Source organism: Ambystoma mexicanum, chromosome 7p, assembly GCF_040938575.1.
Source record: "Ambystoma mexicanum isolate Mex_15411 chromosome 7p, UKY_AmexF1_1, whole genome shotgun sequence".
NCBI classification, from domain to species: domain Eukaryota; kingdom Metazoa; phylum Chordata; class Amphibia; order Caudata; family Ambystomatidae; genus Ambystoma; species Ambystoma mexicanum.
The window spans coordinates 86919236-87063414 of NC_090939.1; the positions used below are offsets into that span (position 1 = coordinate 86919236).

General features: G+C 47.8%; 1 long non-coding RNA gene across 1 annotated transcript; it reads left to right on the top strand.

The window, feature by feature from the left end:
- Positions 1–19077: 19077 nt before the first annotated feature.
- On the top strand, positions 19078–69215 carry LOC138526508 (uncharacterized). Its single transcript, XR_011283595.1, has 2 exons — positions 19078–19235; positions 68708–69215. It is a non-coding gene; the product is annotated as an uncharacterized lncRNA (long non-coding RNA).
- Positions 69216–144179: the final 74964 nt, after the last annotated feature.

A 144179-nucleotide genomic window follows, 5' to 3' on the forward strand; every position in this document is an offset into this window, starting at 1 on the left:
GCCCTCATATTATTTTTCTCTTTTCACAGTTGGCGCCCGAATAGGGACCCTCAAGATTGATGCCGGAATATTGAAGGTTGACGCACACTATCGGACCGGGATCAGATGGTGTGATACTACGGGCCAGACTGAACGAGACTCGACACCTCTACAGCACTGCACGATCCGATCCCGGGACGATAGCCGTGCGGTCTGAGACGGCATCTTGACGAGGGTCCACTTTTGAGGCGGGCAGATTTGCTGAAATCACCAAACACAAGGTAAAATTCGTTAGGTAAGTTCTTTGATAAACCGTACGGTCCTCCTTAGGTTTGGTCAGGTGAGTCGTGACCCCACTCTTAATTTAACCCTGACAATTTGAATTTGGCGCATTGTAACAATTATTGACCAGGTAACACCAAGTTTTTGAGAAATGCCTGGGAAATTGTCTATCTGCTTTAGGGCATTTTTCCGCAGCGATCGACAGTCTTTGGAATTTAGCCGCCTGGCACCACAGGAGGGGTCGCCGGCGTTTACTATGTATTGTAAACATGGCATTGGAAGTGTAGTATTTAATGATATTTGGCACAGACAAACCAGACATGCCTCCGAACTTCAGTGGCCAATCAATGATAGTTTTGAGATCCCTCGTATTAAATACTTAGAGTCGGTCTTGTTAAAGACCGACAGACCTGCGGCATTTGATGTTCTACAGAATTGGAAAAAAGAAGCGTTGCAGCAGCTTAAGACTAGGGAAAAATATGCGCGTTGTCATAAAACGAACGCTGAAAAGGCGTTGTTGTATGATCAGGACAAACAGTCTGAGTCAGTTAAGAATATGGATAGGGCTTTCTCACTCAGTATTCAGAAAATCTATCCTTCTAAAGACCTTCATGTTTCTGACGAGTTTCTCGACAAATTGTTAAATGAGCGAAGGCCTGGTGCCTCTGCACCACCTCCGTATGAACTTCTTCCTGTTGCTTTGCCTCTTCCTGCTGTTATTCCTGCTCTCCCTGCTCAACCTTTTGTTCCTATTATTACGGCTGTTGTTCCTCCGCCTGCTCTACTACCTCTTCCCATTGCACCAGTAATAACACCTCCATTGAATCTGCCTGCACCTCCACTCCCGAGTGGTTCTGTACTGACTATAGTTGATCGGGGTGCGGGGTCGAAGGTTGTTACTCGTAATATTGTCCCTTCAGATAAAAAGCGGGATTTACTTGCATGGGCTAAGCATTGTATGGAAAGAGATGACCGAGCTAATGTTTTTGCCACACTGTCTAATATGGATAATTTTCCTGAGAAAAATGTTTTTATTGAAGGTTTAGGGATTCATTTGTGTGTAATGTGGGGTAAATTAAATAATGTGGATCTCCCACAAGGGCTGAGGGATCTGAATACTTTAGCACTATCCAGAGATACTGTGGAGAAAGTACATAAGCATGTCGAGAGGTTGTTTGAGTATAGGAGAGATTTGGAGAAGTTACGGAACGAGGATGATGAAGAAGAGAGTATGTATGTACAGAAACGATTTCTTCCGTGTCGTAAATGGGCATCTGAGGAAGCACAAATTTGTACAAGAGATGCGATTAGATGGATTTCGGATTTATCGATAACTCCGGTTGAGGTATATGACACATATAGTCAATATACGATAGGAATGCAGAGGAAGGTGATTCAGGTAATGGTAGAGTACCTGCAGGATGAATGTGTGAGGAAGAAGGTTAGTTGTCCCACAGAGTTACTAGGTATTTATAAGAGAGCTTTTTCACTTGACACTTCTTCGACTGCCTTAGCGCTCGACTTAGCTCTGTTGCTTATTAAGCCTTCGGAGTTGCCTATATCTCAGTTGCCTATGAGAGAGGTACCTCCGACATTTGTCCCAAAAGTTGAGATTGCCGCTAATGTTGCAGCAGGTATAGCTGCTGTGGACATTCCTGCACATTATGTATCACAGTTTGTTCATGTCCCATTTTCCCGACAAGAAGTGAACACTGTTAGGCAATCTATTCCTGACATTAGGAAAAATCCGACAGGATTCTATAAAGAGATAGAGTCCGTCTTGCAGTCCTCAGTGTTCACCCTGGGCGATATTGACTTGTTATTCCCTGTACTCCTGCCTGTAGATTTGTGGAAGCAGGTTATAACAATAGATGATGCACCTAGGTTGGGAGATACGTGGGCTAATATAACTAGGCTTGACGGGGAAATGCCAGCTGGTGAGAGACCACCTCAGGTGATACTCACTTTGCCTGACAGAATCATTGCGAAATTAAAAACTATAATTCCCGAAAAAAGAATTATTTGGGACAAGCTTATGGCTTGTGTCCAAGGAAAATCTGAGGGTGCTACCGAGTTCTTTAATCGGTTTGAACAAGTATTCTCGTACTTCAGTGGACAGGATTTAGGCACAGAATCTGGGAAAAGGTTATTTGTGGACAAATTTGTGCGTGGATTGCTGCCTGACATCCAGTCACAGATTATGTCTTCCGGGAGCGCTTGGCAGGCGAAATCCCAATCAGAAGTACTGCACATGGCTCAGTACTACGAGAACCGTGTCAATAATGAAAAAGATAGAGTAGAAAAGAGAAAAGGAGACTTAAAGACTAAAGTATTGTTACAACAAATTGTTAGAGGCCCCAGAGGGGGTAGTTCGCAGATTAGAGGTCAGTATGTTCCACAAGGGAATGTGCCCTTGGGTCCTGTGAACATTAACCAGTGTGCCTATTGTCGCCAGGAGGGTCATTGGCGTGCACAATGCCCCGTCCTTTCGACAGAGGTCGAATAACACATTTGGGAGTATGGGTAGACTACCCAGAGGTCGCCCCGGGGTGGGGGGCCCTGGTAGAGGTCAGTTTTCACAGGATCCTCAGCAACCTTTTTCACAGGACAATCAGACTTCGAGTGTGGATAATAGAAACATACTCGATCACCCTTCTGCTGCTTACCTCCCTGAGGAGCTTCCTTCTGATGATATTTTGTTTCGTTAGGATTGCCCGAAGCAGGGTTTGGAACCTACACCTATTCCCATTAGTCAGAAAGGTCCCTACGTTGAAATGGTAGTGGGAAATAGGAAACATCAGTTCTTGATAGACACTGGAGCACAAAAGTGCTCCATTGATCATTCTCGGGTTCCAAACATTTCACTGTCAGGGCAAACCAATGTCTCCGTAGGCTTTTCTGGCACACCAGTCATTTGTCCAGTTTCTTCGCCGGTACCTATTTCTTTGGGTCCCTTTACGGACCATTGTCCCTTTCATTTGACTTCGAATTGTGGAGAGAATTTGTTGGGGTTGAATCTGTTGAAGGAATTAAATGCGGTAATTTATTGTTCACCTGATGGAGTGCGTTTGATGATTTCACCACAGCAGTTTTCTGTTTCACAATTCTTGACTAGACCTTTGCCACCAGAATTCAGTAATGTCCCGGAGTGTTTGTGGGCGGCTGACGACAATGATGTCGGTGTTCTACAGATTGAGCCTGTTAGAATAGTCTTGAAACATGGTATTAAGCTGCCACGTATTCGGCAGTATAAGATCTCGGTTGAAGGTGAGCGAGCTTTGAAGAGCATTGTTTCCGATTTTGTGCATCGTGGGGTGATTGAGGAGATTACGGGAAGTTTGTGCAATAGTCCGATCCTACCCGTGTACAAAAAAGGCGATAATGCTATTCTGTTTCATTTTATAATTGATTTGCGTGCCATCAATAGAGTTGTCGCTCCACAATTTCCAATTGTGCCTGATATGACAACGATATTAACTATGATTCCAGCTACGGCTACTTACTTCAGTGTTGTGGACCTGAAGAATGCTTTCTTCAGTATTCCTATACACAAGTCAGTAGATATTTGTTCGCGTTCACCTTAGGGGGACGCTCGTTCACATTTACTCGTGCACCTCAATGTTACACCGAGAGTCCTAGCATTTACAGCAGGGCCTTGAAAGAACAGCTTGATACTCTTGAATTACCCCCTACTTGTATGCTGCTTCAGTACGTTGACGACTTGCTTTTAGCAGCAGATTCTGAGAGGTCTTGTAAAGAGGGCACGGTATTGTTGCTCATCCATCTAGCTAAGCATGGTCACAAAGCTTTGATTAAAAAAAAGTTTCAATATTGTTGCCAGGAGGTCGCCTATTTAGGCTACCTCCTGTCAAAGGAGGGAAGAAGATTGACACCTGAAAGAATAAAACACATTTCTGGCATGTCTGTCCCAAGTACACAGAAGGAAGTCAGAGCCTTAATAGGTATGGCTTCTTACTGTAGGTTATGGATCTCAAACTTTTCACGAGTGATAAAACCGATGTTGGCTTTGACAAAGAAGGGCATTTCTTCGCCATTGCCACGGAAATCGGAACATCAACAATCATGTGAGCGTCTCAAGACTGCATTATGCTCTGCACCGGTTTTGGGTACACCAAATTATAGCAAGGCCTTTGTGTTGTTTGTGCATGAATGTGATGGATGTGCTTTGGCTGTATTAACGCAGGAACATGGAGGGAAGAATAGGCAGTGCGGCTACTACTCTTCCGCCCTTGATCCTGTCGCATGCGCTTTGCCAAGATGTTTGCTAGCTGTCGCTGCTGCTGCCGCGTCTGTAACACACAGTGAGGGAATGGTCCTAGGCCATGATCTAACCCTGATGGTACCTCACTCTGTAGATGTTCTATTGAACAAAACCCAAACGCAACACCTCACTTCTGCACGATTGACGAGATATGAGTTAATTTTATTTGCTCCCCACACACAAATTAGGAGGTGTTGTGTTCTTAATCCGGCTGAACTCCTACCTTTCCCGCAAAATACTGTTTGTGGTGATGATGAGTCACATGACTGCCTGTATACTACTGAACAAGAAACGAAGGGCAGAATTGATCTTAAGGACACTCCTTGGGATAATGCGCAAGGGGAGCTATTTTGTGATGGCTCCTGTTTCAAACTTCCGGATGGTACATCCACAGCTGCTTATGCAGTCACTACATTGAGCACGGTTGTAGAGACCAAGCGAATTACACATAACTCTGCTCAGGCCGCAGAGATTATAGCATTAACCCGAGCTTGTGAGCTTTCCGAAGGGCTAACAGTGAATATATATACTGACAGTCAGTATGCCTTTGGGGTGGCTCACAACTTTGGGAGACTTTGATCAGAAAGAGGGTTTCTAACTTCACATGGGACCAAGATTCAACATGGCCCCCTCATAGTACAATTGCTCTCGGCGCTCGCGCTCCCTAGTCAGTTAGCGATCATGAAATGTGCAGCGCATCGCAAGATCACAGACGATGTAGGAAAAGGGAATGCTTTCGCTGATCACATAGCCAGACAAACTGCCACAGATTTTCGCACAGAAATGTATGCTCTAAGAGAAACTAGGGATGTCTATGTAATGGACGAGGATATTGGGTCTGTACGGGATATGCAAGCTGATGCCACAATGGAAGAATCTAAGAAATGTGTTGAAGGCTTGGGGAAATTAGATGATGACGGGTGTTGGGTGGACACAGTTGAAGGGAAATGGTTACTTCCTAATGCCTACATAGTCATGATGGTTACTATGGCACACGGTCCCACACATGTGTGTGCCCAACAGATTATGAAAATGTTAGAGAAACTCTGGGTAAATGATAAGATTTCAGCATTATGTCCAAAATTGCATGATTTGCCTACAGCACAGGGGACGGTAACTCCAAGGGGTAGTTTTGGGCCTCCTTCTGTCCCTTTTGAGGTGATACATTTTGATTTTGAGATGGAGCGGTGCTATAGTTTAAAATATGTCCTTGTGGTCGTTTGTGCCTTCAGTAAATGGGTTGAGGCTTTCCCTGTCAAAGACGCCACAGCCATGACCACTGCAAAAAATATGGTAAAAGAATATTTCCCGTGGTTTGGGTTGCCAAGAGTCATCTGGTCGGACAATGGTCCACATTTTGTTGCTGCTGTAATTTTACAGATATGTACGGCACTACATATTGATAAGCGATTTCATTCGGCTAGACATCCTCAAAGTGCCGGGTTGGTGGAGAGACATAACGGTACCCTAAAGAACAAACTCGCTAAGACGTGTGCCGGTACCAAACTAAAATGGCCGGACGCCTTACCGATCGTGTTATTAGCCATGCGCACTACCCCTCAAACTAAGATTGGGCTCTCTCCATTTGAGGTGGTGATGGGGAGACCTGCCAATATTTGGGGTCTTCTGAAACCTAAAGCACTGAGAAATGTTGAGAATGTATTGCTTTCAGACTACTGTAACCAGTTGACTAAAAATCTGTATTTCATTTATCATCAGGTACGATCAGCTTTACCTGTATGTTTTGAAGGCCCAGGACACAACATTCGGCCTGGAAGCTGGGTCCTGGTGAGAGCATACGAACGGTCCTCTTGCCTCGCGCCTCGCTGGCGGGGACCATTTCAGGTCTTGTTGGTCACCCAAACGGCAGTGCGGGTGGCTGGAAAGAAGAACGGGATACACGCGACGCATGTCAAGAAACTTCCTCACCCGACGCCGCACGCCGCACGTTACAGAAGAAACAGAACCCCTTGCTAACGCTGCAATTGATGATCCTGAAGCAGCAAATAGCACTGTGAGTGAATCGGAGAATCTCTCTGAGCCCGTGAGGCTTGGGGAACCGTCCATTTTGTCTCCACACTCCTTGGAAAAGTCATTTCCGGAAAACATTGCTTCGAATTCTGCAACTTCCGTTGCCTCTGATACGTTGCTTCCCTCAGGGAGTGACGTTACCTTATTTCCGGATCAAACAGTATCGGGAACCACCAGATATAATCTTCGACGTAGAAAATAGACCTACAGCGCGGTTCAACTGTGCATTCAAAAGAAGGAAAGAATCGTCAAGGGCTTGCCTTTTTGCCCAAATTTGAGAAAGGGGGTTCTGACGGCTAGGGTTGGGGAAGGACTAAGAAGCCGCGCGACCGGGGGGTCACCAGCAACGAACATTGGGTTTTCCATCCGAAGACTGCAATGCCTGCCACCGCTACGGCCCGTATTGGACTTGTAAACAAGGGGGTGACCAACTTGGACAATGAACAATGTGCCTGGGCCCTGAAAACGTATTGCTGTGTTTTGATGTTAATAATTGGGATTTTTATAGTAACTGCTTTAGGATTCTGGTACGTCGAGGAGATTTATCCTCTAGAGCCTCTTTTGCCAACTAAAATGCACCTACTGTTTTTACTCCTTTTGTACACCTGCATACTCTGTCACCTAGGGACTCTCAGCATAGACAGAAGTATCACAATAATATTATAATGTTAATCATGAATTCAACACATGCCATTTTTAACAAAACCAATTGTTGGGTCTGTTCACATTTACCGCAACATGGGGATAAGGGGCTAGGTTGGTATATTTATCCCTTACCTTTGACGACTGCTTGTTATGCCTCTCTCAGAGCACTGTTCTTTGGCCGATGGAATGATAGCATCTCAGGGAACTTCGATGGAACTAATTTGAATGATTTTGAGAAACGTGTTCTGACTCCGCTGGGATGCTCGCTTTTCGCAAATAGGAGCAAACTCAACATTGCTTCTATTAGGCCTTCTGATAGACTATCTCATCCTTTCCAATCTTTAGTTTCCTTTAAAATGGCTCTGATAGGCAATAAGGATGCCGTGCCTCCTTCTTGCTCTGTTAACCATAGCCCCGATTCAGTTTCTTTCTGCATACAGAGGAATGGTACCCGGTCAATGGGAGATTTTAAAGGCTGTGCCAACGTTGCAAATTTGACTGGGGAAGACCGACCTTTGTATGTGGGCGAACCTGTCTATTTCGTTTGAGGTAATGTAGCATTTCCATGGTTACCCAGGGATTGGCAGGGAACCTGTTATTTAGGGATCCTGTTACCTGGGGTATTCATAGCAAGTACTTTGGAAGTTTCAAAGGCGCGTCCACGACGGGACGAGAATGGTGATACCCCCGCACAAGTGATGGGAGATATAGCGAAATCAGTTGTGCCATTTTGGGGGCAGATAGCAAGACATCAGGAGACTAGCGAGAGTAATGGAGAGAACCATCAACTGGACCACAGATATACTCTATAATATGACATTAGAGCAGAAAGCGATAAGGTTAGTAGCACTCCAGAACCGGATGGCATTAGATGTCATTCTGGCTGAACATGGTGGAGTATGTAAATTAGTGGGGTCCGCTTGTTGTGTTTTTGTACCAGACTCCTCCCCAACCATTTTCAAAGCAATTCAGAATCTGCACGTCCTTAGCTCAGAAGTGCATGTTCCCGAGGGGAACTGGAATCTTAGTGCTTGGTTTTGGGATTTCTTGCGATCTTGGGGTTGGAAGGTACTTTCAGTCTTGTTGATCATTTTGGGAGCTCTGCTATTCCTTTGTTGTTGTATCCAATGTCTGCCTAGTATATGTTCGATGCTAGGGGAATGTTGTGCTCAGGCGATAGGTACGATGGGACACAAAGTATATGCTCCGGATAAAACTTCCAAGGAGTATGTGTTAAAAGAGATTTTAGTGAACGACCTGGTGGCCATAGATATCACTGACAGCGATTCAGGGTGTATGGACGATGACGTATGGAGTTACTTGCAAGGGGATCCGAAGTAGTCTTAGCACTTGGCATAGGCCAAAAGGAGGGTTTGTCAAACTGGATATTAAATTATGCCTCCTAGTGTAAACGATTGTATGTATATTGGCCTACGCCAAGTCGCATAAAACTGTACGCGAATAACTCTCTACGGCAAGGTCTTGACCTTAGAAATTGATGTAAGTCACCATCTTGAATCAAACGGCCATTTTAGGTTCTCTTGCTGTTTAAAAGTCACCCTGAACATCAAAATGGTGGACGATGCCATTCCGAACAGAATCTGATCGGCATGACCTCCGTACAGCTAATGTATAACTTGCCTGCAGGCCACTTGTTAGGGTCGTGAACTGAGACCTTGTCCTTCTGTTAACCTGCATGTAAATGGATTACCTGTATCAACGGAACTGATCTATGCACATACTAATGAATAAATTAGAGTTGACCTGGCAGAGACCCTAGACCTGTTACACATTCATGGAATGATTAACCCGCGAAGGGGTTGGACAACAGGCTGGAGAAATGTATAAAAGCCTGAATGTCCAAATGTACAGTCTCTCACTGAATACATCGAACCCCGTTGAAGTTCGTTGTGTTGCACTGAGGGCCGATAGCTATCTGACCTGTCATTTGACTTTGTTATTGCTTGACCTTAAAATAAAGTACTTTGTATGTTCCTTTGTAACCGGTGTTTGGTGTGTTTCCTTTGGGTTCCCCGGCCTCATAATTTTTTTCTCTTTTCACAAGGGAAGGGTAGAAGAAAGGCACCCTGCTATTGTCTAACAATGGGCCATCAATACCCTGGGAGAGTTCATGAGCGAGGAAACTGAGTCTTCGGACTATCCTGAGATGACCTGGACCTGGAAGGGACTCTAGTAACTGGACCTCCCGCCAACTGACTCCCGCAAGTAGGAAGGGAATGAGAGGGGCCATCCTCAACACATTTCCGTTTTAGCCCTACTCTCTAGGGGAGAGTTCCTGAACAGGAGAACTAGGGCCTGGACTTTCTTGCCACTCTAAATGCTTGGACTTTGCTGTGCACTTTCTAGGGACATCCTCTGGGACCACCCCCAATGTTGCACTTTTTTAAGAAGGCATAACCTGGGAGCTAGCATCGGCTGAAGAAGGGCCATCACACCTACCTTATTAGCCACCATCTTCCCTGAAGCACAGGATGAAAAACATCTATGGGAATAAACAGGACCTATTCTGATAAAGGAACCCACGCTGTAGCACAGGGCAAAGTTTCTTTACTTGTGTACATGAAATGAGGAAAAACACAGTGAGATAACCGCTTTTACACAGCGTCACAGCTGTGGAACAATAGGCACTGCATAAAGATGATAATAACACGCCGAGCAGGCGCTGGGCCAAAAACCCCTTGCGGCTGCTTCACCCCATTGACAGGAGTTTCTGTTGCAGGCTAAACGTCTGATAGTACAGCAGGCGTAACACGGGCAGGACTTACCCGACTCGGGAAAGCTTCCCAAATGGAGAGGGATAGAAATGCAGAACAAACGTGTAGGCCTGTGAGGGCCGCGCACACTGGAAAATAAACTCAGCTCGTCGCCCACGGTGCAGGCGTGCAGCAGTGATCAGAAGCAAGGACGAGGGAGTACTTCCGGGCCTACCGGCTCACACGTGGCCACAACAACCCGAGGACCGCGTGTGAATGAATTTTGAGCGCCCGAGTGACACGGAGCAAACACCCCCCGCCCCCCAACCCTCCCTGGGCCTGGCGAATGGACTCGCCTGCTGTGCCCTGACAGGGTGTGAGGCTTGTCACTGTGGTAAGGCGGCGCTGCTATCAAAGGAAAGGTGGCGTTACTAACAAAGAAAAGAAAAAAATATATACATAATACACATTAAAGGCAGTGGTCGAAGTGAGTGGGAGCGGTCGGGAGCGGTGCTCCTCTACTTTTTTTAATTACCTTTTACAGCTCCTGTTATGGGTGACCCTCCCGTGTGTATTGCCCCTTTAAGGGGATGTGTCCCTCCCACGTGTATTGCCCCTTTAAGGTGGGCCATGACTTTGTCATGGCCCAAGCTAATAAAAGGAGCTCCTGCAGGCACGTGAGACAGAACGGCTGCAGACTCCCAAAGATGAACGACTGAGTCCGTGTCTCCTTTATGATGTAGGATGCAGGCCTACACGTGGAGGCACAGGCCTGCACGCCCCAATGCTGTGGGACCCCCCACTGCCAGGACGGTGGCAGAGGTCCGCATGGTCAGGGGCCTGGCAGGCTGTGACCCCACCTCATGGTGCTGATGTCCCATAGCACCCTGGGTCCTGCCGGATGTCCATGGCAGGCCCCAACCCCCACAGGCACCGGGCCTGTTGTGTGCTGAATACCACAACACCCAGGGGCGCCTGGCGGATGTCCATGGCAGGCGACCCCCAACAATGGCGAGGAAGACAAGTCCACGCGCCCCCCCCCATGCTGCCAGTGAGTGGTGGGGGGAGAGAAACGTTCGACCCCACCGCGGTCCAGCGTGGCCTGCGCCTCACCGCCCTGGTGTAGGCCCGGGCTGCCCCGCGGTGAGGCATACACCCTGCGGCGTTCCACCTCAAAGAGGATGAAGGAGGGGGAGCGGCGATTCATTGCCGTGGCGGAAAGTGCAGGGGAGCCATGGCGTGCGTAGCCGCGGCCCTCAGTAATGGGGGTGCTCGTGCGGCTGGGATCGGAGCATGGTGGCACCCCTGCGATGTTTGCTGCTCCTGCGACGTTCGTTGCTGCAGGAAGGAGAGGATGAACACCACCCGCTGGGGGTGGGTCATGCTGCGGTGTATCCCCGCCACCCCTGCCGTGGGGAGGGTGATTGTGTGTGTGCCCCCCGGAAAACCAATGAGCGGTGTCCGTCGCGAAAGGAGATGGCGAACCCCTGTGGCACCCGCTGTGCGGGGCCGCCATGTCGCTCCTGTGGCCTCGGCACGCCTGCCGTTGCAGAGGGGAACATGCCGGGGCCCCGTGGTTACCCCGCCCCAGCGACTGCAGATGCTGCTCCAGTTGGGAGCAAGCAAGAAGAGGTGCGGCCAAGACGCCAGTGTTGTGCCCCCCCCCGTGAGTCAAACTGTCATCCCGTCGGCATCTGCCGTGAGAAGGAGGGGGGCTGTGCTGGATCCACCACGTGAAGAAGACAACAAGCGGCATCTGCCGTGAAAGGGGAGGCCGTGCTGGCCCCGCCCACATGAAGAGGATAAGAAGCGGCATCTGCCACAAAAGGGGAGGCTGTGCTGGCCCCGCCCCCATGAAGAGGATAAGCGGCATCTGCCGCGAAAGGGGAGGCCGTGCTGGCCCCGCCCCCATGAAGAGGATAAGAAGCAGCATCTGCCGCGAAAGGGGAGGCTCTGCTGGCCCCACCCCCATACAAAAAAAAACAAAAAAAGTGACCGCGGAAGTCCCGAGCAGACGGGCAGCAAAGTGAGGGCCCTCCGGCGATCGTGGGCCCAGCTGGCAATGACTGTGGGCATGTGATCTGCTCCAAACACTCAGCGCATGCAGCCCCAGCAGTGATCCTGGCCCCCAGCGATGGTGAGGCGTTCCAGGCAGATGGCAAAAGATTCAATGGATTCAGGGGAACACAAGTAACGATGGGAAGCGCTGCCCACTGCACCTGTGATCACCTCCCTGCACAGTGCCACCAGCAAAACGAAAGGGGATACAATGCTGTGGACGTGTGGTAGGGCATGTGTGCACCAACTGCATCAAAAGTGTATATGCCTGTCCGGGGAACTACGTAATAAGGTGTGGCAGCGGCTTACACCACTCACAGAGCCCCACCATTGGCGTCACACTGTCATGGATGTCCTACTACCATGGGTACGCGCTCCTCCCTGTAGAAGAGATGGCCTTAGCGCACAAAAAAAAAAGGTAGCAGATTTGTTGACCGGGTGTGGCATTTCCACCCTCATGAGCATCAGCACCCCGAGCAAGGATATTTCGGCATCCTACACCCTGTGCAGTGTACACCTGAATAACAGTGCCATTGAGAAACCAGACACCCATGACAAGGAAGACTGCGTGCCGACCCTGCAGGTGGCCTAGACCATCTGAGGACCAAGGAGTTGGTGGTTTTGCCTGCCTGCCGACATCACCCGGCGTGCCATCAGGTCAAAGGTCCAGGCCAGCGTGGGCTTGTGGAGATACATGCCGCCCCCCCTGAGTACAAACACCATGGGGTCTGACCAACGAACACGGGTGACACTGACACTCCCATGAAGAAGCGGTGCACTGGGCGGGTTGGGGTGAGTTCACCCAATCCAGAGGAAAATCAGTGATCACATACGCCATGTCGACACTGGCCGCAGGGCAGAATCAATCCACCAGCACCACAGCACTGCTCCACGCACAGTGAACCTGAGCATGCTGCACTCTACGCATCAGGTACCCCACCACAGGTGCAGTGCCCAGAGTGCTGCACGGGATCGATGAATGACTCTGTGCACCAATGACCGACCCGTACAATTGAATGATGGAATCGACCCAGCACCAACCATGGCCAATGTGGGACTCTCACCCTCACGCCCCTCACGGTTCACAGTTATGAGTGTCGGGACATCCGGAGTTCCGGGTACCGTAGGGCTGAACAAAGTCTGGGGCCCCAACTCTGAGGAGGGAGCGCTGGTGGCTGTCAGGTGATCTGAGAGGGTGGCTCCCATCACGCACCGGTGGCGCCAATCCAGCCTAGCGTCGCCAGCTGGACACGGACAGGTGCACTGTAACAGTAAGCAATTAAGAAGGCCAATCAGCGGAGAGGTAGTCGTCACCCGGCCTAGTGCCAGCAGAGCACGAGCCACTCTGTGCCAGCAGAACACGAGCCATCCTGCCTGCTAAACTGGTGGCCCCAAATGCGGGTCATCAAGGACACCCTGCATGCCACGCCATCGAAGGACCAGATTAAGCAGGGTTTGGGGGAAAGGAAATACCTGCAGGACCCCGGTGGTCAGACATCGTGTGTCTGGCCAGTGAACCAGGCAGCCCTGGACCCCGCCCCACGAAGCAGTGCATCAGGCTAGAGATGGGTTGCAGCTCGGCATGAGTGCTTGTGCGCCCTCAGGCGCTCCTGATGGAAGGAGACACTCCGGACTGGGGAACATCACCGGAGAAGGGGCAAGTGAAGTCCTGCCACCCCGTGCCCGATGAACAGCACCATGCCCCACCAACAGCACAGGGAGAGGCGTGGACGCCCGGTGACCGGTGTCACCCTGCTCAGCTAGGCATGAGTGCTTGTGCGCCCTCGGGCGCTCCTGATGGAAGGAGACACTCCGGACTGGGGAACATCACCAGAGAAGGGACAGGTGATGTCCTGCCACCCCATGCCCGATGAACAGCACCGTGCCCCACCAACAGCACAGGGAGAGGCGTGGACGCCCGGTGACCGGTGTCACCCTGCTCTGCTCTAAATATCAGGGAACTATGCCGATGTGGCCCCTGGCGCCCGCCAGGTGCGGCTTTGCCGGCCGTGAATTGTACCATCACTGGACCTAGGTGGTGACTCCTGAGTAGACGCTGATGGAAGACGAAACGGTATCCTGCGGTCCTGCAACTGCTTAAAGAGGACTCTGTAATCCTGTGTGTTTGCTGCTATGAACCTTCATAGTAGTCCCATGCTTAGAGTGGTCTCAGTAAAGAACAATAAGGCGAAGCGGTAGCCCTGCAGTTGTGCGGTGCGTAGAGCCGGCCGCCGACCTTGGCGTGTTGTCAGCAGTTGCGGTTCTGAGCCCCAGGTTTATAAAAGGTTTTGTGATTTGTGGATGAACCGCCTGCATTCCATCGGCAGCTCACCCACCACGACTGTCACCCACGGAGTGGGTTTAGAATTAGTTAGCATGTGGATATTTTCAGCTAGCTAGGCATGTGTCTGTGTTATGTTTTAGGATTTGGTTATCCCTCAAGGTCTGAAGTGAGAAGTAGCTGGTTGTTTTGTAATAGGTGGGACGCATGTATGTTTAGCCACATTTGTTTGTTTGTTATGGAAAAGGAGGAGTGTTATGGGTGACCCTCCCGTGCGCATTGCCCCTTTAAGGGGCTGTGTCCCTCCCACGTGTATTGCCCCTTTAAGGTGGGCCATGACTGTGTCATGGCCCAAGCTAATAAAAGGAGCTCCTGCAGGCACGTGAGACAGAACGGCTGCAGACTCCCAAAGAGGAATGACTGAGTCTGTGTCTCCTTTATGATGTAGGCTGCAGGCCTACACGTGGAGGCACAGGCCTGCACGCCCGATGCCGTGGGACCCCCCACCGCCAGGACGGGGGCAGAGGTCCGCATGGTCAGGGGCCTGGCAGGCTGTGACCCCACCTCATGGTGCTGATGTCCCATAGCACCCGGGGTCCTGCCGGATGTCCATGGCAGGCCCCAACCCCCACAGGCACCAGGCCTGTTGTGTGCAGAATACCACAGCACCCAGGGGCGCCTGCCGGATGTCCATGGCAGGCGACCCCCAACAGCTCCTATACTTTTATTTTAAAAAGAAACCGTTCCGGAATGGTTTCGTTTTAAAATAAAAGTGTAGGAAGAAGTTGAAACTTGCACTTTCAGTGCACTGCACTGAACGTTCTCTTAAACAGCAGGTGCAAGTGTTTGGGTGGGTGTATTTTGTGTGGGAGGGGGCGTGGTGATGGGACTTTGGGGTGTTGATGCAGGCCAGCAGGGAACATAGTTCCACTACTTCTTTTTGTACACTTCGACCACTGATTAAAGGCAACATAAGGCTACATAAACTAAAGGAAACAAAATAAATGTGCAGCAGTGACAATGAATAACAACAAAGTGCAGCAAAGAAAGAGGATGTTGTCATGGAGGAAAGGTCTTATATGGTGGAGGGTCCCTGTCCATTGGTTGTTGACAGAGCATGGCCTGCCCTCCATCTTGGTTTGGGGTTATCCCCTTTAAGTTTTGTTAAAGCACAAACTTTTTCTTTAAAAACGAAACTTGTGTTATGTTGAAGTTTTGTTTTTCTCTTTGCTGCTGTGATGTCAAGTAGTAAAGATTGGTTTGCATAATATGAAGCCTTCTGTCTGGAAATAGAATTGAAAGCAGAGCATGCGGGGAAGTAGCGGTGCCTTGCCTGAGTGAGCAGCAGTGAATGTGGGCCGACTGCTGGGAGCCCCAGGAGGGCACGGAGGCTTGTGTCGCAGATGACGAATGAGAGGAGACCGCTCTTGATGAAAGTCGAGCAGTTGGACCTCAACACTCTGGTGCCCATGAGTGAGTTGTCTCCCAGTCTTAGAGGGAATTTGGTGTGACCTGACATCTGGGTTAGGACTAAGCAAGAGAGACGGCTGCACAGCCACTGGTCTGAAGAGGCACGCAACCCCCTACAGTGTCATTTCTTTACGTGTTCCCGACTTGGAGAAAGGGACGATTTTACTTCTTATGTTGAAAGGGCACCTTCTCTGTGGAAGAATTTGGGTAAGATGGCTGAGAGGCTGTATCCTGCCACTCACTTGGTTAATGACGCATTAGGGAATGGGGCACAGGCTTGTTTTAGAAATCAGGGCATGGGAGGACCAGATCCCCAGACCTCTTATTTTCAGTCGCTTACCGGTTTTTGCACATTTTGGCCAGCCCCTGGTCTAATTTACAGGAGGAGGCATGCAGAAGTTGGCCCTTCCCCGCTCAGGTTTATCAAGGAATGGGACAATTCTTGCATAACACTGTCACCAACATGATTTTTTTAAAATAACTTGTAAATATTCATTTACCTTAACAAGAAATTATTTTCTTTCTTGCTTAAAAAAACGGGTGTTTGTGAACTTTGGCGTGAAGCATTTGAGCGGTGGTGTCAGTGTGCCCTATCCCGTGCTTTGGTTGCGGTACTTGAGGTGATTGTAGAGTTGCTGCATAAATAGAGGGCATTACTTAGGATCTCACTGTGTTGACCACCGTCCCTGCCCGCTTCTGCGCACTCTCGCAGCGTACCTAATATACTGATTAATTCAACTTAAAAACAAAGCAGCCCAGGAGACTATACAAGAATTACACTTTCAGCGTGTTGATGTTCACCCCAGGCCGACAGCAAAACATCAGGAACTGAAGAAATTTAATTACGCTTCCAATTTCCATTCGTGCTTCTCCAGGGTTATCCGGGAAAAGAAGGTGCTTGGCCGCTTCCCCAGTCGCTGCCCTTGGTTGCGCTTCAACTCGGGCATGTTTTAAACGAAAACCATTTGTTGTGATACATTGGATCATTTTAAAGCTGTATTAACTAATGTTTTGTCACAGAATTTCAAGGGTTTTGTTATGCTATAGCTTCTCCAGGCCCCACTGGTCTTGGCCTTTGGCAATGGCCACTGTCTTTTTAGCACCAGTTATTATAAAAGACAGAGGCCGACTGCCCCTACCCCACATCCCCTGCCTAGTAAGTAACCAGATCCCACCAACCATGGCCTTTGCTCATGTCTAGTAGCCATGTCCTGCGGCCATGTCCACTGTTCGCGTGACAACAATGAGGAAAAAAGACTGTGGCCCGCAGCTTATGGCCACAGCCCATCTCCGCCTCCCTGTGAGCCGGTATTCCTGTTGAGGCCCATATCCCCCTCACTCAGCCGTGGTAATATCCAACGGCCTTGTGTCACAGTTGATAACACGGCACACTCCATCCAGGGACTCCTTCCCTGACAATGAATGTGGCCTACAATAATACACTTTTTATTTAAATATACTACAGATTCTTTTTGAGTTGGCCTCCAACCCGTCTCGCACCCAGCCTCCACAAACACCCCGTGTCACAATGGACCAGGAAGCAGGCCGGTGTGGATCAATAAGATATTTATTATTTAATGAAAAAGGAAAATCAAACAATTTCACAGCCACCAATGTGATGGCTATACTAATGCAATGATTTGTACAGAAGAATTAGGTTAAGATATCCTATTACAATTCACACAGTTCCTTAATGGCAAAACAGACAAAAAGAAAATGTTTTACCAATTGATAGCACCAACGGTTTAGCACTCCCCCTGCAACACTCCTCCCACCCCCCAAACATCAGCTAAACTTGATTCCTTTGAATGGAAGGCAGTGGAAAGGAGTAGGAATAGAGAGAGAAGTCGGATTTGGGATAAAGCCCAACACCACAAGAGGGGAAGCTAGCAAAGAAAGTGAAAACCCGTTTTTTGGAGAAAAATGGCAGAATGGGATTTTAATTATTACTCACAACTGCTAGGGTACAGAATGAAAGGAAATTCGTATTACTTACACTTTAGGAGATTTGAGAAAGTTTATAGAATACTAATCTGCACCTCAGGGCAACAATAGACATGAAGTGGGAAAATAAGTTTTGGGAGAAAGCAAATGCAAAAGAGAAAAATACAGTGGCAAATGAACATTTGTTTACACTGGGTTTCCTATGACAGGCAGCTCAGTGAAGGGGTTTAACTTACAATAGGGAAATCGTTTTTCAATGACACAAACAAAGGCACATAACAGGTAGACTTCTCGGCAAAGGGATTGCTCTCAATGGAACCATGATTTTGGGATGTAATATTACAGATGCAAGTGGGACTTCATTTAGTAATGCACACAATACATGGACAAATTCGGTTTTCAGTTACAAGGAGACTAATTCTTTTGAGGCAATACTTTAATGACTAAAATAATTGATTTCGAATTTCAACAATCTTGATCCGTGAATTTCAAATAGGGGAATTAATTGATTTACTTAAGAGGAAATAATACTACGGATTTATACAGACAACTGAGAGGTTTACCAAAGGGAGATATGCTAACATGCACAGGCTAATAACAGATTCTTCTATGGGAAGGTGACTGAATTACACTGGCAATGTGGGGTTTTCAATTGGGGGGGTTCAATGGAGTTTTCAACTGGGTTTTTCAATGGGGGGGGTTCAGTGGGGGTTCCAATGGGGAAATATTGTATGCAATGCCACAAAAATGAAGGGCTTATGCAATTTAGGGCTGGGGTATATGCTACTTACAAAGCAAGCCTTGGTTTAGGATTCAGGAAAGCCAGCTGGATATCAGGACACTCTGGACAGCTAGGGAAGGGGTCTGGTCACTGCACTCTCAGAGGTGGTAAGGTTCAGAAGCCTTCTCTGCGTCCTCCTTCTCCTGTCTCCCTGGAATTTGGTGTGTCTCTATCCTAGTACAGTCCCCCTTATATAGCATGAATGACATCACTAACTTTACAATCTAGGCGGAGTACCCTGTAATTATCCCTGCCGCTCGTATAGGACAGTTTATCATTCTTCTCTCTGCCCCCTGGCATGATTGGTTCAAGGGGAGAGAGCACCATCTGTCTGTTTGCATTTATTACACTGCTTTGTTCTCAGCTCACTTTTTGGCAAAAACTAGTTATGTCTCATAACGTCATAATTATACTAGCCCCCGGCCATATGAAATAGATATGCGGTTTCAGTTGCTCATAGGGAATTAGGTAAACTGATCACCAATTCCGTACAAGGTAGCATGGCCCTTTGGCACATTTTTGTCATTTTCATAAAATGTATAACAGTTATGACTTTGCAAATGATCCAGCATGTTCCTAATTTCATCTTCCATCTTTTCATCAGTAGGATAATAAGACGCGCTGCAGCATGGGGGACTGCTTTTAGGGGAGCCAAGCGAGCAGCCCTGTCAGAAGAGCATTTGCCACATCGATGTTCGAAACCCCAAAGGGCCTGCACTCTGGTCCGGAAGTCCTACGGCGGGATGAAGGGTTTGATTTTTACAAAAGGTAGAGATTCTGATTCAGGCTATTTGGACCTTCTTGGCTATGTGTTTCTGGAGGGACCGGCTGCTGTCAAGGTGGAAGCCTAAGGATTTTGCTGAGTCTGAGAGTTGTGGAACATACATTTTGGAGCATAAATTTGTTATGTTATGTTGATTTACACCGCGCACCGCTACCACTCAAGGGCAGTCTCTAGCCACTCATGTGGCTCATCAAGAGAAGAGAGCTGGGTGTGTTAGTGGGGATAGGATAAGTTCAGAACCAGGAGTTATTGGCGTCTGTGACCGCTGTCTTGCATGTGGGAACTGGTTCGGGAGGCCCTGTTTGCTGTAACTGTATGAGTAGGACTCAGTGCCTCGGATGTGTGCTAGTGTTTGTGTTGGGTGTGTGTGTCGTGTGATGTTAGGGTGAGGTTTGTGGTCGTGTGCACTGGTTAGTTGTATCCATAGGGGTCAAGAGTTATGGATGGCTGTTAGGTTTTGAATATATTGTGTTAGTGTGCATTTGTGTAGTGTTGATGGATTTATGGACTATGTGCATGGGTGCCCCCTCTAGTGTTGTTTCCAGAGTCTTTTAGAGTTGTTAGGGTGTTGTTAGGAGCAGTAGATGAATTCTCTGTGTAGTGTGGCTAGCCCCTAGTCATGTGTAGTGGTGTTGGTTATGTTGGAGGAGCAAGAAGGAGGAGATCTTTTGAACCCTCCCCTTGTTCCTGCGTAAATTTATTGGGACATTACTGCAAAATGACTGTGATTTTACTGCGAAAACAGCTCACATTGATGGAACAAAAAGATAGTGGGTTACTGAAGGAATGGTCACGCGCACTACAATTAATGCCCCCCTCCTTCTTTCCAGGACCCACATGTGTAAATCCTCCCTGTTCCTCTCCTGTCACCCCCTTTCTCTCGCTGGTCTGTGTGGCATTGTATTTTTTTCGAGCACGACCTTGTGACATTTCTGTGAAAATCTCACAGGATTACCCTGGCAAGAGGAAAACGTTCTGGCACAAATGGCCACCCTAGCCCACTGCTATCTCTTCCACTACACATGTGACCCTTCCCCCCTCCCCTGTCCCCTACCTTCTTAGAAAACCACCTGTTCCGTCCTCCATATATAATTTTGAGCACCATTTCTTTTTGACATCCCTCAGGATTACCACGGGACTCGCTCGTATCGAGGAAAACAAGTGGTGACTTTTCATTTCTGAAAAGCCTCACTTTTGCAATGCACCATGGGAAATATATGAAGAAGTATTTTGGGTCCGCGGGGCAATATTTTAAAACTATGACATTGGGCATCATTACAAGTTTGCCGGTCCGGGAACTACGATACTGGTAAGCCTGCCGGTACCATAGTTACCGGACTGGCAAACTATGAGTTCTGCTCGCGGATACATTTTCACCTGCCAATTCGGACCTGGCGGGCAGAACTGCACCCGCTAGCAGAACATGTCTGAATGGTGCCGGTGCATTCGACCTCCCCATTCCCATTGAGCCCTATGGGCCTCAAGTGAGAATGGGGAGTAAAAGTTTCCGGACCCAGGCAATGGTGAAATACAGAGTCTGCCAGGGTTGTAATGGCCCTGTATTTCCCCATTGCCAGGGGCCGGAGAAATTTGCAGGTTTGGCGGCAACCTGCCGGTTTTACTGGCAAGGCTACCGCCAAACTTGTAATGAGGCCCATTGTTTTACCGCAGACCAACAAAAGGCACATGACAGCGTTTTGTGCCCAAGTTGTATCAGATTAAATGCAAATCTGTCAATCGATTTTCTCGCTATGGGGAAGCACCTTTTGTCTATGGAAATATTGATGGGAGTTGTCCAAAAACAGATTTTATTGTTTTCTTAATAACATTTGAACCATCTATTGGGTATTCCCCAAATTTACCAGTTCAAATGGGCCTGCGGTGGATATTTTATGTGGACAATTTCATCCAAATCGGTTTAATGTTAAAAGTTATTAGCAATAGAATTTGGGAAAAGTCAATGCAAATTGGTTTTTATCTTTGCTGTCCTATATTTACTTATTTATTTATTTCATTTACAAGCGCACAACGGGAATCAAGGCGCTGTTACACAGACCAGTTACTTGCAATGGACATACAAGTTGGCAGATCAGTCATAAAGTACATACGTGTGGATCCCTGCGTAGGCACACAACCATGTTTTGAAGGATCTCCAGAATACCCAATGTGAAGGCTCAGCTCTCAGGGAGAGAGGAAGAGAGTTGCACTGCTTAGCTGCGATATAGGGGAAGCTCAAACCTCCCGTTTTGGTACATCTGACTTTAGGCTGGTGGAGGCGGTGAGCATATGGGGTCCTGGTTGGCCTTGACAAGAGGGCTTTGGAGATTTTTTGGGAGAGGTGGGGGATCAGGGTTGGAGAGGCACTTGTGATTAATGAACACAGTATTAAAGATAATCAGTTCCTGAATCGGTAGCCAGTGTGCCGCTCTCCTGGCAGAATAGATGTGGTCCCGTTTGAAAATGTTAATTGCTGCTCAGAGAGCATTATTCTGTATGACTTGCATATGACTAAAACATACATATATGTAATGTAATGTAATATGGCATTTATATAGCACCTATTCCAATTGATATGGCCTCAAAGCGCTGTAGGTGAACACCCTGGGGGGACCAAAGTCCATGGTATGGAAGATTCGTCAGAGAAGTTTAGAATGCGTGTGTGCATTTTAGCCAATATGAAGGTTGTTAGGGGTGGCCAAGTCCCTGCTAGCGAGCCAGGCCGAGCTGGCTTGTGGATGGGTGATGTGAGGTTGTCAGGAGAGTATGCAAGTCCAGGAGACTGATTATGTGTCTAGGTAGACCGAATTTTTGTCATGAGACTTGGCTGCAATCGAATGGCAGAGGTGATAGGTACACGTGAGTCCTGGCTGGTTTCTTGTGTTTCGTTGACATGGCAGAGATCTTGCCCTGTGGTCTGCTGGAGTCCTTTCTCTGCGTTGCTCAGTACATTCTTTGAGGGACTCATTGATGCCCCAGCCTATACGACAGGGGGTCAAATTAACCTGACAAGTGGAATGTGTTTGTCAGGATGCAGGGGGGAAAAGCCAGGTCTTGAGGACATTCCGGAAGGCAAGGTGATCTGCTAAGCGGCGGATGCTAAGGTTAATCCCGTTCCATATTGTGGGTGCTTGGATGAAAAAGGGGGATCTCCTATTATGGTCGATTTAATGGAAGGGGTGACAAGGAGTATTTATGTGATTTGTTAGAAAATATTTCACCTAATGTAGATTTCACCGAATCCATTTCTCCGAAAAACGAAATGAACTCTTGACTTTTTCTACTTTTCTTTTATAATGCAGGGGAGACCCCCCGCTGCTCCCCTCGCCCCTCCCTAGCCTAACTTGTACCCTTACCCCACACCCCACCTATTATGCATTACGCATATACAATTTCACCTACCTTGTTCAGTGAAATAAATTCAGTGAAATGTCATTAGGTGAAATGGTATTCGAAGAAATCTACAGTAATGTAACTAGGAGGAGTGCAATGCCTGATCTCACGTTTCTGTTGGGTTTGTAAGGGGCGAGCTTGTGTTGTAGGTATTCTGGGCCTGTCTTGTGCAGTGCACGATGGGTGATGCACATAGCTTTGAAGGTAGCCTGTCGCCTGACAAGGAGCCAGTGGAGGACACAGAGGGTGTGTGTGATGTGCTCTATGGGGCCAATGGGAATGGTGTCCCACCAGGTAGGAGGGACGCGCCTTCCGCAGTGTCTGTGTGGGAATTGTGTTCCACCAGGTAGGAGGGTCATGCATTCCGCAGTGTGTGTGTGTGTGTGTGGGAATGGTGTCCTACCAGGTAGGAGGGTTGCACCTTCCGAAGTGTGTGCATGGGAATGATGTCCCACCAGGGAGAAGGGTCATGCCTTCTGCAGTGTGTGTGTGTGGGAATGTTGTCCCGTGTCCCACCAGGTAGGAGAGTCATGCCTTCTGCAGTGTGTGTGTGGGAATAGTGTCCCATCAGGTAGGAGGATTGCGCCTTCCGGAGTGTGTGTGTAGGAATGGTGTCTCACCAGGGAGGGGTGCCATGCCTTCCATATAATATGTGGGAGTGAGTGGAGTGAATCTGTACAAAGTTAGGGTTTGTGCATGTTTTCAGAAACCTTAGTTGATGGGGATGTGAACACATTTCTACATGCTAGAAGTGTAGAAAGGGGGGCTGCCTTCCGTGTACAGAAACAGAGTATGTTGGGGAGGATGCTCCCCGCCTTTTCTGAGTTGCATCCCTCTTATAAAAAGATGCTGTGTTAGTGTGTCCTTTGTGTGTTTCCTTTCGTGGATTTGTGTGTGAGTGTAAAGGAGGGAGATGTGTTGTATAGTGCTTGGAGTGAATGCGGGTGCATGATGATGCTGAGAGAATGTTTGGGTGTGAATGCTGTTGTGAAGGTTCCAGGAGTTAGCAGTTGGAGCAGCCTGGCCTGGATGATGGGACCCAGTGGTTTGCTGTATCAACTTAACATGTAACTAGAATAAAGATCACCTGAGGAACCTTACATATGTGTCCTAACAATCTGCTTTTCTACAGTAATACCATCTGACTATTTTGATATATCTTTGATATATCTCGGCCACCACCACCCACTTGACAAATGGAACATATGGGTGAAATTCATCCAACTGTTCAAAAGTTATTACACATTGAAAGAAATGTGTTTGTTGACAGATCCCATTAATTTTTCCATAGGTGTTAAAAGAATAGTGCGCTCAAAAATATTATTGTACCAAGGGTTTGGGCATGTGTTTTTAAGTATACGTTGATTGATCGCACAAACATTTCCAATGCACCTTACCGTAGTTTTCCTCTTTTGTACACATGCAAAATCAGGCAGCAGGGTGTGGCCATCTTGTGATAATCTGATCAGTTGCCGCATCGCCCAAGGTGGACTGCCCTGGCGGCACTAAATCATATCCCCCGCCCCTGAGGCTGACATCACCAAACCTAGTGCTATTCTCTGCCTATCTCCATGCTGTTACTGGGCAGCGTAGCCAAACGCGCCCAGTCATCACCTGCGTGACGTGAAGCAGAACCCGGAAATCAACACACATCAACCCACAACACAGCGCGTCACAATTTGGAATACAAAACTATAATTTAAAAGGAAATAGCAAAACAGTACAATATTTAAAGTACTTGTATTTAACAATCAACGCTCCGACAACATCTGGCGATTGCCATATTCAATGAAATGGGTAATTTATTTATTTTTTCTTGTTTTTTTCTTGGTTCACAAATGTTTGTCGTGAGTGACGCGGTGTTCCTTTTGGGTAGGTATAAGAAGTGCATCAGACGCACTATAAATCGCAAGGCTTGGACATCAGCTTGGCGCTAGTCCACCGTAAACGATGTCAGGTTGCTCCTTATCACTGGTACCGCGTAAGGGCATATAGGCCTGTGACGATAATCCCAAAAAAGGGTCACTGTGACCCAGCCATTCAAAAGTATCTGCAGCTGGCGGTTGAAAAACTTGTCTGTTAGGATCTGGAATCGATGACAATCGCAGAAAGGCACAATGTAGCTGTTTGGAAAACATAACAGAAATGTGTCTCAATAGCCGATCTTTATTAAAATTGATCATTTTACCGATTAATTCTGCCCCGCGTTAAAACTAATCATGAACACAGATGTGAAACAATGGCAACACAGAGAAAACCACATGAAAACTAGCCACAATTATATTCAGAGGTTAGTGCTATGGAGTATGTTCAGCTCGAAATGGGATGCGGAAGCTGACGCTACAATTCATATAACACATAGACAGCATTTTAATTAAATATTAGTGTTGAACCTGGGGTTACCGAGTGGTGGTCTACATGCATCTCGTTGTACTTGCGTGTAACGGGGTCGGAGGAGGGCATGTGAACATAACCCCTGCGCTTAAGATACATTTGAAGTGTACATGGTGTTTGGCACCTTGGCCGTTCCCACCCCTGCCAGCACCCTTTGGCAGCGCACATCCACTGGTGCGAACTGCCTTTGATAATGGAGGGGGGATGGATGGGCCTGAGTCGTGCAGACAAGGGCCGGAACATTGCTGAAGGGAGACACACTTATGTGGATTGCAGGGGCGCTGCCTCCTTCAGGGGATCCTGCCTGGAGACACAGGGTCTGAGGAGGGCATGTAAACAATGACCCCTGCGCAAAAGATAAGATACCTTTGAAGTGTACATGGTGTTTGGCACCTTGGCCGTTCCCACCCTTGCCAGCCCCCTTTGGCAGCGCACATCCACTGGTGCATACGTAAGTCCTGAAGTGCTCAACAGCCCATGTGCAGGCTAACCTCTCTTTCTCCACTGCAGAGTAATTCTTTTCTGCCGCAGACAGGGCTTTAGAAGTGAATGCCACTACGTGTTCGGGATCTCCTTTCTTCTGGGTGACTACGGCACCTAAACCACATGCACTGGAGTCTGTGGTTATGACTGTGTTCCACGCTGGATTGAACGGCTGTAGGCACGGTGCTTCCACTATCCATCTCTTTATGTTCCCTCCAGCCTCCTTCTGGGTCTCCAACCAAGTGAACTCTGCGCCTTTTTTTAGTACACTTCTCAGTGGCGTCATGATTTCCAAAACATTGGGGATGAACTTGGCGTAATATTCTGCAAGTCCTAAAAATGACTTAACTTCCGCCTTGTTGGTTGGCTCCGGAGCCTTGACAATGGCTTACACCAGGTTTTGTTTGGTGTTTATACCCCGGGAGGAAATCTTGTACCCCAGATATTCGACCTCCTTTGCCCTCAGGACGCACTTTTCGTATCTCAACTTGACTCCGGCATCATGTAGTTTGGTAAGGACCTTTTTGAGAGTGACATCATGGGTGTGTTCATCTGCGGCATAGACCAGTATGTCATCCTGGAAGTAGAACACGTTTCCTATGTCGCGCAGTACTATGTCCATCATGCGCTGAAATGCTGCGGACAACAAACCGAAAGGCATCTTTGTGAACTGGTATGTGCCAAACGGGCTAATGAACTCTGTGAGTGGTTTTGATTATTTGTGGAGATGAATCTCATCATATCCAGCTTGGAAAACAGGTTTCCTTCATCATTAGGCTGAGTTCATTTATGCAGGGGAGTGGGTAGCTGTGTGAGATTACTTCCAAGTTGAGGCTGCGCAGGTCTATGCAGACCCTCATATCTTGTGAATTTTGCTTCTTGATATGGACGATGGGGCTCAGCCACTCTGAGGCTTCCACCTCTTCAATGGTGCCCTCGTTCACCATTTTCTTCAGCTTGGTTCTAAGTATTCCCCGGCAGTCGCTGGCACCGGCCGTACTTTATGCTTAATGGGGACTGCATTTGTTTTGAGCATTATCTGGTGTACAAAGTTTTTGGTTTTCCCTGGCCCTTCTGAAAACAGTTTAGGAACGTCTTCTTTCACTACCGGCACTCCTCCTGTGTTGACTGTTAAAACGTGATCTTCCGTGCTGGGATTTAATTTGATCTTGAGCTTGGCTTGGTCGTCCCATCCGAGGACTGCGGGGCCTTCATGTGTGAAGTATACTCTTGTGGTGGTCTCTGGTCCCTTGAACTCCACTGTTCCATTAATATACCTTACTAGGTCTAGTGATGCACGTCCGAATACAGTTGATTTGTGGCTTGTGCTGAGGACTTCAACTCTTTCAGTGCCCATCATTTCATTGTAAGTACGTAGAGGCAGTATGGTCAGATCGAATCCCGAATCAGCCATGACTCTTGTCTCCATGCTTTTCACCCTGACTGCGCAGTGGCGCTTTTCCCTCCTGGCTCGTGAGCTGTTAACCATTAAAACTGTGGGTCTCCCTTCTTCTTCAGAAGAGTATTCCCCTTCAATGTTATGTTCAGCATTAATGTTGGTAAATTTCTTATTTTGCCACCTGCATAAAAGTGAAAAGTGTCTGATTCTCTTGCACACAGAGCAGTCCTTGTCTCTCGCTGGACATTCCCTGTCATTGGCTAAGTGTTTGGTGCTGGTGCATCTGTGATCCTTTAGTGGTTCCTTCTGTTCCCATTTCCCTTATTTTTCGCTGGTCGCTTGTTTCTCCCTCTTGTTCCTAAAGGCGATCGCCTCGACCTCTGCTGGACCAGAGCTTCATGCATACTCTTTGCATCGCCCTGCGGTTTCTTGCTCAGCCCTCGCAATCTCAATGACCTTTTCCAGATGGAGGTGCTTTTCCAAAATAAATTTGTCTTGCACTTTTCTGCTGTTGGTGTGGACTGTTAAGATGTCGCAGATCACTCCCTCTGCATTATTGCCAAAGTTGCACAGTGCAGCTAGTTCACACAGCTTGGTAATGTAGTCATCTATGGGTTCTGACGCTTCTTGCTTGCGACTATAGAAACATATCCTGTGCAGCACAATATTTTCTATGCTGGCAAAGCGCTTAATAATTCTTCTGATGGCCTCTTTGTAAATGTCATCATTCTCATCCACCCCTGCTTCGGGTGTAAGGCCTGCAAACACTCTTTGACTTGTGACACCCACCGTGTTTAGTAACATAGCTCTGCGCCTTGCTTCTGTGTACCCCGCACCTCCTAGTGCTTCCACATAAGTCGTGAACAGGGGATGCCATTGTGGCCATGGCATTGCAGGCCTACCTGGTGTTTGAAGAAACAGCAGTGTAGAGGAGGAGCCAAGTGCCTCTACCGGAAGTCCCACCCCCATTTTGCCTGTATGTGGGAAACCGGATATTGTGACATGCGCAACACCAGTAATGGTACCTATAGCGCGAAGAGTCCTTGAAACATGGTATCCTTCGAGAAAACCCTATAGGATGTACCTGCGGAGAAATTACAGTCTTCTGAAGGAAGTTCCGAAAGAAGTGTGAAGATGAATTAAAGAGAAGACTGGTGACGTCATATGAAGCAGAAATGACACACCCAGAAGAGATGCTTTTGCCATGTAGCATGACGTCACATATGACTCGTTTTTGCTATAAAAGAACTGTTTGGAGACTAATGCTGTGGGTTGTCCATTGACACACGTTCTACTCCCTGTTTTAGACAGTTGCAATTAAAAACAGTTGTGTTTTGCCAACTTCCTGAGTAGGTCTGATTATTGGTGTCAGAGTAAGATCTGCATCCCCATCCATCCCAGATAGCGCGACTTCGCTTAAAAAGGGCCGACGGGTTCAGCGGGGCAGAGTTGCTCTTTGCATGCGCAGGTTCTAATCTTGAGCCTCGTCGCCAAATATGTGGTATAATAAATGAGGAATCAGCCAGCCGTGGTTGACAACTTTATTTGTCAAAGTAATAACTTGCAATTAACAGAGAACAAGATTCCCTGAATGTCCATAAGCAAGGAAGTACATATGGTGCTGTACAACAGTGTCCTGGGCTGCCATTATGCACAGGGGCAATCTTAGGTCTCTGATCAGGAGGAGCGCCAGGAGATGACCCTGCTCCGTTGCTCTGGCGCGTTCAGAAAAGCTTCCTTCACGCCTTTCGCGACTCTGGCTCAGTCCCACTCAAAATCTCACAAGATTACACAACCTCGTAATCTAGTGATGTCCCTACAGTCTTTTTTTTTAACATTATCAGCGCTACAGGTCAGTTCGCCAGCACTGGCCGCTAGCCTTTCTATAAAAAAAAGAAAACACCCTGTGAGTGACATGCCGACGAGTGCAGCGCGCGCCACTCACATGATTGCTGTGGCACCCACGCTGGCATTGCTAAATGTGGCGCTGGCATGCCCAGGAACGCCTGGACGTGCCGGCGCTGCGCACTGGAATTCATCACGTATGCTGCCTGCCCGTATGCGGTGCCCATGTTTTGAAGAAAAGGTAAGTGTTGTTTTTCTATGTATGCATTGTATCTATGTATTTATTATGTATGTATGTATATGTTTATGTATGTGTATATATAAATGCATTTGAATGTAATGCACTGTCTGTGTGTCTGCATGCCATGAATGACTGAGTGAGTCTAGTGGTGCATATATGTATGATACCATGCATGTGTGTGTTGGATCAGTGTGCATGTGTCTGAATTATCTCTGCAAGGGATTTACTGTGACAAACCATACCATATGTATGGTTGGTGTGAGGAATTGCCACCTGGCAAGGGTGCAAAGCCTTGGCTTTTTTGATTTTTAGTACCTAAAATGATGCAAGTGATTCCTTCCCCAAAAGGGTAATCTACTAATCAGATCCCCCTTTGTCGTAACCTGCTACATCAGTAGCCTGATCCGCAGCACCCGCTCTGCTCGGTATCCAGTCTTTCCATCGAAAATGTTTCGATTTAAACTTATCCATCAAAAAAATATGCATCGAATGCATATATGCGTGGGGTAAAGGGTTAATTTTCGTTGGGGTGGGTTTTTAATGGAACAAAACAGGGGGGTTGGGGGGGAACCCCCCCAAAAAAGAAGTACAAAAAAATGCATTTGATGCAAACATTTGCGATGGATAATTTTCGATGCAAAAACATCCGTTGGAAAGTTTTAGATGGAAAGACCATAAACCGCTCTGCTCGTGGCGCAGAGCAGGTTCAAAGGTCACAGGATGCCCACTCGACCGCCTCAGTGACAGCAAAATCACTGCAGCACAGGGGCAACATTTAAGATATCCCCTTGTGCCCAAACTACGACGATCATGAGCACCCCATGATGGCGGGAGGGTAATCTCTGAGAATAAGATCTGCTTGAGTTTAGACATAGTGCATGGCGATAGTCATGATAACACTTGTGCATGAGCGTGATGCAAATAAAATATATCATATCATGTCATGATTGTGGTCGCCATAAACCAATTGTTATTGTATATGTGTCAGCTCTTGTGAGTCAGCTCTGCTGTGGAAGGGAATGTGTATTAGGGTCAGACGAGCCGATACTGCCTCCTGCCAGGACAGAGACGCAGAGGACCCAGCCTCTCTTTGATTCTCTTTATGAGGGCCAGAAATGCCCTCCCCCAGAGACCCCTGCACAGCAGGCAGTGTCCCTGAGCCCAGTTATCAAAGGAGCACATTGTGATGAATCCCGTGGAGTCATCACTGATTCCCTGCCAAAGATTTCCTCCCATGTGGCCAAGGGACGGCAGCCGCTACCTGATCCTGATGCTGGGGGTGTTACAATGGGGAAGGATCACATGGGAGGAGATTATCGGGGGAAGGCGGTGACCACATCAGGAGATACACAGTATTCTTCTCTTTCTAGACAAAAAGACCTTATAATTCCTAAGTTCTTGATGGCTTGTTGTCGCCATCCAAAATCCTCCAAATGTAAAATACAACAACCCCTTCCTGCAGATCGTTCTAGACAAAAATCCATTCATACCTCTCACACACACACATAAGACACGCTTAACAACTCCTGATCCTCACGTTTTCTTAAGTAAAATAACATTCTTTTGGAAATCATCGAAATTCAATGGACTTCAACTCCCATAAAGCCTCAAGCACTGAGCCGAGGAAGAGGAAGCAGGGGTTAGTACAGATTGAAAGAGATACTAAATTCAATATGCCTTGTGCATCTCGAGTGTGCGTGACATTTAAAAATGGTATCTGCACTCGATACTCAGAGCCGAGCCAGAGAGAAGGGCAGAGTTGGAGAGACAGCAGTACGGAGCAGGACTTTGCTGGCGTAGGTCACAGGAATCGCCAGACAGCAGCTTGCTACTGTGGGAGCAGCTTATTGGCGTGGTGCCAGAAGAAATATTGCCGGCTCTGTGGAAAGACCGTTGGAGCTTTGGGAGCAACGGCAGAGCTATCAGAAACAAAGTCATGCTGAGAAGCTGCAGCCTTTGGTCTAGTTCGTGGAAGAAGACGGCAGGGAAGCGCGGAGAGACCTAGAACAGTGAAGGAAGATCTGCACTGCAACAGAGGCCATCCCAGAGAGGAGGTTCCATTGCAGCTACGTGCCACAAGTCGGGAATCCTGCAAGACACCAGTGGGTCTGCCCATTGGCGACCCGGGGCATACCGGCAGGCATGTAACCAGACAAAGGCAATCGAAATATTTGAATACCGACCAAATAAAGCTCAAAGGCAAAACTTGAACAAGTCCCTATATATATGGGATGTCAATGTGGGGAACGTTGAGACAAGTATAACCCTGAGCAAATGAACATTAAAGAAATCAGTACAAAGGCAAAACGTGGACAAGTCCACATATATGGGATGTCAATGTGGGGAAAGTTGGGGCAAGTAATATCTTAAGCAAAGAAAGGAGAAGCATAGTGAACTATTGCAACTGTGCTATACTAAAGGACAGTGAAACAGAAAAGAAATCTTGGTGGAAGGAGCACCATGGGCAGAGAACATGTTTAGGGGATTTACAAGACCCCAGGGAAGGAATACCTGGCAGGGGAGTATACCGGGCGCTCCACCTCAAGTACATGAAATTTGTAACACAAATATGGGAAAAGATACCTAGCAGGGGAGTACCAGTGGCGGAGACAGGGTTTGGGCGGGCGGGCCAGCTACCCTCAACACCCCTCCACCCAAAGTCCCCCCTAGTGCCCACTGCATGTCCAGAGCACTCCCCAACCTCCCACTGGTGCACTATTATTCACCCCCGGCACCAAAAGCTGCCTACACTACTGGTGAGTACACCAGGGATTTGAATAGCCCATAAGGGGATTTGTGGCAGGAAAGTATACCAGGAGATCTATGAAAGCTGTAACAAATAAATCTAATGTGAAGTTTTAGTTTGAATAAGACCTTTTATTTTATTAACTATGTCAAAAGCTAGAAGAACTTTTGTGAACTGAGAATGAAAGAACCAAAGGAACTGTAGTTTGGAAACAACACTTTTCCCATTCTTAAGGAACTGCTGTATGGAAAAGACACTTGTGCCACTCTTAAGGAACCTGTTATTTAGAAGAGCCACTTATGCAATCCTCAAGAAGTTGTTGTTTGAAGGAAACCCTTTTCAAAAAGATACTTTGGCCATTTTACCTAAATGTCCAGGGGAAGGGAACCACCCTATGTATCCAAGGTTCTTCCTTGGGGAAAGATTGTTTTTGTTGAATTCATTCAATAACTTTAGTTGTGAACACTTTTTGCCAAATATAATTTAGAAACATTTGCCTTACATCCTAGTTGTTTGTTTTTAGTGTGAGGGTCAGATTAGTATGTTTTTGGACACAAGAACAGTTTATAAGTTTGGCAACCTCGCTAGTTGTTGGTTTCTTAGGTAGGGAAACTCTCCTTAGGATAGGGACAGTGAGGCCTTTATCCAACCCTTTTTTCTTAAAGAAGGTCTCACAGCAAGGGAAAGCACTGGCGCTGTTATCTGAATTCTTCCAACCAGCTGAATGATTGCACTGCATCTTCATCAGTCCGACACAGAATTGTGCCCTAGCAGAGCCGGTCAATTTCCAGGTTCAAAGTGTCTGCTCAACTCTGGAACCCGATAACTGGGGGGTCACTTGCCAATCCTACCCGGAGGTTACCACATGGCTCAGCCCAGCTAGTCCAAGAGCTGCCACCTCATTGCTTGCACCTCAACACCCCTTTGATCACCACTCTATGACTGCCGCCCGCCGACTCGACCCACTGGAGCATCACTCACCAATCTCTGCCATCGACTAAAGCCTGACGCAGCAGGGCCAATGTTGAAGCATTCTTGGGACCGCCTGACATCCAGCACTTGAACCTCTGCAGTTCGACGACACAGAGCACCCGCATTCGACCCTGCTCAGCACCCTCTTACTGCCAGGGCCTCCGCAATCCTGCCCGACTGAAACGGATTAGCCTGCATCAACGTTCAACTCAGTTCTGATGTGTCAGCCCTCCAAGAACCGAATTCAGGTACTGTGACACTGAAGTGCCCCATCACCTCCGGTCCGCTTGGGCACTTGAGACCGGTTAGGTCACAATTGTCACTGTTTCACCAACATATCCTTTTTGGTAGTTCGTTACCTACAATCCCATGAACGAAGCTCAAAGTGCTATTTTATCCAGTCTGTTGTATCTTCCCTGTCTTTCCTCTAGGATGAGTTTTTGTACAGTAATCTCTTTTCATTCTAATTGCAGATGGTGTGCTTTATTAAGTGTTTATATGTGTGTAGAACCTTGATTGAACATTCCCTTTATTTTGGACTGGGATACTGTGGTGTTTGCGTCACTACTAGTTCACCTTCACACCCCTCTTAGGTTTATAGCCCGCCCTTGACCCGTGTTACCACAAAAGGTGACTGAAGTATATCTCTTAAATGTCCATATTTTACCTTCATGATTGCATTGTGTTTTGGTTTGTGGCTGTGTAAGGGCTGAGCAAGACATTTTGTCCCTGCTCACCTGTGTACTCTTACAAGGCAGAATCCAATTCATCACACGTTGGTCACTGTAAATGCCTTGCAGAGACTACTGGCATAGTGATTTACTGTGACCATTACTGACATAGATAGGTTGTGTCCAGACTTGTAAATGTTACCGGCGCCTGGCTTGCCGGTAACACCGGGGGATTGCAACCCTGCCAGTCCGAGAAAATAGGTGCCGGTCAAATGTTGTGCCCCATTCCCATAGAGTCGCATAGGACTCTATGGGTGTGGGAACCACGGAAGCACCAGCACCGTTAATAACGGTGCTGGTGCTTCCGTGACGGTCTGCCTACCATGGCCGCTGTGCCCAGCAGGGTCAGACCTGTCGGGCACAGCGGCTCCGGCAGGCAGACTTGTACTCTGCCAGTCCAGAAACAAGGTGCTGGTAAGCTTACCGGCACCGTTGTTTCCGGACCGGCACAGTTATAATGAGGCCCAATATCACCACGACTGATCTGGTTTTGCTACCAAAACTATTGGCGAGCACCAGGGACTTTGCGATGGTTCTATAATATCGGAAGCCAGCATTTTCTCCACTTCCCATCAGACTATTTATCTTCAAGCCTCCGGGATTTGATAACGTATTAGATAGACAACTTTATCAGGAAGAGTTCAGACGTAATAAAAAACCCTTTTTCTCTTCCTGGTTCGCTGTTAAAAACATTGGGAATTGATTTAAAAGAGTTTGTATATCCCGTTTCCTACTAGGTGGTATATCAGTAGGGACTAAACTATCTACTTCATCGGCCAGGAGACTGGCCATCACTACAGAAGTTGATTCAACTGGGTCTTCCCTCCATTCCTTTAACAGATTGATGTGATACATATTTGTTTTGGACCGTCTATCTGGTTGTGATACTCTAGAATTTCAGGGTCCTGTTTGTTCCAGAACTTCATAAGAATGAATGTCAACGTGAGAGCATCTTATGTTCTAAGGTCGGAAGGAGTACTAGTACCTTTTGACTAATAGAAAAGGAACAGGCAATGATGTTCCTATCATAGTGGGTCTTTTTTTGTCTATTTAGATGGGAATGAACTATAGATCTAACTACAGACATATGTTCTTTTAGACATTGGGCAGTCTGGTATAAGAGTAACATTGCCTCTTCCCATTCTTCCCATGCCTCTCTAAGCATACCAAGAACGTCCCTGGAGTCTCGCCCATATAGAAGCTCGAGTGAGGAAAAGCCTAAATAGGACCCGGGGTACCATAGTGTCCCAATTTCTCCAAACTGCTTCAATCAACTTTTTAAGGCTGTTTTTAAGATTGTATTGTTTAATTCCACCAGTCTATCAGTTTGCGGCTCTCAGACCGAGGTTCTAAGGGTCTTAATCTATAGAACTTCTTTTACCTCAGCCACAATCCGGCTCATGAAAGTGGTTCCCTGGTCAGTCAGGATTTATTTCGGAGAACCTACTCGGGACAAGAATGGAAGGAGGTGTTTAAGGATTTACTATGTAGTGTTGGATCTCATAGGGAAAGGCTCTGGATATCTGGTAGCATAATCTACTATCACTAAGATATATTGGTTCCCTAGTTTTGGAAGTTTCCAAAGGGCCAACAATGTCCATTCCTATTCTTGAGAAAGGGACATCAATAATCAGGAGTGGTTGCAAAGGAATTGGTGGGGGAGTATGAGTGCTGGTTTTCTGACATAACGGACAGGTGAGAGTAAGGTTTTTAACCTCTGCATACATCCCTGGATAATAGAAACAATTCAATATTTGGGCCTGTGTCTTAGCGACCCCCAAATGTCCAGTTGTAAAGTGGCCATGGGCAATTTCTAGAACCATTCTCCCATGACTGCGTGGTACTACAATCTGGGAGCAAGGGGCCCCATCTGGTCCGACATCACCCCCGTACAGTAGTCCATGCTGAAGGAAAAAAAATGACTTCTCTCTGGTTCTTTCCTCCTCCTTAGGAATACCCTTAAGGAAGGCCTCCGCTAGTGATGGATCATTACACTGGGTGAAGGCTACATCAGGCTACATAAGGAATGATTTTGGTGTCCTCCTCACAGGGGGAAATCTTTTTCAGCTCAGGGTCAGTTACTGGTTCTATGTCTGCCTCCCCGAAACCTTTGGTTCCTCTCTCAGCTTCTCTTAGTTCAATTTTCTCTACTATTCTGGGGAACAGAGCCTTTTCTAAGATGCCTTGAGCTACCATGTCCCCGGGTTTAACATGATATGTTTGTTTGCCATTGTTTTGTAAGAGTATTTCAACATCACCTCTAAAATCTGGGTTAATTACACCCACCATTACATCTAGGCCAAATTTCCATGCCATACCCGACTTTGAGGTCTACATGATGTAAGTCCCAAGAGGGGAGTTAGTACAAAATCTGTTGGTATTAATTGTCTTTCACCAGATTCCAGGACTGCTAACTGTAACGCTCACCTGACTCCCACGGAGGCGCTGGTCTAGTCTGGGTTGCTGTGGCCTCTTCGAGCGTGATGCGCAGAACTCGGAACACCGACTGAACAGGACCCTCAAATCTTGCTTGTCTGGCCCGTAGGAATATCCTTCTGCAGATGAGAAAGGGGATTAACAGTCTGCAGAATAGTGTGCTTGCTCCCCCCCTTCCCCCCTTCGGTCTTCTCTAACTTCCTCCGAAATCCCCGGTTGAAGCTCACCTTATGGTTTGAAAGGATGAACTCTCCATCCTGCTTCTGGTGCAGGGCCGCGTGTTTGTCCAGTTACTTCACTGGTTTTCAGAATGGCGCTGGCAAAATCCACTTGACTTTTCCGAGCGGAACGCCCTAAGTATGAAGATTACAAAAGTTCAAGTGTAGAGCCTCCTTTTCTGTTGCCTTCCTAACCTGTGATCTGTCCTTTATTTCAGGTGCAGAATGAAGGCGATGCGTTGAGGGATTGAATTGCCTCAGGTGAGTTAGCGATGGGGGCGATCCCTCTTAATGTCTTTATATTCCTCCAGCAATGTCTTTTGTCCTTTCCCCATAGGGGCCGGGGTGCGGTACCTGCCAACGAAAGGACGCCGACCCGAAATGAGGAATGGTCCACCAACAGAAGACCGGTAAGTGTTATGGCGGAAAATTAGGCTTTCCTCATATGTTCCTTCTGCTCACCTTTTGTCTCTTCTTCTCTCCCCTAGGCGCAGAGATGTGGCGACCGGTGCAGACAGTCGCGGTGGAGCCAGAAGATCTCCCGAGGACAGGTGAGTGAAGCGCGGCGCTGCAGCGAGCAACGCAGTGCTTTTAAATGAAAGTCTTTTCTCAGGAACGCTGGCGTAAAGGTTCCGGATGCAGGTAAGAAGTTTGATAAAATTCTTGGTTTTCACCTTTCTCTTCTCTTCTTTCCTTACAGGTGTTCCAGGATCGAGGTGGGCGTGGCTGGAGACCAGATGCAGGAGCAGACACGGTGAGCGTTCAACTGCTTGGATGCAGAACAACGCGAAGCGTGAGCTACTGTCTGGGCGTGGCTTAAATAGTCCCCAAAGTAGTTCCAGGTAAGTATCCTTCCCTGGCCACGCCCGAGTGGCAAAATAGTCCCAATGAAAAAATAGTCCCTTTCAGGTCTCAGGGAGGCCTGAATCTTGCCACATGGTCTGCATCAGGTAAGTGCACAAAACACCTTCCTTTATGAGCCTGGCGCATATGGCGCCAGGACTGATGTCCAACATGAGCCTGACTCCAACGGCGCCAGGACAGAGTCCAAAGAGCCCCTATAAGGGGCCGCTGGGCTTTTACCCGGGGGCATGATGCCTGCTCCCAGGGGTGCTGGGCCTGGCCTGGTGCTCCGGGGGTAGGCATCATGACAGCACTCCCCCCCCAAGGCCCCTCCCAAGGTCGTTCCCTCTGGAGGTTTCGGTTTGTTTGCGAAATTCCAATGGAACCTTTTTACCAGCCGAGGTGCATGTACGTGGTCGCTGGGTTCCCAAGACCTTTCCTGAGGCCCGTACCCTTTCCAATCAATTAGATAGAAAAGTTTTGATTTTGAGATCTTAGAATCCAAAATGTTCTTCACCTCGAATTCAGGCTCCCCATCTATCTGGATTGGTTCTGGTGGCTTTATTAATCTGGTTCCTGGTTGCACTGGTTTCAAAAGTGACACATGAAAAACGGGGTGAATCCGCATGTTAGCTGGTAGATCGAGCTTGACTGCCACTGGGTTAATTATAGCTTTGATCGAGTAAGGGCCCAAATACCTTGGATTAAAAGTTCGAGGTCCCTTGAGCAATAAGTGTTTGGTAGCCAACCATACTTGATCCCCTATTTGGTATGGAGGCGCCTCACTCCGATGCAGATCCGCATTCTTTTTGTATTTCCCTTTCGCTTGTTGCAAATGTGCAGTTGCATCCTTGAAGGCTTGAGTTATCGTGGAATGCAAATGGTCCACTGCGGGCATTTCAAGGCTCAGAGGTGAGTCCAGGTCTGAAGTACGAGGGTGATGTCCAAATAGGGTATAAAAGGGGCTTTGTCCAGTTCCAGAGTGTACCGAGTTATTGTATGCATATTCGGCCACCCATGAAATATCCTTCCAATTACCCTCTGATTGGTGCAACATACATCGTAGGTATTGTTCAAGAGTCTGGTTCGTTCTCTCCGTCTGACCATCGGTCTGTGGGTGGTGGCTGGTTGAGAGTCTTACGTCGATTTGTGCCAGTTGACAACACTTTCTCCAAAAATGAGAAATAAACTGGCTTCCCCGGTCGGAGACTAGTATGGACGGGAATCCATGCAAACGGATGATATTTTCGAGGAATTCCTTGGCTAGGACAGAAGCTGAAGGTAATCCTTTCAACGGAATAAAATGGGCCATCTTGGAAAATAAATCCACCACAACCAGAATAGTATTGTATCCATTACAAGGGGCAGGTCCGTGATAAAATCTAGTGACAAGGTGTGCCAAGGTGCTGGTGGAATGTCTAAAGGCTGAAGAAGACCGGCGGGTTTTGTCTTTTGGCCTTTGTTTTGGGCGCAAACGCCACAGGACATCACGAAAGATTTAATATCCTTTCGCCAGGAAGGCCACCAGAATTGTCGTTTAATTTTTTACTCAGTTTTGGCAATGCCAGGATGTCCTTCCATCAGGGTATCATGATGACGGGAAATAACCAGTTCTTGCAATTCCTTTTCTGGCAGAAATAAGCGTCCTTGGAAGTAAGGTAGGCCATCGTTGACCGAAAAGTAAGACCCCCTTTGGATCCAATCCTGCAAGGCTGTAGAGTCCAGGAGTTGTTTTACCCAGCTTGAATGTCTTCAAGGGTTTGTAAAGAGGTTATCCCCAAAATTCTTTGTTCGGGAATTATCGGCACAGGTTCTGAGTTTGTGTCTATTTCTCCCATTCCTATTCGAGATAGCGCGTCCGCTTTGCCATTCTTACAGCCGGGGCGGTAAGTGATTACAAAATCGAACTCAGCAAAGAACAAAGCCCATCGGAGCTGACGTGACGATTGAGCCTTGGCAGTTTTTAAATATTGTAAGTTTCGTGATCAGTGATCACGGTGATGGTATGCCTGGCGCCAAGAAGATAATGCCGCCAAGCCTTAAAGGCGGACTTAATGGCTAATAATTCCTTGTCGGTGATTGCATAATTTACCTCAGGCGGCGAGAACTTTCTGGACCAAAATGCTACGGGGTGCAGTTGTTTGGTTTCAGGGTCTCTCTGAGACAGGACAGCTCCCATGGCTAAGCTGGATGCGTCAGTTTCGACTATATATGGGAGATCGTGACGCGGGTGCTTCAAAATAGGTGCGGACGTGAATTTAGCTTTCAATTCCTGAAAGGCCTGTTCGGCTTCCTCGGTCCATTCGAAGCGTTTATTTTTTCGCAAGAGTGCAGTGATGGGTTGTACCACACGTGAAAATTCCGGGATAAATCTGCGATAAAAATTAGCAGAACCAAGCATGCTTAGGACACCTTTCACCGAACTAGGTGATGGCCATTTGAGGATGGCATCCACTTTTCGTGAGTCCATTCGGACCCCTTTAGGTGTCAGGATGAATCCAAGAAACTCAACCTCAGTGGTATGGAAAACGCACTTTTCCAGCTTTGCAAACAGTTTGTGCTGGCGCAATTTCTCAAGGACGGCCCTGACATGCTTTCTGTGATCAGATTCCGAAGAGGAGTACGTAAGAATGTCATCGATATATATGAAAACACAAACATCGATGAGTTCCCGAAGGACATCGTTCATGAAGAATTGGAAGGCAGCAGGCGCGTTGCACAACCCGAAAGGCATCACCTGGTATTCGAATAATCCATATTTTGTACGGAAGGCCGTTTTCCATTCGTTGCCTTCTTTTACTTGCACCAGATGATAAGCCCCCCGGAGATCTAACTTGGTGTATACGCAAGCGTCCTTCACCTGGTCAAGGAGTTCATGGATCAGAGGCAGAGGGTAACGGTTTTTAACAGTTATCTGGTTCAATGCGCGGTAGTCGATACAAGTTCTAAGGTCGCCTTCTTTTTTGGGCACGAAGAACAAAGCCGAGGATGCCGGAGACTTTCACGGGCGAATGAAACCATTGGCTAGGTATTGATCTAAATATTGTCTCAAATGCAGATTCTCAGGTTCAGTAAGGGCATAAATCCTGCTACAAGGGGGTTGTGCACCGGGCATCAGATCGATTTGGCAATCGTACCATCTGTGGGGAGGTAACGTGTTGGCCTGTTCCTTTTGGAAGACGTCCTGAAAGTCTTGGTATTCGGAGGTAGTTGCATGGAGACAGAGGTTACAGATGCTAGACTAATCTTCAGATTTTCTGGGTAGCAGGTTTGTGCACAATCCGGGAAGGTTATTCTCTTCGCTCGCCAATCAATTCGAGGATTATGTGTCTTTAACCAAGGGATTCCGAGAATAACCTGAAACTGTGGAGCCTTGATTACATCAAACACAACTGCCTCCCGATGGCCGTCCGGACCTATAAGTGTCACCTCAGCAGTGGAATGTGTTACCGGTCCAGAGGCAATTTCGGTTCCATCGACTGTGGTGATGACATCTTTGCTGGTTTTAGGACGCAGAGGGAGGTTAATCCTAGACACCAATTCACGATCCACATAATTTCCTATAGCCCCACTATCGATGTATGCCTTTATTGCATGCAACCGCTTAGGCTGTTCCGGATCTACGAGGACCATTGGCACAATGAAATGCGAGGTCTGAGAGTTAGTTTTCAAGCTCGGCAAGCGGACCGCTACGCTTGTCGGGTGTGGTCGTTTCCCGAAACAGAGTCTTCATGGTTTTTATCAGCGGCTCCTACCACCTTCTTGGGCGGTTTTGCCAGGCAATCTCGTAGAAAGTGTCCAGAGGACCCACAATAAAGTCATAATTGCATCTGCCGTCTTCTTTCACGTTCTTTTTGAGTTAAAGGTCCTTTAACCCCTCAGATTTGCATATGCTCAGAGACATCAGCACCCTTGGGGTTAGCGTGTGTCTTGACCAACACCCGGGTCTCAAACTTGGACCGATCTGCTTTTCCGTTTTGAAGTCTGTGATCCAATTGGACCACTAAGTCTATATAATCTGTGCATTCTTGCGGCGGATTTACAACTTGGGCCAAGACATCTTTAAGTTCTCCGCGTAGACCTCGATAAAATAACGTGATTCTTTTATCCTCTGGCCACCCAGTTTCCACAATTAGTCTATTGCCCTGTCGCAGGGATAGGAGTTCGTCATCCAGAGCCTGCCCCTGAGAGTGTCGAGCAAATAACCTTTCCATGCTTGCTTGAAATCCTTGAAAATCACGGAGAATCGGGTCATCTTGAGTAACCAGTGGAACTGACCAATCGGCAGCACAGCCGCTGAGATATGACAATACAAAGGCTACCTTGGTCTGGTCATTAGGGAAGGCCCCAGGTCTGCATAGGAAGTGCAAACGACACTGATTCATGAATACGGCGAATCGTTTGGGGTCCCCCGTAAAGCGTTCGGGTGGGGCCAGCGGCATGTTTCCAGGTAGATTAATCTGCACAGGGTTACTGGGAACCACAGGAGCGGGGTTCCCCCCGGAACCGGGTAGAGGAGTGTGTCCAGCTTGACCTTGCAAAAACTGTCTAGCCAGGTCATCAGTTCTTTCCTTTGATACAATCACTTCCCTCCTGAGAGCATTAGTCTCTTGACGAGCGGCGTGTACTTCGGCCCGTAATTCCCCCAGTAGTTGGGCCAACTGATCAGTCTCACAAGTTTCCATAGCACCTGGGTGGGAATTTGTAGGAAGGCTTCGCGTTCTGTAACGCTCACCTGACTCCCACGGAGGCGCTGGTCTAGTCTGGGTTGCTGTGGCCTCTTCGAGCGTGATGCGCAGAGCTCAGAACACCGACTGAACAGGTCCCTCAAATCTTGCTTGTCTGGCCCGTAGGAATATCCTTCTGCAGATGAGAAAGGGGATTAACAGTCTGCAGAATAGTGTGCTTGCTCCCCCCTTTCCCCCTTCGTTCTTCTCTAACTTCCTCCGAAATCCCTGGTTGAAGCTCACCTTATGGTTTGAAAGGATGAACTCTCCATCCTGCTTCTGGTGCAGGGGCGCATGTTTGTCCAGTTACTTCACTGGTTTTCAGAATGGCGCTGGCAAAATCCACTTGACTTTTCCGAGCGGAACGCCGTAAGTATGAAGATTACAAAAGTTCAAGTGTAGAGCCTCCTTTTCTGTTGCCTTCCTAATCTGTGATCTGTCCTTTATTTCAGGTGCAGAATGAAGGCGATGCGTTGAGGGATTGAATTGCCGATGGTAAACTCAGGTGAGTTAGCGATGGGGGCGATCCCTCTTAATGTCTTTATATTCCTCCAGTAATGTCTTTTGTCCTTTCGCCATAGGGGCCGGAGTGCGGTACCTGCCAACGAAGCGGCGCCGACCCGAAATGAGGAATGGTCCACCAACAGAAGACCGGTAAGTGTTATGGCGGAAAATTAGGCTTTCCTCATATGTTCCTTCTTCTCACCTTTTGTCTCTTCTTCTCTCCCCTAGGCGCAGAGATGTGGCGACCGGTGCAGACAGTCGCGGTGGAGCCAGAAGAACTCCCGAGGACAGGTGAGTGAAGCGCGGCGCTGCAGCGAGCAACGCGGTGCTTTTAAATGAAAGTCTTTTCTCAGGAACGCTGGCGTGAAGGTTCCGGATGCAGGTAAGAAGTTTGATAAAATTCTTGGTTTTCACCTTTCTCTTCTCTTCTTTCCTTACAGGTGTTCCAGGATCGAGACGGGCGTGGCTGGAGATCAGATGCAGGAGCAGACACGGTGAGCGTTCAGCTGCTTGGATGCAGAACAACGCGAAGCTTGAGCTACTGTCTGGGCGTGGCTTAAATAGTCCCCAAAGTAGTTCCAGGTAAGTATCCTTCCCTGGCCACGCCCGAGTGGCAAAATAGTCCCAATGAAAAAATAGTCCCTTTCAGGTCTCAGGGAGGCCTGAATCTTGCAGCATGGTCTGCATCAAGTAAGTGCACAAAACACCTTCCTTTATGAGCCTGGCGCCTATGGCGCCAGGACTGATATCCAACATGAGCCTGGCACCAACGGCCCCAGGACAGAGTCCAAAGAGCCCCTATAAGGGGCCGCTGGGTTTTTACCCGGGGGCATGATGCCTGCTCCCGGGGGTGCTGGGCCTGGCCTGGTGCTCCGGGGGTAGGCATCATGACACTAACCTACTGCTAAAGAGATCAAATCATATGGATTCCTTCGTAGCTACCGTGGGGATACTCGCCCGCTCACTAAGTTGCATAATAGGAAGGGTCACCCAATGTGTGTCAACCAGGTTAGATCCCACTCCTGACTTCCATTCTTATCTGCACACTGTTTTGTAGACCATATTCTTAGGACTTTGTTTGCATTCTATCAGTCAGTTTTGTCACTTTAGATCTCATTTGTAGTGACATCTGATTTTAAGTGCTTTAGGTGCTCAATCCCTTTTTATTAGCTTATTTTTTTAGTAACTATTGTGCCCATTGATTTTATTTAAGAATCACTTTTAAATCATCTAATTTTACTGTTATACTGGTGCTTTATTGACCCTTACCCGTTTCCTGGGATCTTCTGCTGTGGCTCACTTTCCTTCATCCACCTAGATTCGTCTTTTTCCGTCCTGCCTGAAACGCGTGGTAACTACATTTCCCAGCATCTCCTGTAGTCCTGATGCCTATTTCCCATCGGTCAGGCGCATCAGTGCTGGCGCATCTGGGGCTAGCTGGTCTGTACCTGTCCGTGACTCCCGTACGCTAGGCACTGCTCTCCTGTACGAGTGAGTAAGTTTGTATATTCATCCCTTTTTATAAACCTTTCATGCATCCGTTGGATGCTATTTGTATAGCTAAAGTGAAATTAGGCACGCAACCTTTTCCTGTTAATATGTCTTTGCCTCCTTTTGTTAGCCGCACTGTGGCACTACTAGATCATATCAGGGTGGAAGCTAACATAAACATGCTGCCAATTATTACAGGATCCCTAGTCCCACTCGCAATTAATACAAATAGTACTGTGGCTCGCTCGAGATCGAGAGCGAGATAATATAAACTCCATAGGAAGTCTGTTATCAGAATCTAAGGGATTACAGGATCCGTTATCCGCATATGAGATTACTATAGGAGGGGAAAAATGCATTGGTCGCCCCACAAAGACTATAGGTGACACTCCCACCAATTTTCATGTGAAACAATTGAGGAAGAGGGAAGAGGTGCATGGAATGTGTCTTAGGTCTACAGCCCCGAACATAGGGAAGTACCCTTGAGAAGGGATCAGAAATATGGGCTAATGGTAATTCTGTTGAATACTGAGCACCTTAAGTTCCGGAAATTCTTCAAGACCTTCTTCTTCTCTTCCTCCTTCACTCTTCCTCTCCCCTGCTAACCTCTGTTCTTTTTCTGCACCCTCCTTCCTCCTTCTCCTCCCTAACTCCGCTCAGTACTGCTGACTGGTTGCCTGATTCACCTCCAGAGCCTTACAGGTCCCAGGCCCCCCCGCCAGTCTTTGCACTTGCCTCCGGGCCACTGCACTATGTTCAGCATTACTGCACTTTCTGATCATGCTATATGAGCGAGGCAACCTCTCTGCACTTAACCCAGGGCCCTGTTGGACTGGACGCATTTGTTCACCCCCACTACCTCTTCCTCGCACCTCCATCTGTACGCATGCATCACCTAAATGTACTAGGATTATTAGGTTTGTCTGTCCTGTCCCCCCAACTCCACCTTTTTCTGTCCCCCCTCCCCAGCTGGGTCGAAACTGTAACACTTCATGTACTTGCTCTAGGAGAAATGCCATCAGGTCTAGTATGCTTGTTATTTCTGTTTTGATCATTCAGAAACTTCAAGGCCTAAGAACGATTACTGTATTCCCTTGTTCCCTTTCCGCCTTGAAGCGCTTTGAAGCGCTCCACCTGTATATAAGCGCTTTATAAATAAACAATGACATTACATTGCATTACAAGATCATTAGTGAAACATGCCACTGATGTAGCATCGTTTATAGAAGATCAAGATCTTGATTTATAAGGATTGACTGAAAACTGGCTTTATAAAGCTGCAGGTCCAACGTTAGCCTTGGCAGTGCCGTCAGGGTACAGTCTATTACACAGGGACCCACAAGAGGGGAGAGGTGGTGGAGTCGCCATTATATACAAAGATCATTTAGAAGTTTGGGAGACAGACCTGTTGGGTCCAGATGGTTGTGAAACACTATTGGTTAAAATTTGGACAGATAGAGACTACAGTTAACCTGGTGTGGTCTATAGACCTACTTCAGCTATGCCGGATTTTATCTCACAGGTTTGTAATATGTTATTACCTCTGCTTAAACCCACTACCAAGTTGATGTTACTGGGTGATTTTAATTTGTGGTTGGGAAGTCAAAGAGATGGCACGGCCAAGGGCTTAGAAGTTGCACTTAGTAATCTAGGTTTTATGCACAGGATTAGTGTTGCCACCCCTATAGGATGGAATACTCTGGACTGGCCTCTCACAATATTACGATTAATGGTTTGTCTATTTATCCTTGCCCATGGTCTGATCATTTTTTGTTTCCAGTTTACTATGGTACCGCGGGAAAGGATGAGGAACAAAACGATTACAAAAACCCTAATAACTTCTAGAAACACTAGAAGGTTCTCCCCAGCAGCCCTACAAGTCTGGATTACTCCTCTAGCAGACGAAGTAGGCAGTATGGAATCAGTGGACAATATGGCCCTGGCCTATCACAAAACTCTGGTGAAAGCAACAAATGCTGTAGCCTTGAAAACCAGGCTAGTATCAGACAAAAAAGTAAATACATGGTTCTCATCAGATCTTCAAAAGCTTAAAGCCCAAAAAAATAAATGTTTTTATGTTTGTAAACTTTCAAAAGATATTTTAGAGAAGGACGCATAAAATATTTCCTCCAAAGACTAAAAGTTGGCAGTAATCTCTGCCAAAATAACAATGTTTGATATCAGGATTTCTAATGAGCAGTATGAAGCCAAAGAGCTATTTAAGGTGCTAAAGCGGTAGAAAATCCATGTCAGACAAAAAAGTATTGATGGTCGCATTGGTGTACATCGATACAAGAGGCCATGCTGAAGAAACTTGAGCTAATTAAACCGAATATTGAGGCCAGTAGGAAGTTGGTGGAACAAAAAGGTAGCACTCCCCCCAACCCAGAAAGCTGCAGAATGCCCATTTCATTTTAGACCAGTGTCGGAAGTTGAGTTGCTGGCTATCATTGATAAACTCAAGCCTAGCTATTACCATTAAAGCTTGTACTCCGGTGCTGATAGGGATCCTGTCCAGATTTGTAAATGCGTCTTTCAGGGATAGCCACGTACCAGATGAGCTCAAGAATGCCTGTATCACTCCTTTGCTAAAACAAACAGGCCTTAACCCTCTGGTTCCAGCAAACTAGAAGGCCTATCACTAACATGCCGTTTTTATTGAAAGTTTTAGATTGTGTTGCGTATATCCAGATTTTAGAGTATCTGAATGCACACACTACTTAAAATAAATGGCAGTCTGGCTTCAGGCAAGGGCACGGCACAGAAACAACCTTGTTGGACCTAGAATCGAGGGGCTGTGGCAGGTATTGGATAATGGGCAAGCTGCATTATTAATGCTGCTTGACTTATCCACCGCGTTCGACCTGGTTGACCACTCTCTATTGGTCACCAGGTTGATAGAAGCGGCTACTTTCTCGGGTAAGGCTGCATCATGGATTCAGTCCTTTGAGTAATAGACAGATCAGGATATGTAGTGAGGCCACACCAGCACTGTTGTTTGGGGTGCCACAGGGGGCATGTCTCTCCACCTCGCTGTATAATATTTTTGCAGTACCCCTTTTTGACCTGTTGTAAGAGAAGGGTGTGTGGTTTACAAACTATGCAGACGACACACAATGTGTTGTTCCTCTATCTGGCCTGCACGAGCAGGACACTAAGAAGATGAATGAAATATATCAATTAATACAAGCTTGGATGGTGGAAAGTGGTTTAACCCTGAACAATGAAAAAACCGAGCTGATAGTTGTAAGAACATAAAATAAAATCCCAAAGATCGGAGCAGAATATCTGCAGTTTCAGGTTGCATAATGCATGATTTCCACACAAAAGAAAGTTAAAACACTTGGAATATATTTAGATCAAAAGCTCAATATGCGAGCCCGAGATAATAATTTGGTCTCCACTTCTGCCTTCTGTATCAAGTTGCTGGCCCAGCTACGACCCTACATCACGACAACGAATTGCGAGACAGTTGTGAGGACCATTATTGGTGCTAAAATAGATTACTGCAGCAGTCTGTTGGTGGGGATCTGTAAGAGCATTTGTGCTAGGCTACAATTGATACAAAATAGTGCTGTTAGGATCACTGCAGGCCTAAAACAGAGAGACCATGTATCTGATGCCAGGAAAGGCCTACATTGGCTCTCTATTGAGGCCTGTATCCGGTCATTGCATCGACAACCAAAGAATCGGCAGCCAAAGCATCGACAGCCATACCAGCTAAAAAAAGCATCTAAAAAAAAGCATCTAATGCATTTTTTTAGATGGTAAAGGGTTTAGTTTAATAAAAAATGGGTTTTAAAGATTAAAAAGGGAGGTTGGGGGGGACCCCTCCATTAAAAAAATGTTTTTAAAAAATGCATTAGATGCTTTTTTTAGATGCTTTTTTTAGATGGTATGGCATTAGATGCTTTGGCTGTCCATGGAATGACTAAACCATTGAGGCCAGGATTGCATACCGGCTTTTTAATATTACTCACAAATGTGTGACACTGGCAAGTCCGGTTTACCCGGCTGAAATGTTATGGATTGAATCATTTACTCGAAATCTTAGATCTAACAACCTGAACTTATTGTAGGTGCCCAGATGCAAATTTACACAGGTAGAGAAAGGGGCCTTCTGGGTAGCAGCACCGAAAGCCTCGAACATGATACCCCTGGATCTCAGGGCAATGAAATGCACCGAAATGATCAAACAGAAGCTTAAAACTTTGCCTTTAAGATAGTTGTCCATTTTTAAGTGAATGAGGCATGCCAGATATTTCCACTTGTGACAATCTTGGAGTACTTCTTTATTGTCTGTTTCTGTTTGCTTGTTCTGTGCTCGGATGCCTCATAAATACTTTTATTAAATAAGAAAAGGTTGGAAAAAGGTCTCTCTATCCCTAAAGCTAAGAGGGGGATCCCTGCCTCAAAGGAAAACTAGTGAAATTGTCAGGAAGTCAGAAGCTAAGAAAAAGCCTTCCACCATAGTGTCCCCAAAACCTACTTCTGTCCCTAACACTAATGATCTGAGATAACTGTGCAAGGGTGATCTTTTCTCAAAATAAACAGCATCCTTGGTGTTTTGAATCAACAGATTATTATTAACGTGATGCAAAAATAATGTTCCAAAATACAAGGTTTCAAAGTTAGGCTTGTGCTCTTTTCCCCTAGACGACTTCTTATCCCAAGGTCTTACTCACAAGGAACTGTTTCTCAACTTTACAGTTCTTATGTCCTCTCAGCTTGGCATTTTTCACTGGCCTTTATCTTAGATGCCCAGTAGAAAGTCATCATCCTTTCTTTTGTCAACCGGCGGTTGATAAAAGAAAGGATGTTGTGTTATTACTTGGCTAGACTGGCATTTTGTGGGCAGCCAGTCTAGCCATTTCTCACTGTGGCATGACATTGTTTTAACTGGCTATCTATGATAATGCCAGCATGTTAAGTGGCATTACTTCACTAGACTGGCATTTTGAGGCAGCCAGTCTAGCCCTTTCTGACCGTGGCATTATTTTTTTACTGGGCATCTATGATGAACCAAGCATGGTATGTGCAATATCTTGGCTATACTGGCATTTCAGGGCAGCCAGTCTAGCCCTTTCTGACTGTGGCATGATATTTTTACTGTGCATCAGGAATAAAGCAAACATGATAAGTGTTATTTTGTGTGTAGACTGGAATACATTTGTTGCGATGCATGCCCAGCTCCTCTGTCCCCCGAACTGTTTCCACTGAGAATGATACCCTAAGAGCATTTGTAAATTATGACGTGAGACTGCAGGGGGAACGGGGGAGGTGTACACAAGGGACGATAGAACGCAGAAGCATAGTATACTTACTATGTAGTAAGTATAGAGTTTGTACAAGCCAGTTATCCCATGCGGCGAAATATACCGAACTGCCGCCATCTTGCAAGGTAGGCCTGGAATGGCCAGGACCCAGAGCTGATAATAATAGATGTAGGTCCCAGCAGTGATACACTTCCCCATCTCCGTTCCCATTTCAAGCGGTAGATTAGAAGGTCATTTCAGCGATTCAGACAAACCCCTCCATTGTTCCACACTGCAGGCCCATGTAACCTGAAAGGAATGTCAAGGACGGGTAGGGCTGCGCCTGTCCCTCAAGGATGATGTCATGGGAGGCAGGGCAGAGGTTTGGGACTGCCAAAACACCCATTGCAGATTTAGAGCACCCGTGGCCCCAACCCCACGACCATTCTATTTGCCTACCAGATGCCCACTATTAAAACCTCTAAATCCCTCAGCATTCAGTTGATTAGAGTGACCATAGGGGAAAAGCCTGGGGAGGGGGCAGATGCCAAGGTGGGAGCACAAGCAAGATTTTCTGTGATTTGTACTGTGAGGTGCGTGGGGTGAGAGTAAGACATTTAGGCCAGTGATGGGGAGGCATGCTGGGGGCGCAAGTGTATCTGGGATCGGACAAAGCTCCTTGCATTTCAGAGGACTATCTTGACCTTGAGAGTATCCACTGAGCTCATGTCTAACTACCAGGTGCACATCACAGGGGTGATATGTGGGTAGAGAAGCCTTTTCAATTAATGAACCAATCGTGTTGCCGGTGCCCAAAAGCTGGCAAGGCTGCAGATCATGTGGAAGAAGATCGACACAATGAACTGTAACCAATCACCTGGCATCCGCCAAGGAGCAGGTGATATGTCTATAGGGGATGGCCAATCACCTAAGAGGAATTACACTGTATATTGCTTGAATATTCTGTGACAACATCTTTCCTTAAAAACAAGTGTTTTGCTTTCATATCAGTAGTGCACTCTCTGGTACTGGGGTTTGAATGCCCCTGCTGGCAAATATTTTCTTTTATGAGAATTAAAACCTTGTTATCCTTGCAAAAGGTGTCCCAAGCTTTTTTCTCTTTAAGGTTGCATTTCTTCTTATCTGGTTGTATGGAGGTCTGCCTTACATATTTGGTGACCCCGACACGATCCCAGATTTCCAGCAGAGACAGAGTCTTCTAGGTTGCACATCTGGAGGGGCTTCGTCCACTTGCAGCGACTAGCCCTTTGTGCACAACCTGGAGTGGTTTACAGGAGCCGTGTTGTCAGAATTCCTGTCTGTTCTTTGGAGTGGGGCGCTGCTCCTGGATTGCGCAGGTCGTTGATGGGGCCCCATGATGGAGGAACTCGGGAGAATGAACAGGCGTAAGTGAACCTTTTGCAGGAAAAAACAATGTGGGGAGGGAAAAAAGGTGGATGAGTGTGGCTATTGAGGAGTGTGTAAGGGTGAGGGGATTGGTGCATGCGGGTGTGTGGAAACACCAAGTGGTGCTTTGTTTTAATTTTTTATTATTATTATTATGGAGTAAGAGGATGAAGGAATTATGGGATCCTTCCCGATTGGTGGAGCAGTGCTGTATCTTAAGCAGAAAGAAGGAAAACAAATAGACACTATGTATATTTAGAGAGCTTGGGATCTCCTCACCCGGTATAAGGTGGGTGTTGGAATGAAGCATAGTAGTTTTTTTGGGGTGTTTTTATTTATTTTGTGGTTGCATTGGTTGGGACTGATGGAGATGTGAGTGACGAGTGTGGTGGATGGCGAGGAAGGTGTTGATCTAAGGAGTGAGTGAGGAGAGTAAGAGAGGTGGGGTGGGGCATTGGGGGGTGGATATTTGCATTCAGGGTAACTGAAGGGGAGGGGGAGATGTTACGCTCACCTGGTATCCACAGGGTCGCCACCCAGCCGGGTTACTCGCTGGTATGCTTCTCAGCTTTGCCCTGATGTGGTCTGCGGGGAAGATTCTGCCTGAAAATACAGGAGGACTCTGTTGAAGACTGAACGACTGGGGTAAGTATCCTCCCTCCACCCCCGTATGATTTCAGTCCCTCTGGCGCCCTCTCCTCACCTTGTGGTAGAATTAGGCGTGCTCTCCGTCCTGCCTTCTTTGCAGGGGCGCGTTGTCTTTCATGGGCGAGTGCGGTCCAGTTACTTCACTGACGCCGGTCCGTTTGATATTGCTCAGGGAGGTCTTCTTGCTGTTCTTTAGTTTTGTTGCTATCCTGCATGCCTTTCTTTCTTTAAAATGTCTCTTTTTTCTCCCTTAGGTATGCAGAGCTTCAGCGCGGCGAACTGGCTTGGTTGAGCCCCGCTGGTAAATGATGGCACATTAAGAGCACTATGATGCGGTAAATAAGCGCTATGTGCAGTGCTGCAAAGTCTTGCCTTTGCTAACTTGTGTTTTCCTTCCTTGTAGGTCGTGGTGTTCTTCAGCGCAAGTGGAATGTCCAGAGTGGTGCCAGCCGAGAGGCGACCAGCCAGGTAAGCCTTTTGACCAGTTCGTAATTTGTAAATGTCTCTACTGCTTTCTTTAATGTTGCCTCTATCTTCCTCTTTCAGTTCGTTCTGTCCGAGAGGCATGCATATTCGAGGAAGCTGTTTTCAGTAGCTGTGAGTGTTTAAAGATGAAGACTGCAGGTAAGATGCTGCTGCTAATGATGATCCTTTTGTCTCCTTGCAGGTTCTGCTTTTCCGAGGTTCGAGGGAATAGCTGGACACGGTGAGCGTCATGTTGCAAGCTGCAAAGTAACGCAAAGCGTGTTGTCTTGCTCGGGTGTGGTTTAAATAGCCCCAACAAAATAGTCCAGGTAAAGTATTCCCTAGTCTACCACACCCAAAACACTAGACTGCATAGCTTGGTTCTCAGGAACCAAGCTATGTGGATGCCTCCATGTTGGCTGACAATAGGCGCCAGGACCGGCCCCATGGGGGCTTTTGAAGAGGATGCCAGGCTCGAGTCCTGACTTCACCTGGCCAATGGGTTTGCCAGAGGGGGTTTTGGGCGAGGGTCGTGACAGGTGACAAGATGGTAAGAGAGCCATTGGGTCGGCCCTCTGACAGGCAGACAGACTCTTGTGTGTTAAAATCAACTGAGAGGACAAAACCAAAAATGGCAACGACGACTCCATTAGAATATATGTGTGTACTTTACCGCTATATAAAGATAAAATCTTGAAATATCACATGGAGTTGGTGGCTGAGACATAGGCAGTGCTGTTTCAATCATGGCCAGAGCAGGGAACAAATAAAGAAATATTAGGGCATATGTATATGTTTTTAGTGTCCAAATATAAGAGTAAAAAGCTTCAAAGGAGGAAGGAAGTGTTACATTTGTGAAAGATGGTAGATGATTTAGAAGATGTGTAGGGTAAACCTCCAACAACTAGACAGATAAATAACAACCCTCTAGGGAAGGCCCCCACCATGCCTCCCAGTCACAATCTTGTGTGAGTTCAGCATCACCCTTTGCTCTTTTTGGTACAAATCATGGTCCCAGTTGTTCTCTGCTTGTCCTTATCAGTTTCCCCTCCCTGGGGGCAGGCCTGGTTCTCCTGCAGGTCCCGCTAATTAATCTAATTCATGAAGGATTTAGGTGGTTTACTCTCAGACATCTGGTAGTTCAAATGGGATGGCCATTATCCTGGGGTGGTGGTGTCCTAAATCTTGATTTGTGTTTTGGCAGCTAAAGACCTCTACCCTGTCTCCCATGGGTTTGTCCTTCACGACTAGCCATAGCCCTCCGCATATTAGGCGTTCACATTGCTTTCTAATTGCACAAAACTCTAACAGGACACATTTGTGTGCATGTATGTGTGTGCGTGCGTGTATGTGTGTGCGTGTATGTGTGTGCGTGTATGTGAGTGTGTTCCCTAACTTGCGTTGGGTGGGGGTAGAACATTCAAGCACAAGGCTTCATTGGTCTGTGTTCTCAACACAGCCTGCAAGGACCCAGACCTAACTTCATGTATGACTACACTTCTATATTTCTCGTCATTCGGCGGGAACTTATACCAGGTGCGATGTGTGCACCCGGTATATCTAGCTAGCACTCTATAGGGCTGTTTTTAGTCTACCCCAAACATATCCAATTTTCTTACAATCGATACACCCTGCACTATTTGCCTATGCCCACAAGACTCACTCAGCCCTCTGTGCTCGCCCATGTTTGTTTCCTGTGCATTTGTATATTTTCTGCAGTCTAAATTGTTCAGGCTGAAATCTGGACGTGCATCCCAACAGATGCCACTCCAAGCCAAGCGAAGTTATCTGTGGGGAAAGCCAACCTCAGAAAGTCAGGCTCTCCCTACTGCCCCGCTAGGGGTCAATTGTCTGGCTCTGGGATACAGAGGCCTACAAAAACACCACAGTCCCCATCAGAGTGCAACCCGCCCGTGCTGCCTTAGGAAACCCCAACCCAGTGTATGTTCCCCCCCACCTACCACAGCCCCGCCCCCACCATCGTCACAGGCCCAGTATCAAAATATTCCCAACCCCATGGCTTTGGCCGAAGTGAAAGAAAATGAAAGGGGTGTGGGGTATGGATAAGGAACCCCAGAAAGAACTGGAAGAGGCTTTAAAGGTGGCACAGGATGAGGTGGGGGGAGAAGAGGCCCTGCCCATGATATCGCCACACATGGAAAGTTTATGGGGGCCCGATTAAAGAACAGGTACAGGCGTATAGCGAAGGCCAAAGGTAAGGTTATGGAAAAGGAGAAGTTGAGGAAGGTCACAGTGACACAGTTTCCCTTATTGCATAAAGGCCCAGGAAAGGCTCAGTATGTTCTGTTGCCACACATGGATAAGAATAATTTAATTAAGGCATTGCCGCCCCTCACTGCAGGGGTGGGGAAATGGATTTATGCATTTGAGAAACAGAATGCTGGTATCACATTTCCTCTCTGGGATTTGAAAAGTGTAATTGTTGCTATCTTGGGAGATCAGGCTGATGATATAAGGACTAAGCCAGGGTACCCTGGAGTACAGCTGGGAGACGATATACATGATGGGGCACATTTTAATGACTTTAGGGCACAGGTGATGGCAGTCTTACACTGTGCCTTCCCTGATATGCCAGACTTTCAGTCTATCATAGAGTGTGCAATGAAGGATGATGAGGACCTCGCCCAGTATATTTTGCAGACTCAGGAGATGTGGAGGGCGGAAACAGGAGCGTCATGGGACATGTCGATCCCCTTTTTTTATTTTGTGGTCAAAAAGGGACTTCCCAGGGACGTGCAAAAGGCACTAGACAAGATAGTGGGAATAGAAGCCAAGAAGTGGGCAGGGATACAGTCCATAATTACACACCATTGTAAAAGGTTAAAAGAAAAGGAGAATGAAACAGCCCAGCGGGTGCAAACAGAGGAAGCGAAACTGGTACAAAAGAAGCTAGCAATGAATTCAGCAGAAGGGCTGGTAGTAGCAACATTGCAAGACACGCAGATGGAGCTCAGGGCTGTGCAGGCAGATATGCAAGCAGCACCCGCATGAACGGGAGGGTACAAGTTGAATGGTGGGTTTAAATCGCAGTATCAGGGGTGGCCTTCTGGAGGGTACCAATGTGGAAGGGGGGGCTTTGCCAGAGTGCGAGGGTGACAGGAGGATTTGGAGGGATGGGGCCCCAGGGAGGTTGGGCAGGCAAATGTTGGACATGCAGGAAGATGGGACATTTTGTGCAAGAATGTAGAAGTGGGATGTGAGCTGCCTACAACCAAATACCTCCTCATGCCACCAGAATGTCAGCACCATACCCTCAGCTACCCTCAGCAGTATGCCCCCACACGTACTGCACTACCGTATTCTGTACCGCCTGCTCAGGCTTTACCCCTTCCACACTTCCCACAGTTGCAGGCCCAGGTTGGAAACAGTCCAGTTCAATACCCAGTACCTTCTGCCCCACCCAAGCACCTCAGGTACAGAATACTAATGCTGTTCCTAATAGAACACTCACTTGGTATCAAGGGGCCAGAGTACTAGGCAGAAACCCTTTTGTGTTCCCCAGCACCAACAAATATCCAGATTAGGACAGCCCATAGAGAGCCTTAGCATGCCCAGTCCTGTCAGTCACCGCCAATCCAGAAGAGGAACCCTTGGCGGGCATAGAGATAGTCGACAAACCATTTTTTTCATGGTACATAGGGGTGCCACCAAATCATGCATCATCGAATAACATTTTCCGTTATATCAGGTGAGGTTATGGACATTCAGGTCTTCTCTGGGGCATTGAAATCAGTTCCATTTACAGAAGAATTGACCATCAAAGTGGGGGGGGGAAGTGGTGCGAGCACCACTGTTGAACTCTACAACCTCCCCTGTCAATTCTCTTGTTTACCAAAAAGCAGGTGTGTGTGTTTAACTCGAGGGATGTGTCGTAGAAGAGCTAAGATAGTATTACATGTTTTAGGGAGTGAGATGGCCATCCGTGGGATTCCAATTAATCCTGACTTGTTTCTTTATGGAATAACAGTACTGCTAAATGCAATTCCTCAGGTAGGTGAAAGGTGTTGGCATATACCATGTGATTTCGTATTCAGGCCTGCATTGTCCCAGGAGCATGTGGCAGGAACAATCTTTACACTGGACATAGATGGTGTGGTAGTGTTGTAGAAAAGAATAGTGTTGATTGGAACAGATACAGATGGGGGAGAATGGGTCACAGTGTTATGCATAGAACCAACACAACTCTTGAAAGAAGTGACTGGTGCTGATCTGTTTGAGGATAAGGAGAATTAGGGAGAGGCTAGCTCAGGGGCAACGTGCTCGCCTTGGAAGCAAGACGACACGGAGCAACACAGATTCGATCGCCGGGTGCACGCTTAAAAATCTCTGGGTATTAAGCACGTTCTAAATAACCTATCATATCATATCAAATAGTAGTAGCAGTGTGTGTGCCCTGTGAGGTAATGATGCAGTATCACCAAGTGCTGTGCCCCATGTTAATGGCAAAGAGCACAGGCTCGTGACATCTTATGGACGACCAATCCTCATGATGTAGGCCTTTTGCAGAGTGTTGCTCCAATACAAATAACAGTTAAACCAAGAGCGTTTACCCATGGCGGGAGGAGATTCCAGCATACAAGATTGCCCCCGGGGATACTCAAGAGTCCCCCAGTATTTATAGCAGGGTGCTACATGCCAATTTGGGGAACATTCAAATACCAAGCACCATCATTCAATATCTTGCTGACTTCTTAGTATGCCGCACCAGTGAACAGCAATGCAGGGCCAATTCTGTTGCCCTGCTGCAGCTACTAGCACACAAGGGTTGCCAGGTAGATAGAGCAAAACTACAATACTGCCAGCCAGAAGTGGTATATCTTGGTAAGATGATTTCAGCCCATGGGAAGAAGATCACTGCAGAGCGTGCTTACACAGTACGCAGCACCCCCCAACCTGTGACAGTTAAGGACATGCAAAAATTCCTGGGACTGTGTAATTATTGTAGGACATGGATTTTAGACTGCACCTCCTACACTCACCCACTGTTGCAAGGTCTTAAGGATGCTCAGAAAGCAAAAAGTACCATTACATGGGCAAAAGAGATGCTTGCTAGTTTCCAAGAATTAGAAGAAATTATTTCGACAGCACCCGTCCTAGGCACACCTGATTACACACAAGCCTTTTACCTTTTTTCTCATTCAGATGGACAAATGAGGACTCCTGTTTTGACACAGAAAAGCATAATGGGCCACAAGCCCTTGGCTTATTACAGTGGGATGCTACATTCAGTAATGCAGGGACAGTTCCCATGTGAGCATGCTCTTGCTACTGCAACATTTGCTATTGAGAAATCTGCCATGATTCTGATGGGGTGTTCTGAGACACTGGGCCTCATCATGAGTTGGGGGGGTATCCCGACTGGGATACCGCCCAACTTTATTTGCATTAGCACCCGCGGATCACGGGTTGGGCACTAAGCCTTACTCCCCATAACCCACTGGGGATTTTTTGGTGCAATTACCATGTGGTAATACCGCTGGTGGTAATTGCGCTGAAAACTGGCATTTTCCTAGCCTCGAGATTGGGCAGTGCAGTAAATGTGGCGGTAACACCATTACTGCTGCATTAAAGGACTACCGCCCAACTCATGATGAGGCCCACTGTATGTAGAGCACGCAGTATTTGCAATATTGGAAAGGTCTAAATCCACCCTGACCACCTAGTGAGCATCCACCTATGAGGTCATTTTGTCCAGTCCTAACAGATCTATCTCCTAGGCTGGGGCCTCCCTCTAGAACAACCTCCCTGCCTCTCTCAAACTTGAGCAGAACCACCCCTGATTCCGGAAGCAACTCAAGGCCTTCCTTTTCGCTTCCGCTTTCTCTCTTCCTCTTCCCTGCTAATGCACCTGACTGCTCCGTGCACTGGTCACCTGGTCACCATCTGAACTCGGGCCCAGGCCCCTGCATGTCCAGTTGCCCTTGCACTGCCTCCGGCTCCCCAGCACTTAAGGGTCTGTATCTGCAACCCTACAGTCCCTTATCTTTGCACCTATGAGCCACCTGCTGGCTGTGTCAGTAGCGCTCTTGCCCTCGTAGTATAGCCGCGGAATTCTTCGCGCCAATCTACCGAACTAGTTGATACAATGAACAACCAGAACAATTGATTGGCGGAAAGATGGAATGCCAACGGTGAACCCAGAACCACAATGGACAGGATACTGGGACGAGACGTCTTCTCAAGGTGTACAGGCAAGACCCCCAGACAACTGCAAGAAGAGCAACAATCACAATGGTGCAATTCGATGCAGTAATTCAAACATCAAGAGAGAAACCAAACACTAACCTGTGCAGTTCTTCGGAGTTTCCAAAAATCCCCACAAAGGAGAAGAAGTAATGTGGATGAGCTCGTGGCAAACCAAAATTCGAAATGTCATGGAGTCAACCAGATAGTGAAAGCAAACAGGAAACAGGAGGTGAAATCTGAGCAGAGGTCCAAAGTGCAACACCTAACCCTACGGCACGAGGACGCCTAAAGGTACATTAAGGCAGTCTCTAGTCCGTGTACCAGTGGTGCAAAGTTCCAATGCAGGAGTAGGAACCGCAAGCGGGAAACAGTACAAAAACTGGCTGGCAAAGCAAGGCAGGTCCGGTGGCGGTCCGAGGTCGAAGAACAAGGCTGGCAGCAAAAGTACAAAGGAGCAAGCAAGGCAGGTCCGGTGGCGGTCCGAGGTCGAAGAGCAAGGCTGGCAGCAAAAGTACAAAGGAGCAAGCAAGGCAGGTCCGGTGGCGGTCCGAGGTCGAATAGCAAGGCTGGCAGCAAAAGTACACAGGGGCAAAGCAAGGCAAGTCCGGTGGCGGTCCAAGGTCGAAGAACACGGGGAAAACAAGGCAGAGAAAACAAGGACAGAACCTGGATACGAGGATAGCAAGCCGCTAGAATACAGGATTCAGAAGCGCCGGCATAATGTACAGGCGTGGCTTAAATAGGGAATCACATGAGCACAATGCCGTGAGAGGACGCCATTGTCTCCATGCCAACCTCCAAGCTCCCGGCAGACGAGGTCTTAAAGGAGCAGTAGCCACCGTTCTTTGGCAAGTACAAGACCCATATGTCTCACGTCTCGTGGAAGCCGTGGAAGCCGGATAATTACGGCGTCCTAACACAGATGAGTTCTGCCAATACTTGACAGATTCCTTCCCCAAAGAGGCCCCTACCTTCCGAGATTTCCAAAAACGGGACAACAAAACCGGGGCATGTAGGTTCTCAGACGGTTCCCAGGTGCGATCCTCCGGACCATACCCCTTCCAGTCAACATAGTAGTGTCTTCTACCGTTCCGAACCTTGGTGTCCAAGATCGCTGAAATCTCGTACTCCACAGCACCCCGAACTCTGACAGGCGGAGGATGAGAGGGGAGTCGAGTATCGTGACGGCACGGTTTAATCAAAGACACGTGAAATACAGGGTGAAGTTTCCATGAACGCGGGAGAACCAAACGCACCACTGCCGGGTTAATGACATGCGATATAGCATATGGACCGACGAAACGTGGGAGCAACTTCCTCCGACCAGGCAAGCATAAATTGCGAGTTGATAACCACACATCCATGTCCGGGTGATATACAGGAGCGGGGGTATGATGCCGGTCTGCATAAACCTTGGTCGTGTTCTGAGCATCCACCAACTGTCGTTTGACCTGGGCATGGGTGCTGGAGATGTCCCTAACACAGGCAAGAGCAGCAGGGTTATGAGTCGGCAATTCAGGGGCAAGAGGCAAGGAACGCGGATGTTGTCCATAAAAGGCAAAGAAAGGAGAATCCTGCGTTGCAGTGTGAAGCGAATTGTTATAAGCAAATTCGGCCAATGACAGTACAGAAAGCCAATCGTCCTGGCGCTGAAAAGTAAGACATCTTATATACTGTTCCATGGTGGCATTCAGGCGTTCGGTCTGCCCATCCGTCTGAGGATGGTAGGCACTCGAAAACCGAGCTTCAATACCTAATGCAGCTGCCAAGGCTCTCCAAAAGCGTGAGGTAAACTGAGGACCACGGTCGGAGATGATCAGAGAAGGAAGACCAAACAACCTAAAAACGTTCCGCAGAAAGAGATCCGCCGGTTTAGGAGCAGTAGGGATCCCCTGACAAGGTACAAACAGTGCCATTTTAGTAAAATAGTCGATGACCACCCAAATAGTGTCAAAACCTTCCACCACAGGTAGTTCCACAACGAAATCCATGGAAATGGATGACCAAGGGCGATCTGGAAGAGGCATAGGCTGTAGCAAACCCACCGGTTTGCACTGTGATGTTTTGCACTGAGCACAAACAGAACATGTATTTATGTAATCAGTGACGTCCTGCAATAAAGACGGCCACCAACACCATCTTTTCAGTAGATCAACAGTCTTCCTAATACCTGGATGAGCAGCCAAAGATGAATCGTGACACCATTGTATAGCGGTACGTCGCGTCCCTGGAGTAGGCAGGAATATTTTACCCTGGTTATAGGGTAATGAATTTACGATCTCCAGTCTGTATTTGGCCACTTCCGGTGGATCGTTTCGAAGCCATTCCTGTATAATGGACTTAAGTGACGGACGTAAGGAGCAACCACACACCACCTGATTGGGTAACAAGGGTGCACCAGTGGCGTGAGAGGATTTGGCGGGTCCATGTAGACGAGAGAGAGCATCCGCTTTAGAATTCTGAGAACCAGGACGATAGGAAATAGTGAAATCAAACATCGAAAAGAACTCATGCCAACGAGCATGCCGTGCAGTGGTGCATTTCACTGATTGAAGAGCCAAGAGATTCCTATGATCAGTGAACACCTGGACAGGCACTCGAGAACCCAACAAATGATGTCTCCAAACCAAGAAGGCGTCCCGGATAGCCAACAATTTGCGCTCCGTGATTGTATAATTCCTTTCATAAGGGGTTAACTTCCTCGAATGAAAGGCTACTGGATGTAAACCTGCATCATCTGGGCAATGCTGAGACAGGATAGCACCCAAAGTGACATCCGAAGCATCAGCCTCGACTATGAACGGTTGGGTTGGATCCGGATGCTGGAGCACTGGTGCTGAGGTGAAGGCAGACTTCAGGCAATCAAAAGCCTGTTGTGCTTCCCCATTCCAATGAAAGGATTTCTTTGAACTTGTCAGGGCCGTAAGGGGACAAACAATGGCTGAGAAGTTTTGAACAAAAATTTCTGTAAAAGTTCGCAAATCCTAAAAAGGATTGTAACGCCTTCAGATTGTTGGGAACCGGCCAATCCAGAATGGCAGAGACCTTAGATCTGCTCATCTGAACCCCTTTGTTGGTGATGTTATAGCCAAGGAATTCAACCTCTTGTACGTGGAAGGTGCACTTTTCCAGTTTAGCATAAAGATGATTGTCCCGCAGACGTTGTAAGACTCTACTGACATGAACAACATGGGTTTCATAGGTGGGGGAGTAGATCAGGATGTCATCCAGATAAACAATCAAATATTGATCCAACATGTCATGAAAGACTTCATTGATGAAGAATTGGAAGGTGGCCGGGGCATTACTTAGACCAAAGGGCATTACAGTGTATTCGTATAGACCGTATGTGGTTTTAAAGGCGGTCTTCCATTCATCCCCATCACGTATGCGTACTAGGTTGTACGCCCCAAGTAAGTCTAGCTTCGAAAAAACATTTTGGCCGAGCCGAGCTGATCGAGCAAGACCGATATCAGGGGAATCGGGTATTGGTTCCTGACCGTAACCGCATTCAAGGCCCGATAATCAATGCAAGGGCGAAGGTCTCCCTCCTTCTTCGGAACAAAAAACAGAGGGGAGGCTGCCGGAGAACGTGAAGGCCAAATGAAGCCTGATTTTAAGGATTTGTCAATATATTCTTTAAGGATGACATCCTCTTTGGGTGTTAACGAATAAATCCGACCAGATGGTATCTTGGCCCCTGGAACCAATTCTATAGGACAATCAAAAGGTCTGTGAGGAGGAAGGATTTCTGCCCCACCTGCGTCAAAGACATCCAGATACTCTGGATACTCTGGGGGTAATTGAGTGTTAATCACAGCCCCTATAGCGGAGGCAGAATCCATGAGTGCATGGCTTGGGCTAGAGGTTTTCTGAACTGATGTCAAACAGAACTGGTCACAATGTTCTGAAAGGAAACTCACTTCCCCCGAATGCCAGTCCACCACTGGGTTGTGTAGTTTCAACCAAGGAAGCCCCAGGATAACCTTAAGCTGTGGGGCAGCAATCAGATCAAAAGCGATTTCTTCAGTGTGCCCGCATCCCGTCCTCATGACCAAAGTAGTAGTACGTTCAGTCACAGGACCAGAAACCAGGGATGAGCCATCGACCGCATTCACGACCTCGGGGCAGTCTTTGGAAACGATCCGTATACCCAGCTCTCGAGCGTAAGCACCGTCAATATAGTTACCCGCGGCACCTGAATCCAAAACAACTGGAACCACCCGCTTACCGAGGGAGGTGGAAGCAAGAGTAACGGATAGACAGTAGGGTGTAGACATGAGGGGGTCACTGCAAGAACCACCCGGCAACTGAACCCCCTCTATTGCCGGGCTTTCGCGTTTCCCTGTTTCTTAACAGGTTTCTTAGTGCATGATCGTAGTAAATGATCCGATGATCCACAATAGAAACATAGACCATTCTTTTTTCTGTGTTCCCTTGTTTCTGCTGACAAAGGCCCCCGCAATGCTCCGATTTGCATTGGTTCTGATGATCCGGTGACAGGCGTGGAAGTGGTGGTCGTAAGAGGAGGAAGCGGTCTCCGTTCCCCCCTTCTCTCTGCTTATCTAGAATCAATCTGTAATACTAGATCAAGCAACTCAGGGAAAGCGGTAGGGATTACAGGTACTGTGGATAGTGTGTCTTTAAGGGAATCAGACAACCCTTTATAAAATAGGGATGCCTTCTTTTCCTCTGGCCAATTAGTTTCGGCAACCAATTGATTAAACTTGGCCAAGTATGCCAAAAGGGTTGAAGTCCCCTGCTGTAAACCCAATAATTGTAAGTCGGTGGCTTGCGTGGCATACCGCGTATCAAAAACCCGGCTCATAGCATCAATCAAAGCGTCACAATTGTACAAGAGGTGACTACCCTCTTCCAGTAGTGGATTGGCCCATGCCGCCGCCGTACCACCCAAGTGTGACAACAAGAAGGCCACTTTTGTGGTTGAATCCGGAAACGAGGCTGGCCTACATAGAAAGTGTAACCTGCACTGGTAAAGGAAGGTTCGGTAAGCCTTAGGGTCACCTGAAAACCGCTCTGGCGGAGCCAGGGGAAACTGAGCAGTCATGTACACTGGCCCAGTGTCAGAACGGACAGGAGGTAGCCCAGAACCCGATGCCACAGCGGGAGAGGGCGCCCCCGCACCGGTGGACTGGAACCCAGCCTGCAGCTCATCAATGCGTCTTTCGGTGGCAGCATGAGCATTAGCCATTTCATTGCGTAAATCAGCCACCAGTTGCATGATGGCTGTCAAAGACTCATTGGCATCCATGTATATAAAAGGCTTCTGAATATGTCAGTAGCGCTCTTGCCCTCGTAGTGTAGCCGAGGAATTCTTCTCGCCAATCTACCGAACTAGTTGATACAATGAACAACCAGAACAATTGATTGGCGGAAAGATGGAATGCCAACGGTGAACCCAGAACCACAATGGACAGGATACTGGGACGAGACGTCTTCTCAAGGTGTACAGGCAAGACCCCCAGACAACTGCAAGAAGAGCAACAATCACAATGGTGCAATTTGATGCAGTAATTCAAACATCAAGAGAGAAACCAAACACTAACCTGTGCAGTTCTTCAGAGTTTCCGAAAATCCCCAGAAAGGAGAAGAAGTAATGTGGATGAGCTCGTGGCAAACCAAAATTCGAAATGTCATGGAGTTAACCAGATAGTGAAAGCAAACAGGAAACGGGAGGTGAAATCCGAGCAGAGGTCCAAAGTGCAACACCTAACCCGACGGCACGAGGACGCCTAAAGGTACATTAAGGCAGTCTCTAGTCCGTGTACCAGTGGTGCAAAGTTCCAATGCAGGAGTAGGAACCGCAAGCGGGAAACAGTACAAAAACTGGCTGGCAAAGCAAGGCAGGTCCGGTGGCGGTCCGAGGTCGAAGAACAAGGCTGGCAGCAAAAGTACAAAGGAGCAAGCAAGGCAGGTCCGGTGGCGGTCCGAGGTCGAAGAGCAAGGCTGGCAGCAAAGGTACAAAGGAGCAAGCAAGGCAGATCCGGTGGCGGTCCGAGGTCGAAGAGCAAGGCTGGCAGCAAAAGTACACAGGGGCAAAGCAAGGCAGGTCCGGTGGCGGTCCGAGGTCGAAGAACATGAGGAAAACAAGGCAGAGAAAACAAGGACAGAACCTGGAAACGAGGATAGCAAGCCGCTAGAATACAGGATTCAGAAGCGCCGGCATAACGTACAGGCATGGCTTAAATAGGGAATCACATGAGCACAATAAGTCCTTCAGCGTGCACAGTGAAACCTGAATGCCGTGAGAGGACGCCATTGTCTCCATGCCAACCTCCAAGCTCCCGGCAGACGAGGTCTTAAAGGAGCAGTAGCCACCGTTCTTTGGCAAGTACGAGACCCATAAGTCTCACGTCTCGTGGAAGCCGTGGAAGCCGGATAATTACGGCGTCCTAACACAGATGAGTTCTGCCAATACTTGACAGGCTGCACTTGTGAGGTAACTGCACTTCCCCCTTCCCCTCCCCCCGGCACTTCTCCCCTTCCCTCTTCTCAGCACTTGAGCGATCTGATTGACACAAGGCCTAGTAAGATCGTTATTTTGTCCTCCCTTGTTTCCCCCTCCTTGTCTGGTCATACCTAGAAACACTTGTGTACATGTGCGTAATAAATGCCACACCATATCATATCATATCATACATATAGTATTTTGCAAAACAGTGAACCCAGTTACATTTCTGACAGAAGTGGTTACTGATGGCCATGAGGTACATGACTGTGCAATTTATGAAGGGCCAGAATATGACAAACCCAATGACATACGGAATTATGCCTTTGATGACTAGGAGTTTTTTTGTTGTTGATGGGTCAGCAACTCTTGACCCGATAATGGGGAGGATGCATACAGGGGCCACAGTGGTCAGCCTAGTGGATGGGGAGTATGAGACACTAGTGCAAAAAAGATTAGCGACACATTACTCAGCCCAAGCAGCTGAACTCATTGGGCCTCATTACGACCCAGGCGGTAAGGGGTTAACGGCAGCGTTAACAGCGCCGACCCTTACCGCCTGAGTACGAGGTCCCTTAGCGCCATGGCGCTTTTAACACCTGCTTTTAGCAGGTGTTAAAATCCATGGCGCTAAGGGACCATGGAGTTAATTACGCCACCGTAATTTACGGTGGCGTAATTAACGCCTTCCCCACTCCCATTATACCCTATGGGGCAAAAATGGGAATGGGGAAGGGTAAATGGGGATTGGGGACTTACCGCCCCACCAAGGTCGGAATGGGGCGGTAAGTCCGCCAACCACCATGGCGTAAACGTAGTTTACGCCATGGTGGTAAAGTCACGGCCCAGGCGGTAACTTACCGCCTGGGTCGTAATGAGGCCCATTGCCTTAATTGAAGAATTAGAAGCATTGCAGGGATGCAGAGTGACCATTACTCAGACTCAGCATATGTGCCTACAACAGTACATTCTGGATTGTCCTTATGGTAAAGAAGGGGATTTAGAAGAGCACATGGGTCCCCTGTTGAACATGCAGCCTTATTAAACAGATTGATAGATGCTCTGTCGCCGTCCACTTTAGAAGCAGTGCTGAAATGCTCCACGTACACCAATTACACAGACAAAATATCTCTTGGGAATGCTGCAGCAGGCGCAATGGCCAAATATGCAGCTTATCTTCCAGTTACTGAGATGTCTGAATACCCACACATTGCGTATGCAATTACTGTTGCCAGCTCCATATACATCCTTGCAAACTAGTAAAATAATCGAGTTACAAGGATGAGCCCCACAAGATCAGAAACTATTGCGTCAAAAGAGGGTGTGTACAGTCCTCCACAGATCTAATTCGGAGGCAGGGCACAACAGGTAGGGTAGTGATGCCCTGTGAGTTGATGGTCATTGCATTTTAACAACTTCACTATCCTTTTCATGGGTCTAAATAGCATATAACTGCAGGTATACAGGAGTACTGGTTTGTGCCCAATATGCAGGAATTACTGAATGTTTTAATTTCCATCTGCAGAGTGTGTCAAAGCTATAGTACTGGGAAAACACTACAGACAATAAGGGGCACCTTGCACCACTCTACTGGGCTGTTCCGACTACACTGACTTGGGAGAACAGTGCAACATGTACTGATATTTGATAGAGGTGGTGTGCCACTACTGCCATTGCATTGAGGCTGGTCCTTAGACACATCCAAATGCCAATTTGGGTGCAAAGTGCTTGGTGAGAGAGGTATTGTCACACTGGGGTGTGCATAACAGCACACACTTCTTTATTGAGTTGTTATTATATGATATGATACGTCATTTATTACGTGCCCGTACACAAGTACTAAGTGCCATCACAATGGTATTGCTCTGAGTACGGGCAGCGCGGCTCTGGGTAAGTGCAAGGAGGCTTGGGACAGTAGTGTTACAGTTACATCCCCTAAGTGCATGGTAGGCCTGGAGGCAGTGCTGTGACGACAGGTCATGGAGGAGCCTGGTAACCAGTGAGACTCTGAGGGTAGTAGGACAGCCAGTCAGCGCAGCAGATAGGTAGGTTTGTTTGTTTGTTTGTTTGTTTGTTTTTTTATTTGTAACACGCACCAGACCCGAGGGTATCAGGGGCGCAAGAACAAGGACATTTTCAGCTTACAAGGTTACAGATGAGATACAAAATATGCATAGTTACAGGTGAAGTAGAGCATGTACATAGTTACAAATAGGTTACTAGATGAGGCTGAGAGAGTTAAAGATAAAGTGCACAGTATGCATGGATGTAGGTGAGGTACAAAGATGAACGTATATTACATGAGTCACAAACATACAGTACAAAGGTACAGTGTAGGTTACAATGTTGGTCATAGAGGTGATACAGAGCGAGAGATACCAAGTGCAAGAGTCGGGTGAGATGCGGAAGGTAGTATACAGGTTGTTTCAGTAGGAAGTGAGACTGTACATTAGAATTAGTTTGTTTCTGTCAAGAGAGAGGTGTAGAGGAGGTACCAAGTCTAAGGGCCTCATTACACGTTGTGCGTTAAGGGATTAACGTTACCGGTAATGGAATACCGGTATCGTTAAATCCCAACCCCAATTACGACCCGGCTTACCGCTATTAGCGGCACCGCTAAGTATGGTGCCACGGGGCGCGATCCTACATCCCGTAAATAGCGGCATGTCGCTAATAGCACACCATCACAAGCCATGTGGGCATGCAAATAGCGGCACGGTAAAGCCCCAAAAACCCCTTACCGGCATCGCGCTAATACCGGCATCGCGAACCACCTGTTAAGAGAACTGAGCAGTGTTCCCACCTGCCACAGGTGGACACAATCAGCACAGGTGGAGGCAATGGAGACTGTGGCAGCACAAAAGGAGCACACAACACCCCTTCACACACCCCTTCCCACACCAAGATGGTTCCAATACTAGCAGCATTACATGGGCTGGAGGATATGATTGCAGTGCAGCAGCAAAAACAACAGGCAGCACAGAGGAGACGCAGGAGGAGGAGCAGGAGGAGGGCAAGACAGGTGCAGCAAGCCCCACCAGGGCACCTAGTAATACCACAGAGGCAGCCACCAATCCCCAGGATCCGAGCCAGTCCATTTAACCTAACCCCTGAGCAAATACACACCCTGTACCGTCTGGACCGGGATACCATCACCAGCATCATGGACATGATACATGACGACATTGTGAGCCTCAGACATCAGAACTGCCATCCCCCCTCTACTGAAGGTGGTGACCGTGCTCCACTTCCTGGCCACAGGCACCTACCAGCATACAGTGGGGCAGATGCATGGCATCTCACAACCAGTATTCTCACGCACGCTGAACCAGTTCCTCGATGCCCTCCTGAAGCATGCACGTGAACACATATTCCTGCCACAGACTGCCCAGGAGATCGCAAACACCAAAGTTTACTTCTATTCACTGGCAGGCATCCCAAGTTTCATCGGGGCCATCGACTGTACACATGTGGAATTGGTGGTCCCACATCACAATGAAGTAGTCTACCGAAACAGAAAGCAATTCCACTCTATCAATGTCCAAATGGTATGTGACGCAAACAAGATAATCACACATTGTTGTGCCCGGTTTCCCGGATCAACCCATGATTCAATGGTCCTGCGGAACTCAACCATACCACGCTACATGAAGCGACAAGCCGGACAACTTTTGTGGCTACTTGGTGATTAGCAGGGCAAGCACATGGCAGTGTGATTTGGGGGGGAGAGATACATACTCCAACTGGGTGTGATTGGGGGGGAGAGATGCCTACTCCAACTGGGTGTGATTGGGGAGATACATACTCAAACTGGGTGTGATTGGGGGGGGAGATATACATACTCCAATTGGGTGTGATTGGGGGGGGGATACATACTCCAACTGGGTGTGATTGGGGGGGAGAGATACATACTCCAACTGGGTGTGATTGGGGGGGAGATACATACTCCAACTGGGTGTAGACAGCCATCCGTAGGACACATGGACATACAGATGTACGCCAATGTCCATCAGGGAAGGCCACAATGTACTTGAGAAGAACCCACATGCAATTTGAAGATGCACAACAGTGAGAACAATCCAGGTTTCCAAATATCACACATCCATCCACATCCACATTGCACATCATGCCACACCACATAATACACAAATCTGCAACATGGCGTCAAGACAGTTATACAGAATTAGCGCAGCACAACATCAATAAAGCAATGTGCCCTTGAATGCATGCAAAGGGATCACCCCTAGCCATAGCATTGAACGACACACCTATAGCACCACTGAAGTGATGCTTCACAGCATGGCAACATCGATGTCGGAATGGCAGTACACTAGCAGTGTGGTACCAATTGTGCCTGGGCCCAGGGACACCTAAGACCTGGCCTCACCCAGGACATGTCAGTTACTGTCGGAGGCATGAATGGGGCATGTCCACTTGCAGGGTCGAGCTCACCTTTGCACATTGCAGTCACACAGATCGTCTGCATGCATGCTGGTAATCGTGGATTTCAATCACAATGCAAAGTCGATTTGTGTGATAAGTATAGGCCGCTCAGTAACAGGTCCCCATTCTTCCCCCGATACAGGTGATGCCGGCTGTCCCCTGAAGAGGTGGCTCCTTACCCCTGTACGGAACCCACAGAACAAGCACGAAGAGGACTACAATCGTGCACATACCCGTACCCGCGTCGTGATTGAGCAGACTTTTGGCCTTTTGAAGACACGGTTTAGGTGCATTAGCAGGTCTGGTGGCGCTCTCCTGTATGGCCATGAGAAGGTGGCCAAGATCACCATGGCATGTGTCATGCTGCACAATATGCGTATCAGACGGAATGTGCCACTGCCCCCTGATGTTGAAATACAAACACCTGATGAGGATGATGATGGTGATGAGGACGGAGGTGACAGGGGTGCAGGTCATGCAAGAGGCGATGGCCAGGAGGGACATGATGTGAGACAGCATCTGATCAACCAAATATTCTGAGTAACATGGTTTCACTCTGTAGGATGGATATGGGTAGTAATGCACTGGTGTCTGTGTTGAAGCGCACAATGGACCCTGTCACCAATAAAGTACACATACACAATGAAGAAGTCCAAGCCTGTGTTTTGATTAATCACCAGTGTATTAAGGAATTTTAAGATGTAAAAGTGCATGTCCCCAACTATCCCACCAGCCTTCCCCTCTCCCCCCACAACAGTCCCAAAACACCCTTCCGCCCTCCCCCCACATCAGTCCCGAAACACCCTTCCCCCTCCCCCCACAATAGTCCCGAAACACCCTTTACCCTCTCCCCCCGACAACAACCCCTTATGTGTCTGGCACAATGTTGTTGTCCTGCTGCACACATGGAAGGTTGACCCTGCAGTCCCTATTCCCCATTGCCACCACCAACAATAGGAGGCTTGGTTGACGTGCGCCTCGTGGTGCGCGTGGAGCGACGGAGGGGGCTTGTCTGCCTCGAACTAGCGGATGATGATGTGGCTGTCTGTCCCTGTGGTGGTGATGGGAACTGGCGGTCCATCGCGTACGCTATACGCGTGAGGACCTGCCTGAGTTGGCCAATCTCCACACACAGCCTGTTGGTACAGGCTTCAATCGCCTCCCTTGAGTGCCTGGCAGTCTCTGTTATCTCCCCTCTGAGACGGGCAGCCTCTTCCACATGCTGCCCAACCAGCACAGTTATGTCCTCTTGGCGCTGCCTGATGCTGGCCAGGTCAAGGGCACTGTGGCGTGCTCGTGGTGTGGCTGCTGCGCCTTCCTCTGCAACCAGGACATCTGGTGAAGCCACCGGTGGGCTACTGCACCCTCCCGTGTTGTCCTTGCCAGACTGGCCATGGACACTGGACCCTGGTGTTTGCTGTGGAGTTGCCTCTGGGGTTCCTAGGGGGGTTGGGGTGTGCATTTCCGTGGAGAACTCCATTGGGCCCTCCACATCTGAGAGCGGCGCTGTGGCTGCCGCCTCACCTGTGGAACTTGTGGCAGCAGAGGGTGGGCCCTCCATGGCTGGAATCTGTGGTGGGGGATTCACATCTGAAGGTGTGGCAGTGGTTGCTGGTGTGGACTGCGGTATGGTAGCAGTGGCGCTCCGACGATGTTTGGCACTCTGCATGGGAACACTTCTCCCTTTGCCCCTTGATGTCGTGGGGGTGTCCTCTGTGTCCTGTGGCCTTGGTTTTTTCCTGGCAGAGGGTGCCTGAGTCGCAGTGCCAGGTTCTTCACTGTCTGCATTTGAGCCTGTGGGGGACAAATAGGGGGATGGCATTGGTGACGGTTCAATGTACTTCATGCAGAATACGTTAATCATGCTCTTGTGTGCATTGGGACTTCATTGGTAGGGATGCAGGTGATGGGTCTGTTGAGTGGGTCATCCATGCATGGTTCTGTGTGGCACTTGTCTGTGGTGATGCGTGCATGTGTGTGTGTTTGGGTTTGACACTGACATGGCCAGGGTTGTATGCATGTATGGATATTGGCGCATCCATGAGGTGAATCTGGGCTCACATTTGGGGGGGACCTCAACATTCACAGTGCATAGTTTCATGTGTACACTCACCTCCATCTGATGTAGTGGCCACACCATGCTCCATGCTCCTGACTCCCTCAATTGATTCAATAACAATCATGTTGGCGCAGGTGTCCTCCCACTCCTTCAATTTTATTGGCGAATCGGCTCCACCTCCTGTGGCCATGGCCATGTTGCGGTTCGCAGACAGGATGCTGCGGACCCGGAGATCGTCCCACTGCTTTCTGCACTCCCGGACAGTGCGGGTGGTGGTGCCCACCGCACTCACTTTCAGGGCAACCTCTGCCCAGATAGCCTTCTTCCGGATCAGGGTCTCCCGCCGCATGTCGTTTGAAAATACCACGTCGGCATTCGCTGCAAGGGTCTCAGTGAGCATTGTTAGCTCCTCGTTGGTGAACTTCTCCTTGCGCTGGCGGTTGGTTGTTTTTTTTATAGCCTTAGGCATGGCGCGGGAATCCTTGTGGCTGTGGAATGGCACAGTTCTCGGAACAGGTCCAGGGGGCAGAGGATGGCAATGGATTGTGTTTTTAAAGATGGCCGCTGTGCTCTTTCCTGTTCCTGTGCGATGACGCTATTTCCGGTTCTGCTATTTAACGGTGACCGCTAATTGCAGTGACCGCTACTGGCGGCGACCGCTGTTTGCATGTTGCGGGAGGTCGGAAGTGCTACCAGCGCTTTCATCAGTGCCGCTAAGGGTCTTTTTGGGGTCTTTAGCGGCATGGTGGTAGGGTCATTACCGGCATGGCGCTATGCTCGTGTCCGTGTACTCGTAATGGTACGCTATTAGCGGCCTCTTGCCAAGGCGGACACGTTAATATCGCCATGGCGGTAAATGTCGATTTTTAGCGCACAACGTGTAATGAGGCCCTAAGTTAAAGATCATTGGCCCTCATTACGAGGTACGACGTAGCCATGGTGCTATTAGCACCATGGCTACCCCCTTACCACATTCTGGGTCCGGGTTCCCGAAATAGGGACTTACCGGGTCATTCCAACCTTGGAGGACCCGGTAAGTCCCCATTCCGGGAACCATTCCACATTCCCATTGGAGCCACCAAAGGGCTCAATGGGAATGGGGATGGAGCTAATCACAGTACCACAATTTGTGGTACCGTTATTAGCTCTGAAGTCCCTTAATGGGTCCCTTCCATAACGCCTGGTAAAACCAGGCATTAAGGAAGGGACCCGCTAAGGGACCTCGGAATAGGGTGGTAAGGGATTACCAGCACCGGTGTCCTTACCGGTGCCGGTAATCCCTTAGCACCTACCTCGTAATGAGGCCAGTGTGACTTTAAACCAGTTGATGATATTTAGGGCCTCATTACATGGATGGCGGAGAACCATGGCGCTATTAGCGCCATGGTTCATGCCGGTAAAATACCGGCACCGCCTTGGCGGAAAGGGGAATTACCGCCCCATTCCAAGGTTGGCGGGGCGGTAATTCCCCCTTCCACCATTGCCCTTCCCCATTCCCATTTTTGCCCCATAGGGCATAATGGGAATGGGGAAGGCGCTAATTGCGGTACCGCAAATTGCGGTACTGTAATTAGCTCCCTGGGTCCCTTTGCGGGTTGGTTTTTAATGCCTGCAAAAAGCAGGCGTTAAATCCCCCAACCCGCAAAGGGACCTCGTAGTAAGGCAGTAAGGATTTACTGGTACCGGTATTTTACCAGTACCGGTAAATCCTTACCGCCATCCGTGTAATGAGGCCCTCAATCTAAATTGGTGGTAAGTTTGTTGAACCTTTAGTGTGGTTGGGAGGGCATTCCAAAGTTGGGCAGCTTTAACGGGGAAGCTGTTGCCACCAATTGTCCTTCGTATTGAAGGAGGGGACTGTCAAACAGTTACAGTAGGCCACTCTCGTAGGTCAGAACGATAGTCTTCTGTTGAACCTCTCAGACAGGTAGCGAGGTGCTGCATTATTCAAGCATTTGAATGTTAGTGAGGCAGTTTTTAGTCTGATTTTGTCTGTAGTGCAGAGCCAGTTCCCTTGTCTCCTTGCTGTAGAGATATGTTCTCTTTTAGTGATTCCTAACACTGCTCTCAGGGCGTTATTTTGAAGTAATTGAATTTTCTTGGTGGTGCGTTTGTTGGACCCAAGGTTTAGGGCATTGCAGTAGTCCAATTTGGACAGCACAAGTGCTCTTGCCAATGTAATGCAACTGCTAGTTGCGAGGAAGGGTTTGGCCGATCTGATCAGTTTGGATGTGTGAGCTGTGGATGATGCCATACCATTCACCTGTTTCATCAAGGTGAGGCTGGAATCGAGGTGAAAACCTAGGGTTTTTACCTCTTTGGCAACCTTAATCGTGTTGCCATCAATGTCAAATGAGGAGTAGTTATGTCCGAGTTTGTTAATGTTAGATGAGGTCCCCAGAATGATAAGTTCTGTTTTGTTATCATTCAGGCATAGACAATGGAATGCCATCCATGCCTGGATGATGAGGTATATTCTATTCACCAAGGCCAAATCCTGATTGCAATCTCCTGAAAGAGGGATGAGAATCTGGGTGTCATCTGCATAGTTAGTATAGATGACAGCGAGACAGTCCAGTTCATCAAAGAGGGGCGCGGTAAATATATTATACATAGTGTGTGAGACGCAGGGCCCCTGGGGAACACCACACGTGATGGGAATGGGCTCAGCTGCTGCTGAAGTGGAGAAAACTCTCATGGTTCTTTTGTTTAAGAAAGATTCAATCCACACTATAGCTTGTTGGCGAGAAGTGGGCTGCTGGCTCTCGATGGTTGCAGAGTACCTTGTGATCCACCAAGTCAAACGCTGCTGACAGATCCAGAAGAAGTAGTAAGGCACACCTTCCTTGGTCTCTCAGCTCGTCAACCTGGGTCCTAAGGTCAATGAGTGCTGTTTCAGTCCCATGTTGTGGTCTGAAACCTGATTGGTGGGTGCCCAGGAGTTGGTTCTGCTGCAGGAATTGCTGAATCTGTAGGTAAGCCACCCTATCCAGTATCTTTAGGAGGAATGGCACCGTTGTGATCGGCCTATAGTTTGAGGGTATAGCAGGGTCCAGATTTTGTTTCTTGAGGAGAGGGAGGACCCAAGATTCCTTGAGGTTGCTAGGGATGGTGCCTGAGGTGAATGACGCGTTGATAAGTTTGGAGATAAAAGGAGATAAGTCCCTCACTGCATCTTTTATGAGTTGCAATTGGAAGGTTTAAGTGAGAGTATTATTTTTTCAACCTCCAGTATGGAGACTTTGTTGAATTTAAAGCCTTGTGCTGGTTTGGGAAGAGTAGTCTGTGGATTGCCAGTTTGTGGGGTTGATATAGGTATGTTTAGTCTGTCTTTTTTTTTTTAGCTATTTTGACTTGCAGAGTAGCAATTTTGTCAGTGAGTGCCTTCTGTATTTCAGAGCGCCATGTCTTATCTTTATCACAGTTGTCTGGTACAGGGATGGGGTTTTCCAGTTCTTTCAGTAGTGCAAAAAGTTCATTTGTGCCTGATTTAGCTTGCAGTATCCTGTTGTCGAAACTTTTTTTGACCGCTTTATTTCAGATTTGTATTTTGTGGAGATGTTGATGAGGTAAGCTTTGTTCACCTCAGATGGTGCTAATCTCCAGATAGTTTCACTTTTTACGTTTTTCTTTCCTTAGCACATTTAGGTGTGGTGTAAACAAGTATTTAGGAGAGCTCTTGGTTTGCTATTCCTCAATTTCAAAGGTGCGATGGTGTCCAGGGCTTCTGTCATAACTTTCTTGAATTCATTGACTAAGGTGGATGGCTGTAGCGTGTCTTGTAGTGAGTTTAGGGTGGGGAGTATCAGCGCTAAGAGTTTATCGGTGATGAAATATTTTTTATTCCTGGTTAGCATGGGAGGTGCTATGGGGTTGTTGTAAGTCAAGTTGATTTTGGCATCTAGGGTGAAAGCTATGAGCGAATGGTCAGTCCATACCTGTGAACTCACAGAGGTGTTGATAGTATTGCAGTTATGGTCAGCCAACCAATCAAGCGTTCTAACCTTCTCATGGGTTGGCTGTGCTACTCTTTGGGAGAAGCCCAACCTCGATTTCACATTTGCGTTGGACATTGCTTGTGTGTCTTTAGGGTCATTGAAACACAGGTTCATGTCTCTCAGCAGGAGTGCCTGTGATGCATTTTTTAAATTATCCGAGAGGATCATAGAAAGGTCCTCCTCGAAGGAGCTAATATATATATAAGATATATAGTGATAGTTTGGGCATCTGATATGGGTAACTTGAGTGTTCGAGATTCGCAAGAGTTGACACGCAGGGGCGCTGCTATTCTCATTGCTAAGCTGGATTTGGCTATGATAGCTAGGCCTCCTCCCCGGGTGTCAGCTCTATCCTCCTTAAGTATAGTCTGGTTGGCTGGCACGGCAAGCATCAAGGCAGGGCCTGCTGCTTGATGTAGCTAGGACTCGGTGATGGCTAAGAAGTCATCATTTTCTGTTTGTATCAGGTCGCCAATTTCAGTGGCATGGGCCACTAGTGACCTTGCGTTAATGAGAGCTCATTTAAGTGGGGGAGCAGGAGTCGCTAAAGGGTCAGCAGGGGAGAGAAAGAGAGAAAACAGAGGCAAGGAGGACGGTTTTGAGCTGCTTCTGGAGCATCAGGTGGTCTGTTTGAAGTTTGAGAAGGGCAGGGAGGCCATTCCAGAGGCAGGCACCTGCAGAGCAAAGTGATCTACCCCCCACTATCTGCCTGGAGAAGCATCTGACCCTCAATGAGTTTGAGGTGACTAGGCAAAGGGCTCGAGAAGGAAAGTGTTTTGGAAGAGAGAGTTGGGTGTAATGCGGGCCACGGCCCAACAAAGCCTTGTGGACAATGCAGAGGGTCTTCAACCTGATCCTTGCAGCCACTGGGAGCCAGTGGAGAGATTTCAGTGCTGGAGAGATATGGTCCCTGGGCTTGGGGTCAAGGACAAATCTTGCAGTCCTGTTCTGTATTAGTTGCAGAGGGCAGAGAGTAGAGGAAGGCAGGTTGAGAAAGAGGCTGCTGCAGTAGTCCAGCCTCGAGAGAACCAGGCCTCTCGTGACAGTGAGCTTCTGGGTGAAAGTGAGGAAAGGAAGAATACCTTTGATGAAGTGCAGCTGGTAGTGGGCCTTCTTGGGCAGGTCTGTGATGTGAGGAGAAAAAGGGAGAGTGGAGTTGAAGATATAACCATGGTTTATTGTCTCACAGAAAGGCGAAGGAGGAGGGCCCAAGAAGGGCCACCAGAGTGAGAGAGGGAAAGCAGGAGCAGGCATCCCAATCGTTGGAGGCGCACCAATACTGAATCGTGGATAGACAGTCAGGAATGAGCAAGAGAGGAGAAGAGGCTGAGGAGAGCCTGAAAGAGAGCTGAGTGTCATCCACATAACACTGAAATTTAGAGGAGAAGGTAGAGAACAGGAGGGACAAAAGGGCCAAGTTGACATTAAAGAGCCAGGGTGAGTGGTTATAGCCCTGGAGAACACCACAGCCCTGGAGAGAGGACGTGGAGGAAAGGACCCAAGTTGGACTTGGGAGGGTCGGTCCAGGAGAAAGGAGGTAAACCACTCCAGGGCCCGATCCGTGATGCCCAGGTTCTCACAGAGTCGATTGATCACGATGGCGTGATTGACCATGTCAAAAGCAGAGGAAAGGTCAAGGAAGATGAGGACAGAAAGAATGCTTGAATCGAGATTAGTGAGCAGGTCTTCACGGGTGTTCAGGAGAGCAGTTTCCATGCCTCTGGCTGCTCTCAAGCCAGACTGATGGTCATTGAGACAACCTAAAGATTCAGTGTGGAGAGTAAGCTGGGAGATGGTCAGCTTTTCCAAGAGTTTGCCCAGGAAAGAAGTGATGGAGATCAGGCGATAGTAGGATCGGCAGAAGGCTTTTTAAGGAATGGGTGCACAAGGGAGTGCTTGATGTAAGGTGCTCATGGTGGCAACACTAAGGACAGACACATGTGATCACAGTTCAAGGGTGTTTATCAAACTGTAAAAATGGGTGAGATAAACGCCTAATCTAAACCTAAATCTATGGTACAAGCTCCGACCATCAAATGAAAAATAAGGCAGTCCTTGTGGTGGCTTGTCAAATCAAAAAGGGCCTATACTAAAAACCTATTGCCAAAACATTAAAACTACAAACAAAATAGTGTGGGATAGGATTCATAAGAAAGAAAGAAGTGTTCACAAATAAAAGGTCAGGTTGCAGTAATCGGTGTCTCTCTTCCCCTCGTTTTGAGCATGGGACAAGGTGGGACCTTTCAGCACAGCACATTTCTTGAGCTTCCCCAGCATGAGAAGACAGTTCAGTTCTTAACTCACTGGAGCTCGATGGCCAAGTCTCTTTTCACTTGAAAGTCTATTGCCTTCGTGGGTTAGAAAAACAACAAACAAAGTTCCTTTCCAATTGTGCCGGTGGGGGACAATCCTCTTTCCCTGGTCTTTCTTGCTCCTCTGGTTTGCAGAGTGCCAATGGGGACAATCCCCTTCCCCTGGACTTTCTCTACAAGACTCAGATCTATTGTCAGCCTCCCTCTGTCGGGTTCACTGTAGCTCTTATTCTCTTGCTTTCTCCTTTTATATTCACCAGTATTTGGGTGAAGTCTTTTCACCCTAGGATCCCACTCTGCCAGTCTCGGACCGCTTCTCGACTGTTAGCCTCCCTCCACCGGGTTCACTATGGCTCTCGTTTAAGGTGATAATGGTTCACCCCTGGATCCCCCTCTTCCGGGCGATGACCCCTCTCGATTCTCAACCTCTCTCAATTGGGTTCACTATGGCTCTTGTTCGCTCGTTTGCTCCTTTTATATTCACCAGTCTTTGGGTGATGACTGTTCACCCTAGGATACCCCTCTGCCAGACTCAGACCCCTTCTTGATGGTTAACCTCTATTCAGTACACTTGTACCTGTTGTAATCACAAGTCTTAATGTCTTTTTTAAACAATGAACTGTTGACATCCCTCCGTCGGGTTCATTCTTATCACACACAGTTCTTCCGCTTTCTCATCATACGGGATTTGTCTCCCGTAGCTTTCAAGGGTTTACCGGTCAAAGACTTTCGACTGTACAGAGGCTTTTGCTAGACCCCTCTATGACCACTTTGACGGTTCCTTTGCGGGCTTCCTAAGGCCTTCTGGTATTGGCAGTATCAACGCACACAGGACTGACCAGAGTCTCTTGAGTAAGCACCCACGTGGTGCCAGATCCCTCTCAGCTGGTCTTCCCTTTAGTCTAACAGTTCTTTAAACTTCCCTTAAATTGCTACTTCACGGCTTTCATTCAACACAGTTCGGTTCTTATCGACTCTCCCCTCGACTCACTGGCTCTGATGAACCGCTTGGTGTTTCTTGTATCTGGAGTCAAGCACGGTAGCACGGTAGCAGGCCTCTCTCTCTGTCCTGCTTATCGGCGTAGGCGTGCTCCGTGTACCATTGGCCGTTTGCTGCAACATACGTTAGCTATTGTTTGAGGTCTTGCGCTTCTATCCAGAGAGGTTTTGTGGGACTGGCTTGGAAAGGGCAAGGTCGCTTCTCTCCTTGTTACCCTGCCGCCACCTTTCTCCTTCTCTTGAACTATTGTGGTTGGATAGCTGTGTCGTGCGGTCTGCCTTGCTCGTAGTGTGCTCTTGGGCTCCACCTTTTATCCCTGTAGGGGAGGGAAAGGGCCGTCAGGTGTGTGTGATTCTGGTCAATTGTCTGACCATGCCTGACCCTTCTGTTGGGACATGTCAGGTAAACGGTTTTGATGGTAGTCTGTTGTCTGTCGTGGTGCGGTGCGAAAGTTTTCATGTTGGAAGGGGGAGGGCAGTGTTTCTGAATATCCTACATGGTAGAATGGGAAAAGGGTGTTGAAAGGAGGGGAATACCATGTCTCACCCATTGGTGTCCCACTTTTACTCCCTGAGGATCCCACATCCAGGTGATCCTCCCTCACTGGTCCACCCCCAGGGTTCCATGTAATAATGTCGCCACAAAAATCTCGCCATGCAAAAATATCACAGAAAAATGGTCGTTTTTTGTGGCGACACCCCCGCAACCCCCAAATTAATGTTTATTTATTTTTATTTTTTTTGCTCCTGTCCCCATATATATGGTCACCCATATAATATTGCCACAACCTTTTCCTGGCGATATTATTTACGACGACCATATATATGGGGATAATATTACCTGATACCACCCCCAGGAACTGGATCCAATAGCGATGGCCGTGTCCTGGCCACCTGGATGACAGAACCCCAGGGACTAGTCAGGGAGACACCTTCAGGTTTCTCACATTGAGGAGAGAGGGGAAAGTTCCAGTGACAAAAGAGTGATTGCAGAAATCGGCCAAGGATGGAGCGAGGGTGTCAATGTGATCCTTGATGGTTCTGGAGGAGCAGGGCAGCACCTGTTTGGACAACACTTTCATAGATCAGACTTGTCTAGAAACATTGTCAGGTGTAGATGGAGAGAAAGAAGAGAAAGGACAAGGAGAGGGAGAGGCGGCCATAGGGGGCCCGAGAGAGGTAGAGCGAGGGGAAGAGGAGAAAGAGGACAAGATGTCCTGAGTTTTAGTGGTAAAGTGAGAAGCCAGAGCCATACAGAGGGCCTTGGAGGGAACAGGAGAGGTGGGGACTGCAGAAGGATTGGCCAGCTCCTAGCAGATTTTAAGGAGTTCAGCCATGTTGTTAGAGGCCGCAGAGATGCTGGCTTGGATGTGGGCTCTCTTCTTTGACAGGACAAAGAGTCTGTATTTACTTTGGAGCAGGTGACAGGCCGGGTTGTCAGAAGATGCGCCGAATGCCCTCCACTTCCTCTCAACCACCCTACACTTGCGTTTCAAGGTGGCAAGGTCATAGTCATACCAAGAGTTGCACTTGGAGGTAGGCTTCATATGAATTCTCATGACAAGGCCAAGGACATCCAGAGTGTTGGAGATGGAAAGGTGCAGGTTAGAGAGGGCTCTGTCGGAGCGTGAGTCAGCCACAGGCCTAGTAGGAGCAGAGAAAGTGGCGGCAAAGACATCAATTGACACACACTTCTTGGGTCGAATGACTGAGAAGGTGGGTGGCAGGAGATAAGAGGCGATAAGTGCCTTATTAGGCATCAAGCATACATGTGTTGCATTTATCATCCCAGGCCAACAACGTAGTTGAACAGATCAATTGCCTTTTAAATGCAAAGTTATTTATGTTGTGTGTTACTCTCAAGAAGAACTGGGTCTATTGTTTGCCCGTTCCTCTTTTCAGCATGAGGACGCAACCCTGTAAGGACCATCGTTAGTCACAACATGAAATAGTGACAGGCCGGCATATACACACACCATTATCATCGATTAGAAGTGTCTCTTATGCTCACAGGGCTGCGTCCATTTTGGGGGCTGAATTTAAACAGTACCTGTCTGTGTTGATGCACTCAACCAAACTTCTTTCTCAACAGATAGTGCCACAGCGTTCAGACGATGACACCAGCACTGCACCAGAATCTGCGAACTTGCCACTCATCCAGTTATCACCATTTTACTCTTTATGTTCGGAAATGTGTCTGCAGATGGAGTGAGCCTAGGTACAACGGTCTATTCACGGTCGTGTGTGAGACTCCATTTGCCCTCCTGCATCCGACGTATTGCCAGCACCCGTTCGATAATGATGTGTTTTCCTTTTGGTCATGTATGAACTGTCGATGAGGTGTTAAAGGAACAAAGGGTATTACAAATAGAAAAGTGTGGACTATTTTAAAAGTGGCCCAAAAACAGCATATAGGTGTAAGCACTGGTTTTACATTGCAACAAGTATACCTCATCATTACAACGACATTTTAGCACACTCAATTGGTGACAAGAGTCATCCATCTTCAGTTCTTTTTTCTTGAATAGTTTTTGTTATCATGATGTTACTAACAGTACAGATGTTTCTTCTCCTGCACTTTCTTTATTATACAGCACTTTTAAAAGAAAAACACACAGTATTATCACCATTATAAGTGCGTAAAGTATATATTAGTAGGCATATTTTGTGGTTTTCTTTTTGGATTGATATTGTATATAAGTAGTGGTTTTATATGGTGAAGGTATATAATGCGGGGTGTAAAAAGGGTGGATGTGTAGATGTGGGGGCGAATTTATTAACAGATGGGAACATGGAAACAACTGAAATTTATTCTGAGGTATTACTTAGAACGAGCACAAATTACAAGCACTGTTTTACAGTTACTTTGGATGAGAAGAGAAGTGGTACCAGAAGAAAATATGATGAATATAGGAGTCTTGGACTAGATACAATGGAGGACTACATTTAGTAACACATGGTACAATGACATGCGCTCAGTGGGGAAAGAGAGGGCAAATGCAAGATGCTATGTCTACTCCTTCGTCTCCCATGCATCAGGAGCTGCCAAGAACATTAAAGACCTGCAATGCAATGCAGATGTCTCAAAGCTAACGTGGATCGAAGCAAAAGAAATCCTAGTAAAAGTGCAAAGGCAAGAAGAATACTAGCTCTGTTTTCAAGGGGTCAGAACTGTTCCCGTATGAAATAGCAATGAATGCAATAAGAGACTCTACATTCCGGATCTGAGGAAGAGCACCGCAGCACTCATGGGCATGTATCGGGTGTGCGGACATCAGGCATATCTGCACCCCCACCAGCATGGAGGGGCACATGCTTGTTGGCTACCCTAAATTCAGCCATCTTTGTAGTTCCTGAGGCGTACCTCCTGATAGCACCAACCACTGGTGCAGCACAACTGGAACAACCCACAACCCAGTCCCTTCCAACAAAAATACGGAAAAGATCAGTTGGGGATGTTTTGCACGTGCCAGATGATCCTTCGATGCTGCATAAGGAGTCTCCCGAATAGCACTATGATGATGGTCTCAATTGGGGTAAATAGTGCACCTCATGATACAAAAGATGGGCAGGCCCAAACAGATGATCCCAACAAACCTCGTAGGGTGAGAATTGAGCGTAGGATTCACCCCCTGGGGATGATGACCACACCCCCACTTGACCCAGAGAGTTACACTGAGCACTTGGTCAACCTGGCAGGTGATGGAGGGTGTATCTACCTCACATGTACCCCAGTCCAGTATGCCCAGGCAGGGAAAAGTTTGCATGATGTATGCTGAGTTTGGTTGCCCAAGGAAGGAACCTGCAGATATGAGACAGTACAGAGGTAGCAGCTGAGTTCGTTAATGTAGGATTAATTAAAGGGGAGGATTTTGGAATGCATGCCCAGCTCCCTTGTCCCCCAAACAGTTTTGATTGAGAGAAAAATACACTAAGAGTATTTCTAAATGATGACGCAAGACTGTAGGGGGGGAATGGGAAGTGTTACACAAGGGACGATAGAACGCAGGAGTTTGTAGTAAGTATAGAGTTTGTAAACGCTGGTTATCCTGTGCAGCAAAATATACTGAACCGCCGCCATCTTGGAAGCTAGGCCTAGGATGTCTAGGACCGAGCACCGGCAATAATAGATGTAGGGCCCATCAGTACTACACTTCCCCATCCCCGTTCCCATTTTAGGCAGTAGACCAGAAGGTAATTTCACTGATGAAGACATAGCCCACCACTCTTCCACACTGCAGGCCCATGTAACCTGGAAGCAATGTGAAGTGCAGGTAAGGTTGTGCCTGTCCCTGAAGGACGATCTCATGGGAGGCAGGGCAGAGGTTTGGGACTGCCAAAACGCCCATTCCAGATTTGGAGCACACGTGGCCCCAATCCCACAGCCATTCTAATCGAACTTCCGAATGCCCACTATCAACATTTCTAAATCCCTCAGCGTTCAGTTGATTAGAGTGACAATAGGGGAAAGCCCGGGGGGAGGAGGGCAGATGCCAAGGTGGGAGCACAAGCAAGATGTTCTGTGATTTGTACTCCGAGGTGAGTGAGATGAGAGTAACACATTTAGGCCAGTGATGGGGAGGCATGGTGGGGGTGCCAGTGTGTCTGGGATCAGACAAAGCTCCTTGCATTTCAGAGGACTATCTTGACCTTGAGAGTATCCACTGCGCTCGTGTCTAACTACCAGGTGCACATCACATGGGTGATATGTGGGGCGAGAACCCTTTTCAGTTCATGAACCAATCGTATTGCCGGTGCCCAAAAGCTGGCAAGGCTGCAGATCATGTGGAAGAAGATCGACACAATGAACTGTAACCAATCACCTGGCATCCGCCAAGGAGCAGGTGATATGTCTATAGGGGATGGCCAATCACCTAAGAGGATTTACACTTTATATTGCTTGCATCATCTGTGACAACATCTTTCCTTAAAAACTAGTGCTTTGCGTTCATCTCAATAGTGCGCAGGGTGGCAGTAGGATTTGAACGCCCTTGCTGGCATGTATTTTCTTTTATGAGAATTAAAACCTTGTTATCCTTGCTAAAGGTGTACCAAGCTTTTTTCCCCGAGAGGGTTGCATTTCTTCTTGTCTGGTGGTCTTCCTTACACATTGTACAGCCAGTTTGCACATATTTTCCGATTGTGACATGGTATGTTTTAAAGGAAAAGCAAACAGGAGTATTTTCTGTTGTTGGGATACTGCCATACATTGGCAGAGCCAGCGTGGACATGTTTTCTTATAGTATCAATACTGCCATTGTGTGCAAAGCAAACATGAGTATGTCCTTATAAAGAAATGTTGGCAAATATTGGTGCATCCAGCATGGACATATTTCACAGCAGTGTGAAAATGTTTTTATACTGTAATTTTTTGTGGCCATTGTGAAATATTCCTGGGCGCTGTTGGTGGCTTCCATATGTTGCATTTCTGGATTGGAGATACCTTACAAAACCAATAGCAAACTGTCTTTTTACCCAGTTTTTTGTGCAGAATAACGCTACATTTTAACACAATATTGAACCCTCCATCCCCGACCCCCCTTGGTTGGTTTAGGCATTGCTACGGCTATAGTCTTTGCCAGTAATGGTCCCTTTAAATCACATACATGAAGCTGCTGCTGCAACCTATCTATGCCAGTAATGGTCACTTTAAATCACATACATGAAGCTGCTGCTGCAACCTATCTATGCCAGTAATGGTCACTTTAAATCACATACATGAAGTGCTTCATGCATGTGATTTAAAGTGACCATTACTGGCCTAGAAAGGTTGTGGCTGCAGCCTCAAGAAAATAATTGAAAGTGCTCCTACTTGGTGTACTGTTGTTGATGTGGCATTTTCTGGATTTTTTCATGTGAACCAAATGTAAATTGTATGGATTGTTACCTCTTTTGTCAAAAATTGTGCTGCGAACACATTCTTTCAGCACATTATTTTAAAGCACTTTCCCCACTTAATTATACTGTGATCTCTCGCTATGCTCGCGCTAATTTGAGTGAATATTTGGGCCCCTCTACTCAAAATATCACCAGGCCCGACTGGCCATGAATCATGACATTTACTGGAAATTTTTGTTATTTCCGTTGAGAAGAAATTATAAATTGTATGACGTTTCATCCCATTTATCTTAAAAATTGTGCTCCATAATGTATCATTTCAGGACATTATTTTTTAAATAACTCTCATTTAGGGCAGCCTCACTGCGCTCATTGCTTGCACATACTTGAGGAAACATGTGGGACCTTCCACTGAACACATTAACCCCCACGCCCCCTGTGAGGGCTCAGCCATGAATGTTTTAGAATCTTGGTGCCCCTTCAGGAGCTAAGCGTCCCCCCCAGCACCAAAGTTACCTCTGCCACTGCTCATGGCTAGTTGTTATATTAATTGTGGGGCGTGGCCACGTGTCGAGTATCTTGCGCAGGACTGGTGCAAAATTAAAGACGTTGAGACCCCTGGTGCTGAACTCCCAACTGACCCCGCCCTTGTAGTTCACCCTTATCGGAAAAGCATGATAATGCAACCAGCAGTGTGATGACACTGCGCCTTGCAGACTGTTTACTAATGTCAAAGATAACAGCGGCCCAACCTAAGATGGCTGCCCTCTCCAGTCACTCTCAGGGCATGAGGCAATCGCTAAACCTGGTATGGAACATGCAATAGAGATAACTTTTGCAGCATTCAACACCATGCCTGGACCCGTGGGCAACCATAGCAGCCAAAGGCCCAACAGGTGAGTGGCATGCATAGTGGCGGAAGTGTTTACAATCCGTAACAAAATGGCATTCCCTCCTGAAAGCCCCTCTGCCCCACTGGCGTCTCAACACCTGGCAGACCAACTATCCACCCTTTTTCAAGAAAAAGTGAAGCTGATCCAAACCAGTATCGCCAGCCAGCACCACGCCTCTGCCTCGCCCCTGCCCCCCTGTAATCATGTGTCCCCCCACTGGAGATATTCCAAATTCTCCAGAAAATGAAGACCTCTTCTAACTGAACAGACTCCTCGCTGCCCAGCAAGCGCGAGGAAGGAGAACGCTGTCTTTTTGGCTCCCAGCTACAGCTGCCTCTGGCCAGGCTGCCTGCCCAAGGCATTAAAGAAAACCCAGCAGCAGGGGCGTTGCTAGGGCGGGGCTAAGGGGGCTATAGCCCCTGATCTTTTGGTTGTAGCCCCGTATAGAATCTCAGGAGTTACAGCCAAAAGACTAGCTAGCCCCCAGTCCCAACAGTTCTGACATCAGCTTAGCCTCGGGTCTTTTCCAGACCTAGCAACTCCCCTGCCCAGCAGCTGCTGTGCTACTGTAATGACTGGAAGCACACACATACGTGGGGTGCGTATAACGTGAGTGTTTATTGGGAAAATACAAACAGTACATTTACACGGATGAAGAATGGGAGCCCCTCCCGCAACCGTCACTCCTCGTGGAACCCTCGCTCGGCCAAGGCTCACGAGGCAGCAGGGTCAGCTCTCCCAGAAGCCGACCCTACAGTCGCGGAAAACATGTTGCTCCACATGCCTTAGCCGGGATGTTAACCCACTAGAGGGGCTGCCTAATGGATGAACTGCCCTGACCACGCCCTGCTGTCCTCATCCTCCTGGATCTGTCAGCAGCGTGGGTCACTGTAACCCATGCCACCCTCCCCAAGCACATCATGGCCTCCTTTGGCCTCCAGGGTCGGGCTCTACATTGGGTTATCTTGTTTGTTCTAGATAAGGAGTTGCCGGTGAGGTCTGACCCGTTGCTCTCTACAACTCTCATAGACTACTGTGTTCCCCAAGGCTCTGTCCTCTCACCCTGGCTTTTGATGCCTATCCCAAAGCATTGGCAGACCCCATAGGGCATTCTCTGCATTAATGAACGAACGATGGACAACAGCCTACGCCTCAACATGTCGAAGACATGGATCACCTGCATGGGCACCCCTATACCTCCTTTCTCTCGCCTCGACTAACACTATGGGCACCCCCATACCTCCTTCCTCTCGCCTGGTCTAACACTATGGGCACTCCCATACCTCCTTCCTCTCGCCTGGACTAACACTATGGGCACCCCTATACCTCCTTCCTCTCACCTGGTGTAACACTATGGGCACTCCCATACCTCCTTCCTCTCGCCTGGACTAACACTATGGGCACTCCCATGCCTCCTTCCTCTCGCCTGGACTAACACTATGGGCACTCCCATGCCTCCTTCCTCTCTCCTCGACTAACATTATGGGCACCCCTATACCTCCTTCCTCTCGCCTTGACTAACACTATGGGCACCCCCATACCTCCTTCCTCTCGCCTGGTCTAACACTATGGGCACTCCCATGCCTCCTTCCTCTCTCCTGGACTAACATTATGGGCACCCCTATACCTCCTTCCTCTCAGCTGGACTAACACTATGGGCACTCCCATACCTCCTTCCTCTCGCCTCGACTAACACTATGGGCACCCCCATACCTCCTTCCTCTCGCCTGGACTAACACTATGGGCACTCCCACACCTCCTTCCTCCCGCCTCGACTAACACTATGGGCACTCCTATACCTCCTTCCTCTCAGCTGGACTAACACTATGGGCACTCCCACACCTCCTTCCTCTCGCCTCGACTAACACTATGGGCACTCCCATACCTCCTTCCTCTCGCCTCGACTAACACTATGGGCACTCCCATACCTCCTTCCTCTCAGCTGGACTAACACTATGGGCACTCCCACACCTCCTTCCTCTCGCCTCGACTAACACTATGGGCACCCCTATACCTCCTTCCTCTCAGCTGGACTAACACTATGGGCACTCCCATACCTCCTTCCTCTCAGCTGGACTAACACTATGGGCACTCCCATACCCCCTTCCTCTCAGCTGGACTAACACTATGGGCACTCCCATACCTCTTTCCTCTCGCCTGGACTAACACTATGGGCACCCCTATGCCTCCTTCCTCTCGCCTCGACTAACACTATGGGCACCCCCATACCTCCTTCCTCTCGCCTCGACTAACACTATGGGCACCCCCATACCTCCTTCCTCTCGCCTGGTCTAACACTATGGGCACTCCCATACCTCTTTCCTCTCGCCTGGACTAACACTATGGGCACCCCTATACCTCCTTCCTCTCACCTCGACTAACACTATGGGCACCCCCATACCTCCTTCCTCTCGCCTGGTCTAACACTATGGGCACCCCCATACCTCCTTCCTCTCGCCTGGTCTAACACTATGGGCACTCCCATACCTCTTTCCTCTCGCCTGGACTAACACTATGGGCACCCCTATACCTCCTTCCTCTCGCCTCGACTAACACTATGGGCACCCGCATACCTCCTTCCTCTCGCCTGGTCTAACACTATGGGCACCCCCATACCTCCTTCCTCTCGCCTGGACTAACACTATGGGCACTCCCATACCTCTTTCCTCTCGCCTGGACTAACACTATGGGCACCCCTATACCTCCTTCCTCTCGCCTGGTCTAACACTATGGGCACTCCCATACCTCTTTCCTTCTCCTGGACTAACACTATGGGCACTCCCATGCCTCCTTCCTCTCGCCTGGTCTAACACTATGGGCTCTCCCATACCTCCTTCCTCTATCCTCGACTAACAGTATGGGCACTCCCATGCCTCCTTCCTCGACTAACACTATGGGCACTCCCATACCTCCTTCCTCTCGCCTGGACTAACACTATGGGCACTCCCATGCCTCCTTCCTCTCGCCTCAACTAACACTATGGGCACTCCCATACCTCTTTCCTCTCTCCTGGACTAACACTATGGGCACTCCCATACCTCCTTCCTCTCGCCTGGTCTAACACTATGGGCACTCCCATACCTCCTTCCTCTCGCCTCGACTAACACTTTGGGCACTCCCAAACCTCCTTCCTCTCGCCTCGACTAACACTATGGGCACTCCCATACCTCCTTCCTCTCGCCTGGACTAACACTATGGGCACTCCCATACCTCCTTTCTCTCGTCTGATCTAACACTATGGGCACTCCCAGACCTCCTTCCTCTCGCCTCGACTGACACTTTGGGCACTCCCACACCCCCTTCCTCTTGCCTGGACTAACACTATGGGCACTCCCATACCTCCTTCCTCTCGCCTGGACTAACACTTTGGGCACTCCCATACCTCCTTCCTCTCGCCTGCACTAACACTATGGGCACTCCCATACCTCTTTCCTCTCTCCTGGACTAACACTATGGGCACTCCCATACCTCTTTCCTCTCGCCTGGGCTAACGCTTTGGGCACTCCCATACCTCCTTCCTCTCAGCTGGACTAACGCTATGGGCACTCCCATACCTCCTTCCTCTCTCCTGGACTAACACTATGGGCACTCCCATGCCTCCTTTCTCTCGCCTGGTCTAACACTTTGGGCACTCCCATACCTCCTTCCTCTCACCTGGACTAACACTATGGGCACTCCCATACCTCTTTCCTCTCTCCTGGACTAACACTATGGGCACTCCCATACCTCTTTCATCTCGCCTGGGCTAACACTTTGGGCACTCCCATACCTCCTTCCTCTCTCCTGGACTAACACTATGGGCACTCCCATACCTCTTTCCTCTCGCCCGGACTAACATTATGGGCACCCCTATACCTCCTTCCTCTCTGGACTAACACTATGGGCACTCCCATGCCTCCTTCCTCTCGCCTGGACTAACAGTATGGGCACTCCCATACCTCCTTCCTCTCAGCTGGACTAACACTATGGGCACTCCCATACCTCTTTCCTCTCGCCCGCACTAACGTTGTGGGCACCCCTATACCTCCTTCCTCTCAGCTGGAGTAACACTATGGGCACTCCCATACCTCCTTCCTCTCAGCTGGACTAACACTATGGGCACTCCCATGCCTCCTTCCTCTCGCCTCGACTAACACTTTGGGCACTTCCATACCTCCTTCCTCTCAGCTGGACTAACACTATGGGCACTCCCATACCTCCTTCCTCTCAGCTGGACTAACACTATAGGCACTCCCATACCTCCTTCCTCTCGCCTCGACTAACACTTTGAGCACTCCCATACCTCCTTCCTCTCGCCTGGACTAACACTATGGGCACTCCCATACCTCCTTCCTCTCTCCTGGACTAACACTATGGGCACTCCCATACCTCCTTCCTCTCAGCTGGACTAACGCTATGGGCACTCCCATACCTCCTTCCTCTCTCCTGGACTAACACTATGGGCACTCCCATACCTCTTTCCTCTCGCCCGGATTAACATAATGGGCACCCCTATACCTCCTTCCTCGCTGGACTAACACTATGGGCACTCCCATGCCTCCTTCCTCTCGCCTCGACTAACACTATGGGCAGTCCCATACCTCCTTCCTCTCAGCTGGACTAACACTATGGGCACTCCCACACCTCCTTCCTCTCGCCTCGACTAACACTATGGGCACTCCCATACCTCCTTCCTCTCAGCTGGACTAACACTATGGGCACTCCCACACCTCCTTCCTCTCGCCTCGACTAACACTATGGGCACTCCCATACCTCCTTCCTCTCAGCTGGACTGACACTATGGGCACTCCCACACCTCCTTCCTCTCGCCTCGACTAACACTATGGGCACCCCTATACCTCCTTCCTCTCAGCTGGACTAACAGTATGGGCACTCCCATACCTCCTTCCTCTCAGCTGGACTAACACTATGGGTACTCCCATACCCCCTTCCTCTCAGCTGGACTAACACTATGGGCACTCCCATACCTCTTTCCTCTCGCCTGGACTAACACTATGGGCACCCCTATGCCTCCTTCCTCTCGCCTCGACTAACACTATGGGCACCCCCATACCTCCTTCCTCTCGCCTCGACTAACACTATGGGCACCCCCATACCTCCTTCCTCTCACCTGGTCTAACACTATGGGCACTCCCATACCTCTTTCCTCTCGCCTGGACTAACACTATGGGCACCCCTATACCTCCTTCCTCTCGCCTTGACTAACACTATGGGCACCCCCATACCTCCTTCCTCTCGCCTGGTCTAACACTATGGGCACCCCCATACCTCCTTCCTCTCGCCTGGTCTAACACTATGGGCACTCCCATACCTCTTTCCTCTCGCCTGGACTAACACTATGGGCACCCCTATACCTCTTTCCTCTTGCCTCGACTAACACTATGGGCACCCGCATACCTCCTTCCTCTCGCCTGGTCTAACACTATGGGCACCCCCATACCTCCTTCCTCTCGCCTGGACTAACACTATGGGCACTCCCATACCTCTTTCCTCTCGCCTGGACTAACACTCTGGGCACCCCTATACCTCCTTCCTCTCGCCTCGACTAACACTATGGGCACCCCCATACCTCCTTCCTCTCGCCTGGTCTAACACTATGGGCACCCCCATACCTCCTTCCTCTCGCCTGGTCTAACACTATGGGCACTCCCATACCTCTTTCCTCTCGCCTGGACTAACACTATGGGCACCCCTATACCTCCTTCCTCTCGCCTCGACTAACACTATGGGCACCCCCATACCTCCTTCCTCTTGCCTGGTCTAACAATGTGGGCACCCCCATACCTCCTTCCTCTCGCCTGGTCTAACACTATGGGCACTCCCATACCTCCTTCCTCTCGCCTGGTCTAACACTATGGGCACTCCCATACCTCTTTCCTTCTCCTGGACTAACACTATGGGCACTCCCATGCCTCCTTCCTCTCACCTGGTCTAACACTATGGACACTCCCATACCTCCTTCCTCTATCCTCGACTAACAGTATGGGCACTCCCATGCCTCCTTCCTCGACTAACACTATGGGCACTCCCATACCTCCTTCCTCTCGGCTGGACTAACACTATGGGCACTCCCATGCCTCCTTCCTCTCGCCTCGACTAGCACTATGGGCACTCCCATACCTCTTTCCTCTCTCCTGGACTAACACTATGGGCACTCCCATACCTCCTTCCTCTCGCCTGGTCTAACACTATGGGCACTCCCATACCTCCTTCCTCTCGCCTCGACTAACACTTTGGGCACTCCCATACCTCCTTCCTCTTGCCTCGACTAACACTATGGGCACTCCCATACCTCCTTCCTCTCGCCTGGACTAACACTATGGGCACTCCCATACCTCCTTTCTCTCGCCTGGTCTAACACTATGGGCACTCCCATACCTCCTTCCTCTCGCCTCGACTGACACTTTGGGCACTCCCACACCTCCTTCCTCTCGCCTGGACTAACACTATGGGCACTCACATACCTCCTTCCTCTCGCCTGGACTAACACTTTGGGCACTCCCATACCTCCTTCCTCTCGCCTGCACTAACACTATGGGCACTCCCATACCTCTTTCCTCTCTCCTGGACTAACACTATGGGCACTCCCATACCTCTTTCCTCTCGCCTGGGCTAACGCTTTGGGCACTCCCATACCTCCTTCCTCTCAGCTGGACTAACGCTATGGGCACTCCCATACCTCCTTCCTCTCTCCTGGACTAACACTATGGGCACTCCCATGCCTCCTTTCTCTCGCCTGGTCTAACACTTTGGGCACTCCCATACCTCCTTCCTCTCGCCTGGACTAACACTATGGGCACTCCCATACCTCTTTCCTCTCTCCTGGACTAACACTATGGGCACTCCCATACCTCTTTCCTCTCGCCTGGGCTAACACTTTGGGCACTCCCATACCTCCTTCCTCTCAGCTGGACTAACGCTATGGGCACTCCCATACCTCCTTCCTCTCTCCTGGACTAACACTATGGGCACTCCCATACCTCTTTCCTCTCGCCCGGACTAACATTATGGGCACCCCTATACCTCCTTCCTCTCTGGACTAACACTATGGGCACTCCCATGCCTCCTTCCTCTCGCCTGGACTAACAGTATGGGCACTCCCATACCTCCTTCCTCTCAGCTGGACTAACACTATGGGCACTCCCATACCTCTTTCCTCTCGCCCGCACTAACATTGTGGGCACCCCTATACCTCCTTCCTCTCAGCTGGAGTAACACTATGGGCACTCCCATACCTCCTTCCTCTCAGCTGGACTAACACTATGGGCACTCCCATGCCTCCTTCCTCTCGCCTCGACTAACACTTTGGGCACTTCCATACCTCCTTCCTCTCAGCTGGACTAACACTATGGGCACTCCCATACCTCCTTCCTCTCAGCTGGACTAACACTATAGGCACTCCCATACCTCCTTCTTCTCGCCTCGACTAACACTTTGAGCACTCCCATACCTCCTTCCTCTCGCCTGGACTAACACTATGGGCACTCCCATACCTCCTTCCTCTCTCCTGGACTAACATATGGGCACTCCCATACCTCCTTCCTCTCAGCTGGACTAACGCTATGGGCACTCCCATACCTCCTTCCTCTCTCCTGGACTAACACTATGGGCACTCCCATACCTCTTTCCTCTCGCCCGGACTAACATTATGGGCACCCCTATACCTCCTTCCTCTCTGGACTAACACTATGGGCACTCCCATGCCTCCTTCCTCTCAGCTGGACTAACACTATGGGCACTCCCAGACCTCCTTCCTCTCAGCTGGACTAACACTATGGGCACTCCCATACCTCTTTCCTCTCGCCCGGACTAACATTATGGACACCCCTATACCTCCTTACTCTCAGCTGGACTAACACTATGGGCACTCCCATACCTCTTTCCTCTCGCCCGCACTAACATTGTGGGCACCCCTATACCTCCTTCCTCTCAGCTGGAGTAACACTTTGGGCACTCCCATACCTCCTTCCTCTCAGCTGGACTAACACTATGGGCACTCCCATGCCTCCTTCCTCTCGCCTCGACTAACACCTTGGGCACTTCCATTCCTCCTTCCTCTCAGCTGGACTAACACTATGGGCACTCCCATAACTCCTTCCTCTCAGCTGGACTAACACTATGGGCACTCCCATGCCTCCTTCCTCTCTCCTGGACTAACATTATGGGCACCCCTATACCTCATTTCTCTCGCCCGGACTAACACTTTGGGCACTCCCATACCTCCTTCCTCTCGCCTGGACTAACACTATGGGCACTCCCATACCTCCTTCCTCTCGCCTGGACTAACACTTTGGGCACTCCCATACCTCCTTCCTCTTGCTGGACTAACACTATGGGCACTCCCATACCTCCTTCCTCTCAGCTGGACTAACACTATGGGCACTCCCACACCTCCTTCCTCTCGCCTGTACTAACAGTATGGGCACTCCCATACCTCCTTCCTCTCAGCTGGACTAACACTATGGGCACTCCCATACCTCCTTCCTCTCAGCTGGACTAACACTATGGGCACTCCCACACCTCCTTCCTCTCGCCTGGACTAACAGTATGGGCACTCCCATGCCTCCTTCCTCTCGCCTGGACTAACACTATGGGCACTCCCATACCTCCTTCCTCTCAGCTGGACTAACACTATGGGCACTCCTTATACCCTGACACCAACAGCAAAAGACCTGGCACCACATTTGACGACTTGCTTGCCCCGCAAATCCAAGACATCCCCAGGAAATCGCATTAACATTTCCACATGTAAGAACACGTTCTACCATTCCTTAATATGTCACACAAGGTGAAGGTGACCCGCGCCCTGGTGCGCCCCAGAACAGATGACTGTGTCATTCTTTATTTGGGTCTCCCCAAAGCTTTGATTCATTACAAGTAATCCAGAGCAAGGCGCCCAGTATGATCCTGGCTGGGACCCATGGCCCACATCTCACCATTCCTCAAATCCCTGCTCTGGCTGCCTGTGGACAAGCAACTCTCCTTCAAAGTCTTGTGCATCATCCATTGGGCTTCTGGGGTGCCGGGCCAGGTTACAGCCAGCCTCACCAAGCACTGCCCTACCTACGCACGATCAGCAAGTTCCTTTGCTCTTACCCCAGCACGGGTTCCTAAGGTGAAATGCAGCGGGGAGGCTACTGGACCCTGAGGATGCCCTCAGCCTCTCCACCTCCCAGAGATCACTGACAATAATGCCACACATGCTTGGGGTAAGTAGCTTGGTCCACACACACACACACACACCAGGAGCCTTGATGTGTAAAAGGAGACTTCTTTATTGCCATTATAGATAAGCAGGATCAAGCTCGGGAGGATAGCTCAGCAGCAACTTGCTCGCCTTGGAAGCAAGACGACACGAAGCAACACAGGTTCGATCCCTGTGGTCTGCGCTTAGAAACCTCTGCGTATTTAAGCGAATTATCAAGATGCAACTAAAAACGACTATAACAGCGCCTCGATGCCCGCCGGCTGAGTGAGTGCTTTTTTTTTTTTTTAACTTTACTCAGTAAACTAAGTTTTGTCAAAAAGGACGTGTTTTGATCGCCTTCAGAGTGCTGCCATTAGGGCAACACATCAATTTCCCAACCTGTTCGTAGACCAACAGTGGAGCTTTGGAGTTCGGAGTCCAGAGTCCCCCCCCCCTGCCTACCACACTAAGTCAGGACTCTCAGCGGCCCTTTACATTCTTCTTGCGTTAAACCGTTAGGGGTTAACCTCTGATCTATTACTGTTTATCAGGTTGAATGCGAGTTCGATCAGTTTAGCCAGGGCTTGCGTCCATCTTGTGTTTTCGCCGGAGATCAGTCTCTTCCATACTTCGTCTGGTTCAAAAATCCACAAATTTTCCCCCAATGGTGTGAGGTAGGTAGATCTGTTTTTCTTTGTAGTTTCGCAATCCATCACCAGGTGTTTCAACGTCTCGATGGAGGAATCTTTTTTACATAGACGACACCTTTTGTCGGATAAATCTCCTCTGATTGTTAGAATTTCCCTGGTTGGCATCAGGTTTAGTCTTGCTCTCATGATTCACCTTCTTAATTTCTTATCTGGAAACTTGATACAGTATTTTAGAGGTTGTTTCACTTTATTAAATGATGGAGGTAAGTGATTTAAGAGTTTGTAGCTAGTAGCTTTCTCCGTTGTACAGATCCAGTCCATTTCTACCATTTTCTTTTTGATACGGTCTGGATTTTCTTTCAGGTCATTTTCCAAGCACTCTATTTTTGCCAGATCGTCTTTTCGAAGCTTGGTCCATTTGGCCAAAGCCTCGCAATTTCCTGTTTCGATTTCCTCCCGTAAGATGTTAAAAATTGGTAGAGTGTCTGACATGATTATTTTTCTGTATAGGCGCATCGCGCTTTGGTCTATCATTGATGCTAGAGACACCAGACCAAGTTCTCTTCTAATGGCTGGGATAGGCGATGATTTAGGTAAGCACAAAACTGTTTTCCACACGTACCCTTCGACTTTGGACCAAAGGCTGCGTGGGAGGTACAACGAAGCCTCCATTCCATAAGTCAAGGCCGGGACCACTTTGGCTTTGTAGAAGGATAGAGCCGGTGTTACAGAAAATTTGCCGAACTTTCGGTCGACTGCCCTCATTTGGGAGGTCAGACATTTTGTTTTTTCCCATATTTGTTTTTGCAGGGTCCTTTCTGTCCTGGAACTGTCCAATTGAATCCCTAGATATTTTGAAGTTTGACACTACTTCAATCTTGGTGTTATTTAGGAAAACACTAAGCTTTTTTACTGTTTTGGTTTGAGCTTTTTCTATCACTAAGATTTTAGTCTTAGATTTGTTGATCTCCAGATAATTATCAGCGATGTAGCTCTCCAGGTTCCTTAATTTTCTTTGTAATCCCACTTTGGTTTGGTCAATTAATATGACGTCATCAGCGTACAACAGACGGGGAATCTCACATTTCCCAATTTTTGGTGGGAATGATCGAATACTGCTTTCAGATGATTGATAGTCGCCTAGGAATGCGATAAACAATGCTGGTACCCTTGTTTTACACCTCGATTTACTCTGATTTCGTCCGACAAGGATCCCTGATAGTTGAGTTTAATTCTGATTTTAGTGCACGAGTGGAGGGCTTTTATGGGCTCCAGGATCGTGGCTGGGCAATTCCACCCTTGAAGTTTCAACCAAAGAGTGGGACGGTCAATTCTATCAAAAGCCTTAGACAGGTCCACAAAGGCCAGGTGGACCTTAGGGGCGCCTTCTTTCACTTTCGCTTTTAAAATGTTGAGGACCATTAGGTTAATCGAGGTGGAACCATTTTCCTGGAATCCCGTTTGCAATATGTCGAAAGACGGGCTGTTTTTGCTCCATGCGTGTAGATGTTTTAGGAGGCCTGTGGCATACATTTTGCCTATTATGTCAAGAAGAGCGATTGGCCTATAGCTCGCTGGTTCATTTCTCGGTCCTTTTTTATAGATGGGGACTATGACAGCCTTCTGCCACGATTCGGGCACCATCTTTGTTTTACCGCATTCGGCGAAGATCTTACTGATCATTTCCGCCCATTCCTTGGGTAACATTTTTAGGTCCATGTTGGTAAGGCCGTCCGGACCCGGGGCTCTCGAGGTCTTCAGTTTTCGTATGGCTAGTTCGATGTCGTCCTTGTTCGTTAGGTCGACCCATGATGATTCAGAGCCCTGACTTTTAAGTTCTGATTCTATCAATCGACCGTCAAATTCAGCTGTGAAATATTTACACCAGGTATCTTCGGCCACTGCGTTGGAAAATGAGGAAGTCTGTGTGTTGTTTGACTCTTTTATAAGGGTCCAAAATTCGTTTGATTTTTTGGATTGAAGTTTACACATCATCATCTCGGCGTCGTTTTGATATTGGATGATTTTGTGCTGTTTCAGCCAATTTTTGTAGATTTTTACTTCTTGGCGCCAAGCCAACCAGTCGACCTCTACATTGGACATCTTAGCTCTTCTTAACAGTCTACGGCCCAGTTTCCTTTTTTCAACCAGGGTCTTATCGTAACTGTGGTGGTTAAGAGGACGATGTCTCGTTTTCTTTTGCCCTTTCACCCGGAATTCTAGAAGTAGTGGTAAGTAGTTTGGTCTTTCGATCTTTACTTCATTTCCCTCCTGGGTGGGTTTGTTTGCCCAGGCCTGCCTGATTTTCTTGATGTTTTGTTCGTTCAAACGTAGGCGGGTCTGTTGTGAATTAATTTCGATTGACCAATCGTAAGAGCTTACTTTCCGGGTAATGGTTGACCACGTGCAGGACAGTAGATTGTGATCACTGTTAACCGTTTTAGTCACCTTGAAGTCGGAGAGATCTTGGATGAGGCCATTTGTTATGAAGATATAGTCTAGCGTCGCTTTCGAGCCGTTTCGCTCCCACGTGGGGATGTTTAATTGTTTGGGGAACAAAGCGGTGGCATTTTGAAGGTTTCTTAGTTTGAGAACTTCCTTCAAAGCTTTTCCTCTTTTAATTGTGAGGTCAGGGCCGCCCCGTTTCAGGGGGGAGCATTGACGGTCATTTGAGGCGGACAGGTATTTGGCGTTAAAATCGCCACAGATGATAAGCTCGATTTTCTCAAAGTCCACGTAAAGCTGATCAATCGTGGTTCCAACGGAGGAGCAGAAAGATTTTATAGACGTTCTCTGGGGGTTCCAATAGCAGTTTAGAATAGCCAGATGGTTCGGGCGCCCTTTGGTCTCCTGTACCCCATGATCGATTTTGGAGGTCAAGGTGACCAGCATTTCGTAGGACTGTTTCCACGTTGTTGGTTCCCTGAAACCCACTCCGATTTTAATTGCGGTTATCAAACCAGACGATGGTCTGCCAAGGAGGCCTTTCACTGCCGGAGAGAAAGTCACTGTGAAGCCATCCAAGACTGGTTTGTTAACAAGCCAGGTTTCTTGCAGGCATAATATTTCATAGTGTCCTAAGTCGACGTCTCCGGGTATTGTCAGGTGAGCATGGCCTCTCGTGTTCCAAGATGCCAGGGAGTAGCTTTCATTTGTGGGTCGCTCGCGAGTTTCTTTGCCAAATGGTGCTTTCAGGCAAGCAGACCCTGGTCGTTGCTATTGGCCCTTCTTGTTGGACCAGTTTCTTGTTAGCCACTGCCAGGGGCCTCTTGGTTGTCTTTCATTTCCCGTGGTCACTCGGGACTTTTCTTGTTTAATTTTTGAGTCCTCTTGCTTTTCTCGGGCTCCATCACGAGTGTCCATGATTTGATGTGTGGCCTCGCTATTTTTTATGCTTTCACTCCAGGTCCCGTCGGAATGAACCTTCCTAGTTTGGCGATGTCTATAATTGGAGTCGTCTCTTGATCGTAGTTCATTCAACCTGGTCCCTGCCCAACCGGACCTCTGTGGTCGTTTGTAAATTTCCTGTTGGTCCTGATGATTACGCCATCGGGTTTGTTGGAATAAGTCGTCCGTTCTGGATCGATAGTGGTTCTTATATTTCGGATTTACCGCCTCTTTCTCTTCCGTATCTTGGGCGCTCCGTCCCCTTTCTTGTTCCGTCAAATGGAAGCCCAATTGGGCAAATTCTTCGTAAACCGATTCGTCAAGATCCTTAATTGCGATTGTTTTTAAATGAAGAAATGCTTTTGCCCTTTTTTCCCTATGGTAGGGTTCCACGAGCACAAAGTCGTCTGATCGGATCTTTTTCAGGGTTTTCATTTTCTTTGTTATCTGGAGCACCGTTGGCCTGTTTAGAATTAGGGAGTTTTTATCCACTTCCATTTGTTCAAGCTTGAACAACCGGGTTCCTTCTTTGAGTTTTTTCCTGGTTGTGATGTCACTTTTTGACGTGCCGTAATTCCTTGAGCTTCTTTGATTTATAGGAGAGGCTTTGAGACTGCACGGGTTGGGGGGACTTCTTCTTGTACTTGAAACTGAGTTTGCGGGGTTTACATCTTCTGGAGACGATTTGGGTGGTGGACTCTTTTCCTCTGCCCGATGTGTTGCAAGCTTCTTTATTTGGACTTCTCCAATTACCACCTTTTCCGTTGGGGGCCTGCCGTTTTGCCTTTCCATGTGCTCTGCGAGACTCTTTTCACTTCCGCTCTCTTGAGGGCGCGGATTTGTTGGTTTCTGCTGACCCTCTTCTGAATAGGTGGAAATGTCCATGAGGTCCGCACAAGCTAGAAAGTCCTCTACTGTTCTTGGTGACGTCGTGAGATCGATTTCTTTTGGCTGGGACTTTTGGTCGGATCTATTTGCGATTGTATGCTTTTTGCCCTGTCTAGGTCCCTTTGCGGCTACTTCAGCCAACGTGCCTGGGGCCACCTGTCCGGTATGAACGGTGTTTTGTAAATGCGTCCTTTGAGGTTTGGACAATTTTTCTCCTTCTGGATATTCTTGTACCAATCGGAGTACGGTTGGTTTTTTTCCCTTTGAAGTTTGTACTGCCTCATTCGTCCCCCCTATAGGCGTTAAAGGGTCAGGTGATACGGAACTGTGCACAAATGCAATGGACTCAATCTTTTTTTTCGAGAGCTTCCAGTTTCTTCTCCCAGTGTGTTTTCTGATTTGACATTGTCGGTTGATCTTCCAGGCTCGTTTGACTTGTTTTAAAGGAGCTCGTCTTGGATTCCATAGTCTCGATCTTTTTCTCCAAAGCCTGAATAATGGATTCCCATTGATTGTTCTTATTTGGAGCTTTGTATGCTGAGCTATGAATGAGGCTTTCCACCTGGACTAATTTCTCCATCATATTCGATAACAGTGCGGAGTTGTCCTGAACGTTCTCTTTGATCGCTTCGTATAGTTTACAAAAAGGGGCCAAGACGATGGTCATAGCAGACATAATAGCAATCATTTCCGGTTTTTTATTGGGAGACTCATTTTGTAGGGCCACAGCGATGTCGATCAAACGTCTCTTTTTTGGCGAGACTTGAATTTTTTCGGTTTTTCTCGATGAGGCTGACAAATTCATCCCTTGCGGGTCCCCTGTTTGTCGTAAGTTTCTATCAAAATTTGTCGACGTTTTCGGAGAGCCCAACTTCGTCAGCTGGGTTTCCTTGTGCGGTTTAAACGAGTCTCCTTTTGTCGAGGGTGAGAAGGGGAGGGAGCTGGTCAGATGGAGCTTTGACCAGGCCAGCCGCTCTTCTGCCTCTGAATAGGGCTGTGTCGTTTGCTTTACCCTCTCCTCTCTTTTCTCGTCTTCCATCACCAGTATCTCGTCAATGGTAGCTGGAACCCCTTTAGGATGTTTAGGGGTCTGGGATGAGGGGGCCTTTTCTCTTGGGAGGCTCCTTACGTTTTGTAGCCCTGCTAATAAAGGTTCCATGGTCTTTGATTTTTCTGTGGACATATCAGGTGTTGTTGCGGGTGTATGTGCTTTTTCTTGCACGGTGTCTTTCCACGACCCTTGGATGTCTCTTAAGGGTGTGTCTGTTTTCCTTTGTTTTTGCGCAGGCTGGGTGTCCACTGTTATTTCCAACATTTCAGCGTCTGATATTTCTGTATCTAAACTTTGTTTTCTTTTGTATTGTTGGGTAAAGAAACTTTTTAGCGAGGCTGACAACAGAGGGTTTGGAAGACCTTTTGACGTTTGGCCGCTCTGTCTGGTGCGTTCTCTTGATTTTTGTTCCGCCGTGTGGAATTTTAATTGTGGTCTCGATTTTACAGTTTTATTCGGTCCCTGAACTTTGGTTGGGGTATTAGTTTTGTTTCTCTTTTTCCTCTTTGCTCCATCACCATTTCTAAGTTGCTCCCCGTCGGTTTCCTTGTTTGAGTCCTCCAGCTCACCCTCCGTTTGATTTTCACTCGTCTCACCATCTTCGTCGGAGTCCGTCTCTTTGCCGGAATCAGGTACTGGTTTTCTGTTGATATACTCTCTACAAGGCGAATGGAGCCTTATGTTACTTATGCCCATCGCTTTCCTGTATTCAGCCCGCTCATATTCTGGATTGTGCAGCATGACTTGTACCTGAATTGCTTTTGGGTCCTGTTTGTCATTTTCCGTGAACGGTGCTGCTCCCTTCACCATTAAACCTTCTTTAATTGAACAGTTTCGCTCCTCCTCCTGAATAGGTCGTGGTGGAGATAGGTCAATTATTTCAGTTAAATCCCTTGCCTTAGTGAGATTTTCTGTTTTTTTTGATCTCCGTGATCCTATGCTGTTCGAAATTTGCATTTTGGCCCCACTTTGCTGGCTTTTACTATGGGTTTCTGGGTTAGCTAGATCAACAGGCTGTAAACTAGTCACGTCTTGCTCCTGTTCCAGGGCTAGATCATTTTCGAACTCAGTGTCGGCTTTGTGATTTAGGTCGAAAGGAAACTCTTCTTCGACCATTTGCGGCGCGGGACCCATCTGTGAGTTCGAACTCGTTTTGTCACCCTTGAATGCGGGGGTAAGCAGGTGGGTCGATAGTGCATTTTCGGTTTCACAGTCCACTGATACGGTACAGACTTGCAGCACTTCGGCCACTTCTTCCCTTGACGTAGAAGGTTGCGTTGTCGACAGGGAAGCCATCACAAAGAGTGACGGAGGCATAGCATCCTGAGCTTTGTCTTGTAGATCAGGCACAGTATTAATTTGTGTTCTATGTGTGCTTCCCAAGCGTGGTATTGAGGCTGAATCATGTGATGAGACCTGGGTTAACAACAGGAGGTCTAAGATGGAAGGGGTTTCTTTTGATCTTTGTGACGAATCCGATTTACTCCTCCTTTTACCCGGGCTCGCTTTCTTCCCTTGTTTTGCCGTTTTTAGCGGATACGGAACTTTCAAGGTACTAGTCATGGCTTGAGCGGGACGAACCTCTGGTTCCATTTGGGATTGGCTTCGGGTTTGCAGCGGTCTAGTGCAGGTAATGTCCTCCCTCACACGCTCTCAGCGCAAACAGCGAAAACAGTGTGGTCAGATGCGTTGCCCTTTACTCCGCGTTCGGGCTTAACGCCGCAAGGGTGAACTGGCCCTCTGTTTATGGGCTGACAGTGTCACGTGAGCAGTCACGTGACCGGCGCGATGCTCCGCCTCCTCCTGGAAGCAAAGCGTCCGGTGAGCGCGAGTTTTAGAGGAACTCCCAGCGCAGACTGGCGTGCAGCAGCAACAAAAGTAAACAGCTTGTGGTCACTGGACAAGTCTTTCCGCTTCTGAAGAGCGGTTCACGCCGCTCAGCTGCACTGGCCCTCTGTTTATGGGCTGACAGTGTCACGTGAGCAGTCACGTGACCGGCGCGATGCTCCGCCTCCTCCTGGAAGCAAAGCGTCCGGCGAGGGCGAGTTTTAGAGGAACTCCCAGCGCAGACTGGCGTGCAGCAGCAACAAAAGTAAACAGCTTGTGGTCACTGGACAAGTCTTTCCGCTTCTGAAGAGCGGTTCACGCCGCTCAGCTGCACTGGCCCTCTGTTTATGGGCTGACAGTGTCACGTGAGCAGTCACGTGACCGGCGCGATGCTCCGCCTCCTCCTGGAAGCAAAGCGTCCGGCGAGCGCGAGTTTTAGAGGAACTCCCAGCGCAGACTGGCGTGCAGCAGCAACAAAAGTAAACAGCTTGTCGTCACTGGACAAGTCTTTCCGCTTCTGTGAGTGCTTTAGAAATGCAAAAACAAAAAAAGCAGTAGGAATAGGGCACAGCTACCCTAGGGGAGACATCTACCGGCCACCCTCTCCCTAGCCAGCTCCTCACCAACTGTCCTTTCCAAGTTATTAGAGGTAGGCGGGTCACTTGAACCCCTGGACAGCTGCAGACCCTGGACAGCTGTAGGTGGTTTTCCGGCAGTTGCAGGATTGTTTAACAACAGCACTATTTGAATTTCTGTATGGTTGTTGTTTGCTCGACTTGTCCCACAGTGCCTCTCAGTCCCTCTCCCCTTTGCCCTTAATTGTTTTGGAATGTTCCAGTGCTATGAAGGTGTACGGCCCTCTTTCACGTCCCCCCTCTACCTTTTCACCCGCTTCCTCTTGGGGCACTATGCCTGCAGCTGGTGTCTTACAAAACAACAATTAATACATATTTTTTTTTAAAAAGAAGTGCAGGTGCTCAGTATCAACATCCTACTAGGCCTGACATACTTGCCAACATGACCCATTCCACTCTGCAGGTGCGTATCCTGTCCCGGTGTTTTCTTTGCATTTTGGGACTTGTAGTTCCACTTTTCCCCATTATGAAACTCGGACTACAAGTCCCAGAATTCAGAGGGGGGGGGGGGCACAGGACTGAATAAGCGCCTACAGATTGACATGAGTCATGTTGGCAATGCCCCAAGAAGCCGAACATCACCCACTAGCCACCATACGTGACAGAAATGAGCACGGGGAAACAGCAGCATGGGCACACAAGTGCACTGGCATTCACACTCAAGGTTGGCAAATGTACACAAACATTCGCTTACAAAATGTATGCACCATAAGCATCTAAACGCAGCGGTGGAAAACAAAATGAAAAGCAAGCCAGAACATAATACGCTCTCCTTTCGAGATATTCGATTCTGGATATTGTGTCCATTGATATGGAGGAGTATTTATTGAAGGACGGATTTTAAAGGCGGCGTTAATGCGATTTAAATGGCAAGATCACTTTCATGTAACTGTTTATTCTCAACGAAGTGCGGGTTTTATCTTTATTATTTGTGATGTGTAATTTGAAGAATTGTAAAGGTTTTTTTTTTAAACCCTAAACAAGAAATACGTTAATAAAATAAATGTTTAAAAAAGCCCCTTGCTAACGCCAGAGCTTCTAGGAATACGTCCTGTTTTTGAGGCCGGGGAAAGTGCTGCCCCCACTGCACTTGCTGTGGGAGCATTGCCCCTCAGGCCTCTCACGCGACCCTAGCCTGTCTTGGAGGTGGGCGCAGGCAGCTTTCCCGCCTTAGGCGACTCCTCAGCCGTGTGGGGGTCACGCTGCCCCCTCTGCACTTGCTGTGGGAGCATTGCCCCTCAGGCCTCTCACGCGACCCTAGCCTGTCTTGGAGGTGGGTGCAGGCAGCCTTCCCGCCTTAGGCGACTCCTCAGCCGTGTGGGGGACGTGCTGCCCCCCTGCACTTGCTGTGGGAGCATTGCCCCTCAGGCCTCTCACGCGACCCTAGCCTGTCTTGGAGGTGGGTGCAGGCAGCCTTCCCACCTTAGGCACTCTACAGCCGTGTGTGGGACGTGCTGTCCCCCTGCACTTGCTGTGGGAGCATTGCCCCTCAGGCCTCTCACGCGACCCTAGCCTGTCTTGGAGGTGGGTGCAGGCAGCCTTCCCGCCTTCCCCGCGTTAGGCGACTCCTCAGCCGTGTGGGGGTCACGCTGCCCCCTCTGCACTTGCTGTGGGGGCATTGCCCCCTCAGGCCTCTCACGCGACCCTAGCCTGTCATGGAGGTGGGTGCAGGCAGCCTTCCCGCCTTAGGCGACTCCTCAGCCGTGTGGGGGACGTGCTGCCCCCCTGCACTTGCTGTGGGAGCATTGCCCCCTCAGGCCGCTCCAGGGACCCTAGCCTGTCTTGGAGGAGGGCGCAGGCAGCCTTCCTACCTTAGGCACTCTACAGCCGTGTGTGGGACGTGCTGTCCCCCTGCACTTGCTGTGGGAGCATTGCCCCTCAGGCCTCTCACGCGACCCTAGCCTGTCATGGAGGTGGGTGCAGGCAGCCTTCCCGCCTTCCCCGCGTTAGGCGACTCCTCAGCCGTGTGGGGGTCACGCTGCCCCCTCTGCACTTGCTGTGGGGGCATTGCCCCCTCAGGCCTCTCACGCGACCCTAGCCTGTCATGGAGGTGGGTGCAGGCAGCCTTCCCGCCTTAGGCGACTCCTCAGCCGTGTGGGGGACGTGCTGCCCCCCTGCACTTGCTGTGGGAGCATTGCCCCCTCAGGCCGCTCCAGGGACCCTAGCCAGTGGCGCCCCCAGCCATTTTTCATAGGGGTGGCCTGATGAGGCCACATGAAATCTTGGGGTGGCACACCAAAACAAACACATAACTGAATTTCAGGAAATCTCTTATGGTGATGTAGTATATAGTCCAGTTGAAAACTATGTGTATATGAGAGAACGAATTGCACATTGATATAGTTCCATGTATTATTTAACAGTTAACTAATTAATGTATCTGATGAGCATAGACTAATACCAGTACCACATTCAAGCATGCGCACAATCCCAAAATACAGCCCACGAGACACCAAAATCTAAATATCTTTATGCTACAAGCAAAACATTCCACACACACACATAGACCAAAAAATAAACTAAATTATAACAACGCTTACTACCACTAATAGGGAATCCACATAGTTTCTCCTCTTGTATTCAGGCACAGCCCATCCAAAGTGCAAAGAAATATGATATGCCATATGTGCAACTAGTCAACGTGAATTCACTAAACATAACGCAAATATACAGATGTTACATGTTGCTACCACACCAGGAATAGACCAGCCAAATCTGAGTGGCTACTCAATTAGATGTACCTAGTCTACAAATTAAGTGTGGAGCCACTAAAGACCCAGCTAGCAGAGAATGTTCCACGTGGAGTAAAGATCGTGGAAGAGAACAGCTGAATTATCCTGTTTTGTGGAAAGGGACAGTTGTAGAAAAGGAACAAAGGATGGAGAATCTGGGAATAACACCTCCAGCCAAGTTGTTGGATAGACCGGGAGAACCCATTACAGAGTGGGAAGACTTGTTCAAGTTTTATTTACTAGCAATGGGTGGCAACACATTTTCGGATGGACCCAAAAATACCACATTAATGAACTGTTCGGGCAAAGAGGCAGTAAGTAAGCCTTATTAAGAATACCTTGGATCCACTTCCAGCAGCGCAAGCTATAAAAGCAGTGGTGACCAAGAAGAACAAAGCTCCAAGTGCTCGAGGAAGTCCATTAGTGGGAACAAGCTTCAAATGTGCTTGTTTCCTGTATGAATTCATAGGTCACATGGTGTCGGGCCCAGGTTGTTCAGCAATAAAAGGGGTGTGCTGGAAATATAGCAGGAGAGGACAGTTTGCTAAAGTGTCACAATCATATTATTCAGGGAGGAAGCAACCCGGACAGAAAGCTCGAATAAACATGGATGAGGCAAGAGAATATTCTATGGTGGTGGTCAGGGGAGTATCCAGCAATTGCAAGAGTGGGGGTGTGAGCCACTAAAAAAGTCCTGCTACTTTCCCCCCAAACGCAGTGCGCGCAATTCTGTACGGTCTCATTCGCACCCCCAATCCACCCACACCTGCCCCAATCTACTTTTTTGGTAACATTAGTGGCAGATGGCATTTTAACACAACAAAAACAAAAAAATTGCAGAATCATTACAGGTGCAGGGAACTCATCTATTAGAGCTCTGTCCAGGCTCTCTGGGGCAAAATACATGCAAACCTCCAAATGTGCATAAGGATTGCACCAATAGAAATGACTTGACAGAAATGGACATTTCAAGGAATTTCATCAGTCTTTGATACTTGGAGGCACCATAGAAGTGCCTTTAGAATAAGGTGCCATAAGCAAGCACTTGCAACCACACCAACAGATATCCACATCATGACAGCTCTGCTGAAATGGAAAGAACTGTACTCATGTTTGTATTAAGTAAAATGCATATCGTCGTTACAGAAACACTATTTTCAATTCAACAACAAAATAAACCTCTACCTTTGGCGATGGTGAACCGAAGACGTAAACCACTGGCCAGACCCTGCACAATTGTTCCTAAAAGCCTTTTGCGCACAACAACCTACATGCAGTCTAGTCGAGGATGGAAACTCGGAAATAAACACAGCCTGGCTGGAAGCATGAGCCAATGCAGAAATGCGCACATCCAGGCTCAGGATGTGTTTATTTCCGGGTGCGTATGCTGCCATTTTACTAAGGCCTGCGGTCTGCTTGTCTGCGTTTCTGCAAGATGAATGCCCGTTCAAGTGTTCTCACCTTTCGGCTTTGTTTAGTGTCACAGTGGCCTCTCATGTTCTGTGGATCTAGGTATGCACAGTGTGCTTATTCAGATACTTATTGGGAAGCATTGCTGGATAGTGGCTGTCATGGGTAGGCATTGCATGAACAGCCATGTCTGTAGTGAAAGCAAGGCTTGTTTCCTGCAGCCATCTGTGGGTGGAAGGGCAAATTCCCAATTTTGAGATATACTGTACAGATGTTCCAATTTTTAAATGGAATTGAATTGAATTGCTTTATCCCTCTTATACATCTTAACCTGTGTTTGGGTCAGTTATTGCTTATAAATAAATCAACAAACATACATGCATTTTTCCTGGTACGTGCAGTGCAGACGCAGCGTGGTAATAAACATGTTCTTATACTGCTCTCAGCATCACTCTTTGGTTCCAGTTCTGAACTGTTTTCACTTGGGTTCCCTACCCAAACCAGTTAAAGAATTAAATATCCATTATCCTTCATGATGGACAGGTACTGCATATCTATATTGTTTGGGGGATAGGAAAAACTCTATAGTAAAATGTACTTTTTAGTTTTCATGTAATGCTTGATACAGGGTTTAAGTTATTTTGAATGCTCCCAATTGTGCCAATTTAGGGGATTTAGGACAAGCGATATAAGGTGATTTGCCAAGAATCACACAAATTGCTTCAGTGGAGCTGGCATTGGAACTCTGGCCTCCCTGTTCATACATCAATTTAGCAGCCCTTTGTTGCGTAAAGGTACAAATAGGAGACATCAATGCTATCATTTACATAGGCCGGGTGGATAGCTCAGGGGCAACTTAACATACATAGCAACACAGGTTTTAATCCTGGTCTTGCACTTAGAATACCTCTCTGGTGTAAAGCGCGTTGTAAAAGAATAATTATAAAGATACCCTGGTAACACATGCTCCCCACAGTCACCCAGGGATCTTTTTATTTTCCCAAGGGTATCATGAATTCAGCTATGCTATACATTTTGTAGATAGGTAGGTGTACAGGGGCCTTCACTACATGTTGAGTTGTAGTATTCGTGCTGAAGAATCTTTATGGTCCCGTTTGGCAGGGTAGATTGCAGTTTTCAGTGCTTGTGACTAATGGTGCCTCCACTGTTCAATGGGCTAAAGGTTTGCACAGCTGAAGCAATGACGACCTGCTCAATGCGTGTGCGTGAGTGTTTGGGGGCAGAGGTGCATGGGGGTCTTCACTTTTAATCTTTCCTGCTATAGTCATTTCATAATCTTTCCTGCTATGTTTTAAAAAGATATTTTAAAACCTGAGAGGGAAATAGTCCACGTGGCTGTGGTGCTTGCGCCATGCAAGGGCCTGTGTCTGGATGGGATGACAAAATGGCATTTCACCCAGAGCAACAACAAAAACGTTCACTGCCACAGCTCCAGTGCTTATTCTCGTGTGAACTCAGTACTAACAATAATGTGTAGCGTGGAGTGAAGGGTTTCATGTTCATACATCTCTATGTAGTGGGCTGAGAGAAAGAGTGTTCTGGAAGGACATCATAAATTCAAATCTCAGCATGTTTTTTTCTGGTTTGTTCAGAATATAGAGGGACCCAACTCGAAAGGAAAATGTAACTAATTTAAGCCGTTACTTGGATGGAGTGGGGACACTTTCCCTGCTCGTGCTTTCTCCTCCCCCCCCTGCCCTCGTAGTCGCTGAATCCCCAGTCCACTTGCTCTTGCTTCCTCCCTCTCATCATCTTTTGTGTCCTCTCTCCCACATGATGCCTTTCTACTTCTCCACCTCAGGCCCTCACTCGGGGTTCACTGACTGAGCATGTGAGGTCAGTCAGTAATGGGGGTTCCACCATCACACGTGCCACTCTAACCCTGTGGCAAAAAAGCAAAAAAAAAGACATTTCTTTTCGCACCGAACTGTGCATGTTATTTGTCCATGCACAGTTCAGTGCGGAAAACAAAGTATTATTTTGTTTGCTTTTTTGCAGGGTGGCCAATGGGGGGGCCAGCATTTTTATAAGGGTGGCCATGGCCCCCCTTGGCCACCCCCTGGGGGCGCCCCTGACCCTAGCCTGTCTTGGAGGAGGGCGCAGGCAGCCTTCCCACCTTAGGCGACTCCTCAGCCGTGTGGGGGACGTGCTGCCCCCCTGCACTTGCTGTGGGAGCACTGCCCCTCAGGCCTCTCACGTGACCCTAGCCTGTCTTGGAGGTGGGTGCAGGCAGCCTTCCCGCCTTAGGCGAGTCCTCAGCTGTGGGACGTGCTGTCCCCCTGCACTTGCTGTGGGAGCATTGCCCCTCAGGCCTCTCACGCGACCCTAGCCTGTCTTGGAGGTGGGCGCAGGCAGCTTTCCCGCCTTAGGCGACTCCTCAGCCGTGTGGGGGACGTGCTGCCCCCCTGCACTTGCTGTGGGAGCATTGCCCCCTCAGGCCGCTCCAGGGACCCTAGCCTGTCTTGGTGGTGGGTGCAGGCAGCTTTCCTGCCTTAGGCGAGTCCTCAGCTGTGGGACGTGCTGTCCCCCTGCACTTGCTGTGGGAGCATTGCCCCTCAGGCCTCTCACCCGACCCTAGCCTGTCTTGGAGGTGGGTGCAGGCAGCCTTCCCACCTTAGGCGAGTCCTCAGCTGTGGGACGTGCTGTCCCCCTGCACTTGCTGTGGGAGCATTGCCCCTCAGGCCTCTCACGCGACCCTAGCCTGTCTTGGAGGTGGGTGCAGGCAGCCTTCCCACCTTAGGCGAGTCCTCAGCTGTGGGACGTGCTGCCCCCCTGCACTTGCTGTGGGAGCATTGCCCCTCAGGCCTCTCACGCGACCCTAGCCTGTCTTGGAGGTGGGCGCAGGCAGCTTTCCCGCCTTCCCCGCGTTAGGCGACTCCTCACCCGCGTGGGGGACGTGCTGCCCCCACTGCACTTGCTGTGGGAGCATTGCCCCTCAGGCCTCTCACGCGACCCTAGCCTGTCTTGGAGGTGGGTGCAGGCAGCCTTCCCGCCTTAGGCGACTCCTCAGCCGTGTGGGGGACGTGCTGCCCAGACTACACTTGCTGTGGGAGCATTGCCCCCTCAGGCCGCTCCAGGGACCCTAGCCTGTCTTGGAGGTGGGCGCAGGCAGCTTTCCAGCCTTAGGCGACTCCTCAGCCGTGTGGGGGACGTGCTGCCCCTCTGCACTTGCTGTGGGAGCATTGCCCCCTCAGGCCGCTCCAGGGACCCTAGCCTGTCTTGGAGGTGGGCGCAGGCAGCCTTCCCGCCTTAGGCGACTCCTCAGCCGTGTGGAGGACGTGCTGTCCCCCTGCACTTGCTGTGGGAGCATTGCCCCTCAGGCCTCTCACGCGACCCTAGCCTGTCTTGGAGGTGGGTGCAGGCAGCCTTCCCGCCTTAGGCGACTCCTCAGCTGTGGGACGTGCTGTCCCCCTGCACTTGCTGTGGGAGCATTGCCCCTCAGGCCTCTCACGCGACCCTAGCCTGTCTTGGAGGTGGGTGCAGGCAGACTTCCCGCCTTAGGCGACTCCTCAGCTGTGGGACGTGCTGTCCCCCTGCACTTGCTGTGGGAGCATTGCCCCTCAAGCCTCTCACGCGACCCTAGCCTGTCTTGGAGGTGGGCGCAGGCAGCCTTCCCGCCTTAGGCGACTCCTCAGCCGTGTGGGGGACGTGCTGCCCCCACTACACTTGCTGTGGGAGCATTACCCCCTCAGGCCGCTCCAGGGACCCTAGCCTGTCTTGGAGGTGGGCGCAGGCAGCTTTCCCGCCTTAGGCGACTCCTCAGCCGTGTGGGGGACGTGCTGCCCCCCTGCACTTGCTGTGGGAGCATTGCCCCTCAGGCCTCTCATGCGACCCTAGCCTGTCTTGGTGGTGGGTGCAGGCAGCCTTCCCGCCTTAGGCGACTCCTCAGCCGTGTGGGGGACGTGCTGTCCCCCTGCACTTGCTGTGAGAGCATTGCCCCCTCGGGCCTCTCACGCGACCCTAGCCTGTCTTGGAGGTGGGCGCAGGCAGCTTTCCCGCCTTCCCCGCGTTAGGCGACTCCTCACCCACGTGGGGGACGTGCTGCCCCCACTGCACTTGCTGTGGGAGCATTGCCCCTCAGGCCTCTCACGCGACCCTAGCCTGTCTTGGAGGTGGGTGCAGGCAGCCTTCCCACCTTAGGCGACTCCTCAGCCGTGTGGGGGACGTGCTGCCCAGACTACACTTGCTGTGGGAGCATTGCCCCCTCAGGCCGCTCCAGGGACCCTAGCCTGTCTTGGAGGTGGGCGCAGGCAGCTTTCCAGCCTTAGGCGACTCCTCAGCCGTGTGGGGGATGTGCTGCCCCTCTGCACTTGCTGTGGGAGCATTGCCCCCTCAGGCCGCAACAGGGACCCTAGCCTGTCTTCGTGGTGGGTGCAGGCAGCCTTCCCGCCTTAGGCGACTCCTCAGCCGCGTGGTGGACGTGCTGCCCCCACTGCACTTGCTGTGAGAGCATTGCCCCTCAGGCCTCTCACGCGACCCTAGCCTGTCTTTGTGGTGGGTGCAGGCAGCCTTCCCGCCTTCCCCGCGTTAGGCGACTCCTCAGCCGTGTGGGGGTCACGCTGCCCCCTCTGCACTTGCTGTGGGAGCATTGCCCCCTCAGGCCGCTCCAGGGACCCTAGCCTGTCTTGGTGGTGGGTTCAGGCAGCTTTCCCGCCTTAGGCGACTCCTCAGCTGTGTGGGGGACGTGCTGTCCCCCTGCACTTGCTGTGGGAGCATTGCCCCCTCAGGCCGCTCCAGGGACCCTAGCCTGTCTTGGTGGTGGGTTCAGGCAGCTTTCCCGCCTTAGGCGACTCCTCAGCTGTGTGGGGGACGTGCTGTCCCCCTGCACTTGCTGTGGGAGCATTGCCCCTCAGGCCTCTCACGCGACCCTAGCCTGTCTTGGTGGTGGGTTCAGGCAGCTTTCCCGCCTTAGGCGACTCCTCAGCTGTGTGGGGGACGTGCTGTCCCCCTGCACTTGCTGTGGGAGCATTGCCCCTCAGGCCTCTCACGCGACCCTAGCCTGTCTTGGAGGTGGGCGCAGGCAGCTTTCCCACCTTCCCCGCGTGAGGCAAATCCTTAGCCGTGTCTCTTTCCCGTGTTCTCTTAATTGAGCGGTGATTGAGCTGCTGGAGGGCAGCCGCCCCTGTAATTAAACTGCCTGATATTCCAGAGCAGGAAGTGGCGCCTGGGGGCTTCCTGCAGCCTGCACAGAACTATCGCGCGGCTTGGGGGGTGGGGAGGAAATGTAATCCCCGAGCCAAAAAGCTCTGACACACCTGCTGCGAGGCTCCGACAACCCTGATGCAATGCGTTCATTTCAAATGACCTTGAAAATAGGCTCCTTCCACTGGTGATTTTTGGTTTAATTAAACAAATCCGAAAAACACCCATACATTATTTGTCATAGACATTTGTAATTTCTGCCGACATCCTCTGCATCCTCTGCATCCAATGCAAGAGCCTTGTTACGGCAAGTGACCTCTACCTCGCCTTCAAGTCTTGCTGCATCATCTATAAGGCAGTCGCTCTCAAGTCACCAAGCTACCTTGCGGAGAAACTCAGCATCTCTGGCGTACAGCGCACTGTTATGTATCTAATCCCGTCCAAAGCGTCGACGTGGATTAGAGTTAAGTAGGCCCGCGTGGGTGGGCCTCGCTGCGCAGCTCCCGCTGAGGACAAACACACTGACACCATCTTGTAGACAGCCTGTCCCGGAACTGCCACCGCGCCGTGGGGGCGGGGCTTTTATTGAGCACCTTGCATCACCGTAATAGCGGGACGCAAGGCAGATATAACACGCACCTCCAGAAGCCAGGACACATGCAGACTTGAAATCTGCTGCTACAAAAGGTAAAGGGCCAGAAAACAAGCCTTCTCTGCATACGCCCCAACACGTCGGAGCCCCCTCCCCGTCAGCGTCAGACTCGCTCCTACAATTCAGAAAAGCACTCAAGGCCCACCTCTTCCACAAGTCTCTCCTCCTCAACACCTAGACCATCATGTTGCCCCTCACACCACCTGACTTGCTAGACGCCGCCCCCCTCTGCTCCCCGCCACCCGGTACAGCTGTACCCGTCCTCTGTGCCCCTCTGTATCCTAACCCCTACCCGCTGTATATCTGTTCTGTTGCCACTGAAACGCACTCCAATATGCATCTGGACTGTTGTATACTTCTGTAAAGCGCTCATTAATGTATCAGTGCTGTTGTATACCCCTGTATAGTGTTCCATTGTGTATCTGTATTGTTGTATACCTCTGTAAAGCGCTCATCTCCAATAGGGCCAAAGAGAAAGTGATGGCATCCCTCCAGTCTTTCCACTGTCACAATACCTAAAAAACGCACTACCCATGCACAAGATTTTGGCAGAGCAAAGCCGCATGTGGTGACATATAAAGACGTGCCCCGCTGGTTGATGGAGGTGTGGCTGCCCACCTCGAAAAGAGAAAACCAATGGGAGACGGGTTCGAATCTCACCTTCTCCAGTTACTTTTGAATTTTTTCATTTTAAAACAGAAATGATGGGTTTGAAGCTTCTGAACACTTGGGGCAGTATTTAGCCTCACAGCTTGGTAGCCGGCAGGTTCTGTCTGTGCACTCAGGAGTTGTACTGGTTTTCTGTTCTGAGGTACAGTGCAGTTCGGAGCCCCTTCACCACCTATGACGTTTTTGCTCTTTTTTTTTCTCCATCTCTTCGAATAGTGTTGCACGTTTAATTAATGCAACATTTTAATAACCATGCCGCTTTCTGTATATTTTGTTGCTTTTATTTAGCAACTGACAAATGGAACAAACACATGGATACAAAGACACTGCACAGGCGTGGTCCTGCCAGGGACGTCATTTCACCAAAATGCCAGGGGTAGCGGAGGTGACATCACATGCCTCTTGACCTCTGATGACATCACAGGAAGTGATATAATTTGACCCCACCCTGAAATGACATCACAGGAAGCAATGGAACACAACCTTTAACCCCTTGACAAAACAGGAAGTGGCATCACATAGCATTGTTCCCAAGTACACTACGAAATATATGGTTACAATGTCACTGTAATGTGATATACATTTCATACAAGAATGGATCACCATATGTATCATTAATAGTGTGAATAGGCCCATATTACCAAGTAGATGTCCAACGCCAAATGATAATGATGTGTTATTACATAGCACTTACAGTTAAGCGCTTTATATAGAACAAATATACATACAATATCACCCAACCTGTGTTGGTACTCATTTATCAACCTCAGAAAGATGAAAGGCTGAGTTGGCTTTGTCGGGATTCGAACCTACAACCTGCAGATCACACACACATTGAGGCAACAAGCGCTCAGCCCCTGAGCTATCTTACCAGCTATAGTAAAATGAGCAAGTCAGAAAGCAAATTACACTCTGTAGTGCATACCATTAAACTGCTAACAGATTTAACAGCAGGCTAGTTCATCTGCAGGTCTGGTGCAAATTTGGCTAATTGTCAAGCCTGCGTGGATCTACATACCATTGTGAGGGTTCATAACTGTGTATTAAAGAATTTAGAGCTGCGCAGGGAAAGCAGCGAACTCACACAGCGTCCCATACTCTGGGCACTCGTTACCTCCTACATGCAAACAAACATCCTGAGCAGCATGCCATGGAGATAGGAAATATAGACACAATACAACAAAGCATTAATTGTGGCACAATGAAACCAAGGTCCACTGTATGTGCTATGGTCAAACATTCCTACACTGTACACAACCTTTTAGGCACAAGGCTTTTGTCAAGTGACCGAGGACAACGAGATGGAATGTCTTGTGATGATCGTGACAGAGTCAACGACAGAAAAAAACATGCTATGCCTGCAACTTGCGAAAAACAACATACATAGTCCGAAATGGATGCTTATTCTACTCTAAATGCTTTTTGGAGGTTTTTGTCTGCATTGTGAATTCGAGGTCTAAGGGCTGGCCCTATTATGAAATGGGGCGGAAAGTTTGGAGATTTACCTCCAGCTTTTTTGCTGAATGTAAAAATCCAGCTTTCCGCCCATTTTCGGCGCCATTACAGCCGGCACTAATTGCGCGGGCGCTAATAGCTCCATGAAACCCCCATTAGGTCCAATGCACCCAATGGGGAATGGGAAATTACTGTTAGCCTGCTACTTGTGATCCGGCACTAATAGCGCCAGACCAAGTAGCAGTAACTCTATTTGCACTGGCGGTATTACCGCCGGGATACCGCCAGACTCGTGATGAGGCCCTAAATCAGTGACTCACCCCCTGAAGTGTGCTTGAAATAAACCTTTAATGAGTCTAGCAATTATTGTATAGAATTTCAGAAAGACAAATCATTTTTTTCCCTGTTCTTTCTTATTTACGTTCACTGCTCAAAGTGTTACACTCGTGGAACACCCTGTTTAAAAAAAAAAAAAGCCTGAACAAAAAAGCCAGAAGCAAAGAGCCACATGGCTCTGGCCACAGCCCAGGAGCTTCAATTTGTAAAAAAAAATATATATATATATATTGGTTTTTAGGGGTAGCAAGGGAAACCTCAGGGGTAGCAGGTGCGACCCTCAAATGACATCCCTGGGTCCTCTTTTTTTTTCAATCCTATTGTTTGAACTTGTGTTTTTTCTCACTGTTTGTTAGACTTAATTCTAATTGTCTCTCTTTGTTGTAATGTGTGCTAGTGTTTGGGCTTGTTTTTTTCATTTCATTTGTTTTATTTTTCCTTTGAATTTTGATTGGGTTGCTGCAGGGTAAGGGTGCAGGGCCAATATACAGATGTTAACATCCTATAGAATTTTCAATGTCAACTCTGGCCTCTGGCAAGATGTCCCCAACTTTTCACATGGGCGATTTCTGTCTACCTGGAATGAAAAATGTCAGTAGTCCCAGATTAAGGCACCAAGCTTAGATGACTGAATTTAAGATGTTTCTCCATGAAGCAATTACACATCAGACGTGCATGCTCCTTGTGTACCCCCCTGTCCATTCCGAGTACCCCATTGTGAAGTCTATATAGTTATGTGTTGTGCTTAGACACTCCTGAGCTAGTGTAGGAAAGCCCCTCAACGTTCACACCAGAAAAAATGCAACCCACTATGGAAAAAGGCCCAACACACCTCTTGCAAGGATAACAAGTATTTTATTCCCAAAAAATAAGAGTGCATCAGCAAACAGCTCTGCTGCTGTCACGCCAAAATTTGCATGAGCAGCACATTAAAAAGGTACAGAGCGTCATCAGTGACATCATCACATACAGTAGAAACATGCACAGCTGGTTGGTTAGACCGTGTACATAGGCAGCTTGTTATTCGGCATTTTTCTATGATAATTTAGCCTGAGCTAATCCATTCATTCATGCATTCATTTATTATGAGCTATGTTTAGCATTATAGCTTGTTTTGATCATAGATCGATATTTGCTGGGAGCCATGCAGAAAACCTATGCAGATATATTTAGCTTGTTATTTTGTATAGCGCACATTGTAGTGTTTTCGAAGCGCTATTGTGTTTTGTCCATTATGAATCCGGCTAATGCTGAGCGCAGAGAGCGAATGTGTTCGCAGCAAAACACGGTGTGTGTAGATGTTTCCGTTACAAATCTGTCTCTTGGCAGACTGTTAGAAAACAACCTTGACTGCTGCTCTGCTTTGTTTTCATTCTGCAGTTACACTGTCTCGATGCGAAAAGACAGGAATGTTACACGATATGCTTGCTGTTCATAGAAATAGAATTAGAAGAACATGTCACTGTGTTCTAGTACAGTACACGATTATGCTATGTTGAAATTATATATGCATTTACGTAGGAATAGAATGCTGGTTGCCATAGAATGCTTTCTACGCATGCACGTTCTGTATAACAGTAGATTGCTGTTCTGTTCTGCGGAGTAAAAGGCTGTCTGAGGGCTGGCTGAGAGGCTCAGAGAGGGAGGCAGTCTCACAGTGTCAGAGCTGGGGGCTGGCTGAGAGCTACTGGCTGTGGGGGTCATCGTTCTGTATAACAGTAGATTGCTGTTCTGTGGAGTGAAAGGCTGTCTGAGGGCTGGCTGAGAGGCTCAGAGAGGGAGGCAGTCTCACAGTGTCAGAGCTGGGGGCTGGCTGAGAGCTACTGGCTGTGGGGGTCATCGTTCTGTATAACAGTAGATTGCTGTTCTGTGGAGTGAAAGGCTGTCTCAGGGCTGGCTGAGAGGCTCTGAAAGGGAGGCAGTCTCACAGTGTCAAAGATGGGGGCTGGCTGAGAGCGAGAGAGCTGGCTGTGGGGGGTCATCGTTCTGTATAACAGTAGATTGCTGTTCTGTGGAGTGAAAGGCTGTCTCAGGGCTGGCTGAGAGGCTCAGAGAGGGAGGCAGTCTCACAGTGTCAGAGCTGGGGGCTGGCTGAGAGCTACTGGCTGTGGGGGTCATCGTTCTGAATAACAGTAGATTGCTGTTCTGCGGAGTGAAAGGCTGTCTCAGGGCTGGCTGAGAGGCTCAGAGAGGGAGGCAGTCTCACAGTGTCAGAGCTGGGGGCTGGCTGAGAGCGAGAGAGCTGGCTGTGGGGGTCATCGTTCTGTATAACAGTAGATTGCTGTTCTGTGGAGTGAAAGGCTGTCTCAGGGCTGGCTGAGAGGCTCAGAGAGGGAGGCAGTCTCACAGTGTCAGAGCTGGGGGCTGGCTGAGAGCTAGAGAGCTGGCTGTGGGGGTCATCGTTCTCTATAACAGTAGATTGCTGTTCTGTGGAGTGAAAGGCTGTCTGAGGGCTGGCTGAGAGGCTCAGAGAGGGAGGCAGTCTCACAGTGTCAGCTGGGGGCTGGCTGAGAGCTAGAGAGCTGGCTGTGGGGTCATCGTTCTGTATAACAGTAGATTGCTGTTCTGTGGAGTGAAAGGCTGTCTCAGGGCTGGCTGAGAGCTAGGGAGCTGGCTGTGGGGGTTGAGTAGAGCTGGGGTGCTGTGAGGGTTGGGGGTTTGCTAAAGCACTCATTGCTAGAGAGTGCTGACTGTTAGTGATTAGTGACATGCATAAATAAAGATGCATTCTGTTTTGAAATATCTGATTCCTGTGTGATCTTCTATTTTGTTTCCATAGCATAGCATATGCTTAGTTTCACAGGCTTGCTCCATAGGGGATTCCAGGCCATTGGTCCCAGCCCCTCTGTCCATCGTCTTCCACGTGGGTGATGCTGCAGTCGTCATCGGTCATGAGGTGGCGGCTAAATGTCAATGATGTACAAAATAAGCAACACACCTTTATATCTGTAGCAGTGCACCTTGTACAAGCAGACAGGGGCCCGAAGGAAAAGCCGAGGTCAGACTAACTCACAAAATTCACCTGATCCCATACAGGCCGGAACCTCTCCAAGGTCTTCCACCCTCGTTCTGGGCTATACTTTTATCTCTCCCTGCGACTCGCAGCATAAATCACGTGACCCAGAAGTGAAGGCAAGAAAGCCCTGCTTTCGGATCTTTCTTGATCGATAGGCAGGGTTTAACAGGTTTATGATCTGTGGTCTGTGGCTGGCTGGTATCTTGGAATTCAGAGGTCTTAAGGCTACGCATTTGGGTGGTATAAGAGTTGAGACTGGTGGGGGTCGGAGGCCCGTGCCCTCCTTCTTGTAGGATTATATGGTACAAAGACGCTCAGCCCTCCTCCCGTGGCCTTGCAGGGCACATTCTTCCCAGAGCACAAAGGCTGGAAGCTTTTGAAGGGTTTATGGGTCTCTACGGCTCTGGCCTTTCTCATCAGTGCCCGGCATACAACTTGTGCCTTTCCTCATGTTTGCAGCCTGTGGCTGCTGCGCCGCGTTTAGGCCTTGTGTTTTAATATGGCTGCTAATATCTAAAATGGCATTTGTTCCTGTAGGCGCACTATATCTACAAAGCATGCAATAATGTCATTGTGTAGAGGACTTTGGGAGCACCCCCCAGCCCCTTGGTCTCTTACATTACAGCTTTTGCCTTATGCTGAACCGCGTGGGGGTGTGGGAAGATTGTCTACTCTCCCCAATGCTAGTACACCTCCTGTGCCTACAGCACCTAAAAGCGTTGGCCTAGAAATGAGCGCCAAGCTCAGGGAGCTTGTTTGTAGTAGGCATTTCATTACAGAAGTACAGCAATGAGTCATCACACGTAGGATTTCCTTCATGCAGTCTGCCATCTACTCCCACACCAGGGCGAAAGCACACACACAAAACAGGATAATTAAGCACAAGGACTAGTAAGTGTTATACTGTATACTCGATCAGGTATCCGCTGTATGGTCTAGGAATTGGAGGTCCCCATGCCTGATCAACCATCCCTGTGTTGGAGGTAGACTCCATATTTTTGTATTCCCAAATGCTCTTTTTCTTAGATTGATTGATTGATTTTTCATCTATCCCTCCTAAAATATAACTCGATCATCCGAATGCAAGTCAATGGGCACATTCAGTTCCCTGTTTTTCCTTCTGAAAATCTCAACAAAAATGTTTCTGTGGTTCTGAACAGTAACATTGTTGCTTCATTTACTTTCAAGTGGCTGTGTAAAATCATTGACTACGGTTTAAGGAGGATGACGAGCAAACGGTGGCCCAGATCAAATGTCTGATGCCGTTCCCCTCGCAATGGGATTAAGGTAACTATGCCTGGTCAATTCTGGGCTCAGTGTTCGTGTCTATTTGAATACATATTCCATTAATTTGTTTATGCATTATTTTGGCCTTTGGCGTTGATGATAAAACGAATTTGCGAAAGTATATGTATATCTTTCTCACTTTGGAGCTGTTTTGGATGAAGGCTGATGTTGTGGGGTTGGTGTAGGGGATGGCGCACTGCGTGTGGCAAGGCCTTTGGTCATGCAAAGTTGTTCACAACTATCCCGGAGGCAAGGGTGGAGGGGGCGAACAGGGGAGTCCTAGCTCTGATAGGTGCAGGAGTTGAGTTCACCCTACAGTAAGTCTGTGGAAAAATGCAGACGGATAGACCGTCTCGGCTAAAAGGTAGACTTTGTTTCTTGGGAGTCGCAGCTGACAGTGCAGGCTGCACAAGCCATTGATGAATATCCTGATACATGGTGAGGGAGGGGACGCCGCCAGGTTCCGGGCTCTTTTGCAGGCATCCATAAATCCTTGTGTTAGAGGCCTCTTGGCGCTAGAGAAAACAAATAGACAGCATGAATGCCATGGTCCCTCAGAAATAGGAAGGGCCACAAGCCCCATCGCAAACTGTCGCAGGGCCCCTATTGTGGAAAGGGGATGAGAAATGTAGACTATTGCACATCAGTGGGGGAGGGGGGGGGACATACGGCGCAGCAGAGCTGTGTACGGAAGGGGTGTATCGTGCCGTGAGGGACCAACAAAGGACTCAAGACAGAAATCAGTGTTCAAACGCTAAGGTTTATTGTGATTAAAACACTGGGATTGGACTAATGATAAAACAGAAGGTGGCCACGGCTGCAGAAAACGTGCAGAGGTGAAAAGAATATTGCTAAAGTTCAGCCTCAGTCTTTATCTTCTTCAGATCCTCGCTCATCTCATTAGGTTCTCCACCAGTTTATGGTCAGGATGGCTCGCCTCAAACTCAAACACAGTCCCCCACAGACCTTCAGGGCTTGTTCCTTGAGACTTGGAACTGTAACACTGTCCTTTACAGTTCCCAGGGATGTGACTCCTCCCACTCTCTGATAAAACATCTGCAGTCTTGGGCAGAGACTAACCCTCCCAGCCTGTGCTCGCCATCTGGCGAAGAGGGTCTGTTTCTTCCCCTGTGTGAATTTTCAGGCTGCGTTCACTCTAGACCTCTCCAAGGGAGATGTTGCATGCTGGGAAGTGCTTCTTTCTGAGTTTGCTCATAATTCCTCTCTTGGAGGCACAGATTCCCAGGAAACCCTCATCTTGGGTTCCCAATGAGCCCACCTGGCCCACAGCCTTTAGGAGCCTTCTCAGCATTCACTGCCTGTAGAAGCCATAGGGTGGACTCTTCCTGGGACTCACTGGATCTTGGTCTTGTTCAGCCATCTGACTAGTGCTTCCAGCAAAGATTGTGTCTTCTTGGTGGTTTTGACAACTCCACCACATCCAGGCATTTGGTTCACGTTCAGCTTTCTACGTCCCTGGTCTTGGTCCCCGGTGCAGGCAGGGCCTCTTCACTATCATTGCTGGTCTCGCCAGTCCCACCAGATCCAGTTATTGGCTCTTGGGTAGCCCATCTCTGGTTGCCATATCTAGTATCTTTTCTTGGGTCTTAGGATCTTGGTGCTAGCAGTTACTGGCCAAATGTCCACAAGGCTCTGAATTGGGCTAGGCCCTGTATCGCGGACGTTCTCCAGCACAGGCCCTACTGGTCTTGCCTTTTACCTTTGTGTACATCTTTCAGGTTATGGCCTTCTTGGGGTGGGTAATGCTGTGTTTTCTCTGCATGCACATCCATGGACTTTACTGTGCTCCAACTTCTGCCACCTTCCTACTTCCTCTAGGGGGGGTCACCTTCCTTTCCCCCTCCTTGCTACCTTTGGCTTCCCTTTGGTACCTCAGGCATTGCCCTTGCTAGCCCTACCTGCGCAAGAGACAGATAACAGAGAGCACTTTCTTGCATTCTCATACTGCCTCTGAAGCATGAGGCTGTGTAAGGAGGCAGTCGCAAGGTCCAGATTTCACCCCCTCTGCAGATTTTCTGAAGGGAACCATCACTGCGGGGCTTGAAAACCTCTGAAGTGTAGGTAATACGTGACACATTTCATGTCTGTGTCTTACCGGGCATCCTTGCTAGCCCTACCTGCGCAAGAGACAGATAACAGAGAGCACTTTCTTGCATTCTCATACTGCCTCTGAAGCATGAGGCTGTGTAAGGAGGCAGTCGCAAGGTCCAGATTTCACCCCCTCTGCAGATTTTCTGAAGGGAACCATCACTGCGGGGCTTGAAAACCTCTGAAGTGTAGGTAATACGTGACACATTTCATGTCTGTGCCTTACCGGGCATCCTCTTAGAGGTGCAATAGAGACAAAGTATGTCCAGGTGCGCTCCTAATAGCTTGAAGATCGGGGAAATAGTAAATTAATTGTTATCCGATTGAGTGGGTGGTCAGGGTGCAGGAAAGGCTAAAAAGTTCTGGCACCTAGTCCGAAGAAACAAAGTAGAAGATAGTATTCAAAACTATAGGATACTTGCGTCCTTCTAAGAAATATTTCTCTCTAATATCTTACAGACCAATATTTCCTTTGCTCCTGAAGAAGGGATATTTCCCGAAACTGTTACGCTCCGACAGCTCGGTTCATGCCATCCTCCCTCGGCAGTTACACCGGCTCGCACCGTCCGGGGAAAAACATTGCTGCGGCAGCGTTATCGGTTTCCATGGAGACTGTATGGACGTCGGTATCAGTATCGACCGCGTCAGCTGACATGCGCATTATGCACTACGCGTACACCGATGTCCCGCCCCTTGCCTTCTTAATCCGGTGCTGCTAATTGTAGTCTACACGTACTCTTACATGTTTAGCCCTCGAGCTAAATTCCTTCTTCAAAACTTCCAACTTAGATTTCCTGGTTTTCGACCTTACCTTCCACTTTGGACTGTTCACGGATTGCCCAGCTGATTTTGGTTCTACATGCTGTTACGACTCGTAACGTTTCCTGGATTGCTGATGGCTGTTTGAAGTCGTTTTCCTATGCTTTGTAGCTTTTGGGGTTCCTCCCACAAGGGCTACATTAAAACAATCATTGCCTGACACTATTTGCTTTCAGTAAGTGTGTTTTCATTGTCATAACTTCCTGTGATTTGCTTCTCGGATAAACACTGCCTACTCCCGCTGTGAAGAAATTACCTTCCTTGGACTTTGTGCTGGAGTTTCTTACATTGCAAGTGCAGTTCAGGACGCTTTCCCGTTATCTGCACCAACCCATACCTAGTGCGTCCCTCGTGCCGTTCGGGTGTTTCCTCCCTCACTAACCTTCCTGTTTATTATTTTCTCCTGTCGTTGTGTCCTTTTGAACTGGATTCCCCTCTTGGCTCCTCAATCATCTCCTTCCAGGTCAGTTGTGCATTCCCTAGGGCTGTAAGGGGATTTGGTTACTCAGTAGTTAGTTCCTTATTGTCCTTTGCATTGTTCTTCCAGGTTCTGTATCTGCTCTGCTATTCCAACCAACTTATTATTCAGGTATTCATTGATAGTTGATTGTCTTACAATTATTATTCTTAGACTTGCCGTTTATAACCCTTTCTGTGGTTTCTTTTCAGCTGTTGGTCTAGCGGTGTATGTGTCTACCCCGCCCTTTTATTTGATTGATACCTCTGTCTGTCTTATCATCACAGCAGAGGGATACATCATAGAAAAGAGCCCCTCTTTTGAGGAGGCCATATTTATTAAAATCAGGGTAGCTGAGGTCGAGACTGGTTGATCTGAGACTTCCACCACTTCTGTCCTCGAGGTCCGGTTTCAAATCTCCGAATCTTGGTGTGGTGAGTAACAGAATTAGCAGCCTTAGAGATGTCTACAGAGACAACCGACGTATTAGCGCAAATAGTGCAAATGGTCACTGAGTTACGTTCTGAATTAACCACAGCTCAGGAGGCCTTGCGTCAACACATGGATGCAATTCAGTCTCTAGTGACCTCACCAGCATCTCAAGCAGGAGCTGGAGCTATGGCTTCAGGATCTGGTTTTCCTGTACGTAATTCAGAACCAGCTCCTGTGATGCTTACTACTCAGTTTCCTTTGGCCCCTCCAGAGCGCTTTCTAGGCGATCCAAAACAGTATAGGATGTTTATAAATCAGTGTAAATTGCATTTTCTATGCTGTCCTACGTCCTTTCCTACCTCCACCACTACGGCAGCCTTTGTCTTATCCCATTTAGGTGGTACGGCAGCAGCATGGGCTAACCCATTGCTTGAATCCAACAGTCATGTATTATACAATTGTGACGCTCTTCTTTCAATGATGAGCAGGGTGTTTGACACTAGATACACCACCCAAGCCACAGATCTTGAGCTCCTTAAACATAGGCAGGGGAACAACTCTCTACTGGTTTATTTAGCAAAATTCAATCAATTGGCAGCGGAGACGAACTGGCCAGAAGAGAAAAAAGCTGCTGTATTTTATCAGGGCCTTTCTGAGGAACTGAAAGACATACTATCCACGGTTCCTGTGGTTCCTACCGCTTTCACTGAGCTCCTCGACTTAGTCCTCCAAATAGACGCTCGAAAGGCTGAACGTCGTGGGGAAAAGAGGTCGTCTCCACTCATGTCGGTCCCTTCTGATACTCCTGCACAAATGCCAACCCCTGAGCCTATGCAGATCGGCGCAGTGAGAAGCCTGTTAACTCCGGCTCAACGGGAACACCGTCGGTCCCATAATCTTTGTATGTATTGTGGAGCAGCCGATCATTTGTTGCCTGAGTGTCCCAAAAAGCCTAAAAAGAAGGGAGTACATGCCAAATCCCGACAGTAGAAAGAGTCCCTACCTCGGGAGATTTAAACAAGGGCTCTTGTAAACTTGACCAATTCCAATTGGTTCATCTTCCTGTTAACTTTTCGGTAGCTCATGAAGAAACATTTGAGGTAAATGCCATTATTGATTCCGGAGCCACAGGCAATTATATTGACCAGTCTTTTGCATCTGTATCTAGGGTTCCCTTAATACCCAAAAAACAACCTGAAATGGTGAATGCCGTCGATGGATCTACCTTGTTTTCAGGAATGGTTACTCACCAGACAATACCGCTGCTCATGTCTACTAAAGAAGGTCATACCGAGGAGATATCCTTTGACGTTATCAAGGCGCCTGCTTACAAAGTCATTTTGGGCATTCCGTGGCTTCAATACCACAATCCCGCCATCGATTGGTCTTCCCAACTGGTGCAGTTTCCATCCTCTGTATGCAATACATCATGCACTTCCTTGCATACTATCAATCAGAATAGTCCAACTCAAGCACTTGTCTCCTCTTTGCATATAGGAGCTATCTCTGCAACTGCGATACCTTCAGTTCCGCCTGAATATATGGATTATTCGGATGTTTTTGACAAGGGTATGGCAGAAACTCTTCCACCTCACCGGATCTATGATTGCCCATTAGATCTGATACCAGGGGCTAAGACACCTACCGGCAGGGTGTATTCGTTAACGCTCAAAGAAGACCAAGTGTTAAAGGAGTACATCGACAAAGCACTTGCGATGGGTTTCATCCGTCCATCCAAATCACCAGCGGCATCTCCACTTTTTTCATTCCCAAAAAAGAAGGAGATCTTCGTCCATGCATTGATTATCGTGCATTGAATGCGGTGACCATTAAAAATCAATATCTACTCCCGTTAGTATCGGTCCTTCTCGACCAATTGGGTTCCTCACAAGTTTTTACGAAACTGGACCTCCGAGGAGCATACAATTTTGTACGTATGAGAGCTGGAGATGAGTGGAAAACCGCATTCAAGACATGCTACGGTCTCTATGAATACCTTGTAATACTGTTTGGTCTCTGCAATGCTCCAGCCACCTTTCAGGCTTTTATGAATGACCTTTTTCATGATATATTAGATCAGTATGTCGTTGTCTATTTAGATGACATTCTGATTTATTCCGGGACACTTCCAGAACATATCCCACATGTCAGAACTGTACCTCAGCGTTTGCGAGAAAATCACTTATATGTGAAAATTGAGAAATGTATTTTTCATACCACGGAGGTTGAATTCTTGGGATATGATTTGACCGATCAGGGAGTTTGCATGAGCAAATCCAAAGTGAAGGCTATTTTGGAATGGCCTAGCCCGAAAACAGTGAAATCACTCCAATCATTTTTGGGATTCGCCAATTTTTATCGCCGTTTCATACATGGGTTTACTCTTAAAAGTGAGTAAACTCCTGTGATCAGAAAAAACTGTGATAGGATGACGAGCCCCTAATAAATGATGCCTCCACTCGGAAAAGGCGTCTCGGATGGCCAAGAGTTCACGTTGACTGATAGAATAGTTATTTTCATATGTTGTAAGTTTACGAGAAAAGAAAGCAGTAGGATGTATTTCACCAGTAAGAGGACACTTCTGCGACAGAACCGCGCCAATAGCAAAACCAGAAGCGTCAGCTTCCACATAGAATGGTAACTCCGGATCGGGATGTTTTAAAACAGGAGCTGATGTAAAAGCCAATTTTAGTTGTTCAAATTAATCTTGAGCCGTCTTAGACCAGACAAATGGAACCTCTGCTCTGCTATTCCAACCAACTTATTATTCAGGTATTCATTGATAGTTGATTGTCTTACAATTATTATTCTTAGCCTTGCCGTTTATAACCCTTTCTGTGGTTTCTTTTCAGCTGTTGGTCCAGCGGTGTATGTGTCTACCCCGCTCTTTTATTTGATTGATACCTCTGTCTGTCTTATCATCACAGCAGAGGGATACATCATAGAAAAGAGCCCCTCTTTTGAGGAAGCCTGATTTATTAAAATCAGGGTAGCTGAGGTCGAGACTGGTTGATCTGAGACTTCCACCACTTCTGTCCTCGAGGTCCGGTTTCAAATCTCCGAATCTTGGTGTGGTGAGTAACAGAAACATGTTGACCTCTACAACACAAGAGTCCTTTGTATAATTGGACCGATTTTTGTTTGAGATCAAAACTGTTCTTTTTGATCACAATTAAGTGTTTTCTAAATCCTTTACCCTAAAAATGTTTATACATAAAACATTACATGCTTATTGATCATATTATACTCATTGACTGTTGTCAATTTTGAATGTTATTCAGTATATTGGTGTGCAGGGGGCGTGAGTATCCTATGGTCTAGGATACTATATTCTACTGTATCCTCTTAGTGGTGGTCAGGCCTCCCTCCACCTTATGAGATCTGGTCCAGGCTGCTGAGATTTTGCAATCCTATTGTTGTCCTGTTAGTACTGCTTTTAGATATGTGGGGGAACATTTCAAGGTTATTTCTTTCCTGATTTTATTGTGACAGAGACCAGCTAAAGATCACTCTTGACCCACTCCATTTCATTTCTAATAATAGTAGTTCCCCACAGCCTGCGACAAACATTATGCATGCAATGAGCTGTAATCAGACGTATACATTGCCTGATGACCTGTGCATGTTTGTATGTTAGCAAAATAATGTACACAGGATGTGCTATTTTGGTGATATATTAGTATGGGGGTTATAGGCGGTGCTTGGTATATGTTTGGATACCATTTGGATATGTGAGACTGAACCTTACTTTTGGTGACTTTACATGCATATTTTGAGGGTGGATATTTCAACAGGGTAAGTGGTTGCCTCTGACATGGGTCCATCTTGCTCTTCACAAATTTGAAATTCAGCAGTGCTCCACCCTTCATCTTTCTGAGATTGATAAAGTCAGTACCATTTAATTGGGTAATAATAACAGATATTATTACAGCACTTTGAAGCAGGAGGAATCAAAATGAAGCACTTTATAAAATCCTTATAATATTATGAGGCCCTATATGGCATTGCATGCATTATGGAGGCTGGTTGAGGCTGCATATTTGACGAATTGGATTCTGCTCCGCCGGAGTACCAGGATGATTAGGGGTAAAATGGCCCACTTTGCCCTCACATTTCTACAAACCAAGACACAACACAATCATAAAGGTAAAACAGGGATAGTTAAGTGGTGTACCTCCTTCGCCTTTTGTGGTAACGTGGGTCGAGGGAAGTCTATACTCTCAAGCGGGGTATGAAGGTGAACCATTAGGGTCCAAAACAACACAGTATCACAGTCCAAAATAAAGGTAATGTCCAATGAAGGTTCGATAAAAATATAAACACTTTAATTAAACACACCATCTGCACGTAGTACGAAAAGAGATTATTATATAAAACCCACCCCAAAGGAAGAACAGAGAAGCTGCAACAGACTGGAGAAAGTAGTACTCTGAGCTTAGTTCCAGGGGTGGTAGTAAGGTACTAACCACAGAAAAGGATATCTTGTAGAAAACAGGAGCGATAGTGACCTAACCATGCTCTAGGGTCCAAGTGGACCGAGGGGGCAGTGCAGAGTCAACAGTACCTGAATTCAGTTCTTGGTGTGCTGATGCAACCAGACCCGGGGCCGAATGTAGATCTGAGCTGATCAGGCTCAGTTCGAGCACATAGGATCGCGGAGGCCCCTGCAGCAAGCAAGTGTGGAGTAGGGGTGAATGCAGGTGCTCTGCGGAAGAAGTGCAGCTCTCAAAGATACAGGTTGGGGTACTCCCAGGAATGCTTCGCAGCTGGCCAGGCTTTGTCGGGCTTTAGGGAGGGGTTGATGAGTGACGTTCCAACTGTCCAAGTCAGCAGACGATGGCCGGCGAAGTGGTGAGCTTGGATGCGTCTATGTGTGATCAATAAGACAGCAGTCCAAGGGCGAGCTGGGCCGAACCATGGTCTGGCATTGAGAAGTCACTTTGGGCCTACCCGGTGACAAGCATTAGCTAGGACACAATAGAGTGTCGAGCTGGTCAAAGGTGCAAGCGATGTTCGATGTGGTGAAGGAGCACAGCAACTAACACCGGTGACTTCCTTCTTCTTCCAGGTTCAGAGAACACAGAACAACTGGTTCGGTGTGGTAGAACAAAGAGCTTCAGCTGCTCTGGTCCTTCGGTTGCTGTGAGGCCCTCTCATGGGTATTCAAGGATAGGATGGTTCCATTCAGGGTCTGCTCTCCTAGCTATGGAGATTTTGGCACAGAGTGGGAGGCCCTGATCCACAGCAGATGTTACTCCCAATATGCCCTGCGATCTCCAGGGGACAGATCTGGCTTCTGTATTTGATGATTCTTTCACCTCCGGCTGAAGTCTTTGGAGGGTGCAACTCTCCCAAAGGAAGTCCAGTGATATCTTCAGAACAAATCTGCGGCCTTAAAGGATCCAAGAGGAACTGAACAAATCTGCTGAAGGGGTGGGAGAGCCCTTCTTTTAAGGGCAAATGTCCTCCGGTGATTGGACTGAAGACAGTCTGCCTTAGTGGTCCAATCCCTGCTCTGGAACGAAGTGGACTTTGCCCTTATGATGTCACACCCACAGTGCTTTTCACCAGAGGAAGTGGAGGGGACAGGAAAGAGACAGAGAGAGAGAGACAGTGAGAATCAAGATGTTTGCGAGCTTCCTTCCCTTCATATGATGTGATATGATAGGTTATTTATAATGCACTTAATACCCAGAGATTTCTAAGTGCAGACCCAGGGATTGAACCTGTCTTGCTTCTAAGGCAAGCACGTTGCCACTGAGCTAGCCTCCTGACTATCATAATCCCGCCCCTTCCCTTCTCATGGAGAACAAAGACCTTTAGAGATGCGGCACCCCGGTGTGAGGCTACTCCTTTTGATGCTCTTTAATGCCGGGTCCAGGACAGCTGCCTGCTGTGCGTCTGTCTGGGACGGAGGGTGTTACCTGCCCACACAAACAGATCAAAGTGGAGGCCCAGCCCTCCAGGTTCTCATCCTGCCATTTGGAAGGCTACATCCAGCTGACCAGATACCATCACCTTCCACAGCAGAGCGGACTCACAGGAGCTGACACATGCGTGATATCAATTGGGATGTGGCAGTCGTGATCATAAGTGGCACCATGCACTATGCCTAAACGTATGTATAGCTTTTATTTAGAGTTTACCCTGCCAACAGCATGGGCGTTTTATAATCCTCATTGTTTTGGTGCAGGGGGGCATTACTTCAAACTTGCTCTGTGGCATGAGTAGAGCAGGTGCCATGGATCAGGCTACTGATACGGCAGGGCACGATTGCCATATGCCTTTGGCATGGAGTCGACGGAAGAGGGGAATCTGGTTGGAGATTACCCCTTTTTGAGACGGAATTACCTTTGTCACCCTATTTGCTAACAGACATTTTAAAAGCCGGGGCCTTACACCCTTGCCAGATGGCAATTCCTCAGCGCTTAGGATCACAGCAACTTCACAAGTGAGGCTGTGCCTTACATACCCTGGCTGTTCCAGGCCTTTACCTCAGCTTGCTTGAAGTCGTTATTGAACCCTGCTGATTGACTAACTGTTGAACTGCCATTTGACAGTACAAGCTTGGATTGCATTGAAAGTTTTGCTCTAAAAAGTTTTTATATTAAAACCTCAGACAGGGCCTAGGCCCACTGGCAGTGTAAGAAGGTTCCCTGGTGCCAAAAACGGCCATTTGGTATTTTGTAGTTTTCAGTGTTGGTCTCTGGTGGCCTAGAGACCTTCTCCTTCCTGCACCTGAAATATCAATTACACATTAGAGAAATAAAGACTAACACTCGTTAAATGTTTATGTAAGCAACTTAGGAACACTCTACTACCTAGGTAGTGCCCCTCTTCTCTCTATTCCAGGCATTTACCCACATCAGATGGCATTTCCGAGGCATTTTAAATGGCACTTGGCATATGATGGCAGCACCTGTACATGTTTATCAGTATCTTGCATTTGGTGAGTTCGCGGTTCTATGTCAAAATCCTGCATGTTGAAGGCTGCGTCCAAGAAAGGCCACTTTCCTTAGGCCGATTTGATGCCTTCAATGATTGGGACAGGCTGACTTCAGGAGATTTTACCCCCAAATCCCTCATTGGAACCGCTCCCCCACCTATCCTGTACTTCCCACCCTCACTTTTCTCCCACGTTGGTGGACATGTCTTCTTATTGGGGTGTATCGCCTGCCCCCAACCCCTCTTTCGCTCCCCCGCCCTTCCCTCTCCCTCCACACACATTACCCCAGCTCCACAAACACAGACTCAAAAACATACATGCACACCCCCCACTACAAACATTTCGCCCACCCCCAATTACACACAAAGACAGACTCGCAAGCCAACATTTTGCCCCTGCACCCCAAAACACACACAAACACATACACACACCTGCTCTCTGTGCCTTCCATATTGAGGGTTACTCAAGCGGTGCCTGTCAGCCCCTGCGCGCACTTGTGTGCCGTGTGGCCCGGGGTTCTGCCTCTGTGGCCCGGAGGAATGTGGTCCACGGGATGCAGTCTTTTTCCCCCGCGATCAATGCCTGGCGGGCAAAAGACTGTATCCTAAAATGACCAGGCATGTGAAGTACTTACCTGCGTTAGCAGGCATAGCCGGGGCATTTGATGGCATAGCCGGGGCATTTGAGGCAATAGCCGGGGCATTTGAGGCTGCACTTCAGATTGTTCCTTTACATGTGGTGACCAGTGGAGGCACTTTGCTGAAAATGTTGTGAGGAGGGCATGACATCTAAAGGAAAGGGACCACTGCCAAATGAGGGGGACAAATAGAGTGCCACGAAAGCTGGGGGGAACAAACACCCTTACCCCACCTGACATTACTCCCCTGGCAGTGACTATACATGGCCAGGAGCCCGTGACTGGCATTCGGTGGCATTTCTGAAGCTGGTGTGGATGCACTCGCATGGACGGGCAGCATCTACCTTTGTGAGGTTGCACCTTACATATGGTTTTCATGCCAGGCACATGGGACATTACATGGCCTTTTCGCTGCACCTTATATATGGCATACCTGGTAAGGGGGGCATAAAAGGCATACATGGCAGTATGTGTACATAGTAGGATGCACTTGGCATATATTGGAAGCACCTGGTGGTGTGGGGCTGCATTAAGCATATATTAACTATACCTGCAGTGGGCATAAGATGGCACTGGATGGCCCTGTTCGCCTGTGGTAGCACATGTGAGCAGTGCCCCGGCCATACTATACTGGTTCTGCTCCCCGTGCACTTGTCATATCTTGAACCCACCTATGGCATATCAAGATAATACCCCAGTTAAAATATGAGTAAATAGACTTTTATCTGTTTGTTTTAGTAGCTATCGGTGACATTCATTTACCAAAATGCCAAGGGTAATCACGCACACGATGACATCACAGGGCTTTCACCTTTAATAAACTAACAAATAGAATTAAGCAAAGCAAAATCCAATGTAAGTTTCCAACCATATATTAACTATGGTGCTGCCATGGGCGGGGCCATAATATGCCAGGGGAATACCCATCAGAACTAGCGAGGGCCAGATGCAGTTCCTCCTTATGCCCGTGCAGGCTCATATGGCCAGTCACTTCCATCTGATGATGCCATTTAAGCCTCAAGCGCCAGGCAGTTCATAATATGCTAAATCCAGCTTGACATGCCAGAGCACTGCTATAATATACCAAGCAAAGCTTTGTACTGCTTGGTGATGCCATATTATACCAGGGTAAGCCTCAAATGTCATGTATGGTAATCATATGTAAAGCCGCACCAGCCCAAGAGCTTTTATCATATGCCAAGTGCAGCCGGAGTCGACTAAATCTCAGTTATAGTTGCCATACGTAAGATACACCCTCAAATGCATAAGTGCTACCTTGCCCTGTCATTAAAAAGAAAAGAAAAGAAAAAGAAATAACGAGTCTAGGAGTTTCCAGCGACTTGCTCCCACCCTCTCTTTCTGCTTTTCTATGCTCACTCGTGAACGGTCTACGGCATAATCACACCTTTACCCGCTCGCTTCACCTCCGTAACATGAGGTGAGACTGCGTTAGTCTGCGTAGGTCTACCAATCTGACCTGTATGCTGCCTGATGTAGCCCCCGTAACATGATGTGTGGCCTTGCCAGTCAGCGCAATCCTACCATTCTGACCTGTATGCTGCCTGATGCAGCCCCCCGTTATATGATGGGAGGCTTTGCAAGTCAGTGCAACCCTACCAATATGACCTGTATGTTGCCCGATGCAGCCCCCATTATATGAGGGGAGGTTTGCCAGTCAGTGTAGTCATACCAATCTGACCTGTATGCTGCCTGATGCAGCCCCCCATTATATGAGGTGAGGCTTTGCCAGTCAGTGTCATCATACCAATCTGACCTGTATGCTGACTGATGTAGCCCCGTTATATGAAGCAAGGCTTTGCCAGTCAGCGTAGTCCTACCTATCTGACCTGTATGTTACCTGATGCAACCCCCTGTTATATGAGGTGAGGCTATGCCAGTCAATGCAATCCTACCAATGTGATCTGTATGCTGCCTGATGGAGCCCCCGTTATATGAGGTGAGGCTTTGCCAGTCAGCGTAGTCTTACCAATCTCACCTGTATGTTGCCTGATGCAGCCCCCTGTTATATGAGGTGAGGCTATGCCAGTCAACGCAATCCTACCAATGTGATCTGTATGCTGCCTGATGTAGCCCCCGTTATATGAAGCAAGGCTTTGCCAGTCAGCGTAGTCCTACCTATCTGACCTGTATGTTGCCTGATGCATCCCCCTGTTATATGAGGTGAGGCTATGCCAGTCAATGCAATCCTACCAATGTGATCTGTATGCTGCCTGATGGAGCCCCCGTTATATGAGGTGAGGCTTTGCCAGTCAGCGTAGTCTTACCAATCTCACCTGTATGTTGCCTGATGCAGCCCCCTGTTATATGAGGTGAGGCTATGCCAGTCAACGCAATCCTACCAATGTGATCTGTATGCTGCCTGATGTAGCCCCCGTTATATGAAGCAAGGCTTTGCCAGTCAGCGTAGTCCTACCTATCTGACCTGTATATTGCATGATGCAGCCCCATGTTATATGAGGTGAGGCTTTTGATATGATATAACATTTATAACGCGCCTATACACAAGTGTTTCAAGGCGTAACCATACCAGTCTGACCTGTATGTTGCCTGATGCATCCCCCTGTTATATGAGGTGAGGCTATGCCAGTCAACACAATCCTACCAATGTGATCTGTATGCTGCCTGATGTAGCCCCCGTTATATGAAGCAAGGCTTTGCCAGTCAGCGTAGTCCTACCTATCTGACCTGTATATTGCATGATGCAGCCCCATGTTATATGAGGTGAGGCTTTTGATATGATATAACATTTATAACGCGCCTATACACAAGTGTTTCAAGGCGTAACCATACCAGTCTGACCTGTATGTTGCCTGATGCATCCCCCTGTTATATGAGGTGAGGCTATGCCAGTCAACACAATCCTACCAATGTGATCTGTATGCTGCCTGATGTAGCCCCCTGTTATATGAGGTAAGGCTTTGCCAGTCAGCGTAGTCCTACCAATCTCACCTGTATGTTGCCTGATGCAAATCCCTGTTACATGAGGTGAGGCTATGCCAGTCAACGCAATCCTACCAATGTGATCTGTATGCTGCTTGATGTAGCCTCCCGTTATATGAGGTGAGGCTTTGCCAGTCAGCGTAGTCCTACCTATCTGACCTGTATACTACCTGATGTAGACCCCCCTTATAATGGGTGAGGCTATGCTAGTCTTACTTGCCTGAAATCTTACTTATTTTGACCTGTATGCGGCCTGATGTAGCCCCTTGCAACATAATGTGTGGCTTTGTCAGTCTGTGTATTCCTACCTATTTGACCTGTATGCTGCGGGCTGTAGCCTCTTGTAACTTGAGATGAAGCTTGCTAGCCTGTTTACAATCTATGAATGCAACTATACTATGTAACCCTCGTAAGCAATGTATGTAACATGTGCAAGAAACCTATGTAACCAACCTTTTCTTAAGCTGAAGCGCCCAGATGTCTTAGGGTTAGGCACGCTATATAAATGTCAAAATAAAGAAATAAAAATCAAATGATTTGCCAAGTGCAACCACAATCGTCCATGTGCTGACATTGTGTCAGGTAAAACCTGATATGCCAGCTATAGCGATCATACGTAATAATAATGTATTTCTTATATAGCGCTACACACCCATAGGTCTCAGAGCGCTCAAATAACAGAAGACATTATTATCCCACAGAGTGGCACTCATTTTATTGACCTCAGAAGGTTGAAAGGCTGAGTTGACCATGCCGGTATTCGAACCTTCCACAGCAGGCTGCACATAGATATCAGGGGCGAGCGCTTAGCTCGCTGTGCTATCTGACTGGCTATCATGGTACAGCATCATATGCCCCGTGGTGTCCATCATATGTTGAAGTGTGGGGTCATTTACCAATGCTCAGCATTGTGGCACCCAACCAACCATGCCCTACAGCAGTGGCAGAGCCACTTAAGACAAAGGGCCCTCTATCCGTCCTGGTCACTCTTTGACATTCTGCTCTAGAGTGTGTAGGGCAGGAAGTTGAGGGGATAGGGTTTGAGCTGAAAGGATTCTGGTTGTGACAATTGTGCATTTGATGGGCACATTATTCAGCTTGCTGGTTGCCAAACTGAACTGAATATTTGTTGGAGATCTTTATTTTTTAAGTCACATAGAAGTGTCAAAAATAACATGCATACAGTGGTAGGTAGGGCGTGCTTGCCAGGTTACAGAAAACAACAAGAGTAGCATTTGCCAAACAAATTAATTAAATTTGCAACTCACACACTCAATCCAAGAGCAATGAACAAAAATCAAACAGCAAAGAGGCCCAAAAAGGTCCATAAACCACCAACTCCCCCAGGCCCAGCCAGACTAGAATCAAACTGAGGTCATCTGTGAAAAGTTAGAACCTGCCAGTGGGAGCGAGACGCCCAGGATTACACCATTTGACCAAGTAGAAAAGACACAGTTTAAGCGCATGTGTCCTTGTTTCACAGCCTTTAATTTACTAAGTGGACCACATCTTATGCCATCCTATATCTAGTTTTACATCAACATAGTCATATTTCTTAATTGTGTTATTTCCTAAGCAGAAGCAGCTGTTTGTATTTATTCAAACAGATTTGCAAAACACCAAACCACATTTTAAATCAACCTGAAACCATGAAAGAAATCCTTATGAAAATGTGTTGGGTAAAACAAGTATGATATAGTCTCATGTTTTCTATAAAGTTCTTGCTAATATAATTGCTCCATTTTCAGCACTGTAATTAAAGGGGTAGTTCGGTCATAAATGTTATTGGCCCAATCGATCAGGGATGTATTTTTGAGCATACATTGATCGATCTTAAAACAAATTCCAATTTATCTTACCTTCGTTTTTCTCACTTTTACACATGCGAAAACAACAGGTCGGGCTACCGCCATCTTGTTCTAATCTTATCCGTTGATCTATCACCCTAAGTTCAAATGCCCTTGCAGCAGTAATTCAGATCACTGCCACTAAAACTGACATCACTAATCAAAACGATATGCTCCACCTATTTTAATGGCATTTGTGGGCAGCATAGCCAAACGTACCTTGTCATCACCCACGTCATAATGTTTCCTAATACAGAACCAGGAACATAAACACACACATGCACACAAAACGTGTATATTTTGTTTCTTTTCACAAAACGGATTAAAAAAGTATATTTCGAAGAAAACCAAAATAGTCGGGAACGTAACAAGTACTTTTATTTTTGACATAATTCTCAAAAGAGGAGATTATTTCCACGAAAACATTGATAACTTTTGCCCATTGAGGTTATAGCTAGCAAACTTTGCAGGGTTCGCGGTTTTTGTATAACTGTGAACGGTGGTCTTATAATGCCGATTCCGTTGATCGATCGATTAATGCCAGTATTTGCATTATTTAGAGAAAGTTCTTATGTTCCATCACTGATGTTTGATCGACGTACATTGGCATTCCGTTAGTGAGAAGAAAGGAGTCATTACACTTTCACATCTGTACGTATTTAAGCCCTATAGGCTGCCATGTTATTCCTTATTACTGCTACCTCAAAAGGATATATTGGTGTCTGGCGATCGTCCCAGATAATGATTATCATAGATGTGTTGTTGATGATTATTGTCCAATTCGGTTGAAGAAGCCGTTTACTGGAAGATCGAACCCAAGGCAGGCGCACAATGGTAGAACATAGCTATATAAATTTGTTAATGCAAAAATATATTTCAGTGCCCAGTTCATAATAGAATATACACAGTACATAAATGTTAACTATTAATTTACATTAAAATGAACAGAATGTCTATTCTTTATTGAACTTTCATCCGTCATATCATTACTCATCTAGCATACAGCACACATGCCATCCTCACTAGCCTAAATATTATGTAAAGCTATGCTTACATTATGTCTTGATTTTCCATTCTCTCTATGTGACGGTGACCACCGCTTCGAAGGACAGATCTCAGTAATAGAAACGTAACTTTCCTAGGTCAGATTTCAATATAGTGATACTTATCAATTCTTTGTGGATATTCGATACACGCGTCATTCAAATTGTTAATACGGTTGATTCAAGGACAAATAACGAGACCCTTTATTCTGGGCTCACAATATGCCACAGGTTGGTTTTTCTTTGGGGAAAACATTCCACAAAAAATGTCAATATTATTATCAGTTTTCAATGGCAAGCTGTGCAGTGAAACACAATGACATATTTCAAGCATTCCACATAGCAAAATATTTACTTCCATTTTAACGGTATCAAGGCGCCTGGTCCCACAACATTTATGGATTCTTTCACAGATGTGCATCAGTGAGGTGCAGACAGACTCAGACTGGTCTATAGCGAAATAGGGCAATGTCCAAAACAGAAATGCAAAATGATAGTGTGGGCCAAAGTGGGACACTTGTTTTGCCAATGTGGTCCACTTACACAAGTGTGGCTTGTAGTTTTGACCATTGTTGCTGAATAAATATTCATTAAATTTCACAATTTGTATTTCATTTTATTTAAAAAAATCCCTCTTGGGTATTGTTCAAACAGTCTGTTATAAAAGGAATGAATTGCCATTTCAAATGTGGGCCACTTTTTCATTTCGACCGACACAATTGTATGCCCCAGTCTGACCCTCAGTGCCGAAACCATAAACCACACATTGCTGTTTGCTAGTGTTCACAAACGTGCATTACTGCCCTGGGAATGTATGTATTGTTTGAAATGGATGCACAGAATGGAGGCCATCCTGCAGCAGTGTGGTTGGGGTGCAGATTTATCTGCCCATACAGTTCAGATCGGGCTAGGTGGTGATATCATTACTCTTGAAAGAGTTTTTACAAACAAGTGCCAGTCAGTCTTTCTTCAAAGTAAATTAAAGCAACAACATCACAATGAAACCAAATTGTATCGTGCCTGTACACGTCCAAGCCATCTCCTCACTTCTCGAAAAAAAGAATTCGAATGCACACCATGAAAGCAGGCTTTTCCACCTTGACCCCAATACAACGACTTCTGAAATTCTGTCCATTGGTTAAATAATGTCACCGTTGAGACTCTACAACCTGTTGCAACATTACTTAATGCACCTAGTTCCCAACAGCTGATAAGTATGTATTGCTATTAGCTGAATAGCTTTCGCTACCCACCTTCAGTGCGGATTAAACACGCACAAACTCATTTCAGAAATCATATTGGACATATAGTTTTGGTTACAGCGTGAAATACAGATGCATGGATATAGATGGAGGAAAAGCGGTGGGGGGCAAAGGGGCAATTGCGTACCAGGCTGGGTGGACTGTTGCTCCCAGGGCCACATGTGCAAAGAGCAAACATTTAAAAAAGAAATCACATCACTCAAATTTCAGCATGCCTAGAATGAGTTGAGTTTTGAAAGGCTTACTGGCTTCTGTGTAGATCTAGTCCAGCAATCACCTTGATTTCTGCAAGGTTGCTGGTATGCCTGGGTGGCCTCCACATGTGGGCCTCCATAGTGAAATGAAAAGAGGCCACAGGCACATGTTCATACTGCATATCAGCAAAGTATGCATTTAAATGACATATTTCTTTTGCCCGTCATTTCAATGTTGGCTAACACTGTGGCCCATAAACCTTTGGTCTATTGCAATCTAAAGCCACTTAGCACGATGATTCCTACTTGCCAACAAAGTTAGACCCCATATCTTTAAATACTTTTTCCTTGCTTTCATTCTACATGACTACTGCGCTACTTTTCTGATGAGATTCTTGATCTCTTGTGGGTTCATTACAAAAAAGAGTTTGGTCGCACCCTGAGTAATAACCACGAATGATAAAATGATGTTAGATGATATGATAGGTTATTTATAACGCGCTAAATACCCAGAGGTTTCTAAGCACGGACCCGGGGATCGAACCAGTGTTGCTCTGTGTCGTCTTGCTTCCAAGGCAAGCACGTTGCTGCTGAGCTCCCGAGACTGTGGTACTCACTTTTGGGCACAGTTCAATAACAGGCACAGAAGAATGTAACAGTCAGGTGTTACATTTATTATATTAGTACCACTACTGGTCATATTCTATGCACATAATAGAGAACATTGCCCCCTTAAAGCATTTCCTGGTAAAGGCTGCGAGACTGTGGGCATCTGAGATACCATCCTTTTCACCCTTTTCCGTGGCACTTTCTGAAAACAGTGTGTTTTGAAGGAAAGCTTCTCTGGTTCTTGCACAACACAAATACATATTATTGGTCAGACTTACTCCCTCTCCATCACCATATCCCAGGATGACACCCCACGAAGTTACCTTTGCTTCCATGAATTGAAATATGCAGCAAACTTTACAAGAAAGTGCAATACCTCTGATATGGTATGATATGCTAGGTTATTTATAACGCGCTTAATACCCAGAGGTTTCTAAGCGTGGTCCCGGGGATTGAACCTGTGGTGCTCTGTGTCGTCTTGCTTCCAAGGCGAGCATGTGGCCCCTGAGCTATCCTCGCAAGACTGCAAAATAAATGTCACGTCCACTCAGCATCTTTCGCTGTGTTGCCCATGGGCAGACACAATAGATACAATTGTCATCAAGTGCCCTACAAAAGCTTCTTGTCGTGTCTCGCATAACACGAATAGCACATAAATGTGATCTGGCATGTACTTGTGAACCAAGGCATTGGAAAGGGGATATTTACAAGAAATTACTCAATGGGCAATTTGGGCAAATGAAAGGGGTTGTGTGCCAGGTAAGGGAAGTCAGTAAAGAGTGAAGGGATGGTGAAAAAATGTAACATAGGTATGACATTTTATTGTAAGTAACAGTAGGATGAAGGGGCATCAAGGATATGTTGCAGTGGAAGAGTTCCATATGGTGTGGTGTATGTAAAATCGGGGAAATGATATAGAGGTATAAATCATGAACGCTGGGTCATTAGATTGAGTGGCCTTTGCAAAACATGTATCTTGTTTTACAAGCCAATGCAACTCCTTATGAAACTGGCTTTACTCCTGACTTGTTCTACAAGGGCTGTTGCATAATTGCATTCTGAACATATGTTTAAATTACGAGTGTCAATCACTCCTCTTAATGCTATGCAAGAGAGAGGTAATGTTCGTCAAAGTTTCAAATTAAATGCATCTTTGTTGCACGCTAAAATCCACATGTCACCCTATTTGCTCAGTGTTGTGCACGGTCAGACCTTAATCCAGTGTTCAAGTCCAAAGAAAAATAAGGGTCAACTCATTAACATATCAATTGAACGTTTTTCATCTGAAATTAGCACATGAAGGTGCACACTGAAAAAGTAGGTGGACTGCTGGAAAAAGTGGGTCTACACTGTCCGCACTTGTATCCCTTCGGCTTACGCCCGGTCATAATGCTTTATATTTATCAGTCACACATCTAGTAGTTATCGTTCTGTCAATCCATGTCCTGTTTGCAAGATACATTTTAACCATTTTAATAGTACATCTAGCTTCTGTTGTATTTAAAATATTAAAGTATGTGATTGTATTACTTTCAGTCGATGTTCTATTTATCGTAGCGAACATTTTGCCAAGACATTTTACAAAATTTTGTGAGAATAAGAAAGCATATGTATCTAGAAAGGTAAGCAAAAAAGACTTTTTAATGATTTTGAAGGAAAAGCACATATTTAAAATAGTCACATATTGTTGCAATATAAATGAATGATATTCAGCAAAATAAATATGAAAAAGGCCAAGAAAAATTTAACTATTTATGCATATCTAGTAAGATTGCATCACAAAAAATAATTACATTAAAATAAATGGTTCATTAATTACATGACAAGTTATATACTATTACAATTTTTGTACATTCTAACCAGTTTATAAACATTGGACAAAAGCTTGGAACTTGCTTTGTAAACATTTGTGAAGACAGCCACACTTGAATCTTGAAGTGAACCTTTCATCAGGTTTTGGAGGACACACATCTTTGGCAATGTTCTGCGGCATAGACTGGGCCATTGCAACAATAATATCTGGAGCCATTCCATGCATGCACATGACCAGCACAGTCAATGTCAGATCTTTTGCAAATTCAAAATCTATTTGCTGGAAGATTGACTTTGGCACCCACTGTTTGCTTATTTTTATATACTCCATGCAGTAACAAAGCATCCAGAAAGTGTGTGCCGTGTTTGCTGGTTCCCTACCAACGTTCTCATTGTGTGCAATGTGAGGGGTCAACAATGCGAGGTGGATAACTGTTTGATACTTTAAAAAAATATGCCATTTTCCTAGAACAAAAATGATATCAAAATGCCTCACTTGCCCTACTCTACTGTGGGCTTCCCTTCCTAACAAAACTAAGGGGAAACACTCTAACACAGGAATGCTGGCCCTCACACTAAACATCAAATTTAAACAATATAAACAAAGATAATTACATTTTTGTATGAACCTTTTCAACAACCTGGGTGAACTCCCTTCCCCAAAATTTAAGGTTAATTCAGCTCCACTGTTCATCAAAAGAAAATAAGGAAATCCATAAAGTTAGCAAAGTCTTAAGTCAGTTCTTGAAATTCCTATGGCAAGGTAAAGTCTTGTTGACCACGGTTCCAACAACAGAGTCCTTCTTCCTGAAGAATTACAGACTTTCCACTTCTTCAGAAGAGCATCAATGTTATTCCCAGCCACAATGTTTTTTTCTTACTACTTTCCAGAAGACTTGACACAGTTCAAAAGAAATATGACTTCTGAAAGATTAATGGAACACCCGTCTTGATCAACAGTACCCATTCCTATATTCAACTTGTAAAACAATTTCAGCTTCAGTACTTTGTGACTTTGCAAGAGGTATATTTGTCAAGATGACTTTGCAATGCTGCTACTTCTTCCACTTCAATTCCTTCACTTCTACTCAAGTTTACTATGAGGACATTCTATTTTACCTCATAGCATTCCACTTTGCTTGTATAACTGAAAGTTTGCATATACTGACAATTAATTATGCCACAACTGCTTCAGTAATATTTAGAATCAGGAGAGACTTTGACAAGACTCACTTCATGGTGCTTCAACATCTTCTTATAGGCGAGGCACTCTTCCTCTGAATAACTCTCATCAAAAGGGGCAGCCTCTTTGCCTCTCTTGACTGTCTGCCAAAGGGGCAGCCTTTTTGCCTCTCTTGACTGTCTGCCACAGTAGCAACCCAACTTTTCTTTTAAGACCCACTTATCTCTCACAGTATTTGGAAATATAGGTTGTGTCCATTTCAATAATCTTTATGAGTAGCAAGTGTCCCTTCCGTAATTTCGCCTTCACTTTCTCTGTCAACTGTTAGCCAAACAATCCCCCAAAATCCTCGGTGCCACTCTTAGCTTTAGGCAATACTTTCACAGTGATATCTTAAGATAGATGCAATATCTATTGGCCTCGCAGTATTGATAACAGTGCATTCTGGCTTGAGAAAGTTTGTGTTCCATGTTAATAGGGGAAAGACTCTTGGCTTGGGCAATACTTGCTCTTTCTCTTCAACTACTTATGAAAGGATACAATATTTAATCACTTGCCTTCTTACTTGAATTGTAATTGTTTGTGGGAATAAAGAATTAAAGTTCAGTGTTCCTTTCAAAATCAAAATTAGGCACATGCAACCACTTCGTAATGGTTTTCTCTAAGGGTAGACGTTTAATTGGCTATTAGCGCCATGGCTGCCTCAAAACCCGGGTCCGGTCTGGCTGAATGGGAACTTACCGGGACATTCCGACCTATGCGGACCGGGTAAGTCCCCATTCAGTTAACCATTCCCCATTACCATTTGAGCCCCCATAGGGCTCAATGGGAATGGGGAAGGCGCTAATAACGGGCCCGCAAATTGCGGGCCCGTTATTGGCTCCAAGGTCCCTTAACGGGACCCGCAGAGTGCGGCTGATCAGACCAGCCGTTCCAGCTGGGACCCGCTAAGTGACCTCGGAATAGGGCGGTAAGAGTTTACCGGCACCGGCATCATTACCGGTGAACGTTAACCCTTACCGCCCAACTCGTAATGACCCCCAATGTCTTTCACAACATTTGCTTTGCAAAATGGAAGACACACAACCAGTTCTTACCAGAGTTTGTGAGCTTTTAAGGGTTTTACAATGGTCTGGGTAAGGTTGGCTCTTCAGGCGAGTGAAATGTATGTTTCTTAATCACTCACAAGTGTTACTTTCCCATTGTCCCTTTATTTAAAAGAGTTCAACGATCACTTCAGCTCGCTTTAACTTGTACTCACATGAATATTTGAACTGGATACTGTTGGCTGCAATCTTTGCGCAAGGAATGAGAACACCAGGTTTGACTCACTGGCGTCTGTGATCCTTGTTCTGTGGATTGCCCAGGTTCTATGACTTTGGGCACAACTTCTACTGCTTCTGGCTTCTCAAAGACCTCACCCTTCCACGTATAGGTGTCTTCAGTCCAGCCACTCGGTTTTGGAACCCCTCTCGCTCCTGAGACCTACAACTCGTCCGCAGCTCCACGCTTCGGTCTCCAGCACGGCTCCTGTCCAGCAATCACAGCAATCAGGCTCACATGGAAAAAGACAGCCTACCAGCACATCTTTCACTGTACAGCCTCTGCACTTCAGAGTTTGGGCAACCAGGACCCTCTCAGAACAAGCAGGTGAAATCTGCTGCATCCACATTCCAGCGTCCCTCTGGTTGTCCCACTTCTGCTTCATTTGCCAGCACTGTGTCTTCTTTCTTCTGCCTCTGCTACTACAGCGTTCATTCCTGCCACAGTTCCAGCTCCCTCTCATTACCTGCACCTGAGGGGGCATTTTATGCCTACCAGGTTCCTTCAGTTGTGGACTGTTAGGCTTAATTGCCTGACTACTGCCACAGCATGACTCTTCAGCCCTCTTCCTCGTCCCAGTGCTCATGGGATTATGGGGCATGTAGTCCCCAACAACAAAGTTAGTTCTTTTGACTTCGGCTGTTTTGCAAAAAGCCATCAAAAGTGTGGGATTATGAGGAAAGTTAAACAAGGGGTTTGCCAGTCTTCCTGTCCCATGCCCCCCATGTGATCCTCCTGCAATACACCACCCCCAGGGTTGAGATCAGGAAGCGTCTGCCTTTCCCTGGCCACATGAAAAGGGTCCCAGGCCAGGTTTCTAGGAGGAATAATATCTGTTTCATCACAGCAAGTACAGCCAGCCTTGTTCTGGCCTCCATACCGTCTATGCCAAAATGCTACCTTTAGGCCTGTACTTTAAGCACATATTATGGTACAACCCCAAATCTCCACTGGGACAGAGTTCAATGAGTCCCTTCATGTCTCTTGAAAGTGTTTTGTCATACACAACCTTCTCGAGTGCTGTCTAAGGAGGGGAGCCTGTCACCAGCCACTTTTTGTTACTCCCCTCCTCCTTACCCATGTACACAATTGTGGAAATGTTCGCTTTCTTCCCAAGAGTGTATATTTGAACAATGGTGCAGCATTGAATGCCATTTTTCAAGCAGAATATCTACAGATCCATCACAAGATTTTGAGCTCCACCAAAGATGGTTGCAGATAGACTATGACCAATTAAAAATGTTTTCTGTACCCTTTTATTTTACCAGCAGCTGTAATTGTTTTAGAAATTGATTTTGTGACATGACTTATATCCAATTGGTGCTGTATGTGTGGAAACTGCTCTCCCATGGCCATTGCTATTCCAACGAGCCTGTCAGTGGCTATCGGGGTTTATTTGGATTCCTCTGGATTGCAGAAGTTCAATAGATGTAATGAAACAATGTTTATCAATGGCAACAGAAGCAGGGGCGTACTGGCCTATAGAGAACTCTGGAGATTTTCCAGTAGGCCTCTGGGGCTTTTTTGTGTGGTTAT